Source organism: Oncorhynchus keta, unplaced genomic scaffold (assembly GCF_023373465.1).
Source record: "Oncorhynchus keta strain PuntledgeMale-10-30-2019 unplaced genomic scaffold, Oket_V2 Un_scaffold_8424_pilon_pilon, whole genome shotgun sequence".
NCBI classification, from domain to species: Eukaryota; Metazoa; Chordata; class Actinopteri; order Salmoniformes; family Salmonidae; genus Oncorhynchus; species Oncorhynchus keta.
Genome location: NW_026291005.1, coordinates 590,511 through 720,599, shown reverse-complemented (window position 1 = coordinate 720,599; position 130,089 = coordinate 590,511). Strand labels below are relative to the sequence as shown.

The 130,089-nt window shown below is 45.7% G+C and overlaps 2 protein-coding genes and 2 long non-coding RNA genes across 5 annotated transcripts; 1 reads left to right on the top strand and 3 right to left on the bottom strand.

Moving 5' to 3' along the window:
* Positions 1-10,777: 10,777 nt before the first annotated feature.
* On the bottom strand, positions 10,778-24,173 carry LOC127929580 (uncharacterized). Its single transcript, XR_008135256.1, has 2 exons — positions 23,835-24,173; positions 10,778-14,008 (listed from the first exon to the last, which is right to left on the bottom strand). It is a non-coding gene; the product is annotated as an uncharacterized LOC127929580 (long non-coding RNA).
* Positions 24,174-34,600: 10,427 nt separating this feature from the next.
* On the bottom strand, positions 34,601-81,612 carry snx30 (sorting nexin family member 30). The gene is made up of 6 exons (XM_052517535.1): positions 81,326-81,612; positions 60,093-60,281; positions 48,761-48,871; positions 47,544-47,702; positions 37,960-38,149; positions 34,601-34,836 (listed from the first exon to the last, which is right to left on the bottom strand). The coding sequence occupies exons 1-6, from the start codon at positions 81,464-81,466 to the stop codon at positions 34,601-34,603; spliced, it is 1,026 nt and encodes a 341-aa protein (XP_052373495.1). The 5' UTR covers positions 81,467-81,612.
* A 170-nt stretch (positions 81,613-81,782) lies between these two features.
* Positions 81,783-109,301, top strand: LOC118381671 (SOSS complex subunit C). Of its 2 annotated transcripts, none has more exons than XM_052517537.1 (5): positions 81,783-81,892; positions 105,125-105,170; positions 105,359-105,455; positions 105,698-105,788; positions 108,635-109,301. In XM_052517537.1, exons 2-5 carry the CDS (start codon positions 105,146-105,148, stop codon positions 108,740-108,742), a joined length of 321 nt encoding a protein of 106 aa, XP_052373497.1. In that variant the 5' UTR covers positions 81,783-81,892; positions 105,125-105,145; the 3' UTR covers positions 108,743-109,301. The 2 variants fall into 2 exon arrangements, with proteins under 2 accessions (XP_052373497.1, XP_052373496.1); XM_052517536.1 differs by lacking the exon at positions 81,783-81,892 and adding an exon at positions 101,765-101,884.
* A 13,158-nt stretch (positions 109,302-122,459) lies between these two features.
* On the bottom strand, positions 122,460-126,084 carry LOC127929567 (uncharacterized). Its single transcript, XR_008135209.1, has 7 exons — positions 126,014-126,084; positions 125,615-125,899; positions 125,368-125,443; positions 125,159-125,215; positions 124,170-125,024; positions 123,694-124,073; positions 122,460-123,617 (listed from the first exon to the last, which is right to left on the bottom strand). It is a non-coding gene; the product is annotated as an uncharacterized LOC127929567 (long non-coding RNA).
* Between the last annotated feature and the right edge of the window lie 4,005 nt (positions 126,085-130,089).

Sequence of the window (130,089 nt, the reverse complement as noted above, 5' to 3'; positions counted from 1 at the left end):
TTCCTACAGTAGGGGCAGTATAGACCTCTGCTACTACAGTAGGGGCAGTATAGACCTCTGCTGTTCCTACAGTGAGGGGGCCTCTGCTACGTTAGGGGGCATTAGACCTGCTGTTACTACAGTCAGTATAGACTGCTGTTACCACAGTAGGGGCAGTATAGACCTCTGCTGTTCCTACAGTAGGGGGCAGTATAGACCTCTGCTGTTACTGTAGGGGGCAGTATAGACCTCTGCTGTTACTACAGTAGGGGGCAGTATAGACCTCTGTTGCTACAGTAGGGGCAGTATGACCCTCTGCTACTACAGTAGGGGGGCAGTATAGACCTCTGCTGTTACTACAGAAGGGGCAGTATAGACTTCTGCTGTTCCTACAGTAGGGGCAGTATAGACCTCTGCTGTTACTACAGTAGGGGCAGTATAGACCCCCTCTGCTGTTACTACAGTAGGGGGCAGTATAGACCTCTGCTGTTACTACAGTAGGGGGCAGTATAGACCTCTGCTGTTACTACAGTAGGGAGCAGTATAGACCTCTGCTGTTCCTACAGTAGGGGCAGTATAGACCTCTGCTGTTCCTACAGTAGGGGCAGTATAGACCTCTGCTGTTACTACAGTAGGGGGCAGTATAGACCTCTGCTGTTACTACAGTAAAGGGGTATAGACCTCTGCTGTTACTAGGTAGGGGGCAGTATAGACCTCTGCTGTTCCTACAGTAGGGGGCAGTATAGACCTCTGCTGTTCCTACAGTAGGGGCAGTATAGACCTCTGCTGTTACTACAGTAGGGGGAAACAAGTATAGACCTCTGCTGTTCCTACAGTAGGGGGCAGTATAGACCTCTGCTGTTCCTACAGTAGGGGGCAGTATAGACCTCTGCTGTTACTACAGTAGGGGGCAGTATAGACCTCTGCTGTTCATACAGTAGGGGCAGTATAGACCTCTGCTGTTCCTACAGTAGGGGCAGTATAGACCTCTGCTGTTACTACAGAGGGGGCAGTATAGACCTCTGCTGTTCCTACAGTAGGGGGCAGTATAGACCTCTGCTGTTCCTACGGTAGGGCAGTATAGACCTCTGCTGTTCCTACAGTAGGGGGCAGTATAGACCTCTGCTGTTCCTACAGTAGGGGGCAGTATAGACCTCTGCTGTTACTACAGTAGGGGGCAGTATAGACCTCTGCTGTTCCTACAGTAGGGGCAGTATAGACCTCTGCTGTTCTACAGTAGGGGCAGTATAGACCTCTGCTGTTGTTATAGGGGGCAGTATAGACCCCTGCTGTTCCTACAGTAGGGGTAGTATAGACCTCTGCTGTTCCTACAGTAGGGGGCAGTATAGACCTCTGCTGTTCCTACAGTAGGGGGCAGTATAGACCTCTACTGTTCCTACAGTAGGGGGCAGTATAGACCTCTGCTGTTCCTACAGTAGGTGGCAGTATAGACCTCTGCTGTTCCTACAGTAGGGGGCAGTATAGACCTCTGCTGTTCCTACAGTAGGGGGCAGTATAGACCTCTACTGTTCCTACAGTAGGGGGCAGTATAGACCTCTGCTGTTACTACAGTAGGGGGCAGTATAGACCTCTGCTGTTCCTACAGTAGGTGGCAGTATAGACCTCTGCTGTTGCTACAGTAGGTGGCAGTATAGACCTCTGCTGTTACTACAGTAGGGGGCAGTATAGACCTCTGCTGTTACTACAGTAGGGGGCAGTATAGACCTCTGTTACTACAGTAGGGGGCAGTATAGACCTCTGCTGTTCCTACAGTAGGGGGCAGTATAGACCTCTGCTGTTACTACAGTAGGGGGCAGTATAGACCTCTGTTACTACAGTAGGGGGCAGTATAGACAACTGCTGTTCCTACAGTAGGGGGCAGTATAGACCTCTGTTGTTCCTACAGTAGGGGGCAGTATAGACCTCTGCTGTTCATACAGTAGGGGGCAGTATAGACCTCTGCTGTTACTACAGTAGGGGGCAGTATAGACCTCTGCTGTTCCTACAGTAGGGGGCAGTATAGACCTCTGCTGTTGCTACAGTAGGTGGCAGTATAGACCTCTGCTGTTACTACAGTAGGGGGCAGTATAGACCTCTGTTACTACAGTAGGGGGCAGTATAGACCTCTGCTGTTACTACAGTAGGGGGCAGTATAGACCTCTGTTACTACAGTAGGGGGCAGTATAGACCTCTGCTGTTGCTACAGTAGGGGGCAGTATAGACCTCTGCTGTTCCTACAGTAGGGGGCAGTATAGACCTCTGTTACTACAGTAGGGGCAGTATAGACCTCTGCTGTTACTACAGTAAAAGGAGCAGTATAGACCTCTGCTGTTCCTACAGTAGGGGCAGTATAGACCTCTGCTGTTACTACAGTAGGGGGCAGTATAGACCTCTGCTGTTCCTACAGTAAGGGGCAGTATAGACCTCTGCTGTTCCTACAGTAGGGGGCAGTATAGACCTCTGCTGTTACTACAGTAGGGGCAGTATAGACCTCTGCTGTTCCTACAGTAAAAGGAGCAGTATAGACCTCTGCTGTTACTACAGGGGGCAGTATAGACCTCTGCTGTTCCTACAGTAGGGGGCAGTATAGACCTCTGCTGTTACTACAGTAGAGGCAGTATAGACCTCTGCTGTTACTACAGTAGGGGCAGTATAGACCTCTGCTACTACAGTAGGGGCAGTATAGACCTCTGCTGTTGCTACAGTAGGGGGCAGTATAGACCTCTGCTGTTACTACAGTAGGGAGCAGTATAGACCTCTGCTGTTCCTACAGTAGGGGCAGTATAGACCTCTGCTGTTCCTACAGTAGGGGGCAGTATAGACCTCTGCTGTTACTACAGTAGGGGGCAGTATAGACCTCTGCTATTCCTACAGTAGGGGGCAGTATAGACCTCTGTTACTACAGTAGGGCGCAGTATAGACCTCTGCTGTTCCTACAGTAGGGGGCAGTATAGACTTCTGCTGTTCCTACAGTAGGGGGCAGTATAGACCTCTGCTGTTCCTACAGTAGGGGGCAGTATAGACTTCTGCTGTTACTACAGTAGGGGGCAGTATAGACCTCTGCTGTTCATACAGTAGGGGGCAGTATAGACCTCTGCTGTTACTACAGTAGGGGGCAGTATAGACCTCTGCTGTTACTACAGTAGGGGGCAGTATAGACCTCTGCTGTTGCTACAGTAGGGGGCAGTATAGACCTCTGCTGTTACTACAGTAGGGGGCAGTATAGACCTCTGCTGTTACTACAGTAGGGGCAGTATAGACCTCTGCTGTTACTACAGTAGGGGCAGTATAGACCTCTGCTGTTACTACAGTAGGGGGCAGTATAGACCTCTGCTGTTCCTACAGTAGGGGCAGTATAGACCTCTGCTGTTCCTACAGTAGGGGCAGTATAGACCTCTGCTGTTACTACAGTAGGGGGCAGTATAGACCTCTGCTGTTCATACAGTAGGGGCAGTATAGACCTCTGCTGTTCCTACAGTAGGGGCAGTATAGACCTCTGCTGTTACTACAGTAGGGGCAGTATAGACCTCTGCTGTTCCTACAGTAGGGGGCAGTATAGACCTCTGCTGTTCCTACAGTAGGGGGCAGTATAGACCTCTGCTGTTCCTACAGTAGGGGGCAGTATAGACCTCTGCTGTTCCTACAGTAGGGGCAGTATAGACCTCTGCTGTTACTACAGAAAGGGCAGTATAGACCTCTGCTGTTCCTACAGTAGGGGCAGTATAGACCTCTGCTGTTCCTACAGTAGGGGCAGTATAGACCTGCTGTTGCTACAGTTGCTGTTCCCCACAGTAGGGGGCAGTATAGACCTCTGCTGTTCCTACAGTAGGGGCAGTATAGACCTCTGCTGTTCCTACAGTAGGGGCAGTATAGACCTCTACTGTTCCTACAGTAGGGCAGTATAGACCTCTGCTGTTCCTACAGTAGGTGGCAGTATAGACCTCTGCTGTTCCTACAGTAGGGGGCAGTATAGACCTCTGCTGTTCCTACAGTAGGGGGCAGTATAGACCTCTGCTGTTCCTACAGTAGGGGGCAGTATAGACCTCTGCTGTTACTACAGTAGGGGGCAGTATAGACCTCTGCTGTTCCTACAGTAGGGGGCAGTATAGACCTCTGCTGTTACTACAGTAGGTGGCAGTATAGACCTCTGCTGTTGCTACAGTAGGTGGCAGTATAGACCTCTGCTGTTACTACAGTAGGGGGCAGTATAGACCTCTGCTGTTACTACAGTAGGGGGCAGTATAGACCTCTGTTACTACAGTAGGGGGCAGTATAGACCTCTGCTGTTCCTACAGTAGGGGGCAGTATAGACCTCTGCTGTTACTACAGTAGGGGGCAGTATAGACCTCTGTTACTACAGTAGGGGGCAGTATAGACAACTGCTGTTCCTACAGTAGGGGGCAGTATAGACCTCTGTTGTTCCTACAGTAGGGGGCAGTATAGACCTCTGCTGTTCATACAGTAGGGGGCAGTATAGACCTCTGCTGTTACTACAGTAGGGGGCAGTATAGACCTCTGCTGTTCCTACAGTAGGGGGCAGTATAGACCTCTGCTGGGCAGTATATAGACCTCTGCTGTTACTACAGTAGGGGGCAGTATAGACCTCTGTTACTACAGTAGGGGGCAGTATAGACCTCTGCTGTTACTACAGTAGGGGGCAGTATAGACCTCTGTTACTACAGTAGGGGGCAGTATAGACCTCTGCTGTTGCTACAGTAGGGGGCAGTATAGACCTCTGCTGTTCCTACAGTAGGGGGCAGTATAGACCTCTGTTACTACAGTAGGGGGCAGTATAGACCTCTGCTGTTACTACAGTAGGGGGCAGTATAGACCTCTGCTGTTCCTACAGTAGGGGGCAGTATAGACCTCTGCTGTTACTACAGTAGCGGGCAGTATAGACCTCTGCTACTACAGTAGGGGGCAGTATAGACCTCTGCTGTTGCTACAGTAGGGGGCAGTATAGACCTCTGCTGTTACTACAGTAGGGGGCAGTATAGACCTCTGCTGTTCCTACAGTAGGGGGCAGTATAGACCTCTGCTGTTCCTACAGTAGGGGGCAGTATAGACCTCTGCTGTTACTACAGTAGGGGGCAGTATAGACCTCTGCTATTCCTACAGTAGGGGGCAGTATAGACCTCTGTTACTACAGTAGGGGCAGTATAGACCTCTGCTGTTCCTACAGTAGGGGGCAGTATAGACTTCTGCTGTTCCTACAGTAGGGGGCAGTATAGACCTCTGCTGTTCATACAGTAGGGGGCAGTATAGACCTCTGCTGTTACTACAGTAGGGGCAGTATAGACCTCTGCTGTTACTACAGTAGGGGGCAGTATAGACCTCTGCTGTTACTACAGTAGGGGGCAGTATAGACCTCTGCTGTTACTACAGTAGGGGCAGTATAGACCTCTGCTGTTACTACAGTAGGGGCAGTATAGACCTCTGCTGTTACTACAGTAGGGGGCAGTATAGACCTCTGCTGTTACTACAGTAGGGGGCAGTATAGACCTCTGCTGTTGCTACAGTAGGGGCAGTATAGACCTCTGCTGTTACTACAGTAGGGGGCAGTATAGACCTCTGCTGTTACTACAGTAGGGGCAGTATAGACCTCTGCTGTTCTACAGTAGGGGGCAGTATAGACCTCTGCTGTTACTACAGTAGGGGGCAGTATAGACCTCTGCTGTTACTACAGTAGGTGGCAGTATAGACCTCTGCTGTTCCTACAGTAGGGGGCAGTATAGACTTCTGCTGTTCCTACAGTAGGTGGCAGTATAGACCTCTGCTGTTACTACAGTAGGGGGCAGTATAGACCTCTGCTGTTACTACAGTAGGTGGCAGCATTGGCTCTCTCCAACCAAGCTCCCCTTCAAATATTCAATTTCTCCTTTTTTGAAGTGTAGCTCTTGCAGGAAAACCCCATCAGCTGAAAATATCTTTAAATATTCAAGAAACTTGTGCCCCCCCCCATCATCATGAAGCCTGTGCACATGCCATTTAATACATTAGATTTACGTTGGCCTTCACATGTATAGAATCAAAGTTAACTGTTCCATCTGTCATTGAGAAACCAGAGGAATATGAGGAGGGTGGACATGCCATGGATATGGAAGAGTGTGAATACATAGTTATTGTATACCTTTACATACATTACATATATAAAACCTATGAACATGTAGGCTGAGCAAACATTTAAAGAGAACACAAAAAACATTAAGCAAGTACTTTGTACTTTGAGGCACTGTGCCTTTTTTTAGGGCTTCAAGATACTACTCCTCTCCTAATGTCTGTGGTTTATATGTCACTGTACCAATAGGAGAAAGACCGCGACTTAAATACTGTGGGTAAGTTTGTCGTAGCTTGTGAGTTAAATTCAAGTATAGTGGCTGGTGGAGCTCTACTTGTAGAGAGGAGGTCCACTGAAAGACCGAAGTGAGATAATATAATAATAATATAATATATGCCATTTAGCAGACGCTTTTATCCAAAGCGACTTACAGTCATGTGTGCATACATTCTACGTATGGGTGGTCCCGGGAATCGAACCCACTACCCTGGCGTTACAAGCGCCATGCTCTACCAACTGAGCTACAGAAGGACCAAGAAGGAGATGAATGGAGGCACCATACATGCCAGGTTCCCCGTCCTGATCCCTCGGATAGAGCCCATCTCTACTCTCACCAATAACCACCAGTGGATCTTAACTATGAACAAACAAACAAACAATAATAATAATAATAATATAATAATAATAATAACTTCACATCCTCTCCTAATTTGGCCAGAACTCTTTTCATTTTTACAAAAAAATTAATGAAATGACATTGTAGTATACACCGAGTGTACAAAACATTAGGAACACATTCCTAATATTGAATTGCATCCCCCCCCTATGCCCTCAGAAAAGCCTCAATTTGGTCGGAGCAAGGACTCTATAGGGTGTCCACAGGCATGCTGGCCCATGTTGACTCCAATGCTTCCCACAGTTGTGTCAAGTTGGCTGGTAGTGGATTTTTATTCCAAATAGCTTCTTCCACCTCATCTCACAGATGAGATTATCCTGCTAAAAAAATGTAATTTCCAGATGGATACACTGCTGTCATGAAGGGCAGTGATGTTCAGATATCTTGTGGCATTCAAACGTTGCTCCACTTTTATCAAGGGGCCCAATGTGTGCCATGAAAACACACCCCACACCATCACACCCTGGTTCAGGTTATCAGTCAACCTACCAGGGTAGCTTGAAACAGCCCCTGTCTAGGGGGTATCGTCGGACAGGGCCACAGTGTCTCCTGACCCCTCCTGTCTCAACCTCTAGTATTTATGCTGCAATAGTTTGTGTCGGGGGGAATTAAAAAATATATATAATGCAACATTTATTTAACTAGGCCAGTTATTTAAGAAAAAAATCTTATTTACAATGACGGCCTACCTAGGGTCAGTCTGTTATATCTGGAGTATTTCTCCCGTCTTATCCAGTGTCCTGCGTTAATTTAAGTATGCTCCCTCTAATTCCCTCTTTTCATCTCCTCCCGGGGGACCTGAGACCTAGGACCATGCCTCAGGACTACCTGGCCTGATGACTCTGTACAGCACTTTGAGATATCAGCTGATGTACGAAGGGCTATATAAATAAAATTGGATTTGATTTGATTTGACTCCTTGCTGTCCCCAGTCCACCGGGTCGTGCTGCTGCTCCAGTTTCAACTGTTCTGCCTGCAGCTATGGAACCCTGATCTGTTCACCGGACGTGCTACCTGTCCCAGACCTGCTGTTTTCAACTCGCTGGAGACAGCAGGAGAAGTAGAGATACTCTGAATGATCGGCTATGGAACCCTGACCTGTTCACCGGACGTGCTACCTGTCCCGACCTGCTGTTTCCGACTCTCTCTCTCCACTGCACCTGCTGTCTCTAACGCTGAATGCTCAGCTATGAAAAGCCAATTGACATTTACTCCTGACCTGTTGCACCCTCTACAACCACTGTGATTATTATTATTTGAGCCTGTTGGTCATCTATGAACATTTGAACATCTTGGCCATGTACTTTTATAAATTCCATCCGGCACAGCCAGAAGAGGACTGGCCAGCCCTCAGAGCCTAGTTCCTCTCTAGGTTTCTTCTTGGGTTTATGCCTTTCTAAAGTTTTTAGCCCCGTGCTTCTACATCTGCATTGCTTGCTGTTTGGGGTTTTAGGCTGGACACCGGCTGATGTAAAAGGGCTTTATAAATAAATTGGATTGATAGAAAGGAATGACATTGATCACATCTTTACTAACGCTGCTGATATTTAGCTTGAAAGCAGTATCCACATCCATCGGATGTAGTGATCACAATTTAATTTTTAATTTTACCTTTATTTAACCAGGCAAGTCAGTTAAGAACATATTCTTATTTTCAATGACGGCCTGGGAACAGTGGGTTAACTACCTGTTCAGGGGCAAAACGACAGATTTGTACTTTGTCAGCTCGGGGGTTTGAACTCGCAACCTTCCGGTTACTAGTCCAACGCTCTAACCTCTAGGCTACGCTGCCGCCCCGTAGCCATATGTCTAGGAAAACCACAGTTCCAAAGGCTGGGCCTAATATAGTGTATAAGAGGTCATACAATAAGTGTTGTAGTGATTCATATGTTGATGATGTGACTAATATTGGTTGGTCTGTGGTGAGTAATGAGGAGCAAACAAATGCTGCATTAGACACATTTATGAAATAGAGTATTCCAGTTACTAATAAGCATGCAACCATTATGAAAAACGTTGGAGTACCTTAAATGAAATTCTGGGGGGAAAAATCCATAGGCTGAATCAGATGGCTCATTCATCACAAAACCCACTGATATTGCCAACTACTTTAATGACCTTTTTTTCCATTTGCAAGATTAGCAAACTTAGGCATCACATGCCAGCAACAAACACTGACACTACACATCCAAGTATAAATGATCAAATTATGAAAGAGAAGCATTGTAATTTGGAGTTCTGTTAAGTGAGTGTAGAAGAGGAACAAAATATTGTTGTCTATCAACAATGACAAGCCACTGGGGTCTGACAACTTGGATGGAACATAACTGAGGGACAATAGTGGATGATATTTCCACTCCAACTTGCAATATCTTCAATTTAAGACTACCAGAGAGTGTGTGCCCTCAGGCCTGGAGGGAAGCTAAAGTGATTCCGTTACCCAAGAAGAGTAAAACCCCCTTTACTGGCTCAAAAAGCCGCCCAATCAGCCTGTTACCAACCTTTAGTAAAATTCTGGAAAAATGTGTTTTTGACAAGATGCAATCTTACTGATTATTGACCTGTTCAGTAAGTTGACCTGTTGACCTGTTCAGTAAGATGACCTGTTGACCTGTTCAGTAAGATGACCTGTTGACCTGTTCAGTAAGATGACCTGTTGACCTGTTGACCTGTTCAGTAAGATGACCTGTTGACCTGTTCAGTAAGATGACCTGTTGACCTGTTCAGTATGATGACCTGTTCAGTAAGATGACCTGTTGACCTGTTCAGTAAGATGACCTTTTGACCTGTTCAGTAAGATGACCTGTTGACCTGTTCAGTAAAATGACCTGTTGACCTGTCCAGTAAGATGACCTTTGTTGACCTGTCCAGTAAGATGACCTGTTCAGTAGATGACCTGTTCAGTAAGATGACCTGTTGACCTGTTCAGTAAGATGACCTGTTCAGTAAGATGACCTGTTGACCTGTCCAGTAAGATGACCTTTGTTGACCTGTCCAGTAAGATGACCTGTTCAGTAGATGACCTGTTCAGTAAGATGACCTGTTCAGTAAGATGACCTGTTGACCTGTTCAGTAAGATGACCTGTTGACCTGTTCAGTAAGATGACCTGTTGACCTGTTCAGTAAGATGACCTGTTGACCTGTTCAGTAGATGACCTGTTCAGTAAGATGACCTGTTGACCTGTTCAGTAAGATAACCTGATGACCTGATGACCTGTTCAGTAAGATGACCTGTTCAGTAAGATGACCTGTTGACCTGTTCAGTAAGATGACCTGTTCAGTAAGATGACCTGTGTTGACCTGTTCAGTAAGATGACCTGTGTTGACCTGTTCAGTTAGATGACCTGTTCAGTAAGATGACCTGTTCAGTAAGATGACCTGTTCAGTAAGATGACCTGTTGACCTGTTCAGTAAGATGACCTGTTCAGTAAGATGACCTGTTGACCTGTTCAGTATGATGACCTGTTGATCTGTTCAGTAAGATGACCTGTTCAGTAAGATGACCTGTTGACCTGTTCAGTAAGTTGACCTGTTCAGTAAGATGACCTGTTCAGTTAGATGACCTGTTCAGTAAGATGACCTGTTGACCTGTTCAGTAAGTTGACCTGTTCAGTAAGATGACCTGTTCAGTAAGATGACCTGTTGACCTGTTCAGTAAGATGACCTGTTCAGTAAGATGACCTGTTGACCTGTTCAGTATGATGACCTGTTGACCTGTTCAGTAAGATGACCTGTTCAGTAAGATGACCTGTTGACCTGTTCAGTAAGTTGACCTGTTCAGTAAGATGACCTGTTCAGTTAGATGACCTGTTCAGTAAGATGACCTGTTGACCTGTTCAGTAAGTTGACCTGTTCAGTAAGATGACCTGTTCAGTAAGTTGACCTGTTCAGTAAGATGACCTGTTCAGTTAGATGACCTGTTCAGTAAGATGACCTGTTGACCTGTTCAGTAAGTTGACCTGTTCAGTAAGATGACCTGTTCAGTTAGATGACCTGTTCAGTAAGTTGACCTGTCCTGTAAGATGACCTGTTCAGTTAGATGACCTGTTCAGTAAGATGACCTGTTGACATGTGAAATATTAATTTTATTACAAGTGTATGTTATAATTACATCCAGACAACTTCCACAGTGTCCATAAAAGGACCAATCGTGTCCATATCAGAAGAAAATGGCTGATAATGACAGGGCTTTTCTTGCCTGAGATGGAAAAATATGTTTTCTTAAGAGGTTCAATATGTCCTTAATGTCGTGAGGTGCTCAGAAATAAGTATTTATTTTTGGTTTTTAAAAAAATCGTACCGTTTTTGTGTAATGTCCCAGCTGCAGATAGCTAAGTAGTGAACAGAGATATCATCAAAATCCATGTCAACAACCACACTGTGTTACATAACAGTGGATAGGGGAGGGAGGAAGAGGGAGGAGGCAGTCCAACACGATTTGGCACTACATGATGCGTCCCAAATTGCATCCTATTTCCTATATATATTGCACTACCACAATCCTGGTCAACAGTAGCACACTAGATAGGAGGGGTATTTGAGACGCTAACATGGATTCATACCAGTTAACCTTCGACCTCATCCCCAGGCTATTGGGCACAGGAGGAAGAGTCTGGTATGGTGTGGTGTAATCTTGGCACCCCAGAATCAAAATCCTGTGTGAGCAGCCTGTTTTGCTTACGTTTGGTTCCTAGTGAACAGGTGTGGGAGTCAGACCACCAACCAGGAAACGTTAGACAGTATGTTAGCCAGTATGTGAGGTAGGTTTCCTCTTTGGCCAGAGGATTGCTGCTCTACTCTCCTGGACAGCTGGTTCTGTTAGTGCATCAACAACATGATAAAAAACATGATGAAGATGCTGCTGGACTCTTCAAGGGCTTTGGGCATCAAAGACCATCAAAACACCTGCATTGTTTACAAAAAAAGATAATTGGCAACCAACCAATTACAGACTACAACCTTCTAACAGAAAAGAAACACTGCATATTTCCAATCAAAAAACGCATCTTTTGACCAATCGGTAAAATAATGTTAATTGTGTAGAAAAACAATCTGTAAAATAGCATTGAATCAGCTAAACAGGCAGGATCCCTTTTCCCGTTCAACTCTTCATCTCTCTTCTCAAATCAACAGGAAATAAAACAAATCTAGATGTAACACAAATATACATTTTGAGATGTGACATAGTATTTTCATATTCACTCAAAAATTCCTGTTCTTTTTTCAAAGCTTTCTCACAACAAAAAAAAACCCCCAAAGTGTTTCTCTGTGAAGTACAGAGCACTGAGCGTATACCGAGCTATTTATTTTCATGCCTTTTACATTTTATTTCAGCTCGTGTCAAATTTGGCTGAAAACAAAATGTCAAATCCTCAAAAGTTGTTTGGAGAAACGTGACGTCAACGTCAACAGAGGTTATAGTATCAGACGTTAGGTTACAAAAAAAAAAATCCTACTTTCCGATATAATGTTATGGATATGTTAAAGAAAACCCCACTGAACGAGTCAGAAACATAAATAATCGTATTTGTCTCAGTAAAATATAAAACATAACAAAGTGAAACTTTGTCACCAAAGGGGTGTTTTGGACACCCTAATATTAGTTTGGTCTCTACATTCGCTAATCCTTTGGCTGGTCGGTGGGACGGAGCGCTTCTATAGGACAGCCCTGTCTACGGTATCAGGGTCGTGTTCATTAGTGCACAACGTAGCAAAACGTTAAACACACGGAAAGCGTTCAGCAACAAAAATGAGTTTCTTTTTTGGACAAGTTCAGGTAGTCTGTTTTCTTCTGTTTGGTTTCTTGTGAATAGAACCCAGGCTATTTTGGTGTGCAACGAGGTACAGAACAGGGCTTCCAGACAGACAGAGTAGAGAGAGAATAGAGAGAGAATAGAGAGAGAATAGAGAGAGTAGAGAGAGAGTAGAGAGAGAGTGAGAGACAGACAGAGAGTAGAGAGAGAGAGAGACAGAGTAGAGAGAGAGTAGAGAGAGAGTGAGAGAGACAGAGTAGAGAGAGAGTAGAGAGAGAGAGTGAGAGAGAGTAGAGAGAGTAGAGAGAGTAGAGGGAGAGTGAGAGAGAATGAGAGAGACAGAGGTAGAGAGAGCGAGACCCATCCACTCTGCTCCATGGCTCTTCCCAGCAGGCCATTGTCTCACGTCAGATAGCGTCACTCCTACGGGGGGCTCATCCCTCAACCGATCTGTCACGTAGGACGTGGAACACATCTCTAATAATCTACCATTTGCTCTTCTGCCTAATTCTAGTTCCTAATTCTGAAAATAACTCTCTCTGTAGCTATGACACACTGTATACTACGGAAACCACGCTCAATCACTTGAGTAAACTCCAGTTAGCAGCCGAGTGCAGGGCTTGTTTGAATGGCCATACGGTAGATAGTTTGCCAGCTTGTAAGGCACCAAAGTTCTGGGACTGTTCTCAGAAATCAGCAGGTTTCTGACTCAGTGTGCCTTGCTACATTCAGCTGTGCTGTAGAACTCGGCACACTATATCACCTCAGAACAAGATATCGTGAAAACTCATTTGTGCATTAGCTAGACTTTACTAGGATTATTCAGCATTGAGTGTGTGTGTGTGAACTCGCATTGTTAGCATCCCTGCCTTTGATTATGGATTGATTTGAGACGGGTACAGCCAGCAAGCAGACACTAGCTACTGTAGCTGACGCGTTAGCTAGCTAATTTTAGTGTACATTACGAATTTCATAAATACTGATTCTTCCAACCACACCTTCATTAGATGTAGAATTAGATAGTGAAGATGTATTAGCTTTTTTAAAAATCTGACTCCAGGTTGATATTTCCGGTCAGATTAACTCTGACTCTTTCAGATGATGTAGAGGCTTTTAGCAGACGATGGTAACATTCCCGAATGTTAGACAGCATATTGCGGCCAAACTTATTTCCCATGAGTGTTTGCAAGTTATCAGACAGATCAGTGCAGGCGGTCGTTGCGCTACCTGACGTGAGACAATGCCCAGCAGGCAGGATGGGACGTTCCGACTGACTGGGTTTCACAAATACAAACACCAAAACTAAAAAGGAAAACTTCAGTCTGTAGACCCAAAAGCCCATTTCCTCGGTAATCTCCAAGTCGAGAGTATCTGTGTCTGTGTGTGACACTGGTAACTCGGGTAGAGAAGTGTTTGAGATCTTATGTCCACTTTCCAATGTGCTCCTAAGGGGAGCTGGCCGTGTCAGTCTTCCTCTGTTTCTGTCTCCTGTGGTTGCTTGTCCTGTAATACTGGAATGACAGACTCCCACGCTGCAAGGCACTGAAACACACAGAGAGATGGTCGTGTTAACACACTGAAACACACAGAGAGATGGTGGTGTTAACACACAGAGAGATGGTGGTGTTAACACACAGAGAGATGGTCGTGTTAACACACAGAGAGATGGTCGTGTTAACACACTGAAACACACAGAGAGATGGTCGTGTTAACACACTGAAACACACAGAGAGATGGTCGTGTTAACACACTGAAACACACAGAGAGATGGTCGTGTTAACACACAGAGAAATGGTCGTGTTAACACACTGAAACACACAGAGAGATGGTGGTGTTAACACACAGAGAGATGGTCGTGTTAACACACTGAAACACACAGATAGATGGTCCTGTTAACACACTGAAACACACAGAGAGATGGTGGTGTTAACACACAGAGAGATGGTCGTGTTAACACACAGAGAGATGGTCGTGTTAACACACAGAGAGATGGTCGTGTTAACACACAGAGAGATGGTCGTGTTAACACACTGAAACACACAGAGAGACGGTGGTGTTAACACACAGAGAGATGGTCCTGTTAACACACAGAGAGATGGTCGTGTTAACACACTGAAACACACAGAGAGATGGTGGTGTTAACACACAGAGAGATGGTCGTGTTAACACACAGAGAGATGGTCGTGTTAACACACAGAGAGATGGTCGTGTTAACACACAGAGAGATGGTCCTGTTAACACACTGAAACACACAGAGAGATGGTCGTGTTAACACACAGAGAGATGGTCCTGTTAACACACTGAAACACACAGAGAGATGGTGGTGTTAACACACAGAGAGATGGTCCTGTTAACACACAGAGAGATGGTCGTGTTAACACACAGAGAGATGGTCGTGTTAACACACTGAAACACACAGAGAGATGGTCGTGTTAACACACAGAGAGATGGTCGTGTTAACACACAGAGAGACGGTCGTGTTAACACACAGAGAGACGGTGGTGTTAACACACAGAGAGACGGTGGTGTTAACACACAGAGAGATGGTCGTGTTAACACACAGAGAGATGGTCGTGTTAACACACAGAGAGATGGTCGTGTTAACACACAGAGAGATGGTCGTGTTAACACACTGAAACACATAGAGAGATGGTCCTGTTAACACACTGAAACACACAGAGAGATGGTGGTGTTAACACACAGAGAGATGGTCGTGTTAACACACAGAGAGATGGTCGTGTTAACACACTGAAACACACAGAGAGATGGTGGTGTTAACACACAGAGAGATGGTCGTGTTAACACACAGAGAGATGGTCGTGTTAACACACAGAGAGATGGTCGTGTTAACACACTGAAACACACAGAGAGATGGTCGTGTTTACACACAGAGAGACGGTAGTGTTAACACACTGAAACACACAGAGAGACGGTCGTGTTAACACACAGAGAGATGGTGGTGTTAACACAATGAAACACACAGAGAGATGGTCGTGTTAACACACAGAGAGATGGTCGTGTTAACACACTGAAACACACAGAGAGATGGTCGTGTTAACACACAGAGAGATGGTGGTGTTAACACAATGAAACACACAGAGAGATGGTCCTGTTAACACACTGAAACACACAGAGAGATGGTCGTGTTAACACACAGAGAGATGGTGGTGTTAACACAATGAAACACACAGAGAGATGGTCATGTTAACACACAGAGAGATGGTCGTGTTAACACACTGAAACACACAGAGAGATGGTCGTGTTAACACACTGAAACACACAGAGAGATGGTGGTGTTAACACACAGAGAGATGGTGGTGTTAACACACAGAGAGATGGTCGTGTTAACACACTGAAACACACAGAGAGATGGTCATGTTAACACACAGAGAGATGGTCGTGTTAACACACTGAAACACACAGAGAGATGGTCGTGTTAACACACTGAAACACACAGAGAGATGGTCGTGTTAACACACAGAGAGATGGTCGTGTTAACACACAGAGAGATGGTCGTGTTAACACAGAGAGATGGTCCTGTTAACACACTGAAACACACAGAGAGATGGTCGTGTTAACACACAGAGAGATGGTCATGTTAACACACTGAAACACACAGAGAGACGGTTGTGTTAACACACAGAGAGATGGTCGTGTTAACACACAGAGAGATGGTCCTGCTAACACACTGAAACACACAGAGATGGTCGTGTTAACACACAGAGAGATGGTCCTGTTAACACACTGAAACACACAGAGAGATGGTGGTGTTAACACACAGAGAGATGGTGGTGTTAACACACAGAGAGATGGTCATGTTAACACACTGAAACACACAGAGAGATGGTCATGTTAACACACAGAGAGATGGTCGTGTTAACACACTGAAACACACAGAGAGATGGTCGTGTTAACACACTGAAACACACAGAGAGATGGTCGTGTTAACACACAGAGAGATGGTCGTGTTAACACAGAGAGATGGTCGTGTTAACACACAGAGAGATGGTCGTGTTAACACACAGAGAGATGGTCCTGTTAACACACTGAAACACACAGAGAGATGGTCGTGTTAACACACAGAGAGATGGTCGTGTTAACACACTGAAACACACAGAGAGACGGTTGTGTTAACACACAGAGAGACGGTCGTGTTAACACACAGAGAGATGGTCCTGTTAACACACAGAGAGATGGTCCTGTTAACACACTGAAACACACAGAGATGGTCGTGTTAACACACAGAGAGATGTTCCTGTTAACACACTGAAACACACAGAGAGATGGTCGTGTTAACACACAGAGAGATGGTCTAGAACCAAAAAATTTGATCATATTACTCCAGTGCTAGCCTCTCTACACTGGCTTCCTGTCAAAGCAAGGGCTGATTTCAAGGTTTTACTGCTAACCTACAAAGCATTACATGGGCTTGCTCCTACCTACCTCTCTGATTTGGTCCTGCCGTACATACCTACACGTACGCTACGGTCACAAGACGCAGGCCTCCTAATTGTCCCTAGAATTTCTAAGCAAACAGCTGGAGGCAGGGCTTTCTCCTATAGAGCTCCATTTTTATGGAACGGTCTGCCTACCTATGTCAGAGACGCAAACTCGGTCTCAACCTTTAAGTCTTTACTGAAGACTCATCTCTTCAGTGGGTCATATGATTGAGTGTAGTCTGGCCCAGGAGTGGGAAGGTGAACGGAAAGGCTCTGGAGCAACGAACCGCCCTTGCTGTCTCTGCCTGGCCGGTTCCCCTCTTTCCACTGGGATTCTCTGCCTCTAACCCTGTTACAGGGGCTGAGTCACTGGCTTGCTGGGGCTCTCTCGTGCCGTCCCTGGGGGGGGGGGGTGCGTCACCTGGGTGGGTTGATTCACTGTTGTGGTCGGCCTGTCTGGGTTGGCCCCCCCCTTGGGTTGTACCGTGGCGGAGATCTTTGTGGGCTATACTCGGCCTTGTCTCAGGATGGTAAGTTGGTGGTTGAAGATATCCCTCTAGTGGTGTGGGGGCTGTGCTTTGGCATGGCAAAGTGGGTGGGGTTATATCCTTTTTGGCCCTGTCCGGGGTGTCCTCGGATGGGGCCACAGTGTCTCCTGACCTCTCCTGTCTCAGCCTCCAGTATTTATGCTGCAGTAGTTTATGTGTCGGGGGCTAGTGTCAGTTTGTTATATCTGGAGTACTTCTCCTGTCCTATTCGGTGTCCTGTGTGAATCTAAGTGTGCGTTCTCTAATTCTCTCCTCTCTTTCTTTCTCTCTCTGAGCCCTAGGCCCCAGGACCCTGAGCCCTAGGGCCACTGCTGCTCCAGTGTCCCAGGACCATGTCCCAGGACTACCTGACATGATGGCTCCTTGCTGTCCCCAGTCCACCTGACTGTGCTGCTGCTCCAGTTTCAACTGTTCTGCCTTATTATTATTCGACCATGCTGGTCATTTATGAACATTTGAACATCTTGGTCATGTTCTGTTATAATCTCTACCCGGCACAGCCAGAAGAGGACTGGCCACCCCACATAGCCCGGTTCCTCTCTAGGTTTCTTCCTAGGTTTTGGCCTTTCTAGGGAGTTTTTCCTAGCCACCGTGCTTTTACACCTGCATTGTTTGCTGTTTGGGGTTTTAGGCTGAGGGTTTCTGTACAGCACTTTGAGATATCAGCTGATGTACGAAGGGCTATATAAATACATTTGATTTGATTTGATTTGGTCCTGTTAACACACTGAAACACACAGAGAGACGGTCGTGTTAACACACAGAGAGATGGTCGTGTTAACACACAGAGAGATGGTCTTGTTAACACACTGAAACACACAGAGAGATGGTCCTGTTAACACACTGAAACACACAGAGAGATGGTCGTGTTAAAACACTGAAGCACACAGAGAGATGGTCGTGTTAACACACTGAAACACACAGAGAGATGGTTGTGTTAACACACTGAAACACACAGAGAAATGGTCGTGTTAACACACAGAGAGATGGTCGTGTTAACACACAGAGAGATGGTCCTGTTAACACACTGAAACACACAGAGAGACGGTCGTGTTAACACACTGAAACACACAGAGATGGTCGTGTTAACACACAGAGAAATGGTCGTGTTAACACACAGAGAGATGGTCGTGTTAACACACTGAAACACACAGAGAGATGGTCGTGTTAACACACTGAAACACACAGAGAGATGGTCGTGTTAACACACTGAAACACACAGAGAGATGGTCGTGTTAACACACTGAAACACACAGAGAGATGGTCGTGTTAACACACTGAAACACACAGAGAAATGGTCCTGTTAACACACTGAAACACACAGAGAGACGGTCGTGTTAACACACTGAAACACACAGAGAGACGGTCGTGTTAACACACTGAAACACACAGAGAGACGGTCGTGTTAACACACTGAAACACACAGAGATGGTCGTGTTAACACACAGAGAGATGGTCGTGTTAACACGCAGAGAGATGGTCGTGTTAACACACAGAGAGATGGTCCTGTTAACACACTGAAACACACAGAGAGATGGTCGTGTTAACACACTGAAACACACAGAGATGGTCCTGTTAACACACTGAAACACACAGAGAGATGGTCGTGTTAACACACTGAAACACACAGAGAGATGGTCCTGTTAACACACTGAAACACACAGAGAGATGGTCGTGTTAACACACTGAAACACACAGAGATGGTCGTGTTAACACACTGAAACACACAGAGAGATGGTCGTGTTAACACACTGAAACACACAGAGAGATGGTCGTGTTAACACACTGAAACACACAGAGAGATGGTCGTGTTAACACACAGAGAGATGGTCGTGTTAACACACAGAGAGATGGTCCTGTTAACACACTGAAACACACAGAGAGATGGTCGTGTTAACACACTGAAACACACAGAGAGATGGTCCTGTTAACACACTGAAACACACAGAGAGATGGTCGTGTTAACACACTGAAACACACAGAGATGGTCGTAGAACGTTCAGCCTGCTGCACTGAAACACTAGTAGGGATGGAGAACATTCAGCCTGCTGCACTGAAACACTAGTAGGGATGGAGAACATTCAGCCTGCTGCACTGAAACACTAGTAGGGATGGAGAACATTCAGCCTGGTAGGGATGGAGAACATTCAGCCTGCTGCACTGAAACACTAGTAGGGATGGAGAACATTCAGCCTGCTGCACTGAAACACTAGTAGGGATGGAGAACATTCAGCCTGCTGCACTGAAACACTAGTAGGGATGGAGAACATTCAGCCTGCTGCACTGAAACACTAGTAGGGATGGAGAACATTCAGCCTGCTGCACTGAAACACTAGTAGGGATGGAGAACATTCAGCCTGCTGCACTGAAACACTAGTAGGGATGGAGAACATTCAGCCTGCTGCACTGAAACACTAGTAGGGATGGAGAACATTCAGCCTGCTGCACTGAAACACTAGGGATGGAGAACATTCAGCCTGCTGCACTGAAACACTAGTAGGGATGGAGAACATTCAGGAGTAGGGACAGAACATTCAGCCTGCTGCACTGAAACACTAGTAGGGATGGAGAACATTCAGCCTGCTGCACTGAAACACTAGTAGGGATGGAGAACATTCAGCCTGCTGCACTGAAACACTAGTAGGGATGGAGAACATTCAGCCTGCTGCACTGAAACACTAGTAGGGATGGAGAACATTCAGCCTGCTGCACTGAAACACTAGTAGGGATGGAGAACATTCAGCCTGCTGCACTGAAACACTAGTAGGGATGGAGAACATTCAGCCTGCTGCACTGAAACACTAGTAGGGACGGAGAACATTCAGCCTGCTGCACTGAAACACTAGTAGGGATGGAGAACATTCAGCCTGCTGCACTGAAACACTAGTAGGGATGGAGAACATTCAGCCTGCTGCACTGAAACACTAGTAGGGATGGAGAACATTCAGCCTGCTGCACTGAAACACTAGTAGGGATGGAGAACATTCAGCCTGCTGCACTGAAACACTAGTAGGGATGGAGAACATTCAGCCTGCTGCACTGAAAACACAGCCTGCTGCACTGAAACACTAGTAGGGATGGAGAACATTCAGCCTGCTGCACTGAAACACTAGTAGGGATGGAGAACATTCAGCCTGCTGCACTGAAACACTAGTAGGGATGGAGAACATTCAGCCTGCTGCACTGAAACACTAGTAGGGATGGAGAACATTCAGCCTGCTGCACTGAAACACTAGTAGGGATGGAGAACATTCAGCCTGCTGCACTGAAACACTAGTAGGGATGGAGAACATTCAGCCTGCTGCACTGAAACACTAGTAGGGATGGAGAACATTCAGCCTGCTGCACTGAAACACTAGTAGGGATGGAGAACATTCAGCCTGCTGCACTGAAACACTAGTAGGGATGGAGAACATTCAGCCTGCTGCACTGAAACACTAGTAGGGATGGAGAACATTCAGCCTGCTGCACTGAAACACTAGTAGGGATGGAGAACATTCAGCCTGCTGCACTGAAACACTAGTAGGGATGGGGAGAACATTCAGCCTGCTGCACTGAAACACTAGTAGGGATGGAGAACATTCAGCCTGCTGCACTGAAACACTAGTAGGGATGGAGAACATTCAGCCTGCTGCACTGAAACACTAGTAGGGATGGAGAACATTCAGCCTGCTGCACTGAAACACTAGTAGGGACGGAGAACATTCAGCCTGCTGCACTGAAACACTAGTAGGGACGGAGAACATTCAGCCTGCTGCACTGAAACACTAGTAGGGATGGAGAACATTCAGCCTGCTGCACTGAAACACTAGTAGGGATGGAGAACGTTCAGCCTGCTGCACTGAAACACTAGTAGGGACGGAGAACATTCAGCCTGCTGCACTGAAACACTAGTAGGGACGGAGAACATTCAGCCTGCTGCACTGAAACACTAGTAGGGATGGAGAACATTCAGCCTGCTGCACTGAAACACTAGTAGGGACGGAGAACATTCAGCCTGCTGCACTGAAACACTAGTAGGGATGGAGAACATTCAGCCTGCTGCACTGAAACACTAGTAGGGATGGAGAACATTCAGCCTCGTAGGGATGGAGAACATTCAGCCTGCTGCACTGAAACACTAGTAGGGACGGAGAACATTCAGCCTGCTGCACTGAAACACTAGTAGGGATGGAGAACATTCAGCCTGCTGCACTGAAACACTAGTAGGGACGGAGAACGTTCAGCCTCGTAGGGACGGAGAACGTTCAGCCTCGTAGGGACGGAGAACGTTCAAATCAAATCAAATACAACAGCTGGAGACTGTCGTGTCTTTGGCATCATTAAAACTGAAGACCTATTTAACAAATAACTCTCTGTAATTATTATTACGTGATTAAACTACTTATTAATCAGAAGACTAATTGATCAAATATTAAAATATCTGAAAAGTTATATTAGGAAAATTATAACTTAAATTAGTCCTTGGTGCCCAGACTTCCTCGTTAATTACAGTTACGTGATTAACCTTTTTGGGATAGGGGGCAGAGTTCCAGAACTTTTCTGAAGGAATTCTCCGGTTGGAACATTATTGATGTTTTATGTTAAAAACATCCTAACGATTGATTCCATACATCTTTTGACATGTTTCTGAAGGACTGTAATGGAACTTTTCGAGTTTTGTCTGGATGAAGTGCCTGTGCCTCATGAAGATGGATTACTGGGATTGGGAATTTAGCCAGGACACCGGGGTTCACACCCCTACTCTTACGATAAGTGCCATGGGATCTTTAATGACCTCAGAGAGTCAGGACACCGGGGTTAACACCCCTACTCTTACGATAAGTGTCATGGGATCTCTTATTGACCTCAGAGAGTCAGGACACCGGGGTTAACACCCCTACTCTTACGATAAGTGTCATGGGATCTCTTATTGACCTCAGAGAGTCAGGACACCGGGGTTAACACCCCTACTCTTACGATAAGTGTCATGGGATCTTTAATGACCTCAGAGAGTCAGGACACCCGTTTAACGTCCCATTCGAAAGACGGCACCCTGCACCCTGGCCCTCAAACCATCATGGTCACCTAATAATCCCCAGTTTACAAATGGCTCATTCATCCCCCTCCTCTCCCCTTTAACTATTCCCCAGGTCGTTGCTGCAAATGAGAACGTGTTCTCAGTCAACTTACCTGGTAAAATAACGGATAAATAAATAAATAAATAAAACACAGGGCAGTGTCCCCAATCACTGCCCTGGGGCATTGGGTAATATTTTATAGACCAGAGGAAAGAGTGCATCCTACTGGCCCTCCAACAGCACATCCAGTAGCATCTGGTCTCCCATCCAGGGACTGACCAGGGAGTGCCTCCTACTGGCCCTCCAACACCACTTCCAGAAGCATCTGGTCTCCCATCCAGGGACTGACCAGGGAGTGCCTCCTACTGGCCCTCCAACACCACTTCCAGAAGCATCTGGTCTCCCATCCAGGGACTGACCAGGGAGTGCCTCCTACTGGCCCTCCAACACCACTTCCAGAAGCATCTGGTCTCCCACCCAGGGACTGACCAGGGAGTGCCTCCTACTGGCCCTCCAACACCACTTCCAGAAGCATCTGGTCTCCCACCCAGGGACTGACCAGGGAGTGCCTCCTACTGGCCCTCCAACACCACATCCAGCAGCATCTGGTCTCCCATCCAGGCACTGACCAGGACCAACCCTGCTTAGCTTCAGAAGCAAGCCAGCAGTGGTATCAACAGGTATATGTCGTATAGTTTAGTTAGTTAGTTCCTTGTGTTTAGTCTTTTAGAGCAAACGGTACATTGGTCCAATTTCTATATTTACTATAATATTCAATGATTTCTATACAATGTCAATATATTTTGTACTTAACGTGAGGGATTAATTTGCGCACACTATTGATTATAGTAGAACAAGCTATTCAATACCGGTTTAGGAGTGTCCACTTGGTAAATGTTGATGTTTCTCAGGTACTAATTTAGCTAAATACAGTAAGTCATCACAAGTGCGACACGTGTTTGTGATACTGTATGTTGAAGACCAGGACATAGAACTTATTTCAACATATCGATTATGAATTTGGACATGAAAAAAAAAACTGTGCTTTGACACCCAAACAGGAAGCAGAAACAGTACCGTTATCAACTTATGTTTTAGGAAAATTAGTTATACATAAAAATAATAATAATAATAATTAATAGACAGGTAAAAACGACGTAACGAGCATAAAAACCTAATATGATGAATTGATTTTGATGATATTACTGAAAATACATTGGATCAATAAGAAACGTTTTGCTTTGCACCCTGTACTACCACCTGTATTAAATGGACACATGATAACATGAGCCAGTGGTCTGTTGTAGTCTCCTGCTGTTACCTTCTCATAGTACTGGATGTTGTGGTCTGCCATGCCAGTGAGTAACTGTCTGAAGTCTTGTGTCTTGTTGTTCTGCCACTGGTCCCAGTCTGACTTCAGGTCAGCGTTAAAACACTCCACTCTGTCCTGGCACTTCTCCACGTCTGTAGGCACCTGTTGTAGAGAGGGGACAGAACTAAGCACCTGCTGTAGAGAGGGGACAGAACTAAGCACCTGCTGTAGAGAGGGGACAGGGGACAGAACTAAGAACCTGCTGTAGAGAGGACAGGGGACATAACTAATCACCTGCTGTAGAGAGGGGACAGGACTAAGCACCTGCAGTTGAGAGGGGACAGGACTAAGCACCTGTTGTAGAGAGGGGACAGAACTAAGCACCTGCTGTAGAGAGGACAGGGAACAGAACTAAGCACCTGCTGTAGAGAGGGGGACAGAACTAAGCACCTGCTGTAGAGAGGGACAGAACTACCTGCTGTAGCAGGGACCTGCCTGTAGAGAGGACAGGGGACAGAACTAAGCACCTGCTGTAGAGAGGACAGGGAACAGAACTAAGCACCTGCTGTAGAGAGGACAGGGGACAGAACTAAGCACCTGCTGTAGAGAGGACAGGGGACAGAACTAAGCACCTGCTGTAGAGAGGACAGGGGACCTGCTGTAGAACAGAACTAAGCACCTGCTGTAGAGAGGACAGGGGACAGAACTAAGCACCTGCTGTAGAGAGGGGACAGGGGACAGAACTAAGCACCTGCTGTAGAGAGGACAGGGGACAGAACTAAGCACCTGCTGTAGAGAGGACAGGGAACAGAACTAAGCACCTGCTGTAGAGAGGACAGGGAACAGAACTAAGCACCTGCTGTGCTGTAGAGAGGACAGGGGACAGAACTAAGCACCTGCTGTAGAGAGGACAGGGAACAGAACTAAGCACCTGCTGTAGAGAGGACAGGGACAGAACTAAGTACCTGCTGTAGAGAGGACAGGGGACATAACTAAGCACCTGCTGTAGAGAGGACAGGGGACAGAACTAAGTACCTGCTGTAGAGACAGGGGACAGAACTAAGCACCTGCTGTAGAGAGGACAGGGGACAGAACTAAGCACCTGCTGTAGAGAGGACAGGGGACAGAACTAAGCACCTGCTGTAGAGAGGACAGGGGACAGAACTAAGCACCTGCTGTAGAGAGGACAGGGAACAGAACTAAGTACCTGCTGTAGAGAGGACAGGGGACAGAACTAAGCACCTGCTGTAGAGAGGACAGGGAACAGAACTAAGCACCTGCTGTAGAGAGGACAGGGGACAGAACTAAGCACCTGCTGTAGAGAGGACAGGGGACAGAACTAAGCACCTGCTGTAGAGAGGACAGGGAACAGAACTAACACCTGCTGTAAATAAGCATGGGAGTAGGGTAAACTGCTGTAGGGACACATAACCTGCTGTAGAAGCAGGGGACAGCTGTAGAAGGACAGGCACTAAGCACCTGCTGGGTAAACTGCTGTAGGGGACAGGGACACAGAACTAGCGCCTGCTGAAGCAAGGCTTTATGGACATGTGGCTCTGCTAAGGACCTGCTGTCAGAGGGACAGGGGATAGAACTACCTGCTGTAAGAGGGCTAAAGAATGGTTGGGGAAAAAGCCAGACAGAACTCAGCACACAGAACTAGTATTAGCATTGACTTAGAACAAGCCTAGATCATTAGAATTAGCCTCTGAGAGGACAGGGGACAGAACTAAGCCTGATCATTAGAATTAGCATTGACTTAGAACTAAGCCCTCTGAGAGAGGACAGGGACAGAACTAAGCCTGCTGTATTTAGGACAGGGAACAGAGCCACCTGCTGTAGAGAGATCATTAGCATGCTGTAGATTGAACTAAGCACCTGCTGTAGAGCAAGACAGGGGAACTAAGCACCAGCTGTAGATCATTAGAATTCAGGGGCAGAACTAAGACCTGCTGTAGAGAGCCAGATCAGAACTAAGCACCTTAGCAGAGGACTTAGTACAGAACTAGCACCTGGATCATTACCACTGTACCACTGTCAGAACTACACCTTGTTGCTTGCCTGCTCAGGAATGTCACATTCTTCATTAGCTACTGCGCTATGAGGAAAAGATTCATCCAACCAGACACAGAAAAACGTAAGTACCTGCTTAGTTGTATGACCTGCTATTAAACTAAGCTGTCTAAGTTTAGAGCTTGTCTGTGTTCAGAACTAACTGGTGTAGGGACATTGCTGTAGGCTCCTATGGATCTCAAAATGGCACCCTATCCCCCTATATAGTACACTACTTTTGGGGAACAGAACTAAGCACCATTGTAGTGAGGACAGACAGAACTAACACCTGGCTGTTGGTCTCTCTTCTTTGCCGGAGCGCAGCAGCTTCCAGAACTGGCCCTCATATTCTGCCTGGGGACAGAACTGTCCCTCTTCTTCAGAACTAGCCTGGCAGAGCAGAAAGATACCAGATGGTATATCTACCTGCTCTCACAGAACATACTGTTCATCATTACAATCCACACTTCTTATTCAAATCATAGTATAATATCTGTTTTTAAAAGGTGGAAAGGTGGAGGAAAAATGAATTCTCCAACTCAACTCCTCTTCTGTAGAAACAAGACTGGGTTCGTTACTAGAGAGATGTGACTGAAACAAGACTGGGTTAGAAACCAGACTGGGTTAGTTAGTTACTAGAGAGATGTGACTGAAACAAGACTGGGTTAGAAACCAGACTGGGTTAGTTAGTTACTAGAGAGATGTGACTGAAACAAGACTGGGTTAGAAACCAGACTGGGTTAGTTAGTTACTAGAGAGATGTGACTGAAACAAGACTGGATTAGAAACCAGACTGGGTTAGTTAGTTACTAGAGAGATGTGACTGAAACAAGACTGGGATAGAAACCAGACTGGGTTAGTTAGTTACTAGAGATGTGACTGAAACAAGACTGGGTTAGAAACCAGACTGGGTTAGGATTAGTTACTAGAGATAGACTGAAACAAGACTGGTTAGAAACCAGACTGGGCTAGAAACCAGACTGGGTTAGCAGTTACTAGAGAGATGTGACTGAAACAAGAACTAGCATTAGAAACCAGACTGGGTTAGTTAGTTACTAGAGAGATGTGACTGAAACAAGACTGGGTTAGAAACCAGACTGGGTTAGTTAGTTACTAGAGAGATGTGACTGAAACAAGACTGGATTAGAAACCATTGACTGGGTTAGTTAGTTACTAGAGAGATGTGACTGAAACAAGACTGGGTTAGAAACCAGACTGGGTTAGTTAGTTACTAGAGAGATGTGACTGAAACAAGACTGGGTTAGAAACCAGACTGGGTTAGTTAGTTACTAGAGAGATGTGACTGAAACAAGACTGGGTTAGAAACCAGACTGGGTTAGTTAGTTACTAGAGAGATGTGACTGAAACAAGACTGGGTTAGAAACCAGACTGGGTTAGTTAGTTACTAGAGAGATGTGACTGAAACAAGACTGGGTTAGAAACCAGACTGGGTTAGTTAGTTACTAGAGAGATGTGACTGAAACAAGACTGGATTAGAAACCAGACTGGGTTAGTTAGTTACTAGAGAGATGTGACTGAAACAAGACTGGGTTAGAAAGATACCAGACTGGTTATTAGTTACTAGAGAGATGTGACTGAAACAAGACTGGGTTAGAAACCAGAGGGTTAGTTAGTTACTAGAGAGATGTGACTGAAACAAGACTGGGTTAGAAACCAGACTGGGTTAGGTAGAAAGATGTGACTGAGACAACACTTAGTTAGTAGAGAGATGTGTTAGTAGAAAGATGTGACTGAGACAACACTGGGTTAGTTAAACCAGACTGGGTTAACACTGGTTAGTTACTAGAGAGATGTGACTGAGACAACACTGGAGTTAGAAACTGAGACAGACTGGGTTAGTTAGTTACTAGAGAGATGTGACTGAGACAACACTGGGTTAGTAGAAGATGTGACAGACTGGGTTAGTTAGTTAGAGAGATGTGACTGAAACAAGACTGGGTTAGTTAAACCAGACTGGGACAACACTGTTAGTTACTAGAGAGATGTGACTGAGAAACACTGGATTAGTTAGTAACCAGACTGAGACAACACTTAGTTAGTTAGTAGAGAGATGTGACTGAGACAACACTGGGTTAGAGAATGTGACTGAGACAACACTGGGTTAGTTAGTTACTAGAGATGTGACTGAGACAACACTGGGTTAGTTAGTAGAGAGTGACTGAGACAACACTGGTTAGTTAGTAGAGAGATGTGACTGAGACAACACTGGGTTAGTTAAACCATGACTGAGACAACACTGGGTTAGTTAGTAGAGAGATGTGACTGAGACAACACTGGGTTAGTTAACCAGACTGACTGAGACAACACTGGGTTAGTTAGTAGAGAGATGTGACTGAGACAACACTGGGTTAGTTAGTTAGAGATGTGACAGACAACACTGGGTTAGTTAGTTAGTAGAGAGATGTGACTGAGACAACACTGGGTTAGTTAGAAAGATGTGACTGAGACAACACTGGGTTAGTTAGTAGAGAGATGTGACTGAGACAACACTGGGTTAGTTAGTAGAACCATGACTGAGACAACACTGGGTTAGTTACTAGAGAGATGTGACTGAAACAACACTGGAGTTAGAAACCAGACAACACTGGGTTAGTTAGTTACTAGAGAGATGTGACTGAGACAACACTGGGTTAGTTAGTAGAAGATGTGACTGGGTTAACACTTAGTTAGTTAGAGAGATGTGACTGAACAAGACTGGGTTAAGTACCAGACAACACTGGGTTAGTTAGTTAGAGAGATGTGACTGAGACAACACTGGATTAGAAAGAGAGGTTAGTTAGTTACTACACTGAGAGATGTGACTGAGACAAGACTGGGTTAGTTAAACCAGATGTGACTGAGACAACACTGGGTTAGTTAGTAGAGATGTGACTGAAACAAGACTGGGTTAGTTAGTAGAAACCAGACAACACTGGGTTAGTTAGTTAGTAGAGAGATGTGACTGAGACAACACTGGATTAGAAACCAGACTGAGACAACACTGTTAGTTAGTAGAGAGATGTGACTGAAACAAGACTGGGTTAGTTAGTAACCATGACTGAGACAACACTGTTAGTTAGTAGAGAGATGTGACTGAAACAAGACTGGGTTAGAAGTAGAGAAAGATGTGACTGAGACAACACTGGGTTAGTTAGTAGAGAGATGTGACTGAAACAAGACTGGGTTAGTTAGTAACCAGATGTGACTGAGACAACACTGGGTTAGTTACTAGAGAGATGTGACTGAGACAAGACTGGGTTAGAAAGAGAGTGACTGGGTTAACACTGTTAGTTAGTAGAGAGATGTGACTGAAACAACACTGGGTTAGTTAGTAGAAGAGTGACTGAGACAACACTGGGTTAGTTAGTAGAGAGATGTGACTGAGACAACACTGGGTTAGAGTAGAGAGACTGAGACAGGGTTAGTTAGTAGAGAGATGTGACTGAGACAACACTGGGTTAGTTAGTAGAGAGATGTGACTGAGACAACACTGGGTTAGTTAGTAGAGAGATGTGACTGAAACAACACTGGGTTAGTTAGAAGACCAGACTGGGTTAGTTAGTTAGAGAGAGATGTGACTGAATCAACACTGGGTTAGTTAGAGAACCAGACTGAGACAACACTGGGTTAGTTAGTAGAGAGATGTGACTGAAACAACACTGGGTTAGTAGAGAGATGACTGAGACAACACTGGTTTAGTTACTAGAGAGATGTGACTGAAACAACACTGGGTTAGTTAGTAGAATGTGACTGAGACAACACTGGGTTAGTTAGTAGAGAGATGTGACTGAAACAAGACTGGGTTAGAGTAACCAGACTGAGTTAACACTGTTAGTTAGTAGAGAGATGTGACTGAAACAAGACTGGGTTAGAAACCAGACTGGGACAAGTTAGTTAGTAGAGAGATGTGACTGAGACAAGACTGGATTAGAAACCAGACTGGGTTAGTTAGTTACTAGAGAGATGTGACTGAAACAACACTGGGTTATTAGAAAGATGTGACCAGACTGGGTTAGTTAGTTACTAGAGAGATGACTCAGACAACACAATGACATCACAATACCCCACAATGACATCACACTACCCCACAATGAGATGTGACTGAGACAACACTGGGTTAGTTAGTAGTTAGTTAGATGACATCACAATACTGGACAACACTGGGTTAGTTATGACATCACAATACAACACTGGGTTAATGACATCACAAGACAACACAGTTAGTGACATCACAATACAACACAATGACATCAGATGTGACTGAATCAACACTGGGTTCCCATTAGTAGAAAATGTCAAAAACACTGGGTTCAGATATTTTTGCAAATGTACTATAAATAAACTGAAATATTACATTTACATAAACACTGGTATTAGTACCCTTTGACTCAGTAACTTTGTTGAGAGACCTGTGGCACTGAGACAGCCTGGTCTTCTTAGTAGAGAGATGTGACTGAGACAACACTGTATTTGGGGAGTTTCTGAGACAACACATTCTTCTCTAGAGAGATCCTCTCAAGCACTGGGTTGGATGGGGAGGGTCGCTGTACAGCTATTTTCAGGTCCCTCCAGAGATGTGACTGGACAACCGGGCTCTGGCTGCGTTGTCTTGGCTGTGTGCTCGGGTTAGTTAGTCCTGAGATGTGACTGAGACAACACTGGGTTAGTCTGAGGTCCTGAGTGTCTGGAACAGGTTTTCATCAAGGATGTGACTGAGACAACACTGGTGGTTAGTAGAGAGATGTGACTGAGACAACACTGGTTTAGGTTAAGTTCAAGAGATGTGACAAGGACAACACTGGGTTCTGCCCCTGAACAGGAGTTAACCCACTGTTCCTAGACCAGTTAACCCACTGTTCCTTAGTAGCCGTCATTGAAAATAAGAATTTGTTAGTAACTGTCTTGCCTGGTTAAAGTAAAGGTAAAATAAAATAAATAAGTAAAAAGGATCTGTGTACTTTGCTCCTTCATCCTTCTCTGAGACAACCTGACTTAGTCTCCCAGTCCCTGTGACTGAAAAACATCCCCACAGCATAGAGATGTGACTGAGACAACCATGCTTCACCGTTAGTAGAGATGTGACTGCCAGGTTTAGTCTAGTAGAGATGCTGACATTCAGGCAACACTGAGTTCCATCATGTTTCCATCAGACCAGACAATCTTGTTTTTCAGTCTGAGAGTCCACTTAGTTAGTTTTTGGCCAGATGTGACTGAGACAACACTGGTCATGTGCCTTTAGAGAGATGTGACTGAGACAACACTGGGTTAGTTAGTAACCATAAAGACCTGATTGGTGGAGTGCTGCTGAGAAATTGTTGTTAGCTTCTGGAAGGTGACTCCCATCTCCACAGAGGAACTGACCAAGTGCCTTCTTCCACTGGGTCAGTTCCTTAGTTCCCTGACTTAGGAAGAGTCTTGACTGAGACAACACTGGGTTATTTTAGAGAATGATGAGACAACACTGGGTTCTTAGGGGACCTTCAAAGCTGCAGACAACACTGTTTTGGGACCCTTCCCCAGATGTGACTGAGACAACACTGGGTTAGTTAGTCTACGGAGAATGTGACTGAGACAACACTGGCTTGGTTTTGCTGTGACTGAGACAACACTGGGACTAGTATAGTAGACAGGTGTGTGCCTTTCCAAATCATGTCCAATCAATTTGTTTAGACAGATGGACTTCAACACTGTTGTAGAAACATCTCAAGGATGATCAATGGAAAGATGGATGCAACACTGGGCTAGTTAGTAGAGAGATGTGCACTGAGACAAACTGGGTCTGAATACTTAGTAAAGGTAGATTTTTACTGAGACAACACTGGGTTGTCTCCCCAATTTCTTGACTGGGTGAGTTAGTAGAAAGATGTGACTGAGACAACACTGGGTTAGTTAGTAGAGAGATGTGACTGAGACAACACTGGGTTAGTTAGTAGAGAGATGTGACTGAGACAACACTGGGTTAGTTAGTAGAGAGATGTGACTGAGACAACACTGGGTTAGTTAGTAGAGAGATGTGACTGAGACAACACTGGTTTAGTTAGTAGAGAGATGTGACTGAGACAACACTGGGTTAGTTAGTAGAGAGATGTGACTGAGACAACACTGGGTTAGTTAGTAGAGAGATGTGACTGAGACAACACTGGGTTAGTTAGTAGAGAGATGTGACTGAGACAACACTGGGTTAGTTAGTAGAGAGATGTGACTGAGACAACACTGGTTTAGTTAGTAGAGAGATGTGACTGAGACAACACTGGGTTAGTTAGTAGAGAGATGTGACTGAGACAACACTGGTTTAGTTAGTAGAGATGTGACTGAGACAACACTGGGTTAGTTAGTAGAGAGATGTGACTGAGACAACACTGGGTTAGTTAGTAGAGAGATGTGACTGAGACAACACTGGTTTAGTTAGTAGAGAGATGTGACTGAGACAACACTGGTTTAGTTAGTAGAGAGGTGTGACTGAGACAACACTGGGTTAGTTTGTAGAGAGATGTGACTGAGACAACACTGGTTTAGTTAGTAGAGAGATGTGACTGAGACAACACTGGGTTAGTTAGTAGAGAGATGTGACTGAGACAACACTGGGTTAGTTAGTAGAGAGATGTGACTGAGACAACACTGGTTTAGTTAGTAGAGAGGTGTGACTGAGACAACACTGGGTTAGTTTGTAGAGAGATGTGACTGAGACAACACTGGGTTAGTTAGTAGAGAGATGTGACTGAGACAACACTGGTTTAGTTAGTAGAGAGATGTGACTGAGACAACACTGGTTTAGTTAGTAGAGAGATGTGACTGAGACAACACTGGGTTAGTTAGTAGAGAGATGTGACTGAGACAACACTGGGTTAGTTAGTAGAGAGATGTGACTGAGACAACACTGGGTTAGTTAGTAGAGAGATGTGACTGAGACAACACTGGTTTAGTTAGTAGAGAGATGTGACTGAGACAACACTGGGTTAGGTAGTAGAGAGATGTGACTGAGACAACACTGGTTTAGTTAGTAGAGAGATGTGACTGAGACAACACTGGGTTAGGTAGTAGAGAGATGTGACTGAGACAACACTGGTTTAGTTAGTAGAGAGATGTGACTGAGACAACACTGGTTTAGTTAGTAGAGAGATGTGACTGAGACAACACTGGGTTAGTTAGTAGAGAGATGTGACTGAGACAACACTGGTTTAGTTAGTAGAGAGATGTGACTGAGACAACACTGGTTTAGTTAGTAGAGAGATGTGACTGAGACAACACTGGTTTAGTTAGTAGAGAGATGTGACTGAGACAACACTGGTTTAGTTAGTAGAGAGATGTGACTGAGACAACACTGGGTTAGTTAGTAGAGAGATGTGACTGAGACAACACTGGTTTAGTTAGTAGAGAGATGTGACTGAGACAACACTGGGTTAGTTAGTAGAGAGATGTGACTGAGACAACACTGGTTTAGTTAGTAGAGAGATGTGACTGAGACAACACTGGTTTAGTTAGTAGAGAGATGTGACTGAGACAACACTGGTTTAGTTAGTAGAGAGATGTGACTGAGACAACACTGGGTTAGTTAGTAGAGAGATGTGACTGAGACAACACTGGGTTAGTTAGTAGAGAGATGTGACTGAGACAACACTGGTTTAGTTAGTAGAGAGATGTGACTGAGACAACACTGGGTTAGTTAGTAGAGAGATGTGACTGAGACAACACTGGGTTAGTTAGTAGAGAGATGTGACTGAGACAACACTGGGTTAGTTAGTAGAGAGGTGAGACAACACTGGGTTAGTGAGACAGATGTGACTGAGACAACACTGGTTAGTTAGTAGAGAGATGTGACTGAGACAACACTGGGTTAGTTAGTTAGTTAGTTAGATGTGACTGAGACAACACTGGTTTAGTTAGTTAGAGTTAGTTAGTTAGTTAGTTAGTTAGTAGATGTGACTGAGACAACACTGGGTTAGTTAGTAGTAGAGAGATGTGACTGAGACAACACTGGGTTAGTTAGTAGAGAGATGTGACTGAGACAACACTGGTTTAGTTAGTAGAGAGATGTGACTGAGACAACACTGGTTTAGTTAGTAGACAGACAACACTGGGTTAGTTAGATGTGACTGAGACAACACTGGTTTAGTTAGTAGAGAGATGTGACTGAGACAACACTGGTTTAGTTAGTAGAGAGATGTGACTGAGACAACACTGGTTAGTTAGTAGAGAGATGTGACTGAGACAACACTGGGTTAGTTAGTTAGTTAGTTAGTTAGTTAGTTAGTTAGTACTGAGACAACACTGGTTTAGTTAGTAGAGAGATGTGACTGAGACAACACTGGGTTAGTTAGTAGAGAGATGTGACTGAGACAACACTGGTTTAGTTAGTAGAGAGATGTGACTGAGACAACACTGGTTTAGTTAGTAGAGAGATGTGACTGAGACAACACTGGGTTAGTTAGTTAGTTAGTTAGTTAGTTAGTTAGTTAGTTAGTGTGATGTTAAGGAAATATGACTGGGTTAGTTAGTTAGTTAGTTAGTTAGTTAGTTAGTTAGTTAGTTAGTAGAGTGGTGTGACTGAAACAACACTGGGTTGGGTGGAATGAGTCGTATGTAGAGAAAGTCCCTGGCTGTGGTTAGAACTAAGGAACGTGTTGGAGGTCAGAGGTCAGGGTCAAATGGGAGACATGGGGTTGGAACTAAGGAACGTGTTGGAGGTCAGAGGTCAGGGTCAAATGGGAGACATGGGGTTGGAACTAAGGAACGTGTTGGAGGTCAGAGGTCAGACTTACCTTCATGGACTCGATATAGAGGACGTATTCTCGGAGCACGGGCAGGAAGTCTCCGCTCATATCCTGGGTGAGTTCGTCCAGGGCGATGGAGCAGTTAGCCATGCAGCTGGCCACGCCCTCCAGAGGCCCCTGTAGCTCCGCCTCCGACGCCGCCCAGGTGGTGTAGACTGGACCGTACTCCTTCAGCTCTGCTAGGTACTCTACACACACACGGAGGGGAAAAGTAAGGGACGCAGAGTCAAAACCCAGCTGGTGTAGAATGGACCATAATCTTTCGGCTCCAAAATGTACTTTAGAGAGAGAGAGACAGAGAGGGGAAGAGCAGACCGAGATCACACAGTGAGACAGTCTGACAGTGTCCCAGCACAGAGACAGTCTGACAGAGTCCCAGCACAGAGAGACAGTCTGACAGAGAGTCCCAGCACAGTGAGACAGTCTGAAAGAGAGTCCCAGCACAGTGAGACAGTCCGACAGAGAGTCCCAGCACAGAGACAGTCTGACCCCAGCACACAGAGACAGACAGAGTCCCAGCACAGAGTCTGAGTCCCAGCACAGAGAGACAGTCTGACAGAGAGTCCCAGCACAGTGAGACAGTCTGACAGAGAGTCCCAGCACAGTGAGACAGTCTGACAGAGAGTCCCAGCACAGTGAGACAGTCTGACAGAGAGTCCCAGCACAGTGAGACAGTCTGACAGAGAGTCCCAGCACAGTGAGACAGTCTGACAGAGAGTCCCAGCACAGTGAGACAGTCTGACAGAGAGTCCCAGCACAGTGAGACAGTCTGACAGAGAGTCCCAGCACAGTGAGACAGTCTGACAGAGAGTCCCAGCACAGAGAGACAGTCTGACAGAGAGTCCCAGCACAGAGAGACAGTCTGACAGAGAGTCCCAGCACAGAGAGACAGTCTGACAGAGAGTCCCAGCACAGAGAGACAGTCTGACAGAGAGTCCCAGCACACAGAGACAGTCTGACAGAGAGTCCCAGCACACAGAGACAGTCTGACAGAGTCCCAGCACAGTGAGACAGTCTGACAGAGAGTCCCAGCACAGAGAGACAGTCTGACAGAGAGTCCCAGCACAGAGAGACAGTCTGACAGAGAGTCCCAGCACAGTGAGACAGTCTGACAGAGAGTCCCAGCACAGAGAGACAGTCTGACAGAGTCCCAGCACAGAGAGACAGTCTGACAGAGAGTCCCAGCACAGAGAGACAGTCTGACAGAGAGTCCCAGCACAGAGAGACAGTCTGACAGAGAGTCCCAGCACACAGAGACAGTCTGACAGAGAGTCCCAGCACAGTGAGACAGTCTGACAGAGAGTCCCAGCACAGTGAGACAGTCTGACAGAGAGTCCCAGCACAGTGAGACAGTCTGACAGAGAGTCCCAGCACAGTGAGACAGTCTGACAGAGAGTCCCAGCACAGTGAGACAGTCTGACAGAGAGTCCCAGCACAGAGAGACAGTCTGACAGAGAGTCCCAGCACAGTGAGACAGTCTGACAGAGAGTCCCAGCACAGAGTCCCAGCACAGTGAGACAGTCTGAGAGAGTCCCAGCACAGTGAGACAGTCTGACAGAGAGTCCCAGCACAGTGAGACAGTCTGACAGAGAGTCCCAGCACAGAGAGACAGTCTGACAGAGAGTCCCAGCACAGAGAGACAGTCTGACAGAGAGTCCCAGCACAGTGAGACAGTCTGACAGAGAGTCCCAGCACAGTGAGACAGTCTGACAGAGAGTCCCAGCACAGAGAGACAGTCTGACAGAGAGTCCCAGCACAGAGAGACAGTCTGACAGAGAGTCCCAGCACAGTGAGACAGTCTGACAGAGAGTCCCAGCACAGAGAGACAGTCTGACAGAGTCCCAGCACAGTGAGACAGTCTGACAGAGAGTCCCAGCACAGAGAGACAGTCTGACAGAGAGTCCCAGCACAGAGAGACAGTCTGACAGAGAGTCCCAGCACAGTGAGACAGTCTGACAGAGAGTCCCAGCACAGTGAGACAGTCTGACAGAGAGTCCCAGCACAGTGAGACAGTCTGACAGAGAGTCCCAGCACAGAGACAGTCTGACAGAGAGTCCCAGCACAGTGAGACAGTCTGACAGAGAGTCCCAGCACAGTGAGACAGTCTGACAGAGAGTCCCAGCACAGTGAGACAGTCTGACAGAGAGTCCCAGCACAGTGAGACAGTCTGACAGAGAGTCCCAGCACAGTGAGACAGTCCGACAGAGAGTCCCAGCACAGTGAGACAGTCTGACAGAGAGTCCCAGCACAGTGAGACAGTCTGACAGAGAGTCCCAGCACAGTGAGACAGTCTGACAGAGTCCCAGCACAGAGAGACAGTCCGACAGAGAGTCCCAGCACAGTGAGACAGTCTGACAGAGAGTCCCAGCACAGTGAGACAGTCTGACAGAGAGTCCCAGCACAGTGAGACAGTCTGACAGAGAGTCCCAGCACAGTGAGACCCAGTCAGAGTCCCAGACAGAGAGAGTCCCAGCACACAGAGACAGTCTGACAGAGAGTCCCAGCACAGTGAGACAGTCTGACAGAGAGTCCCAGCACAGAGAGACAGTCTGACAGAGTCCCAGCACAGTGAGACAGTCCGACAGAGAGTCCCAGCACCCAGCACAGAGAGACAGTCCCAGACAGAGAGTCCCAGCAGCACAGAGAGACAGTCTGACAGAGAGTCCCAGCACAGTGAGACAGTCTGACAGAGAGTCCCAGCACAGTGAGACAGTCTGACAGAGAGTCCCAGCACAGTGAGACAGTCCGACAGAGAGTCCCAGCACAGTGAGACAGTCTGACAGAGAGTCCCAGCACAGTGAGACAGTCTGACAGAGAGTCCCAGCACAGTGAGACAGTCTGACAGAGAGTCCCAGCACAGAGAGACAGTCTGACAGAGAGTCCCAGCACAGTGAGACAGTCTGACAGAGAGTCCCAGCACAGAGAGACAGTCTGACAGAGAGTCCCAGCACAGAGAGACAGTCTGACAGAGAGTCCCAGCACAGTGAGACAGTCTGACAGAGTCCCAGCACAGTGAGACAGTCTGACAGAGAGTCCCAGCACAGAGAGACAGTCTGATAGAGAGTCCCAGCACAGTGAGACAGTCTGACAGAGAGTCCCAGCACAGTGAGACAGTCCGACAGAGAGTCCCAGCACAGAGAGACAGTCCGACAGAGAGTCCCAGCACAGAGAGACAGTCCGACAGAGAGTCCCAGCACAGAGAGACAGTCTGACAGAGGGTTCCAGCACAGAGAGACAGTCTGACAGAGAGTCCCAGCACACAGAGACAGTCCGACAGAGTGAAGTATGAACAAGACAGTTATGTTACCCACCAGTCTGTTCTTTGATGATTCTCTGTGCTATCCTGTCGATAGTACCCAGCTTCTGTGTGAACATATCCAGGTAGTCTCCCATAGCAGAAAACTCCACGGGTCGACCCCTCAGCTTGTACCCTCCTGTCACGTACTTCACCGACTCCCCCATCTTAGAGAGCAGGGCTAGGCCTTGTCTCTTATTCAGGTCCTGAGGAGAAACCACAACACGCAGGTTAACACCACAACACGCAGGTTAACAGCACACCACAACATGCAGGTTAACACCACAACACGCAGGTTAACACCACAACACGCAGGTTAACACCACAACACGCAGGTTAACACCACAACACGCAGGTTAACACCACAACTCGCAGGTTAACACCACAGCACGCAGGTTAACACCACAACACGCAGGTTAACACCACAACACGCAGGTTAACACCACAACACGCAGGTTAACACCACAACACGCAGGTTAACACCACAACACGCAGGTTAACACCACAACACGCAGGTTAACACCACAACACGCAGGTTAACACCACAACACGCAGGTTAACACCACAACACGCAGGTTAACACCACAACACGCAGGTTAACACCACAACACGCAGGTTAACACCACAACACGCAGGTTAACACCACAACACGCAGGTTAACACCACAAACACGCACGGTTAACACCACAACACGCAGGTTAACACCACAGCACGCAGGTTAACACCACAACACGCAGGTTAACACCACAACACGCAGGTTAACACCACAACACGCAGGTTAACACCACACGCAGGTTAACACCACAACACGCAGGTTAACACCACAACACGCAGGTTAACACCACAACACGCAGGTTAACACCACAACACGCAGGTTAACACCACAACACGCAGGTTAACACCACAACACGCAGGTTAACACCACAACACGCAGGTTAACACCACAACACGCAGGTTAACACCACAACACGCAGGTTAACACCACAACACGCAGGTTAACACCACAACACGCAGGTTAACACCACAACACGCAGGTTAACACCACAACACGCAGGTTAACACCACAACACGCAGGTTAACACCACAACACGCAGGTTAACACCACAACACGCAGGTTAACACCACAACACGCAGGTTAACACCACAACACGCAGGTTAACACCACAACACGCAGGTTAACACCACAACACGCAGGTTAACACAACACGCAGGTTAACACCACAACATGCAGGTTAACACCACAACACGCAGGTTAACACCACAACACGCAGGTTAACACCACAACACGCAGGTTAACACCACAACACGCAGGTTAATACCACACCACAACACGCAGGTTAACACCACAACACGCAGGTTAAAAACACACCACAACACGCAGGTTAACACCACAACACGCAGGTTAACACCACAACACGCAGGTTAACACACCACAACACGCAGGTTAACACCACACCACAACACGCAGGTTAACACCACAACACGCAGGTTAACACCACAACACGCAGGTTAATACACAACATGCACACCACACAACACGCAGGTTAACACCACAACACGCAGGTTAACACCACAACACGCAGGTTAACACCACAACACGCAGGTTAACACCACAACACGCAGGTTAACACCACAACACGCAGGTTAACACCACAACACGCAGGTTAACACCACACAACACGCAGGTTAACACCACAACACGCAGGTTAACACCACAACACGCAGGTTAACACCACAACACGCAGGTTAACACCACAACACGCAGGTTAATACCACAACACGCAGGTTAACACCACAACATGCAGGTTAACACCACAACACGCAGGTTAACACCACAACACGCAGGTTAACACCACAACACGCAGGTTAACACCACAACACGCAGGTTAACACCACAACACGCAGGTTAACACCACAACACGCAGGTTAACACCACAACACGCAGGTTAACACCACAACACGCAGGTTAACACCACAACACGCAGGTTAACACCACACCACGCAGGTTAACACCACAACACGCAGGTTAACACCACAACACGCAGGTTAACACCACAACACGCAGGTTAACACCACAACACGCAGGTTAACACCACAACACCACAACACGGTTAACACCACACACGCAGGTTAACACCACAGCACGGGTTAACACCACAACACGCAGGTTAACACCACACCACACGCAGGTTAACACCACAACACGCAGGTTAACACCACAACACGCAGGTTAACACCACAACACGCAGGTTAACACCACAACACGCAGGTTAACACCACACAACACGCAGGTTAACACCACAACACGCAGGTTAACACCACAACACGCAGGTTAACACCACACCACACGCAGGTTAACACCACAACACGCAGGTTAACACCACAACACGCAGGTTAACACCACAACACGCACACCACAACACGCAGGTTAACACCACAACACGCAGGTTAACACCACAACACGCAGGTTAACACCACAACACGCAGGTTAACACCACAACACGCAGGTTAACACCACAACACGCAGGTTAACACCACAACACGCAGGTTAACACCACAACATGCAGGTTAACACCACAACACGCAGGTTAACACCACAACACAACACGCAGGCTAACACCACAACACGCAGGTTAACACCACAACACGCAGGTTAACACCACACCACAACTCGCAGGTTAACACCACAACATGCAGGTTAACACCACAACACGCAGGTTAACACCACAACACGCAGGTTAACACCACAACACGCAGGTTAACACCACAACACAACACGCAGGTTAACACCACAACACGCAGGTTAACACCACAACACGCAGGTTAACACCACAACACGCAGGTTAACACCACAACACGCAGGTTAACACCACAACACGCAGGTTAACACCACAACATGCAGGTTAACACCACAACTCGCAGGTTAACACCACAACACGCAGGTTAACACCACAACACGCAGGTTAACACCACAACACACAGGTTAACACCACAACAACACGCAGGTTAACACCACAACACGCAGGTTAACACCACAACACGCAGGTTAACACCCACAACACGCAGGTTAACACCACAACACGCAGGTTAACACCACAACACGGGTTAACACCACAACACGCAGGTTAACACCACAACACGCAGGTTAACACCACAACACGCAGGTTAACACCACAACACGCAGGTTAACACCACAACACGCAGGTTAACACCACACACAACACGCAGGTTAACACCACAACACGCAGGTTAACACCACACACGCAGGTTAACACCACAACACGCAGGTTAACACCACAACACGCAGGTTAACACCACAGGTTAACACGCAGGTTAACACCACAACACGCAGGTTAACACCACAACACGCAGGTTAACACCACAACACGCAGGTTAACACCACAACACGCAGGTTAACACCACAACACGGGTTAACACCACAACACGCAGGTTAACACCACAACACGCAGGTTAACACCACAACACGCAGGTTAACACCACAACACGCAGGTTAACACCACAACACGCAGGTTAACACCACAACACGCAGGTTAACACCACAACACGCAGGTTAACACCACAACACGCAGGTTAACACCACAACACGCAGGTTAACACCACAACACGCAGGTTAACACCACAACACGCAGGTTAACACCACAACACGCAGGTTAACACCACAACACGCAGGTTAACACCACAACACGCAGGTTAACACCACAACACGCAGGTTAACACGCAGGTTAACACCACAACACGCAGGTTAACACCACACCACACGCAGGTTAACACCACAACACGCAGGTTAACACCACAACATAAACACCACACCACAACGCAGGTTAACACCACAACACGCAGGTTAACACCACAACACGCAGGTTAACACCACAACACGCAGGTTAACACCACAACACGCAGGTTAACACAACACGCAGGTTAACACCACAACACGCAGGTTAACACCACAACACGCAGGTTAACACCACAACACGCAGGTTAACACACACAACACGCAGGTTAACACCACAACACGCAGGTTAACACCACAACACGCAGGTTAACACCACAACACGCAGGTTAACACCACAACACAGGTTAACACCACAACACGCAGGTTAACACCACAACACGCAGGTTAACACCAACACCACAACACGCAGGTTAACACCACAACACGCAGGTTAACACCACAACACGCAGGTTAACACCACAACACGCAGGTTAACACCACAACACGCAGGTTAACACCACAACACGCAGGTTAACACCACAACACGCAGGTTAACACCACAACACGCAGGTTAACACCACACCACAACACGCAGGTTAACACCACAACACGCAGGTTAACACCACAACATGCAGGTTAACACCACACCACAACTCGCAGGTTAACACCACAACACGCAGGTTAACACCACAACACGCAGGTTAACACCACAACACGCAGGTTAACACCACAACACGCAGGTTAACACCACAACACGCAGGTTAACACCACAGGTTAACACCACAACACGCAGGTTAACACCACAACACGCAGGTTAACACCACAACACGCAGGTTAACACCACAACACGCAGGTTAACACCACAACACGCAGGTTAACACCACACACGCAGGTTAACACCACAACACGCAGGTTAACACCACAACACGCAGGTTAACACCACAACACGCAGGTTAACACCACAACACGCAGGTTAACACCACAACACGCAGGTTAACACCACCACAACACGCAGGTTAACACCACAACACGCAGGTTAACACCACAACACGCAGGTTAACACCACAACACGCAGGTTAACACCACAACACGCAGGTTAACACCACAACACGCAGGTTAACACCACAACACGCAGGTTAACACCACAACACGCAGGTTAACACCACAACACGCAGGTTAACACCACAACACGCAGGTTAACACCACAACACGCAGGTTAACACCACAACACGCAGGTTAACACCACAACACGCAGGTTAACACCACAACACGCAGGTTAACACCACAACACGCAGGTTAACACCACAACACGCAGGTTAACACCACAACACGCAGGTTAACACCACAACACGCAGGTTAACACCACAACACGCAGGTTAACACCACAACACGCAGGTTAACACCACAACACGCAGGTTAACACCACAACACGCAGGTTAACACCACAACACGCAGGTTAACACCACAACACGCAGGTTAACACCACAACACGCAGGTTAACACCACAACACCACAACACGCAGGTTAACACCACAACACGCAGGTTAACACCACACACCACAACACGCAGGTTAACACCACAACACGCAGGTTAACACCACAACACGCAGGTTAACACCACAACACGCAGGTTAACACACAACACGCAGGTTAACACCACAACACGCAGGTTAACACCACAACACGCAGGTTAACACCACAACACGCAGGTTAACACCACAACAACACGCAGGTTAACACCACAACATGCAGGTTAACACCACAACATGCAGGTTAACACCACAACACGCAGGTTAACACCACAACACGCAGGTTAACACCACAACATGCAGGTTAACACCACAACATGCAGGTTAACACCACAACACGCAGGTTAACACCACAACACAGGTTAACACCACAACACGCAGGTTAACACCACAACACGCAGGTTAACACCACAACACGCAGGTTAACACCACAACACCACAGGTTAACACCACAACACGCAGGTTAACACCACAAGGTTAACACCACAACACGCAGGTTAACACCACAACACGCAGGTTAACACCACCACAACATGCAGGTTAACACCACAACACGCAGGTTAACACCACAACACGCAGGTTAACACCACAACACGCAGGTTAACACCACACCACACGCAGGTTAACACCACAACATGCAGGTTAACACCACAACACGCAGGTTAACACCACAACACAACACGCAGGCTAACACCACAACACGCAGGTTAACACCACAACTCGCAGGTTAACACCACAACATGCAGGTTAACACCACAACACGCAGGTTAACACCACAACATGCAGGTTAACACCACAACACGCAGGTTAACACCACAACATGCAGGTTAACACCACAACTCGCAGGTTAACACCACAACTCGCAGGCTAACACCACAACATGCAGGTTAACACCACAACATGCAGGTTAACACCACACCACGCAGGTTAACACCACACCACGCAGGTTAACACCACAACACAACACGCAGGTTAACACCACAACACGCAGGTTAACACCACAACACGCAGGTTAACACCACAACACGCAGGTTAACACCACAACACGCAGGTTAACACCACAACACGCAGGTTAACACCACAACACACAGGTTAACACCACAACACGCAGGTTAACACCACAACACGCAGGTTAACACCACAACACGCAGGTTAACACCACAACACGCAGGTTAACACCACAACACGCAGGTTAACACCACAACACGCAGGTTAACACCACAACACGCAGGTTAACACCACAACATGCAGGTTAACACCACAACACGCAGGTTAACACCACAACACGCAGGTTAACACCACAACACGCAGGTTAACACCACACCACAACTCGCAGGTTAACACCACAACATGCAGGTTAACACCACAACACGCAGGTTAACACCACAACACAACACGCAGGCTAACACCACAACACGCAGGTTAACACCACAACTCGCAGGTTAACACCACAACATGCAGGTTAACACCACAACTCGCAGGTTAACACCACAACATGCAGGTTAACACCACAACTCGCAGGTTAACACCACACCACGCAGGTTAACACCACAACACGCAGGTTAACACCACAACACGCAGGTTAACACCACAACATGCAGGTTAACACCACAACATGCAGGTAACACCACAACACGCAGGTTAACACCACACCACGCAGGTTAACACCACAACACAACACGCAGGTTAACACCACAACACGCAGGTTAACACCACAACACGCAGGTTAACACCACAACACGCAGGTTAACACCACAACACGCAGGTTAACACCACAACACGCAGGTTAACACCACACCACACAGGTTAACACCACAACACGCAGGTTAACACCACAACATGCAGGTTAACACCACAACACGCAGGTTAACACCACAACATGCAGGTTAACACCACAACGCGCAGGTTAACACCACAACATGCAGGTTAACACCACAACATGCAGGTTAACACCACAACACGTTAACACCACAACATGCAGGTTAACACCACAACATGCAGGTTAACACCACAACACGCAGGTTAACACCACAACACAACACGCAGGCTAACACCACAACACGCAGGCTAACACCACAACACGCAGGTTAACACCACAACACGCAGGTTAACACCACAACACGCAGGTTAACACCACAACACGCAGGTTAACACCACAACACGCAGGCTAACACCACAACACGCAGGTTAACACCACAACTCGCAGGTTAACACCACAACATGCAGGTTAACACCACAACACGCAGGTTAACACCACAACACGCAGGTTAACACCACAACACGCAGGTTAACACCACAACACGCAGGTTAACACCACAACACGCAGGTTAACACCACAACACGCAGGTTAACACCACAACACGCAGGTTAACACCACAACACGCAGGTTAACACCACAACACGCAGGTTAACACCACAACACGCAGGTTAACACCACAACACGCAGGTTAACACCACAACACGCAGGTTAACACCACAACACGCAGGTTAACACCACACCACAACAACATGCAGGTCACCACAACATGCAGGTTAACACCACAACATGCAGGTTAACACCACAACACGCAGGTTAACACCACAACACGCAGGTTAACACCACAACACGCAGGTTAACACCACAACACGCAGGTTAACACCACAACACAACACGCAGGTTAACACCACAACACGCAGGTTAACACCACAACACGCAGGTTAACACCACAACATGCAGGTTAACACCACAACACGCAGGTTAACACCACAACATGCAGGTTAACACCACAACTCGCAGGTTAACACCACAACACGCAGGTTAACACCACAACACGCAGGTTAACACCACAACACGCAGGTTAACACCACAACACGCAGGTTAACACCACAACACGCAGGTTAACACCACAACACGCAGGTTAACACCACAGCACGCAGGTTAACACCACAGCACGCAGGTTAACACCACAACACGCAGGTTAACACCACAACACGCAGGGTAGAGCCTTGTCCACCACTGTTACAATATTAGACTAACTGACGTTTGAAAGACTTTGATTGGATACTCCTTAAAACTTTATTTAATTTACAGAGTTACGAGAGAGTGATATTTGCAGTATCGTCATACCTCCCATGCTAACATACTATATAGTATATATACTATATATCCTGTCTCGTTTTACTACACTCCCATGCTAACATACTATGTAGTACATATACTATATATCCTGTCTCGTTTTACTACACTCCCATGCTAACATACTATATAGTATATATACTATATATCCTGTCTCGTTTTACTACACTCCCATGCTAACATACTATATAGTATATGTACTATATATCCTGTCTCGTTTTACTACACTCCCATGCTAACATACTATATAGTATATATACTATATATCCTGTCTCGTTTTACTACACTCCCATGCTAACATACTATATAGTATATATACTATATATCCTGTCTCGTTTTACTACACTCCCATGCTAACATACTATGTAGTACATATACTATATATCCTGTCTCGTTTTACTACACTCCCATGCTAACATACTATATAGTATATATACTATATATCCTGTCTCGTTTTACTACACTCCCATGCTAACATACTATATAGTATATGTACTATATATCCTGTCTCGTTTTACTACACTCCCATGCTAACATACTATATAGTATATATACTATATATCCTGTCTCGTTTTACTACACTCCCATGCTAACATACTATATAGAGCCCTGCATCAATGTTAAGCCTGAGCTGTTCCCATGCCAGTGACCTTCAGGCCAGGCCCGAATGATTCTGCCTAATTTAAGGCCCGGCCCGAAACCACAAACTTCCTCTGCTAGTCAGTCACTCCCTGAATCCCCCAGTCACTCCCTGAACCCCCAGTCACTCCCTGAACCCCCCAGTCACTCCCTGAACCCCCCAGTCACTCCCTGAACCCCCCAGTCACTCCCTGAACCCCCCCGTGTAAATACGATTTCCCATCTTCTCAAATGTATCTCTGGCTCTGCTCAACGACGAATAGACTTGACAGAGTACTTAGCTGTTGGCTACTTTTTGGTCTAAACTCCGACAACTCAAGGAACATTTTAATTTTTTTTTCTAAACAAATAATCTTTCCTGTCTTATATTTGACAAGGTTGAAGCACTTCTGGACACCACGTTCTGATCAGTCAGACTTTACTGCAGCAGCAGAGCACGAACAAATGGCTTCAAATTTAATCAATTTAATTCTACCCGAGTCCTAACCATACCTCAGGCATTGATGAAAAACAGCCCCTACCCGGTCCTAACCCGATAACGTCTGGGCCCATCGGGCTCTGGTAGAAGAGCTCTACTAACATACCTTGGCAGAGAGGAAGGAGTTTAAGTGTTCGTTGAACGACAGGACAGGATGGTCAGCCACTCTCTTCAAGAACTTATCCAGAGCCTTCCTCCTCGTCTCAACAAACTCCTCAGAGAACCGGTCCACCACCCCCTTCATCACAAACTTCTCAGGGAGGGGCTGGAGGGGGCAGAGAGAGCACAAGATAGATGGAGGAAGACAGGAGAGAGAGTGAGGAGCGCGAGAGAGAGCGAGACAGAGCGAGAGAGAGCGAGACAGGAGAGAGAGCGAGAGAGCGAGAGAGCGAGACAGGAGAGAGAGCGAGAGAAGAGAGAGCGAGAGAAATTGAGATTGGGGGGGACAGAGAGAGAGAGAGTAAACATATAAATGATCAAATACAAATCTTAGAATCAACTATTAAAGACTTCCAGAACCTGCTGGATTCTCCAATTACATTGAATGAGTTACAGGACAAAATAAAAACCCTCCAACCCAAAAAGGCCTGTGGTGTCGATGGTATCCTTAATGAAATGATAATATATAAAGACTACAAATTCCAATTGGCTATACTAAAACTCTTTAACATCATCCTTAGCTCTGGCATCTTCCCCAATATTTGGAACCAAGGACTGATCACCCCAATCAACAAAAGTGGAGACAAATTTGACCCCAATAATTATCGTGGGATATGCATCAACAGCAACCTTGGGTAAATCATCTGCATTATCATTAACAGCAGACTTGTACATTTCCTCAGTGTAAACAATGTACTGAGAAAATGTCAAATTAGATTTTTAACAAATTACCGTACAACAGACCATGTATTCACCCTGCACACCCTAATTGACAACTAAACAAACCAAAACAAAGGCAAAGTCTTCTCATGCTTTGTTGATTTATAAAACGCTTTTCACTCAAAACTCAATGTTGGGGAAAGAACCTACAACATTTTAAAATCCATGTATACAAACAACAAGTGTGTGGTTTCAATTGGCATAAAAAACACACATTTCTACCCACAGGGCCGTGGGGTAAGACAGAGATGCAGCTTAAGCCCCACCCTCTTCAACATATATATCAACAAATTGGTGAGGGCACTAGAGATGTATAGTCTAGGGTCATGGGTTACGGGTTACCTACTGGTTATGAGATGTGTAGTCTAGGGTCAGGGTTAAGGGTTACCTACTGGTATGAGATGTGTAGTCTTGGGTCAGGGTCAGAGGTTAAGGGTTACCTACTGGTATGAGATGTGTAGGCTGACTATCCTCCAACTTGGTCCTGAGCCAATCAAAGTCCTGGTAGCGTCTCCTCACAGTGTACTCTGGTAGGTCAAACTCCACCCGCGTTGTCTGGAGAGAGAGAGAGAGAGACATGGAGGGTTACACTGTGTTACCTAGCCTCAGAGTACTGTGGTAGGTCAAACTCCACCAGTCTGGAGCAGGTATTCCCAAACTGGGGTACACACAATGCCGTCGGGGGTATGCCAAATAAAAATGTGATTCACATTTTCAAAAAAATACTATAAATATATTAAACTTAAAAAAATATAAAAAAATTCTCCCCTTCACATTTTCAAACAGTCCATTTATATTTTCCATTTTAGGGTTAGGCTTTTTCCTCTCAGCCTCGTTTCACTGCCAAAAATACAATTAAACCATCTACTGCTCTACAGTGAAAATGGTTAACTTTGTTAAAGCAAGGCCCCTGAACTCTCGTGTATTTTCTGCACTATGCAATGATATGGGCAGTGACCATGTAACGCTTTTACAACGTACAGAAGTGCGCTGGTTATCAAGGAGTATTGACACGTATTGTTTTAAATTGAGAGACGAGATTAAAGTTTTCACTTGCCTGACCGCTTGCCATGTTTCTCACACGACTGGTCTATCTGGGGGATGTTTTTTCTCACCTGAAAGACCTGAATCTAGGACAGGGACTCACCGCAACTATAAACTGGATTCAGTCTATCACAGTGCCATCCGTTTTGTTACCAAATCACCTCATACCACCCACCACGGCGACCTGTATGCTCTCGTCGGCTGGCCCTCGCTACATATTCGTCGCCAGACCCACTGGCTCCAAGTCATCTATACGTCTCTGCTAGGTAAAGCCCCGCCTTCTCAGCTCACTGGTCACGATAACAACACCCACCCGTAGCACGCGAGCCTGCTTGTAATAAACAATAAACAAGCCTGCTTGTAATAAAAGCATGGATCAGTCTCTCTGTATCAGCCTGAGAGAGAAACAGCTGCACCGTGGAAATGTTCCTCAGGTGGTAAAAAGCTATTTTGGTCACATTCCTGATGTGTGATTCAAAATGTAGTTCAGAATCGAAAATAACAACTAGGTTTTTTTACCATGTGTTTTATCTTTATTGCCCGTGAATAAAAATGTGCGTCGAGATTCTCTCTCTGTGCTTTGGCTCTAACAATAAGTACATCGGTATTGTCTTGATTTAGCTGTTGGAAGTTGAGCCACCCAACTATTTAAAATCACTAATACAGTCTAATAATTTATCCGTGGAGCTAAAATCCTCTGGTGACAGAGAGATGTAAAGTTGTGTATCATCTGCCTAGCAGTGAAAATCGGTGCTTTCCGATAATGATGCCAACGGGTAACATATATAACAAACTGAACTGTAACGGACCCAAAATCAAACCTTGTGGAATGCCACATTTGATATGTATTGAGTTATGTTCACCAAGGGTGACAAAAAACAACTATTGATCGGTTAAATATGTCCTAAACCAAATCAGACCTGGACCAGAGAGGCCGCACTGAAATCCAAGAATACCGTAGGACTGTCCCCGACTAAAATAAAATGTCTCTCTCCTCCCTGTGACTAGAACCCAGTGTCTCTCTCTCCTCTCTGTGACTGTGTGACTAGAACCCATTGTCTGTCTCCTCCTTGTGACTGTGTGACTAGAACCCATTTTCTCTCTCTCCTCCCTGTGACTAGAACCCATTGTCTCTCTCTCCTCCCTGTGACTAGAACCCATTGTCTCTGTCTCCTCCCTGTCTCTCTCTCCCTGTGACTAGAACCCATTGTCTCTCTCTCCTCCCTGTGACTAGAACCCATTGTCTCTCTCTCCTCCCTGTGACTAGAACCCATTGTCTCTCTCTCCTCCCTGTGACTAGAACCCATTGTCTCTCTCTCCTCCCTGTGACTAGAACCCATTGTCTCTCTCCTCCCTGTGACTAGAACCCATTGTCTCTCTCTCCTCCCTGTGACTAGAACCCATTGTCTCTCTCTCCTCCCTGTGACTAGAACCCATTGTCTCTCTCTCCTCCCTGTGACTAGAACCCATTGTCTCTCTCTCCTCCCTGTGACTAGAACCCATTGTCTCTCTCTCCTCCCTGTGACTAGAACCCATTGTCTCTCTCTCCTCCCTGTGACTAGAACCCATTGTCTCTCTCTCTCCTCCATGTGACTAGAACCCATTGTCTCTCTCTCCTCCCTGTGACTAGAACCCATTGTCTCTCTCTCCTCCCTGTGACTAGAACCCATTGTCTCTCTCTCCTCCATGTGACTAGAACCCATTGTCTCTCTCTCCTCCATGTGACTGTGTGACTAGAACCCATTGTCTCTCTCCTCCCTGTGACTAGAACCCATTGTCTCTCTCTCCTCCCTGTGACTAGAACCCATTGTCTCTCTGTCCTCCCTGTGACAATGTGACTAAAACCCATTGTCTCTCTCTCCTCCCTGTGACTGTGACTAGAACCCATTGTCTCTCTCCTCCCTGTGACTAAAACCCATTGTCTCCCTCTCCTCCCTGTGACTAGAACCCATTGTCTCTCTCTCCTCCCTGCTGCAGCGACAACCACAGAACATCAACAGTGTTTATAGAGCTGTCCTTGTTGCTGAAGCTGATACATAATTACAGCCACTTCTGTATGAAAAGATCTGTTTCCGATATCCCTCATTTGTTTAGGAAAAACATTCCCCATTCCCTCAAACCTTGCTCTCTTTGCGTGACACGTGTATGCATCAATAGGGCCTGACCTATACAGTATATCATAATCACATCAATAAATTGGTTCTAACAAACTCTGAACACCATAACACGCGTGACAGCAAGATGGATGCAGAGGACCTGATAAATAAACTCGAAACGGGGGAATGTTTACTGGTTGCTCAGGAGGTAAAGGGGAAGTCTGGCGTGTGGAATAAATGTGACTCGTTGTGGAAAATACTGGAGATCAAGAAAAAGAAGGTAAGAAGCGAGCGCCGCGTCCATATTGTGTTTGCTGTTAGATTACAATATCGTTTTTCTGACCTTTTGGAACAATGTAAACAACACTAAATAGATGACAAGCGTACCAGAGAGTTTTTTAAAAAGCATTTATTACAGCCAAGACCGTCACTAAATGGAACGGTTTAGGCCTGTTTATTGTTTACACTAATTATCCAGTGGTCCCTTTGGTATTTTAAAACTAAAATGCCTGATTGCATTTCACACTAAAACTAAAATGCCTGATTGCATTTCACACTAAAACTAAAATGCCTGATTGCATTTCACACCATGAATGGGGATAATATGGTATGGTGAGGTCCCTCAGTACGGTGATAATATGGTATGGTGAGGTCCCTCAGTACGGTGATATTATGGTATGGTGAGGTCTCTGAGTATGGTGATAATATGGTATGGTGATAATATGGTATGGTGGTAATATGGTATGGTGAGGTCTCTCAGTACGGTGATAATATGGTATGGTGAGGTCCCTCAGTACGGTGATATTATGGTATGGTGAGGTCTCTGAGTATGGTGATAATATGGTATGGTGATAATATGGTATGGTGGTAATATGGTATGGTGAGGTCTCTCAGTATGGTGATAATATGGTATGGTGATAATATGGTATGGTAATAATATGGTATGGTGGTAATATGGTTTCTCAGTATGGTGATAATAAGGTATGGTGATAATATGGTATGGTGAGGTCTCAGTATGGTGATAATATGGTATGGTGATAATATGGTATGGTGATAATATGGTATGGTGATAATATGGTATGGTGGTAATATGGTATGGTGATAATATGGTTTCTCAGTATGGTGATAATAAGGTATGGTGATAATATGGTATGGTGAGGTCTCAGTATGGTGATAATATGGTATGGTGATAATATGGTATGGTGATAATATGGTATGGTGATAATATGGTATGGTGGTAATATGGTATGGTGGTAATATGGTATGGTGATAATATGGTATGGTGATAATATGGTATGGTGGTAATATGGTATGGTGATAATATGGTATGGTGATAATATGGTATGGTGATAATATGGTATGGTGATAATATGGTATGGTGGTAATATGGTATGGTGGTAATATGGTATGGTGATAATATGGTATGGTAATAATATGGTATGGTGGTAATATGGTATGGTGGTAATATGGTTTCTCAGTATGGTGATAATATGGTATGGTGATAATATGGTATGGTGGTAATATGGTATGGTGATAATATGGTATTGTGATAATATGGTATGGTGATAATATGGTATGGTGGTAATATGGTATGGTGATAATATGGTATTGTGATAATATGGTATGGTGATAATATGGTATGGTGGTAATATGGTATGGTGAGGTCTCTCAGTATGGTGATAATATGGTATGGTGGTAATATGGTATGGTGATAATATGGTTTCTCAGTATGGTGGTAATATGGTATGGTGAGGTCTCTCAGTATGGTGATAATATGGTACGGTGATAATATGGTATGGTGATAATATGGTCTCTCAGTATGGTGATAACATGGTATGGTGATAGTATGGTATGGTGGTAATATGGTATGGTGATAACATGGTATGTTGAGGTCTCAGTATGGTGATAATATGGTATGGTGAGGTCTCTCAGTATGGTGATAATATGGTATGGTGATAATATGGTATGGTGATAATATGGTATGGTGATAATATGGTATGGTGGTAATATGGTATGGTGGTAATATGGTATGGTGCGGTCTCTCAGTATGGTGATAATATGGTACGGTGATAATATGGTATGGTGGTAATATGGTATGGTGGTAATATGGTATGGTGCGGTCTCTCAGTATGGTGATAATATGGTACGGTGATAATATGGTATGGTGATAATATGGTATGGTGGTAATATGGTATGGTGATAATATGGTATGGTGATAATATGGTATGGTGATAATATGGTCTCTCAGTATGGATATAATATGGTCTCTCTGTATGGTGGTAATATGGTATGGTGCGGTCTCTCAGTATGGTGATAATATGGTACGGTGATAATATGGTATGGTGATAATATGGTATGGTGATAATATGGTCTCTCAGTATGGATATAATATGGTCTCTCTGTATGGTGGTAATATGGTATGGTGAGGCCTCTCAGTATGGTGATAATATGGTATGGTGGTAATATGGTATGGTGGTAATATGGTATGGTGGTAATATGGTATGGTGCGGTCTCTCAGTATGGTGATAATATGGTACGGTGATAATATGGTATGGTGATAATATGGTCTCTCAGTATGGATATAATATGGTCTCTCTGTATGGTGGTAATATGGTATGGTGAGGTCCCTCAGTATGGTGATAATATGGTAGGTATGGTGATAATATGGTATGGTGATAATATGGTATGGTGAGGTCTCTCAGTATGGTGATAATATGGTATGGTGAGGTCCCTCAGTATGGTGATAATATGGTATGGTGAGGTCTCTCAGTATGGTGATAATATGGTAGGTATGGTGATAATATGGTATGGTGAGGTCTCAGTATGGTGATAATATGGTATGTTGAGGTCTCAGTATGGTGATAATATGGTAGGTATGGTGATAATATGGTATGGTGAGGTCTCAGTATGGTGATAATATGGTATGGTGAGGTCTCTCAGTATGGTGATAATATGGTAGGTATGGTGATAATATGGTATGGTGAGGTCCCTCAGTATGGTTATAGTATGGTATGGTGAGGTCCCTCAGTACGGTGATAATATGGTATGGTGGGGTCTCTCAGTATGGTGATAATATGGTCTCTCAGTATGGTGATAATATGGTATGGTGAGGTCCCTCAGTATAGTGATAATATGGTATGGTGAGGTCCCTCAGTATGGTTATAGTATGGTATGGTGAGGTCTCTCAGTATGGTTATAGTATGGTATGGTGAGGTCTCTCAGTATGGTTATAGTATGGTATGGTGAGGTCTCTCAGTATGGTTATAGTATGGTATGGTGAGGTCTCTCAGTATGGTTATAGTATGGTATGGTGAGGTCCCTCAGTATGGTTATAGTATGGTATGGTATGGTCTCTCAGTATGGTTATAGTATGGTATGGTCTCTCAGTATGGTTATAGTATGGTATGGTGAAGTCTCTCAGTATGGTTATAGTATGGTATGGTGAGGTCTCTCAGTATGGTTATAGTATGGTATGGTCTCTCAGTATGGTTATAGTATGGTATGGTGAAGTCTCTCAGTATGGTTATAGTATGGTATGGTGAGGTCTCTCAGTATGGTTATAGTATGGTATGGTGAGGTCTCTCAGTATGGTTATAGTATGGTATGGTGAGGTCTCTCAGTATGGTTATAGTATGGTATGGTGAGGTCTCTCAGTATGGTTATAGTATGGTATGGTGAGGTCTCTCAGTATGGTTATAGTATGGTATGGTGAGGTCTCTCAGTATGGTTATAGTATGGTATGGTGAGGTCTCTCAGTATGGTTATAGTATGGTATGGTGAGGTCTCTCAGTATGGTTATAGTATGGTATGGTGAGGTCCCTCAGTATGGTTATAGTATGGTATGGTGAGGTCTCTCAGTATGGTTATAGTATGGTATGGTGAGGTCTCTCGGTATGGTTATAGTATGGTATGGTGAGGTCTCTCAGTATGGTTATAGTATGGTATGGTGAGGTCTCTCGGTATGGTTATAGTATGGTATGGTGAGGTCTCTCAGTATGGTTATAGTATGGTATGGTGAGGTCTCTCAGTATGGTTATAGTATGGTATGGTGAGGTCTCTCAGTATGGTTATAGTATGGTATGGTGAGGTCTCTCAGTATGGTTATAGTATGGTATGGTGAGGTCTCTCAGTATGGTTATAGTATGGTATGGTGAGGTCTCTCAGTATGGTTATAGTATGGTATGGTGAGGTCCCTCAGTATGGTTATAGTATGGTATGGTGAGGTCTCTCAGTATGGTTATAGTATGGTATGGTGAGGTCTCTCAGTATGGTTATAGTATGGTATGGTGAGGTCTCTCAGTATGGTTATAGTATGGTATGGTGAGGTCCCTCAGTATGGTTATAGTATGGTATGGTGAGGTCTCTCAGTATGGTTATAGTATGGTATGGTGAGGTCTCTCAGTATGGTTATAGTATGGTATGGTGAGGTCTCTCAGTATGGTTATAGTATGGTATGGTGAGGTCTCTCAGTATGGTTATAGTATGGTATGGTGAGGTCTCTCAGTATGGTTATAGTATGGTATGGTGAGGTCTCTCAGTATGGTTATAGTATGGTATGGTGAGGTCTCTCAGTATGGTTATAGTATGGTATGGTGAGGTCTCTCAGTATGGTTATAGTATGGTATGGTGAAGTCTCTCAGTATGGTTATAGTATGGTATGGTGAGGTCTCTCAGTATGGTTATAGTATGGTGAGGTCTCTCAGTATGGTTATAGTATGGTATGGTGAGGTCTCTCAGTATGGTTATAGTATGGTTATAGTATGGTATGGTGAGGTCTCTCAGTATGGTTATAGTATGGTATGGTGAGGTCTCTCAGTATGGTTATAGTATGGTAAGGTGAGGTCTCTCAGTATGGTTATAGTATGGTATGGTGAGGTCCCTCAGTATGGTTATAGTATGGTATGGTGAGGTCTCTCAGTATGGTTATAGTATGGTATGGTGAGGTCTCTCAGTATGGTTATAGTATGGTATGGTGAGGTCTCTCAGTATGGTTATAGTATGGTATGGTGAGGTCTCTCAGTATGGTTATAGTATGGTATGGTGAGGTCTCTCAGTATGGTTATAGTATGGTATGGTGAGGTCTCTCAGTATGGTTATAGTATGGTATGGTGAGGTCTCTCAGTATGGTTATAGTATGGTATGGTGAGGTCTCTCAGTATGGTTATAGTATGGTATGGTGAGGTCTCTCAGTATGGTTATAGTATGGTATGGTGAGGTCTCTCAGTATGGTTATAGTATGGTATGGTGAGGTCTCTCAGTATGGTTATAGTATGGTATGGTGAAGTCTCTCAGTATGGTTATAGTATGGTATCTCTCAGTATGGTGAGGTCTCTCAGTATGGTTATAGTATGGTATGGTGAGGTCTCTCAGTATGGTTATAGTATGGTATGGTGAGGTCTCTCAGTATGGTTATAGTATGGTATGGTGAGGTCCCTCAGTATGGTTATAGTATGGTATGGTGAGGTCTCTCAGTATGGTTATAGTATGGTATGGTGAGGTCCCTCAGTATGGTTATAGTATGGTATGGTGAGGTCTCTCAGTATGGTTATAGTATGGTATGGTGAGGTCCCTCAGTATGGTTATAGTATGGTATGGTGAGGTCCCTCAGTATGGTTATAGTATGGTATGGTGAGGTCCCTCAGTATGGTTATAGTATGGTATGGTGAGGTCTCTCAGTATGGTTATAGTATGGTATGGTGAGGTCTCTCAGTATGGTTATAGTATGGTATGGTGAGGTCTCTCAGTATGGTTATAGTATGGTATGGTGAGGTCTCTCAGTATGGTTATAGTATGGTATGGTGAGGTCTCTCAGTATGGTTATAGTATGGTATGGTGAGGTCTCTCAGTATGGTTATAGTATGGTATGGTGAGGTCTCTCAGTATGGTTATAGTATGGTATGGTGAGGTCTCTCAGTATGGTTATAGTATGGTATGGTGAGGTCTCTCAGTATGGTTATAGTATGGTATGGTGAGGTCTCTCAGTATGGTTATAGTATGGTATGGTGAGGTCCCTCAGTATGGTTATAGTATGGTATGGTGAGGTCTCTCAGTATGGTTATAGTATGGTATGGTGAGGTCTCTCAGTATGGTTATAGTATGGTATGGTGAGGTCTCTCAGTACTGATTTGTATTTCTATTGTAGAACTGGCCATGTGTTGTGTTGTAAAACCAACTACTTCTATGTCTGGGACCACCAGGATATGAAAGTCCTATAGTTGGGTGTTAAATCTGACCAGAGGCCTCAAAAAAAAAAAAAACTATTCATTTAATGCAACTGGTTCCACGATCTGTGTTTCCTCCAGCTCAGCGTACAGAGTGGACCCTTGGTTAATGCATGACTTAGTAATCACCTCATTATCACACTCCCCCGCCCCACCCCTACGGCAGTGTACAGTATTACATAGTAAAGTGTGTATATTACAGCAGTATACAGTATTACTATAGTATTGTGTAGTAAAGTGTGTATATTACAGCAGTATACAGTATTACTATAGTATTGTGTAGTAAAGTGTGTATATTACAGCAGTATACAGTATTACTATAGTATTGCATAGTAAAGTGTGTGTATTACAGCAGTATACAGCATCGAGTATCGTTTCAGTATCGAGTATCGTTTCGGTATCGAGTATCGTTTCGGTATCGAGTATTTTGTTGCTAAACCCAGTATCAGCATTGTTTTGGTATACAGTATTTTGTTGCTAAACCCAGTATCAGCATTGTTTTGGTATACAGTATTTTGTTACTAAACCCAGTATCAGCATTGTTTTGTTATACAGTATTTTGTTGCTAAACCCAGTATCAGCATTGTTTTGGTATACAGTATTTTGTTACTAAACCCAGTATCAGCATTGTTTTGGTATACAGTATTTTGTTACTAAACCCAGTATCAGCATTGTTTTGGTATACAGTATTTTGTTACTAAACCCAGTATCAGCATCCAAGTCAAAATTATGGTATCGTGACAACTGACACAATATCTGGGCTGGAATCCCAATTAGGCCCGACTATTGTCGGTAGGTAGGTGAGGAGAGGTGAAGAGGGGAGAGGTGAGGAGAGGTGAAGAGGGGTGAGGAGAGGTGAAGAGGGGTGAGGATAGGAGAGGAGAAGAGGGGTGAGGAGAGGTGAAGAGGGGTGAGGAGAGGTGAGGAGGGGTGAGGAGAGGAGAGGTGAAGAGGGGTGAGGAGAGGTGAAGAGGGGTGAGGAGAGGTGAAGAGGGGTGAAGAGGGGTGAGGAGAGGTGTGAGGAGAGGAGAAGAGGGGTGAGGAGAGGAGAAGAGGGGTGAGGAGAGGTGAAGAGGGGTGAGGAGAGGAGAAGAGGGGTGAGGAGAGGTGAAGAGGGGTGAGGAGAGGTGAAGAGGGGTGAGGAGAGGTGAAGAGGGGTGAGGATAGGAGAGGAGAAGAGGGGTGAGGAGAGGTGAAGAGGGGTGAGGAGAGGTGAAGAGGGGTGAGGAGAGGTGAAGAGGGGTGAGGAGAGGTGAAGAGGGGTGAGGAGAGGTGAAGAGGGGTGAGGAGAGGAGAAGAGGGGTGAGGAGAGGTGAAGAGGGGTGAGGAGAGGTGAAGAGGGGTGAGGAGAGGAGAAGAGGGGTGAGGAGAGGTGAAGAGGGGTGAGGAGAGGTGAAGAGGGGTGAGGAGAGGTGAAGAGGGGTGAGGTGAGGAGAGGAGAGGAGAGGAGAGGTGAGGTGAGGAGAGGAGAGGTGAGGAGAGGTGAAGAGAGGAGAAGAGAGGTGAGGTGAGGAGAGGTGAAGAGAGGTGAAGAGAGGTGAAGAGAGGAGAAGAGAGGAGAAGAGAGGAGAGGAGAGGAGAGGAGAGGAGAGGTGAAGAGAGGTGAAGAGAGGTGAAGAGAGGTGAAGAGAGGAGAAGAGAGGAGAAGAGAGGAGAAGAGAGGAGAGGAGAGGAGAGGAGAGGTGAAGAGGGGTGAAGAGGGGTGAAGAGGGGTGAAGAGGGGTGAAGAGGGGTGAGGAGAGGAGAAGAGGGGTGAGGAGGGGGATGAGGGGGATGAGCGAGAGGGGGATGAGCGAGAAGGGAGAGATGACAACATTGTGTTGCTCCAGCCTCTAAGTTGGTCTATTTGATGACAGAATAAAAACAGAATTCTAACAGCAACAAAGCTTTATGGTTGAAAGGGTTGGGGCAGATGCTGTGTTTTCCCATCCACATTACAGGTTGTATTTTCCAGATCTGAGGTCCTTCAGCATCACGTGCCCTCCATCCACATTCCAGATCTGAGGTCCTTCAGCATCACGTGTCCTCCAGAGGGTAACAGATCTGAGGTCCTTCAGCATCATGTGTCCTCCAGAGGGTAACAGATCTGAAGTCCTTCAGCATCACGTGTCCTCCAGAGGGTAACAGATCTGAAGTCCTTCAGCATCACGTGTCCTCCAGAGGGTAACAGATCTGAAGTCCTTCAGCATCACGTGTCCTCCAGAGGGTAACAGATCTGAAGTCCTTCAGCATCACGTGTCCTCCAGAGGGTAACAGATCTGAGGTCCTTCAGCATCACGTGTCCTCCAGAGGGTAACAGATCTGAGGTCCTTCAGCATCACGTGTCCTCCAGAGGGTAACAGACAGCTTCTCCACAGACACATTGACTCTCCATGAAGCTGAGAGACAGCGAGCATGCGAGAGGACCCTACCCACCTTAGTGACCACTCTGTAGGTGATGTAGGTCTCCATGGTGGAGACGTGTTTCTTCGGGTCGTCGACGGTGACGAAGAGGTCACGTGTTTCTCCATCCAGGTCGTCATCCAGCTGCAGCCGGTTCAGGAGGGAGGACGAGGAGGAGGGACTAGATGTCTCCACCGGCGTCCCATTGGGCTGAATTTGGTCCTAGAAGCAGGAAACATGAAGACCATAGAAACAACTTAAGTAGTTGGATGTGTCCTAAATACCACCCAACATAGTGCACGACTTCTAACCAGAGAATACCACCCAACATAGTGCACAACTTCTAACCAGAGAATACCACCCAACATAGTGCACGACTTCTAACCAGAGAATACCACCCAACATAGTGCACGACTTCTAACCAGAGAATACCACCCAACATAGTGCACGACTTCTAACCAGAGAATACCACCCAACATAGTGCACGACTTCTAACCAGAGAATACCACCCAACATAGTGCACGACTTCTAACCAGAGAATACCACCCAACATAGTGCACGACTTCTAACCAGAGAATACCACCCAACATAGTGCACGACTTCTAACCAGAGAATACCACCCAACATAGTGCACGACTTCTAACCAGAGAATACCACCCAACATAGTGCACGACTTCTAACCAGAGAATACCACCCAACATAGTGCACGACTTCTAACCAGAGAATACCACCCAACATAGTGCACGACTTCTAACCAGAGAATACCACCCAACATAGTGCACGACTTCTAACCAGAGAATACCACCCAACATAGTGCACGACTTCTAACCAGAGAATACCACCCAACATAGTGCACGACTTCTAACCAGAGAATACCACCCAACATAGTGCACGACTTCTAACCAGAGAATACCACCCAACATAGTGCACGACTTCTAAACAGAGAATACCACCCAACATAGTGCACGACTTCTAACCAGAGAATACCACCCAACATAGTGCACGACTTCTAACCAGAGAATACCACCCAACATACACTAAACTACAGACATGATTGGTACTCTACATCTAATAACAGATCACATGACTGGTCCTCTACATCTAATAACAGATCACATGACTGGTACTCTACATGTAATAACAGATCACATGACTGGTACTCTACATCTAATAACAGATCACATGACTGGTACTCTTCATGTAATCTAATAACAGATCACATGACTGGTACTCTATATCTAATAATAGATCACATGACTGGTCCTCTACATCTAATAACAGATCACATGACTGGTACTCTACATCTAATAACAGATCACATGACTGGTACTCTACATCTAATAACAGATCACATGACTGGTACTCTTCATGTAATCTAATAACAGATCACATGACTGGTACTCTATATCTAATAATAGATCACATGACTGGTCCTCTACATCTAATAACAGATCACATGACTGGTACTCTACATCTAATAACAGATCACATGACTGGTACTCTACATCTAATAACAGATCACATGACTGGTACTCTACAACTAATAACAGATCACATGACTGGTACTCTACAACTAATAACAGATCACATGACTGGTACTCTACAACTAATAACAGATCACATGACTGGTACTCTACAACTAATAACAGATCACATGACTGGTACTCTACATCTAATAATAGATCACATGACTGGTACTCTACATCTAATAACAGATCACATGACTGGTACTCTACATCTAATAACAGATCACATGACTGGTACTCTACATCTAATAACAGATCACATGACTGGTACTCTACATCTAATAACAGATCACATGACTGGTACTCTACATCTAATAACAGATCACATGACTGGTCCTCTACATCTAATAACAGATCACATGACTGGTACTCTACATCTAATAACAGATCACATGACTGGTACTCTACATCTAATAACAGATCACATGACTGGTACTCTACATCTAATAACAGATCACATGACTGGTCCTCTACATCTAATAACAGATCACATGACTGGTACTCTACATCTAATAACAGATCACATGACTGGTACTCTACATCTAATAACAGATCACATGACTGGTACTCTACATCTAATAACAGATCACATGACTGGTACTCTACATCTAATAACAGATCACATGACTGGTACTCTACATCTAATAACAGATCACATGACTGATACTCTACATCTAATAACAGATCACATGACTGGTACTCTACATCTAATAACAGATCACATGACTGGTACTCTACATCTAATAATAGATCACATGACTGGTACTCTACATCTAATAACAGATCACATGACTGGTACTCTACATCTAATAACAGATCACATGACTGGTACTCTACATCTAATAACAGATCACATGACTGGTACTCTACATCTAATAACAGATCACATGACTGGTACTCTACATCTAATAACAGATCACATGACTGGTACTCTACATCTAATAACAGATCACATGACTGGTACTCTACATCTAATAACAGATCACATGACTGGTACTCTACATCTAATAACAGATCACATGACTGGTACTCTACATCTAATAACAGATCACATGACTGGTACTCTACATCTAATAACAGATCACATGACTGGTACTCTACATCTAATAACAGATCACATGACTGGTACTCTACATCTAATAACAGATCACATGACTGGTACTCTACATCTAATAACAGATCACATGACTGGTACTCTACATCTAATAACAGATCACATGACTGGTACTCTACATCTAATAACAGATCACATGACTGGTACTCTACATCTAATAACAGATCACATGACTGGTACTCTACATCTAATAACAGATCACATGACTGGTACTCTACATCTAATAACAGATCACATGACTGGTACTCTACATCTAATAACAGATCACATGACTGGTACTCTACATCTAATAACAGATCACATGACTGGTACTCTACATCTAATAACAGATCACATGACTGGTACTCTACATCTAATAACAGATCACATGACTGGTACTCTACATCTAATAACAGATCACATGACTGGTACTCTACATCTAATAACAGATCACATGACTGGTACTCTACATCTAATAACAGATCACATGACTGGTACTCTACATCTAATAACAGATCACATGACTGGTACTCTACATCTAATAACAGATCACATGACTGGTACTCTACATCTAATAACAGATCACATGACTGGTACTCTACATCTAATAACAGATCACATGACTGGTACTCTACATCTAATAACAGATCACATGACTGGTACTCTACATCTAATAACAGATCACATGACTGGTACTCTACATCTAATAACAGATCACATGACTGGTACTCTACATCTAATAATAGATCACATGACTGGTACTCTACATCTAATAATAGATCACATGACTGGTACTCTACATCTAATAATAGATCACATGACTGGTCCTCTACATCTAATAACAGATCACATGACTGGTACTCTACATCTAATAACAGATCACATGACTGGTACTCTACATCTAATAACAGATCACATGACTGGTACTCTACAACTAATAACAGATCACATGACTGGTACTCTACAACTAATAACAGATCACATGACTGGTACTCTACATCTAATAACAGATCACATGACTGGTACTCTACATCTAATAACAGATCACATGACTGGTACTCTACATCTAATAACAGATCACATGACTGGTACTCTACATCTAATAACAGATCACATGACTGGTACTCTACATGTAATAACAGATCACATGACTGGTACTCTTCATGTAATCTAATAACAGATCACATGACTGGTCCTCTACATCTAATAATAGATCACATGACTGGTCCTCTACATCTAATAATAGATCACATGACTGGTCCTCTACATCTAATAACAGATCACATGACTGGTACTCTTCATGTAATCTAATAACAGATCACATGACTGGTCCTCTACATCTAATAACAGATCACATGACTGGTACTCTACATCTAATAACAGATCACATGACTGGTACTCTACATCTAATAACAGATCACATGACTGGTACTCTACATCTAATAACAGATCACATGACTGGTACTCTACATCTAATAACAGATCACATGACTGGTACTCTACATCTAATAACAGATCACATGACTGGTACTCTACATCTAATAACAGATCACATGACTGGTACTCTACATCTAATAACAGATCACATGACTGGTACTCTACATCTAATAACAGATCACATGACTGGTACTCTACATCTAATAACAGATCACATGACTGGTACTCTACATCTAATAACAGATCACATGACTGGTACTCTACATCTAATAACAGATCACATGACTGGTACTCTACATCTAATAACAGATCACATGACTGGTACTCTACATCTAATAACAGATCACATGACTGGTACTCTACATCTAATAACAGATCACATGACTGGTACTCTACATCTAATAATAGATCACATGACTGGTACTCTACATCTAATAACAGATCACATGACTGGTACTCTACATCTAATAACAGATCACATGACTGGTACTCTACATCTAATAACAGATCACATGACTGGTACTCTACATCTAATAACAGATCACATGACTGGTACTCTACATCTAATAACAGATCACATGACTGGTCCTCTACATCTAATAACAGATCACATGACTGGTACTCTACATCTAATAACAGATCACATGACTGGTCCTCTACATCTAATAACAGATCACATGACTGGTACTCTACATCTAATAACAGATCACATGACTGGTACTCTACATCTAATAACAGATCACATGACTGGTACTCTACATCTAATAACAGATCACATGACTGGTACTCTACATCTAATAACAGATCACATGACTGGTACTCTACATCTAATAACAGATCACATGACTGGTACTCTACAACTAATAACAGATCACATGACTGGTACTCTACATCTAATAACAGATCACATGACTGGTACTCTACAACTAATAACAGATCACATGACTGGTACTCTACATCTAATAACAGATCACATGACTGGTACTCTACAACTAATAACAGATCACATGACTGGTACTCTTCATGTAATCTAATAACAGATCACATGACTGTACTGTGTTGTTAGGTATTACAACTGTATCAGGACATCAAACCAGCATTGTAATAGTGGTGGGGAGAAGAGAGAGTTTTGTAATATAAGGCCCTAAAAACACTGACAAAACTTTCCTGGTAGCCTGCCCAGCCAGCTGTGAGAGTTGGGCTTGTGTCATGAAGTGCTCTTTCCTAAACAGACAATAACAGTGTTAGCCGAAGTTAAACACTGATGTTAAAAGACTGACAAATGACACCCAGGACAAATAGAAGCACCCCCCCTGTGGGCCTTGGTCAAAACAGAGCCCTATGGGCCTTGGTCAAAACAGAGCCCTATGGGCATTGGTCAAAACAGAGCCCTATGGGCCTGGGTCAAAACAGAGCCCTATGGGCCTGGGTCAAAACAGAACCCTATGGGCCTTGTTCAAAACAGAACCCTATGGGCCTTGTTCAAAACAGAACCCTATGGGCCTTGTTCAAAACAGAACCCTATGGGCCTTGTTCAAAACAGAACCCTATGGGCCTTGTTCAAAACAGAACCCTATGGGCCTTGTTCAAAACAGAACCCTATGGGCCTTGTTCAAAACAGAACCCTATGGGCCTTGTTCAAAACAGAACCCTATGGGCCTTGGTCAAAACAGAACCCGATGGGCCTTGGTCAAAACAGAACCCGATGGGCCTTGGTCAAAACAGAACCCGATGGGCCTTGGTCAAAACAGAACCCTATGGGTCTTGGTCAAAACAGAGCCCTATGGACCTTGGTCAAAACAGAACCCTATGGGCCTTGGTCAAAACAGAACCCTATGGGCCTTGTTCAAAACAGAGCCCTATGGGCCTTGTTCAAAACAGAGCCCTATGGGCCTTGTTCAAAACAGAGCCCTATGGGCCTTGTTCAAAACAGAGCCCTATGGGCCTTGTCAAAACAGAACCCTATGGGCCTTGTTCAAAACAGAGCCCTATGGGCATTGGTCAAAACAGAGCCCTGTGGGCCTTGTCAAAACAGAGCCCTGTGGGCCTTGGTCAAAACAGAGCCCTGTGGGCCTTGGTCAAAACAGAGCCCTGTGGGCCTTGGTCAAAACAGAGCCCTATGGGCCTTGTTCAAAACAGAGCCCTATGGGCCTTGTTCAAAACAGAGCCCTATGGGCCTTGTTCAAAACAGAGCCCTATGGGCCTTGTTCAAAACAGAGCCCTATGGGCCTGGGTCAAAACAGAACCCTATGGGCCTTGGTCAAAACAGAGCCCTATGGGCCTTGGTCAAAACAGAGCCCTATGGGCCTGGGTCAAAACAGAGCCCTATGGGCCTGGGTCAAAACAGAGCCCTATGGGCCTGGGTCAAAACAGAGCCCTATGGGCCTGGGTCAAAACAGAACCCTATGGGCCTTGTTCAAAACAGAACCCTATGGGCCTTGTTCAAAACAGAGCCCTATGGGCCTTGTTCAAAACAGAACCCTATGGGCCTTGGTGGGGCCTCAAAACAGAACCCTATGGGCCTTGTTCAAAACAGAACCCGATGGGCCTTGTTCAAAACAGAACCCGATGGGCCTTGGTCAAAACAGAACCCGATGGGCCTTGGTCAAAACAGAGCCCTATGGGCCTTGGTCAAAACAGAGCCCTATGGGCCTTGTTCAAAACAGAACCCTATGGGCCTTGTTCAAAACAGAGCCCTATGGGCCTTGGTCAAAACAGAGCCCTATGGGCCTTGGTCAAAACAGAGCCCTATGGGCCTTGGTCAAAACAGAGCCCTATGGGCCTTGTTCAAAACAGAGCCCTATGGGCCTTGGTCAAAACAGAGCCCTATGGGCCTTGGTCAAAACAGAACCCTATGGGCCTTGTTCAAAACAGAGCCCTATGGGCCTTGGTCAAAACAGAACCCTATGGGCCTTGGTCAAAACAGAACCCTATGGGCCTTGGTCAAAACAGAACCCTATGGGCCTGGGTCAAAACAGAGCCCTATGGGCCTTGGTCAAAACAGAGCCCTATGGGCCTGGGTCAAAACAGAACCCTATGGGCCTGGGTCAAAACAGAACCCTATGGGCCTTGGTCAAAACAGAGCCCTATGGGCCTGGGTCAAAACAGAACCCTATGGGCCTTGGTCAAAACAGAGCCCTATGGGCCTTGGTCAAAACAGAGCCCTATGGGCCTGGGTCAAAACAGAGCCCTATGGGCCTGGGTCAAAACAGAGCCCTATGGGCCTTGGTCAAAACAGAGCCCTATGGGCCTGGGTCAAAACAGAGCCCTATGGGCCTTGGAGCCCCTGGGCCTCAAAACAGAGCCCTATGGGCCTTGGTCAAAACAGAGCCCTATGGGCCTTGGTCAAAACAGAGCCCTATGGGCCTTGTTCAAAACAGAGCCCTATGGGCCTTGGTCAAAACAGAGCCCTATGGGCCTTGGGTCAAAACAGAGCCCTATGGACCTTGGTCAAAACAGAACCCTATGGGCCTTGGTCAAAACAGAACCCTATGGGCCTTGTTCAAAACAGAACCCTATGGGCCTTGTTCAAAACAGAGCCCTATGGGCCTTGTTCAAAACAGAGCCCTATGGGCCTTGTTCAAAACAGAGCCCTATGGGCCTTGGTCAAAACAGAGCCCTATGGGCCTTGGTCAAAACAGAGCCCTATGGGCCTTGTTCAAAACAGAGCCCTATGGGCCAAAACAGAGCCCTATGGGCCTTGGTCAAAACAGAGCCCTATGGGCCTTATGGGCCTTGGTCAAAACAGAGCCCTATGGGCCTTGGAGCCCTATGGGCCTTGGTCAAAACAGAGCCCTATGGGCCTTGTTCAAAACAGAGCCCTATGGGCCTTGGTCAAAACAGAGCCCTATGGGCCTTGGTCAAAACAGAGCCCTATGGGCCTGGGTCAAAACAGAGCCCTATGGGCCTGGGTCAAGCCCTATGGGCCTTGAGCCCTTGGGCAAAAACAGAACCCTATGGGCCTTGTTCAAAACAGAACCCTATGGGCCTTGTTCAAAACAGAGCCCTATGGGCCTTGTTCAAAACAGAGCCCTATGGGCCTTGGTCAAAACAGAGCCCTATGGGCCTTGGTCAAAACAGAGCCCTATGGGCCTTGGTCAAAACAGAGCCCTATGGGCCTTGGTCAAAACAGAACCCTATGGGCCTTGTTCAAAACAGAACCCTATGGGCCTTGTTCAAAACAGAGCCCTATGGGCCTTGGTCAAAACAGAGCCCTATGGGCCTTGGTCAAAACAGAACCCTATGGGCCTTGTTCAAAACAGAACCCTACCTTGTTCAAAACAGAACCCTATGGGCCTTGGTCAAAACAGAGCCCTATGGGCCTTGGTCAAAACAGAGCCCTATGGGCCTTGTTCAAAACAGAACCCTATGGGCCTTGTTCAAAACAGAGCCCTTGGTCAAAACAGAACCCTATGGGCCTTGGTCAAAACAGAGCCCTCCTTGTTCAAAACAGAACCCTATGGGCCTTGTTCAAAACAGAGCCCTATGGGCCTTGGTCAAAACAGAGCCCTATGGGCCATGGTCAAAACAGAACCCTATGGGCCTTGTTCAAAACAGAGCCCTATGGGCCTTGGTCAAAACAGAACCCTATGGGCCTTGGTCAAAACAGAACCCTATGGGCCTTGTTCAAAACAGAACCCTATGGGCCCTTGGTCAAAACAGAACCCTATGGGCCTTGTCCAGAACCCTATGGGCCTCAAAACAGAGCCCTAGGGCCTTGGTCAAAACCCCCGATGGGCCTGGGTCAAAACAGAACCCTATGGGCCTTGGTCAAAACAGAGCCCTATGGGCCTGGGTCAAAACAGAGCCCTATGGGCCTTGGTCAAAACAGAGCCCTATGGGCCTTGGTCAAAACAGAGCCCTATGGGCCTGGGTCAAAACAGAGCCCTATGGGCCTGGGTCAAAACAGAGCCCTATGGGCCTGGGTCAAAACAGAGCCCTATGGGCCTTGGTCAAAACAGAACCCTATGGGCCTTGGTCAAAACAGAGCCCTAGCCCTATGGGCCTGGGTCAAAGAGCCCTATGGGCAGAACCCTATGGGCCTTGGTCAAAACAGAACCCTATGGGCCTTGGTCAAAACAGAACCCTATGGGCCTTGGTCAAAACAGGCCCTATGGGCCTTGTTCAAAAGAACCCTAGAAAACCCTATGGGCCTTGGTCAAAACAGAACCCTATGGGCCTTGTTCAAAACAGAACCCTATGGGCCTTGGTCAAAACAGAGCCCTATGGGCCTTGGTCAAAACAGAACCCTATGGGCCTTGTTCAAAACAGAGCCCTGGGCATGGGCCCTTGGTCAAAACAGAGCCCTATGGGCCTTGTCAAAACAGAGCCCTGTGGGCAAAAACAGAGCCCTATGGGCCTTGGTCAAAACAGAGCCCTATGGGCCTTGGTCAAAACAGAGCCCTATGGGCCTTGTTCAAAACAGAGCCCTATGGGCCTTGTTCAAAACAGAGCCCTATGGGCCTTGTTCAAAACAGAGCCCTATGGGCCTTGTTCAAAACAGAGCCCTATGGGCATTGGTCAAAACAGAGCCCTATGGGCCTTGGTCAAAACAGACCCTATGGGCCTGGGTCAAAACAGAACCCTATGGGCCTTGGTCAAAACAGAGCCCTATGGGCCTTGGTCAAAACAGAGCCCTATGGGCCTGGGTCAAAACAGAGCCCTATGGGCCTGGGTCAAAACAGAGCCCTATGGGCCTGGGTCAAAACAGAGCCCTATGGGCCTGGGTCAAAACAGAGCCCTATGGGCCTGGGTCAAAACAGAGCCCCGATGGGCTTGGGTCAAAACAGAACCCTATGGGCCTTGTTCAAACAGAACCCTATGGGCCTTGTTCAAAACAGAGCCCTATGGGCCTTGTTCAAAACAGAACCCTATGGGCCTTGGCCAGAGCCCTATGGGCCTTGGTCAAAACAGAACCCTATGGGCCTTGGTCAAAACAGAGCCCTATGGGCCTTGGTCAAAACAGAGCCCTATGGGCCTTGTTCAAAACAGAACCCTATGGGCCTGGGTCAAAACAGAGCCCTATGGGCCTTGGTCAAAACAGAGCCCTATGGGCCTGGTCAAAACAGAACCCTATGGGCCTGGGTCAAAACAGAACCCTATGGGCCTTGGTCAAAACAGAGCCCTATGGGCCTGGGTCAAAACAGAACCCTATGGGCCTTGGTCAAAACAGAGCCCTATGGGCCTTGGTCAAAACAGAGCCCTATGGGCCTGGTCAAAACAGAGCCCTATGGGCCTGGGTCAAAACAGAGCCCTATGGGCCTGGGTCAAAACAGAGCCCTATGGGCCTGGTCAAAACAGAGCCCTATGGGCCTGGGTCAAAACCCTAGGGCCTTGGTCACCCCTATGGGCCTTGGTCAAAACAGAGCCCTATGGGCCTTGTTCAAAACAGAGCCCTATGGGCCTGGGTCAAAACAGAGCCCTATGGGCCTGGGTCAAAACAGAGCCCTATGGGCCTTGGTCAAAACAGAACCCTATGGGCCTTGGTCAAAACAGAACCCTATGGGCCTTGTTCAAAACAGAACCCTATGGGCCTTGTTCAAAACAGAGCCCTATGGGCCTTGTTCAAAACAGAGCCCTATGGGCCTTGTTCAAAACAGAGCCCTATGGGCCTGGGTCAAAACAGAACCCTATGGGCCTTGGTCAAAACAGAGCCCTATGGGCCTTGGTCAAAACAGAGCCCTATGGGCCTGGGTCAAAACAGAGCCCTATGGGCCTGGGTCAAAACAGAGCCCTATGGGCCTGGGTCAAAACAGAGCCCTATGGGCCTGGGTCAAAACAGAGCCCTATGGGCCTGGGTCAAAACAGAACCCTATGGGCCTTGTTCAAAACAGAACCCTATGGGCCTTGTTCAAAAACAGAGCCCTATGGGCCTTGTTCAAAACAGAACCCTATGGGCCTTGTCAAAACAGAGCCCTATGGGCCTTGGTCAAAACAGAACCCTATGGGCCTTGGTCAAAACAGAGCCCTATGGGCCTTGGTCAAAACAGAGCCCTATGGGCCTTGTTCAAAACAGAACCCTATGGGCCTTGTTCAAAACAGAACCCTATGGGCCTTGGTCAAAACAGAGCCCTATGGGCCTTGGTCAAAACAGAACCCTCCTTGTTCAAAACAGAGCCCTATGGGCATTGGTCAAAACAGAGCCCTATGGGCCTTGTCAAAACAGAGCCCTGTGGGCCTTGGTCAAAACAGAGCCCTGTGGGCCTTGGTCAAAACAGAGCCCTATGGGCCTTGGTCAAAACAGAGCCCTATGGGCCTTGGTCAAAACAGAGCCCTATGGGCCTTGTTCAAAACAGAGCCCTATGGGCCTTGTTCAAAACAGAGCCCTATGGGCCTTGTTCAAAACAGAGCCCTATGGGCATTGGTCAAAACAGAGCCCTATGGGCCTGGGTCAAAACAGAACCCTATGGGCCTTGGTCAAAACAGAGCCCTATGGGCCTTGGTCAAAAACAGAGCCCTATGGGCCTGGGCCAGAGCCCTATGGGCCTGGGTCAAAACAGAGCCTAGGGCCTGGGGTCAAAACAGAGCCCTATGGGCCTGGGTCAAAACAGAACCCTATGGGCCTTGTTCAAACAGAACCCTATGGGCCTTGTTCAAAACAGAGCCCTATGGGCCTTGTTCAAAACAGAACCCTATGGGCCTTGGTCAAAACAGAGCCCTATGGGCCTTGGTCAAAACAGAACCCTATGGGCCTTGGTCAAAACAGAGCCCTATGGGCCTTGGTCAAAACAGAGCCCTATGGGCCTTGTTCAAAACAGAACCCTATGGGCCTTGTTCAAAACAGAACCCTATGGGCCTTGTTCAAAACAGAGCCCTATGGGCCTTGGTCAAAACAGAGCCCTATGGGCCTGGGTCAAAACAGAGCCCTATGGGCCTGGGTCAAAACAGAGCCCTATGGGCCTGGGTCAAAACAGAGCCCTATGGGCCTGGGTCAAAACAGAACCCTATGGGCCTTGTTCAAAACAGAACCCTATGGGCCTTGTTCAAAACAGAGCCCTATGGGCCTTGTTCAAAACAGAACCCTATGGGCCTTGGTCAAAACAGAGCCCTATGGGCCTTGGTCAAAACAGAACCCTATGGGCCTTGTTCAAAACAGAACCCGATGGGCCTTGTTCAAAATGGGCCTTGGTCAAAACAGAGCCCTATGGGCCTTGTTCAAAACAGAACCCTATGGGCCTTGTTCAAAACAGAGCCCTATGGGCCTTGGTCAAAACAGAGCCCTATGGGCCTTGGTCAAAACAGAGCCCTATGGGCCTTGGTCAAAACAGAGCCCTATGGGCCTTGGTCAAAACAGAGCCCTATGGTCAAACCTGGGCCATGGTCAAAACAGAACCCTATGGGCCTTGGTCAAAACAGAGCCCTATGGGCCTTGGTCAAAACAGAACCCTGGGCCTTGGTCAAAACAGAACCCTGGGCCTTGGTCAAAACAGAACCCTATGGGCCTGGGTCAAAACAGAGCCCTATGGGCCTTGGTCAAAACAGAGCCCTATGGGCCTGGGTCAAAACAGAACCCTATGGGCCTGGGTCAAAACAGAACCCTATGGGCCTTGGTCAAAACAGAGCCCTATGGGCCTGGGTCAAAACAGAACCCTATGGGCCTTGGTCAAAACAGAGCCCTATGGGCCTTGGTCAAAACAGAGCCCTATGGGCCTGGGTCAAAACAGAGCCCTATGGGCCTGGGTCAAAACAGAGCCCTATGGGCCTGGGTCAAAACAGAGCCCTATGGGCCTGGGGTCAAAACAGAGCCCTATGGGCCTGGGTCAAAACAGAACCCTATGGGCCTTGGTCAAAACAGAGCCCTATGGGCCTTGTTCAAAAACAGAGCCCTATGGGCCTGGGTCAAAACAGAGCCCTATGGGCCTGGGTCAAAACAGAGCCCTATGGGCCTGGGTCAAAACAGAGCCCTATGGACCTTGGTCAAAACAGAACCCTATGGGCCTTGGTCAAAACAGAACCCTATGGGCCTTGTTCAAAACAGAACCCTATGGGCCTTGTTCAAAACAGAGCCCTATGGGCCTTGTTCAAAACAGAACCCTATGGGCCTTGTTCAAAACAGAGCCCTATGGGCCTTGGTCAAAACAGAACCCTATGGGCCTTGGTCAAAACAGAACCCTATGGGCCTTGTTCAAAACAGAGCCCTATGGGCATTGGTCAAAACAGAGCCCTATGGGCCTTGTCAAAACAGAGCCCTGTGGGCCTTGGTCAAAACAGAGCCCTGTGGGCCTTGGTCAAAACAGAGCCCTATGGGCCTTGGTCAAAACAGAGCCCTATGGGCCTTGGTCAAAACAGAGCCCTATGGGCCTTGTTCAAAACAGAGCCCTAGGGCCTTGTTCAAAACAGAGCCCTATGGGCCTTGTTCAAAACAGAGCCCTATGGGCCTTGTTCAAAACAGAGCCCTATGGGCCTTATTCAAAACAGAGCCCTATGGGCATGTCAAAACAGAGCCCTATGGGCCTTGGTCAAAACAGAGCCCTATGGGCCTGGGTCAAAACAGAACCCTATGGGCCTTGGTCAAAACAGAGCCCTATGGGCCTTGGTCAAAACAGAGCCCTATGGGCCTGGGTCAAAACAGAGCCCTATGGGCCTGGGTCAAAACAGAGCCCTATGGGCCTGGAGTCAAAACAGAGCCCTATGGGCCTGGGTCAAAAACAGAGCCCTATGGGCTTGGGTCAAAAACAGAACCCTATGGGCCTTGTTCAAAACAGAACCCTATGGGCCTTGTTCAAAACAGAGCCCTATGGGCCTTGTTCAAAACAGAACCCTATTGGGAGCCCTATGGGCCTTGGTCAAAACAGAACCCTAGAGCCCTATGGGCCTTGTTCAAAACAGAGCCCTATGGGCCTTGGGCCTGGGTCAAAACAGAGCCCTATGGGCCTTGGTCAAAACAGAGCCCTATGGGCCTGGGTCAAAACAGAACCCTATGGGCCTGGGTCAAAACAGAACCCTATGGGCCTTGGTCAAAACAGAGCCCTATGGGCCTGGGTCAAAACAGAACCCTATGGGCCTTGGTCAAAACAGAGCCCTATGGGCCTTGGTCAAAACAGAGCCCTATGGGCCTGGGTCAAAACAGAGCCCTATGGGCCTGGGTCAAAACAGAGCCCTATGGGCCTGGGTCAAAACAGAGCCCTATGGGCCTGGGTCAAAACAGAGCCCTATGGGCCTGGGTCAAAACAGAACCCTATGGGCCTTGGTCAAAACAGAGCCCTATGGGCCTTGTTCAAAACAGAGCCCTATGGGCCTGGGTCAAAACAGAGCCCTATGGGCCTGGGTCAAAACAGAGCCCTATGGACCTTGGTCAAAACAGAACCCTATGGGCCTTGGTCAAAACAGAACCCTATGGGCCTTGTTCAAAACAGAACCCTATGGGCCTTGTTCAAAACAGAGCCCTATGGGCCTTGTTCAAAACAGAACCCTATGGGCCTTGTTCAAAACAGAGCCCTATGGGCCTTGGTCAAAACAGAACCCTATGGGCCTTGGTCAAAACAGAACCCTATGGGCCTTGTTCAAAACAGAGCCCTATGGGCATTGGTCAAAACAGAGCCCTATGGGCCTTGTCAAAACAGAGCCCTGTGGGCCTTGGTCAAAACAGAGCCCTGTGGGCCTTGGTCAAAACAGAGCCCTATGGGCCTTGGTCAAAACAGAGCCCTATGGGCCTTGGTCAAAACAGAGCCCTATGGGCCTTGTTCAAAACAGAGCCCTATGGGCCTTGTTCAAAACAGAGCCCTATGGGCCTTGTTCAAAACAGAGCCCTATGGGCATTGGTCAAAACAGAGCCCTATGGGCCTGGGTCAAAACAGAACCCTATGGGCCTTGGTCAAAACAGAGCCCTATGGGCCTTGGTCAAAACAGAGCCCTATGGGCCTGGGTCAAAACAGAGCCCTATGGGCCTGGGTCAAAACAGAGCCCTATGGGCCTGGGTCAAAACAGAGCCCTATGGGCCTGGGTCAAAACAGAGCCCTATGGGCCTGGGTCAAAACAGAACCCTATGGGCCTTGTTCAAAACAGAACCCTATGGGCCTTGTTCAAAACAGAGCCCTATGGGCCTTGTTCAAAACAGAACCCTATGGGCCTTGGTCAAAACAGAGCCCTATGGGCCTTGGTCAAAACAGAACCCTATGGGCCTTGGTCAAAACAGAGCCCTATGGGCCTTGGTCAAAACAGAGCCCTATGGGCCTTGTTCAAAACAGAACCCTATGGGCCTTGTTCAAAACAGAACCCTATGGGCCTTGGTCAAAACAGAGCCCTATGGGCCTTGGTCAAAACAGAGCCCTATGGGCCTTGGTCAAAACAGAGCCCTATGGGCCTTGTTCAAAACAGAGCCCTATGGGCCTTGGTCAAAACAGAGCCCTATGGGCCATGGTCAAAACAGAACCCTATGGGCCTTGTTCAAAAACAGAGCCCTATGGGCCTTGGTCAAAACAGAACCCGATGGGCCTTGGTCAAAACAGAACCCTATGGGCCTTGGTCAAAACAGAACCCTATGGGCCTGGGTCAAAACAGAGCCCTATGGGCCTTGGTCAAAACAGAGCCCTATGGGCCTGGGTCAAAACAGAACCCTATGGGCCTGGGTCAAAACAGAACCCTATGGGCCTTGGTCAAAACAGAGCCCTATGGGCCTGGGTCAAAACAGAACCCTATGGGCCTTGGTCAAAACAGAACCCTATGGGCCTTGATCAAAACAGAGCCCTATGGGCCTTGGTCAAAACAGAACCCTATGGGCCTTGGTCAAAACAGAACCCTATGGGCCTGGGTCAAAACAGTGCATTAAATAGGTAAGAGGATGCCAGTTGGGATTCAGCCCGTCACTGTGCATTCATTTATATGGGGTTCTGTTGCATATTCAGATCATAAGGCAAAGAAAGAATGGCCTATTGAGTTGATGAGCACAGGAAGCAAGCTCCTTATTGTCCCCAAACTATGACGCTAAACTATGATAACAAATGAACACATTCTTGTAAGGATTTCTTTAAGGTCAGTCCAGTGATATATGGAAAGATGGTTTAAAACAGCCTAATTCCTCGAGACCTAGGAGGCAGCATTAGTAATGCATTACACTGTGGAACGCCAGGAATGCTTCAACCAAGATTATGGGGAGGTTTGCAGGACACGGATTAAGGTCTATCCCTGGACTAAAAAGCTTAATCAATGGACAATCTCTATTGAAAATGCTTTTTAGTCTAGGATAAATCTCAGCTTCTACCAGCAAGCCATGACTCCTGAACAGCTAATCAAAGGGCAACCCAGACCCCTCATTTACGCTGCTGCTACTCTCTGTTTATTATCAATGCATAGTCCCTTTAATGCATAGTCCCTCTACCTCCATGTACATATTACCTCAATTACCCTGACTAACCGGTACCCCCACACATTGACTCTGTACCGGTACCCCCTGTATATAGCCTCCACATTGACTCTGTACCGGTACCCCCTGTATATAGCCTCCACATTGACTCTGTACCGGTACCCCCCCTGTATATAGCCTCCACATTGACTCTGTACCGGTACCCCCTGTATATAGCCTCCACATTGACTCTGTACCGGTACCCCCTGTATATAGCCTCCACATTGACTCTGTACCGGTACCCCCTGTATATAGCCTCCACATTGACTCTGTACCGGTACCCCCTGTATATAGCCTCCACATTGACTCTGTACCGGTACCCCCTGTATATAGCCTCCACATTGACTCTGTACCGGTACCCCCTGTATATAGCCTCCACATTGACTCTGTACCGGTACCCCCTGTATATAGCCTCCACATTGACTCTGTACCGGTACCACCTGTATATAGCCTCCACATTGACTCTGTACCGGTACCACCTCTATATAGCCTCCACATTGACTCTGTACCGGTACCACCTGTATATAGCCTCCACATTGACTCTGTACCGGTACCACCTGTATATAGCCTCCACATTGACTCTGTACCGGTACCCCCTGTATATAGCCTCCACATTGACTCTGTACCGGTACCACCTGTATATAGCCTCCACATTGACTCTGTACTGGTACCCCCTGTATATAGCCTCCATTGACTCTGTACCGGTACCCCCTCCATATTGGCTCTGTACCGGCACCCCTGTATATAGCCTCCACATTGACTCTGTACCGTAACACCCTGTATATAGCCTCCACATTGACTCTGTACCGTAACACCCTGTATATAGCCTCCACATTGACTCTGTACCGTAACACCCTGTATATAGCCTCCACATTGACTCTGTACCGTAACACCCTGTATATAGCCTCCACATTGACTCTGTACCGTAACACCCTGTATATAGCCTCCACATTGACTCTGTACCGTAACACCCTGTATATAGCCTCCACATTGACTCTGTACCGTAACACCCTGTATATAGTCTCCACATTGACTCTGTACCGTAATACCCTGTATATAGCCTCCACATTGACTCAGTACCGTAATACCCTGTATATAGCCTCCACATTGACTCAGTACCGTAATACCCTGTATATAGTCTCCACATTGACTCTGTACCGTAATACCCTGTATATAGCCTCCACATTGACTCAGTACCGTAATACCCTGTATATAGCCTCCACATTGACTCAGTACCGTAATACCCTGTATATAGTCTCCACATTGACTCTGTACCGTAATACCCTGTATATAGCCTCCACATTGACTCAGTACCGTAATACCCTGTATATAGCCTCCACATTGACTCAGTACCGTAATACCCTGTATATAACCTCGTTATTGTTATTTATTGCTGCTCTTTAAACATGTTACTTTTATTTTTTATTTAACACTTAAAGATATATATATTGACTTCTTAAAGCATTGTTGGTTAAGGTCTTGTAAGTAAGCATTTCACTAAGTTCCACACCTGTTGTATTCAGCATTTCACTAAGTTCCACACCTGTTGTATTCAGCATTTCACTGTGAGGTCTACTACACCTGCTGTATTCAGCATTTCACTGTAAGGTCTACTACACCTGTTGTATTCAGCATTTCACTGTGAGGTCTACTACACCTGTTGTATTCAGCATTTCACTGTGAGGTCTACTACACCTGTTGTATTCATCATTTCACTGTGAGGTCTACTACACCTGTTGTATTCAGCATTTCACTGTAAGGTCTACTACACCTGTTGTATTCAGCATTTCACTGTAAGGTCTACTACACCTGTTGTATTCAGCATTTCACTGTGAGGTCTACTACACCTGTTGTATTCAGCATTTCACTGTGAGGTCTACTACACCTGTTGTATTCAGCATTTCACTGTAAGGTCTACTACACCTGTTGTATTCAGCATTTCACTGTAGGTCTACTACACCACCTGCTGTATTCAGCATTTCACTGTGAGGTCTACTACACCTGTTGTATTCAGCATTTCACTGTAAGGGCTACCTACACCTGTTGTATTCAGCATTTCACTGTAAGGGCTACCTACACCTGTTGTATTCAGCATTTCAATGTAAGGTCTACTACACCTGTTGTATTCAGCATTTCACTGTAAGGTCTACTACACCTGTTGTATTCAGCATTTCACTGTAAGGTCTACTACACCTGTTGTATTCAGCATTTCACTGTGAGGTCTACTACACCTGTTGTATTCAGCATTTCACTGTAAGGTCTACTACACCTGTTGTATTCAGCATTTCACTGTAAGGTCTACTACACCTGTTGTATTCAGCATTTCACTGTGAGGTCTACTACACCTGCTGTATTCAGCATTTCACTGTGAGGTCTACTACACCTGCTGTATTCAGCATTTCACTGTGAGGTCTACTAAACCTGTTGTATTCATCATTTCAAGGTGAGGTCTACTACACCTGCTGTATTCAGCATTTCACTGTAAGGTCTACTACACCTGTTGTATTCAGCATTTCACTGTGAGGTCTACTACACCTGCTGTATTCAGCATTTCACTGTGAGGTCTACTACACCTGTTGTATTCAGCATTTCACTGTGAGGTCTACTACACCTGTTGTATTCAGCATTTCACTGTAAGGTCTACTACACCTGTTGTATTCAGCATTTCACTGTGAGGTCTACTACACCTGTTGTATTCAGCATTTCACTGTGAGGTCTACTACACCTGTTGTATTCAGCATTTCACTGTGAGGTCTACTACACCTGCTGTATTCAGCATTTCACTGTAAGGTCTACTACACCTGTTGTATTCAGCATTTCACTGTGAGGTCTACTACACCTGTTGTATTCAGCATTTCACTGTGAGGTCTACTACACCTGTTGTATTCAGCATTTCACTGTGAGGTCTACTACACCTGTTGTATTCAGCATTTCACTGTAAGGTCTACTACACCTGTTGTATTCAGCATTTCACTGTGAGGTCTACTACACCTGTTGTATTCAGCATTTCACTGTGAGGTCTACTACACCTGTTGTATTCAGCATTTCACTGTGAGGTCTACTACACCTGCTGTATTCAGCATTTCACTGTGAGGTCTACTACACCTGTTGTATTCAGCATTTCACTGTGAGGTCTACTACACCTGTTGTATTCAGCATTTCACTGTGAGGTCTACTACACCTGTTGTATTCAGCATTTCACTGTGAGGTCTACTACACCTGTTGTATTCAGCATTTCACTGTGAGGTCTACTACACCTGTTGTATTCAGCATTTCACTGTGAGGTCTACTACACCTGTTGTATTCAGCATTTCACTGTGAGGTCTACTACACCTGTTGTATTCAGCATTTCACTGTGAGGTCTACTACACCTGTTGTATTCAGCATTTCACTGTGTGGTCTACTACACCTGTTGTATTCAGCATTTCACTGTGAGGTCTACTACACCTGCTGTATTCAGCATTTCACTGTGAGTCTACTACACCTGTTGTATTCAGCATTTCACTGTAGGTCTACTACACCTGTTGTATTCAGCATTTCACTGTGTGGTCTACTACACCTGTTGTATTGATCATTTCACTGTGTGGTCTACTACACCTGTTGTATTCAGCATTTCACTGTAAGGTCTACCTACACCTGTTGTATTCAGCATTTCACTGTAAGGTCTACTACACCTGTTGTATTGATCATTTCACTGTAAGGTCTACTACACCTGCTGTATTCAGCATTTCACTGTAAGGTCTACCTACACCTGCTGTATTCAGCATTTCACTGTAAGGTCTACTACACCTGTTGTATTCGGCGCATGTGACAAATAATATGAATATTATTATGTATTTTTAGCCCGTGCGCGGCAAACTGACGCTATGAGAGAAAGGACATCGTTTAGTGTTCTACTTCTCCTGCTATTTGTAAACATAATGCATCTCTGAACAGACCACAGCTTGTGTTTGACGTGGCCCCATTTTCACTACACACATTATGATACAACAAGTTATACACAGTAAACAACCCCCATAGAGAGCATAGGCTGAGGCCAAACGGTACCCTGTTCCCTATGTAGTGCACTACTTTTTGAAGGGCTCTGGTCAAAAGTAGTGCACTATATTGGGAATCAGGTGCCATTTGGCCACAGGCCATGAGAAGGAGATGTCCCTGAGGAGAACACAGTGCCGTTGTCAGGCTGCGCTCCCCACGACTGGCACGGACATCCCACTCTGAAGAAACCAACAGTATCACAAAACGAGCTCAACTATCTATGACTGTTTGTTTATGTTTTAAATACCACTGATATCCAGACCATGGTTTTAAAATGACAACATCTGCTCTGTATCAACAACAGATTGAACGTTTTTCAAACCTGGACCTGGTATTCATGTGTATTAGAGGCTACGTGTGATACTGTTATCTTGTGTTCTTTACAAACTACTGGAGAAGGAATCTCCAGCTTGATGACTCCATCTTTATCCCGTGATCAGAAAACCTTTGGCATGGATTCATTTACAAAATGTTATACAGAGTTAAACAATGTTTGGTTAGGTCTTTTTTTAATTTTTATTTTTTTTACTAGTGAGTCACAACAACAAGCATCTATAGTCGATACCATATGGTGAATTCACTGAATCCATGTAGCTTCAAGTAATCAATGGAGCTCAGTGTCCAAACAGCTCTGTCACCAGATCTATTACACGTATACAGGACACTCTGATAAAATGTCATATTGGAGAAGATACGTGGTTTGGCGAAGCAGATGAGCGTTCAGGAAAAAAAAAATACATCTGAAAGCATTTGGTAACCACGTTCGCCGGTTATTATCCTCAATCCGTGAAAGACTAAAGTATCGAAACAACTATCTATCTATCTATCATACCTTCTCTCCAGTGCTGCAAGTGAGGTTTCTGACATCTGGACTGGGTGTGAGAACTGCCTCCTCGGCTCCGAGCGGATGGCATATCTCCTGAATGGGTTTTTGTCCAGACGAAGCCAGCGATTTAGGGGTGCAGGCACTCATTGTGCAAGCGACGGGAAACCGAGAACGGATTTACCGGAAAATGTCTTAGTCTCTTGGCCTGAAATTATGGTTTGTTTTGTGATTATTTCCAATCCCGTGTATCAAATGCTGAACCCGCTGGCTGCAACCACACAACCGTCAGGTGACTCGCACCGCGCAGTCTCGGAAGTACAATAACAGTACCGGAAGTAATACAACGCTTGAGCCGGAGGGCGCGTTCGAGTGGATCACTTTTGTCAATTCGGGTGACAATCGTTGGTCAGATCCTTTCAAATTGTGTTGCATTATTGGGATAAAATTGTCCCACTTGCACCTACATGTCCACTGCATGAACAATACAACCACCAGGGGCGGCAGGTAACCCAGTGGTAAGAGCATTGGGCCTGTAACCTAAAGGTTGATAGGACAAATCCCCGAGCTGAAAAGGTAAATCTGTCGTTAACAAGGCAGTTAAGTTAACTCACTGTTCCTAAGCCGTCATTGTAAATAATAATTTATTCTTCACTGACTTGCCTGGTTAAATGAATGTGATCAGAGGTTTTGACTGCACATTTCTGCAGTTGTTCCTCACCAGCTGCAACTTGAAGCCATTGCCTGCATTGTGGAAGGCACTAATTGTCAATCAATCAAAAGTATAGCCAGGTGTAGCAGTGGTAAGGAAACGAGGCTCCACTGATAGACAGGTGTAGCGGTGGTAAGGAAACGAGGCTCCACTGATAGCCAGGTGTAGCAGTGGTGCGGAGTCACTCCATGGTGCTGAAAACAAGGCTCTGCTGATAGCCAGGTGTAGTGGTGGTAAGGAAACGAGGCTCCACTGATAGACAGGTGTAGCGGTGGTAAGGAAACGAGGCTCCACTGATAGACAGGTGTAGTGGTGGTAAGGAAACGAGGCTCCACTGATAGACAGGTGTAGTGGTGGTAACTGATAGAAGGTGTAGTGGTGGTAAGGAAACGAGGCTCTGCTGATAGCCAGGTGTAGTGGTGGTAAGGAAACGAGGCTCTGATGATAGCCAGGTGTAGTGGTGGTAAGGAAACGAGGCTCTGCTGATAGCCAGGTGTAGTGGTGGTAAGGATTCACTGCATGGTGCTGACAACAAGGCTCTGCTGATAGCCAGGTGTAGTGGTGGTAAGATTCACTGCATGGTGCTGACAAGGCTCTGCTGATAGCCAGGTGTAGTGGTGGTAAGGAAACGAGGCTCACTGATAGACAGGTGTAGCTGACAAACGAGGCTCTGCTGATAGCCAGGTGTAGTGGTGGTAAGGATTCACTGCATGGTGCTGACAACAAGGCTCTGCTGATAGCCAGGTGTAGTGGTGGTACTGCATGGTGCTGAAACGAGGCTCCACTGATAGCCAGGTGTAGTGGTGGTAAGGAAACGAGGCTCTGCTGATAGCCAGGTGTAGTGGTGGTAAGGAAACGAGGCTCCACTGATAGACAGGTGTAGTGGTGGTAAGGAACCTCCACTGATAGACAGGTGTAGTGGTGGTAAGGATTCACTGACAACAAGGCTCTGCTGATAGCCAGGTGTAGCGGTGGTAAGGATTCACTGCATGGTGCTGACAACAAGGCTCTGCTGATAGCCAGGTGTAGTGGTGGTAAGGATTCACTGCATGGTGCTGAAAACAAGGCTCTGCTGATAGCCAGGTGTAGTGGTGGTAAGGAAACGAGGCTCCACTGATAGACAGGTGTAGTGGTGGTAAGGAAACGAGGCTCCACTGATAGACAGGTGTAGTGGTGGTAAGGATTCACTCCATGGTGCTGAAAACAAGGCTCCACTGATAGACAGGTGTAGTGGTGGTAAGGATTCACTGCATGGTGCTGAAAACAAGGCTCTGTTGATAGCCAGGTGTAGTGGTGGTAAGGATTCACTGCATGGTGCTGACAACAAGGCTCTGCTGATAGCCAGGTGTAGTGGTGGTAAGGAAACGAGGCTCCACTGATAGACAGGTGTAGCGGTGGTAAGGAAACGAGGCTCCACTGATAGACAGGTGTAGTGGTGGTAAGGATTCACTCCATGGTGCTGACAACAAGGCTCTGCTGATAGCCAGGTGTAGCGGTGGTAAGGATTCACTGCATGGTGCTGACAACAAGGCTCTGCTGATAGCCAGGTGTAGTGGTGGTAAGGATTCACTGCATGGTGCTGACAACAAGGCTCTGCTGATAGCCAGGTGTAGTGGTGGTAAGGAAACGAGGCTCCACTGATAGACAGGTGTAGCGGTGGTAAGGAAACGAGGCTCCACTGATAGACAGGTGTAGTGGTGGTAAGGATTCACTCCATGGTGCTGACAACAAGGCTCTGCTGATAGCCAGGTGTAGCGGTGGTAAGGATTCACTGCATGGTGCTGACAACAAGGCTCTGCTGATAGCCAGGTGTAGTGGTGGTAAGGATTCACTGCATGGTGCTGACAACAAGGCTCTGCTGATAGCCAGGTGTAGTGGTGGTAGAAACGAGGCTCCACTGATAGACAGGTGTAGCGGTGGTAAGGAAACGAGGCTCCACTGATAGACAGGTGTAGTGGTGGTAAGGATTCACTCCATGGTGCTGACAACAAGGCTCTGCTGATAGCCAGGTGTAGTGGTGGTAAGGATTCACTGCATGGTGCTGACAACAAGGCTCTGCTGATAGCCAGGTGTAGTGGTGGTAAGGATTCACTGCATGGTGCTGACAACAAGGCTCCACTGATAGCCAGGTGTAGTGGTGGTAAGCATGGTGCTGAAACGAGGCTCTGCTGATAGCCAGGTGTAGTGGTGGTAAGGAAACTGAGGCTCTGCTGATAGCCAGGTGTAGTGGTGGTTCACTGCATGGTGCTGAAACGAGGCTCTGCTGATAGCCAGGTGTAGTGGTGGTAAGAGTCACTGCATGGTGCTGACAACAAGGCTCTGCTGATAGCCAGGTGTAGTGGTGGTAAGGATTCACTGCATGGTGCTGAAAACAAGGCTCTGCTGATAGCCAGGTGTAGTGGTGGTAAGGATTCACTGCATGAAAACAAGGCTCTGCTGATAGACAGGTGTAGTGGTGGTAAGGAAAACGAGGCTCCACTGATAGACAGGTGTAGTGGTGGTAAGGAAACGAGGCTCCACTGATAGCCAGGTGTAGTGGTGGTAAGGAAACGAGGCTCCACTGATAGACAGGTGTAGTGGTGGTAACAAGGCTCCACTGATAGACAGGTGTAGTGGTGGTAAGGAAACAAGGCTCACTGATAGACAGGTGTAGCGGTGGTAAGGAAACAAGGCTCCACTGATAGCCAGGTGTAGTGGTGGGATACTGCATGGTGCTGAAAACGAGGCTCCACTGATAGACAGGTGTAGTGGTGGTAAGGAAACGAGGCTCCACTGATAGACAGGTGTAGCAGTGGTAAAAACGAGGCTCCACTGATAGCCAGGTGTAGTGGTGGTAAGGAAACGAGGCTCCACTGATAGCCAGGTGTAGTGGTGGTAAGGAAACGAGGCTCACTGATAGACAGGTGTAGTGGTGGTAAGGAACGAGGCTCCACTGATAGACAGGTGTAGTGGTGGTAAGGAAACGAGGCTCCACTGATAGACAGGTGTAGTGGTGGTAAGGAAACGAGGCTCCACTGATAGCCAGGTGTAGTGGTGGTAAGGAAACGAGGCTCCACTGATAGCCAGGTGTAGTGGTGGTAAGGAAACGAGGCTCTCTGATAGCCAGGTGTAGTGGTGGTAAGGAAACGAGGCTCTGCTGATAGCCAGGTGTAGTGGTGGTAAGGAAACGAGGCTCCACTGATAGACAGGTGTAGTGGTGGTAAGGAAACGAGGCTCCGCTGATAGACAGGTGTAGTGGTGGTAAGGAAACGAGGCTCTGCTGATAGACAGGTGTAGTGGTGGTAAGGAAACGAGGCTCTGCTGATAGCCAGGTGTAGTGGTGGTAAGGAAACGAGGCTCCACTGATAGCCAGGTGTAGTGGTGGTAAGGAAACGAGGCTCCACTGATAGACAGGTGTAGCGGTGGTAAGGAAACGAGGCTCCACTGATAGACAGGTGTAGTGGTGGTAAGGAAACGAGGCTCCACTGATAGCCAGGTGTAGCGGTGGTAAGGAAACGAGGCTCCACTGATAGCCAGGTGTAGTGGTGGTAAGGAAACGAGGCTCCACTGATAGCCAGGTGTAGTGGTGGTAAGGAAACGAGGCTCACTGATAGCAGGTGTAGTGGTGGTAAGGAAACGAGGCTCCACTGATAGACAGGTGTAGTGGTGGTAAGGAAACGAGGCTCCACTGATAGCCAGGTGTAGTGGTGGTAAGGAAACGAGGCTCCACTGATAGACAGGTGTAGTGGTGGTAAGGAAACACTGATAGACATGGTGGTGAAAACAAGGCTCCACTGATAGCCAGGTGTAGTGGTGGTAAGGAGTCCACTGATAGGTGTGAGTGGTGGTAAGGAAACGAGGCTCCACTGATAGCCAGGTGTAGTGGTGGTAAGAAACGAGGCTCCACTGATAGACAGGTGTAGCAGTGGTGAAACGAGGCTCCACTGATAGACAGGTGTAGTGGTGGTAAGGAAACGAGGCTCACTGATAGACAGGTGTAGTGGTGGTAAGGAACGAGGCTCCACTGATAGACAGGTGTAGTGGTGGTAAGGAAACGAGGCTCCACTGATAGCCAGGTGTAGCGGTGGTAAGGAAACGAGGCTCCACTGATAGACAGGTGTAGCGGTGGTAAGGAAACGAGGCTCCACTGATAGACAGGTGTAGCGGTGGTAAGGAAACGAGGCTCCACTGATAGACAGGTGTAGTGGTGGTAAGGAAACGAGGCTCCACTGATAGCCAGGTGTAGTGGTGGTAAGGAAACGAGGCTCCACTGATAGACAGGTGTAGCGGTGGTAAGGAAACGAGGCTCCACTGATAGACAGGTGTAGTGGTGGTAAGGAAACGAGGCTCCACTGATAGACAGGTGTAGTGGTGGTAAGGAAACAGGCTCCACTGATAGCCAGGTGTAGTGGTGGTAAGGAAAACGAGGCTCCACTGATAGCCAGGTGTAGTGGTGGTAAGGAAACGAGGCTCCACTGATAGACAGGTGTAGTGGTGGTAAGGAAACGAGGCTCCACTGATAGACAGGTGTAGTGGTGGTAAGGAAACGAGGCTCCACTGATAGCCAGGTGTAGTGGTGGTATGGAAACGAGGCTCCACTGATAGACAGGTGTAGTGGTGGTAAGAAACGAGGCTCCACTGATAGCCAGGTGTAGTGGTGGTAAGGAAACGAGGCTCCACTGATAGCCAGGTGTAGTGGTGGTAAGGAAACGAGGCTCCACTGATAGCCAGGTGTAGTGGTGGTAAGGAAACGAGGCTCCACTGATAGCCAGGTGTAGCAGTGGTAAGGAAACGAGGCTCCACTGATAGACAGGTGTAGTGGTGGTAAGGAAACGAGGCTCCACTGATAGACAGGTGTAGCGGTGGTAAGGAAACGAGGCTCCACTGATAGCCAGGTGTAGTGGTGGTAAGGAAACGAGGCTCCACTGATAGCCAGGTGTAGCGGTGGTAAGGAAACGAGGCTCCACTGATAGACAGGTGTAGTGGTGGTAAGGAAACGAGGCTCCACTGATAGCCAGGTGTAGTGGTGGTAAGGAAACGAGGCTCCACTGATAGCCAGGTGTAGTGGTGGTAAGGAAACGAGGCTCCACTGATAGACAGGTGTAGCGGTGGTAAGGAAACGAGGCTCCACTGATAGACAGGTGTAGCGGTGGTAAGGAAACGAGGCTCCACTGATAGCCAGGTGTAGTGGTGGTAAGGAAACGAGGCTCCACTGATAGCCAGGTGTAGTGGTGGTAAGGAAACGAGGCTCCACTGATAGCCAGGTGTAGCGGTGGTAAGGAAACGAGGCTCCACTGATAGACAGGTGTAGTGGTGGTAAGGAAACGAGGCTCCACTGATAGACAGGTGTAGTGGTGGTAAGGAAACGAGGCTCCACTGATAGCCAGGTGTAGTGGTGGTAAGGAAACGAGGCTCCACTGATAGCCAGGTGTAGTGGTGGTAAGGAAACGAGGCTCCACTGATAGCCAGGTGTAGTGGTGGTAAGGAAACGAGGCTCCACTGATAGCCAGGTGTAGCGGTGGTAAGGAAACGAGGCTCCACTGATAGCCAGGTGTAGTGGTGGTAAGGAAAACGAGGCTCCACTGATAGACAGGTGTAGTGGTGGTAAGGAAACGAGGCTCCACTGATAGCCAGGTGTAGTGGTGGTAGGTGCTGAAACGAGGCTCCACTGATAGACAGGTGTAGTGGTGGTAAGGAAACGAGGCTCCACTGATAGACAGGTGTAGTGGTGGTAGAAACGAGGCTCCACTGATAGACAGGTGTAGTGGTGGTAAGGAACGAGGCTCCACTGATAGACAGGTGTAGTGGTGGTAAGGAAACGAGGCTCCACTGATAGCCAGGTGTAGTGGTGGTAAGGAAACGAGGCTCCACTGATAGCCAGGTGTAGTGGTGGTAAAAACGAGGCTCCACTGATAGCCAGGTGTAGTGGTGGTAAGGAAACGAGGCTCCACTGATAGACAGGTGTAGTGGTGGTAAAAACAAGGCTCCACTGATAGACAGGTGTAGTGGTGGTAAGGAAACGAGGCTCCACTGATAGACAGGTGTAGTGGTGGTAAGGAAACGAGGCTCCACTGATAGCCAGGTGTAGTGGTGGTAAGGAAAACGAGGCTCCACTGATAGACAGGTGTAGTGGTGGTAAGGAAACGAGGCTCCACTGATAGCCAGGTGTAGTGGTGGTAAGGAAACGAGGCTCCACTGATAGACAGGTGTAGTGGTGGTAAAACGAGGCTCCACTGATAGACAGGTGTAGTGGTGGTAAGGAAACGAGGCTCCACTGATAGCCAGGTGTAGTGGTGGTAAGGAAACGAGGCTCCACTGATAGCCAGGTGTAGTGGTGGTAAGGAAACGAGGCTCCACTGATAGCCAGGTGTAGTGGTGGTAAGGAAACAGGCTCCACTGATAGCCAGGTGTAGTGGTGGTAAGGAAACGAGGCTCCCACTGATAGCCAGGTGTAGTGGTGGTAAGGAACGAGGCTCCACTGATAGACAGGTGGTGGTGGTAAAACAAGGCTCCACTGATAGACAGGTGTAGTGGTGGTAAGGAAACGAGGCTCCACTGATAGCCAGGTGTAGTGGTGGTAAGGAAACGAGGCTCCACTGATAGCCAGGTGTAGTGGTGGTAAGGAAACGAGGCTCCACTGATAGCCAGGTGTAGTGGTGGTAAGGAAACGAGGCTCCACTGATAGACAGGTGTAGTGGTGGTAAGGAAACGAGGCTCCACTGATAGACAGGTGTAGTGGTGGTAAAAACGAGGCTCCACTGATAGACAGGTGTAGTGGTGGTAAGGAAACGAGGCTCCACTGATAGACAGGTGTAGTGGTGGTAAGGAAACAAGGCTCCACTGATAGCCAGGTGTAGTGGTGGTAAAAAAGGCTCCACTGATAGCCAGGTGTAGTGGTGGTAAGGAAACGAGGCTCCACTGATAGACAGGTGTAGTGGTGGTAAGGAAACGAGGCTCCACTGATAGCCAGGTGTAGTGGTGGTAAGGAAACGAGGCTCCACTGATAGCCAGGTGTAGTGGTGGTAAAAACAAGGCTCCACTGATAGCCAGGTGTAGTGGTGGTTCACTGCATGGAAACAAGGCTCCACTGATAGCCAGGTGTAGTGGTGGTAAGGGGTGCTGAAACGAGGCTCCACTGATAGACAGGTGTAGTGGTGGTAAAAACAAGGCTCCACTGATAGCCAGGTGTAGTGGTGGTAAGGAAACGAGGCTCCACTGATAGCCAGGTGTAGTGGTGGTAAAAACAAGGCTCCACTGATAGCCAGGTGTAGTGGTGGTAAGGAAAAAACGAGGCTCCACTGATAGACAGGTGTAGTGGTGGTAAGGAACAAGGCTCTGCTGATAGCCAGGTGTAGTGGTGGTAAGGAAACGAGGCTCCACTGATAGCCAGGTGTAGTGGTGGTAATGGAAACAAGGCTCCACTGATAGCCAGGTGTAGTGGTGGTAAGGAAACGAGGCTCCACTGATAGCCAGGTGTAGTGGTGGTAAAACAAGGCTCCACTGATAGCCAGGTGTAGTGGTGGTAAGGAAAACGAGGCTCACTGATAGACATGGCAGTGAAAAACAAGGCTCCACTGATAGCCAGGTGTAGTGGTGGTAAGGAAACGAGGCTCCACTGATAGCCAGGTGTAGTGGTGGTAAGGAAACGAGGCTCCACTGATAGCCAGGTGTAGTGGTGGTAAGAAACGAGGCTCCACTGATAGACAGGTGTAGTGGTGGTAAAACGAGGCTCCACTGATAGCCAGGTGTAGTGGTGGTAAGGAAACGAGGCTCCACTGATAGCTGTAGTGGTGGTAAGGAAACGAGGCTCCACTGATAGCCAGGTGTAGTGGTGGTAAGGAAACGAGGCTCACTGATAGACAGGTGTAGTGGTGGTAAAAACGAGGCTCTGCTGATAGACAGGTGTAGTGGTGGTAAGGAAACGAGGCTCCACTGATAGCTGTAGTGGTGGTAAAAACGAGGCTCTGCTGATAGCCAGGTGTAGTGGTGGTAAGGAAACGAGGCTCCACTGATAGCAGGTGTAGTGGTGGTAAGGAAACGAGGCTCTGTTGATAGCCAGGTGTAGTGGTGGTAAGGAAACGAGGCTCCACTGATGAGACAGGTGTAGTGGTGGTAAAAACGAGGCTCCACTGATAGACAGGTGTAGTGGTGGTAAGGAACTGCAGGCTCCACTGATAGACAGGTGTAGTGGTGGTAAAAAAGGCTCCACTGATAGCCAGGTGTAGTGGTGGTAAGGAAACGAGGCTCCACTGATAGACAGGTGTAGTGGTGGTAAAAACGAGGCTCTGCTGATAGACAGGTGTAGTGGTGGTAAGGAAACGAGGCTCCACTGATAGACAGGTGTAAAACAAGGCTCCACTGATAGACAGGTGAGTAGCTCCAGGCTCCACTGATAGACAGGTGTAGCGGTGGTAAGGAAACGAGGCTCCACTGATAGACAGGTGTAGCGGTGGTAAGGAAACGAGGCTCCACTGATAGACAGGTGTAGCGGTGGTAAGGATTCACTGCATGGTGCTGAAAACAAGGCTCCACTGATAGCCAGGTGTAGTGGTGGTAAGGAAACGAGGCTCTGCTGATAGCCAGGTGTAGTGGTGGTAAGGAAACGAGGCTCTGCTGATAGACAGGTGTAGTGGTGGTAAGGAAACGAGGCTCCACTGATAGACAGGTGTAGTGGTGGTAAGGAAACGAGGCTCCACTGATAGACAGGTGTAGTGGTGGTAAGGATTCACTCCATGGTGCTGAAAACAAGGCTCCACTGATAGCCAGGTGTAGTGGTGGTAAGGAAACAGGCTCCATGGTAGCAGGTGTAGTGGTGGTAAGGAAACAGGCTCCACTGATAGCAGGTGTAGTGGTGGTAAGGAAACGAGGCTCCACTGATAGACAGGTGTAGTGGTGGTACTGCATGGTGCTGAAAACAAGGCTCTGCTGATAGCCAGGTGTAGTGGTGGTAATGGTGCTGAAAACGAGGCTCCACTGATAGACAGGTGTAGTGGTGGTACGAGGCTCCAAAACTCCACTGATAGCCAGGTGTAGTGGTGGTAAGGAAACTGGCTGAGGCTCCACTGATAGACAGGTGTAGTGGTGGTAAGGAAACAGGCTCCACTGATAGACAGGTGTAGCGGTGGTAAGGAAACAAGGCTCCACTGATAGACAGGTGTAGTGGTGGTAAGGAAACGAGGCTCCACTGATAGACAGGTGTAGTGGTGGTAAAAACGAGGCTCTGTGATAGCCAGGTGTAGTGGTGGTAAGAAACGAGGCTCCACTGTTAGACAGGTGTAGTGGTGGTAAAAACAAGGCTCTGCTGATAGCCAGGTGTAGTGGTGGTAAGGAAAAAACAAGGCTCTGCTGATAGCCAGGTGTAGTGGTGGTAAGGAAAACAAGGCTCCACTGATAGACAGGTGTAGTGGTGGTAAAAAACAAGGCTCTGTTGATAGCCAGGTGTAGTGGTGGTAAGGAAACGAGGCTCCACTGATAGACAGGTGGTGGTGGTAAGGAACAAGGCTCTGCTGATAGCCAGGTGTAGTGGTGGTAAGGAAAACGAGGCTCCACTGATAGCCAGGTGTAGTGGTGGTAAGGAAACAAGGCTCCACTGATAGCCAGGTGTAGTGGTGGTAAGGAAACGAGGCTCTGCTGATAGCCAGGTGTAGTGGTGGTAAGGAAACGAGGCTCTGTTGATAGCCAGGTGTAGTGGTGGTAAGGAAACGAGGCTCTGCTGATAGCCAGGTGTAGTGGTGGTAAGGAAACGAGGCTCTGCTGATAGCCAGGTGTAGTGGTGGTAAGGATTCACTGCATGGTGCTGAAAACAAGGCTCCACTGATAGCCAGGTGTAGTGGTGGTAAGGATTCTGTTGATAGCCAGGTGTAGTGGTGGTAAAAACAAGGCTCCACTGATAGCCAGGTGTAGTGGTGGTAAGGAAACGAGGCTCACTGATAGCAGGTGTGCTGAAAACAAGGCTCCACTGATAGCCAGGTGTAGTGGTGGTAAGGAAACGAGGCTCACTGATAGACAGGTGGTGGTGGTAAAAACAAGGCTCCACTGATAGCCAGGTGTAGTGGTGGTAAGGAAACGAGGCTCACTGATAGACATGGTGCTGAAAACAAGGCTCCACTGATAGCCAGGTGTAGTGGTGGTAAGGAAACAGGCTCCACTGATAGCCAGGTGTAGTGGTGGTAAAAACAAGGCTCCACTGATAGACAGGTGTAGTGGTGGTAAGGAAACTCCAGGCTCCACTGATAGCCAGGTGTAGTGGTGGTAAAAAACAGGCTCCACTGATAGCCAGGTGTAGTGGTGGTAAGGAAAACGAGGCTCCACTGATAGACAGGTGTAGTGGTGGTAAAAAACAAGGCTCTGCTGATAGACAGGTGTAGTGGTGGTAAGGAAACGAGGCTCCACTGATAGACAGGTGTAGTGGTGGTAATGGTGCTGAAAACAAGGCTCTGCACTGATAGCCAGGTGTAGTGGTGGTAAGGATTCACTCCATGAGGCTCCACTGATAGACAGGTGTAGTGGTGGTAAGGAAACGAGGCTCTGCTGATAGCCAGGTGTAGTGGTGGTAAGGATTCACTGCATGGTGCTGAAAACAAGGCTCTGCTGATAGCCAGGTGTAGTGGTGGTAAGGATTCACTGCATGGTGCTGAAAACAAGGCTCTGCTGATAGCCAGGTGTAGTGGTGGTAAGGATTCACTCCATGGTGCTGAAAACAAGGCTCTGCTGATAGCCAGGTGTAGTGGTGGTAAGGATTCACTGCATGGTGCTGAAAACAAGGCTCCACTGATAGCCAGGTGTAGTGGTGGTAAGGATTCACTGCATGGTGCTGAAAACAAGGCTCTGCTGATAGCCAGGTGTAGTGGTGGTAAGGATTCACTGCATGGTGCTGAAAACAAGGCTCTGTTGATAGCCAGGTGTAGTGGTGGTAAGGATTCACTCCATGGTGCTGAAAACAAGGCTCCGCTGATAGCCAGGTGTAGCAGTGGTAAGGAGTCACTCCATGGTGCTGAAAACAAGGCTCTGCTGATAGCCAGGTGTAGCAGTGGTAAGGATTCACTCCATGGTGCTGAAAACAAGGCTCCACTGATAGCCAGGTGTAGTGGTGGTAAGGATTCACTCCATGGTGCTGAAAACAAGGCTCTGCTGATAGCCAGGTGTAGCGGTGGTAAGGAGTCACTCCATGGTGCTGAAAACAAGGCTCTGCTGATAGCCAGGTGTAGTGGTGGTAAGGAGTCACTCCATGGTGCTGAAAACAAGGCTCTGCTGATAGCCAGGTGTAGCGGTGGTAAGGAGTCACTCCATGGTGCTGAAAACAAGGCTCTGCTGATAGCCAGGTGTAGTGGTGGTAAGGAGTCACTGCTGAAAACAAGGCTCTGCTGATAGCCAGGTGTAGTGGTGGTAAGGAGTCACTGCTGAAAACAAGGCTCTGCTGATAGCCAGGTGTAGTGGTGGTAAGGAGTCACTGCTGAAAACAAGGCTCTGCTGATAGCCAGGTGTAGTGGTGGTAAGGAGTCACTGCATGGTGCTGAAAACAAGGCTCCACTGATAGCCAGGTGTAGCGGTGGTAAGGATTCACTCCATGGTGCTGAAAACAAGGCTCCACTGATAGCCAGGTGTAGTGGTGGTAAGGATTCACTCCATGGTGCTGAAAACAAGGCTCCACTGATAGCCAGGTGTAGTGGTGGTAAGGATTCACTCCATGGTGCTGAAAACAAGGCTCTGCTGATAGCCAGGTGTAGTGGTGGTAAGGATTCACTCCATGGTGCTGAAAACAAGGCTCCACTGATAGCCAGGTGTAGTGGTGGTAAGGATTCACTCCATGGTGCTGAAAACAAGGCTCCACTGATAGCCAGGTGTAGCGGTGGTAAGGATCACTCATGGTGCTGAAAACAAGGCTCTGCTGATAGCCAGGTGTAGTGGTGGTAAGGATTCACTCCATGGTGCTGAAAACAAGGCTCTGCTGATAGCCAGGTGTAGCGGTGGTAAGGATTCACTCCATGGTGCTGAAAACAAGGCTCTGCTGATAGCCAGGTGTAGCAGTGGTAAGGATTCACTCCATGGTGCTGAAAACAAGGCTCTGCTGATAGCCAGGTGTAGCGGTGGTAAGGATTCACTCCATGGTGCTGAAAACAAGGCTCTGTTGATAGCCAGGTGTAGCGGTGGTAAGGATTCACTCCATGGTGCTGAAAACAAGGCTCTGCTGATAGCCAGGTGTAGTGGTGGTAAGGATTCACTCCATGGTGCTGAAAACAAGGCTCTGCTGATAGCCAGGTGTAGCAGTGGTAAGGATTCACTCCATGGTGCTGAAAACAAGGCTCTGCTGATAGCCAGGTGTAGTGGTGGTAAGGATTCACTCCATGGTGCTGAAAACAAGGCTCTGCTGATAGCCAGGTGTAGTGGTGGTAAGGATTCACTCCATGGTGCTGAAAACAAGGCTCTGCTGATAGCCAGGTGTAGTGGTGGTAAGGATTCACTCCATGGTGCTGAAAACAAGGCTCTGCTGATAGCCAGGTGTAGCGGTGGTAAGGATTCACTCCATGGTGCTGAAAACAAGGCTCTGCTGATAGCCAGGTGTAGTGGTGTTAAGGATTCACTCCATGGTGCTGAAAACAAGGCTCCATAGCCAGTGTAGTGGTGGTAAACTCCATGGTGCTGAAAACAAGGCTCTGTTGATAGCCAGGTGTAGTGGTGGTAAGGATTCACTCCATGGTGCTGAAAACAAGGCTCTGCTGATAGCCAGGTGTAGTGGTGGTAAGGATTCACTCCATGGTGCTGAAAACAAGGCTCTGCTGATAGCCAGGTGTAGTGGTGGTAAGGATTCACTCCATGGTGCTGAAAACAAGGCTCTGTTGATAGCCAGGTGTAGTGGTGGTAAGGATTCACTCCATGGTGCTGAAAACAAGGCTCTGCTGATAGCCAGGTGTAGTGGTGGTAAGGATTCACTCCATGGTGCTGAAAACAAGGCTCTGCTGATAGCCAGGTGTAGTGGTGGTAAGGATTCACTCCATGGTGCTGAAAACAAGGCTCTGTTGATAGCCAGGTGTAGTGGTGGTAAGGATTCACTCCATGGTGCTGAAAACAAGGCTCTGTTGATAGCCAGGTGTAGTGGTGGTAAGGATTCACTCCATGGTGCTGAAAACAAGGCTCTGCTGATAGCCAGGTGTAGTGGTGGTAAGGATTCACTCCATGGTGCTGAAAACAAGGCTCTGCTGATAGCCAGGTGTAGTGGTGGTAAGGATTCACTCCATGGTGCTGAAAACAAGGCTCTGCTGATAGCCAGGTGTAGCAGTGGTAAGGATTCACTCCATGGTGCTGAAAACAAGGCTCTGCTGATAGCCAGGTGTAGTGGTGGTAAGGAGTCACTCCATGGTGCTGAAAACAAGGCTCTGTTGATAGCCAGGTGTAGCGGTGGTAAGGATTCACTCCATGGTGCTGAAAACAAGGCTCCACTGATAGACAGGTGTAGTGGTGGTAAGGATTCACTCCATGGTGCTGAAAACAAGGCTCCACTGATAGCCAGGTGTAGAGGTGGTAAGGAGTCACTCCATGGTGCTGAAAACAAGGCTCTGTTGATAGCCAGGTGTAGCGGTGGTAAGGAGTCACTCCATGGTGCTGAAAACAAGGCTCCACTGATAGCCAGGTGTAGCGGTGGTAAGGAGTCACTCCATGGTGCTGAAAACAAGGCTCTGCTGATAGCCAGGTGTAGCAGTGGTAAGGATTCACTGCATGGTGCTGAAAACAAGGCTCTGCTGATAGCCAGGTGTAGAGGTGGTAAGGATTCACTCCATGGTGCTGAAAACAAGGCTCTGTTGATAGCCAGGTGTAGCGGTGGTAAGGAGTCACTCCATGGTGCTGAAAACAAGGCTCCACTGATAGACAGGTGTAGCGGTGGTAAGGAGTCACTCCATGGTGCTGAAAACAAGGCTCTGTTGATAGCCAGGTGTAGCAGTGGTAAGGATTCACTCCATGGTGCTGAAAACAAGGCTCCGCTGATAGCCAGGTGTAGCAGTGGTAAGGATTCACTGCATGGTGCTGAAAACAAGGCTCTGCTGATAGCCAGGTGTAGAGGTGGTAAGGATTCACTCCATGGTGCTGAAAACAAGGCTCTGTTGATAGCCAGGTGTAGCAGTGGTAAGGATTCACTCCATGGTGCTGAAAACAAGGCTCTGTTGATAGCCAGGTGTAGCAGTGGTAAGGATTCACTCCATGGTGCTGAAAACAAGGCTCCGCTGATAGCCAGGTGTAGCAGTGGTAAGGATTCACTCCATGGTGCTGAAAACAAGGCTCTGCTGATAGCCAGGTGTAGTGGTGGTAAGGATTCACTCCATGGTGCTGAAAACAAGGCTCTGCTGATAGCCAGGTGTAGCGGTGGTAAGGATTCACTCCATGGTGCTGAAAACAAGGCTCTGCTGATAGCCAGGTGTAGTGGTGGTAAGGAGTCACTCCATGGTGCTGAAAACAAGGCTCTGCTGATAGCCAGGTGTAGTGGTGGTAAGGAGTCACTCCATGGTGCTGAAAACAAGGCTCTGCTGATAGCCAGGTGTAGCGGTGGTAAGGATTCACTCCATGGTGCTGAAAACAAGGCTCTGCTGATAGCCAGGTGTAGTGGTGGTAAGGATTCACTCCATGGTGCTGAAAACAAGGCTCTGCTGATAGCCAGGTGTAGCGGTGGTAAGGATTCACTCCATGGTGCTGAAAACAAGGCTCCGCTGATAGCCAGGTGTAGCAGTGGTAAGGATTCACTCCATGGTGCTGAAAACAAGGCTCTGCTGATAGCCAGGTGTAGCGGTGGTAAGGAGTCACTCCATGGTGCTGAAAACAAGGCTCTGTTGATAGCCAGGTGTAGCGGTGGTAAGGATTCACTCCATGGTGCTGAAAACAAGGCTCCGCTGATAGCCAGGTGTAGCGGTGGTAAGGAGTCACTCCATGGTGCTGAAAACAAGGCTCTGCTGATAGCCAGGTGTAGCGGTGGTAAGGAGTCACTCCATGGTGCTGAAAACGAGGCTCTGCTGATAGCCAGGTGTAGCAGTGGTAAGGATTCACTCCATGGTGCTGAAAACAAGGCTCTGCTGATAGCCAGGTGTAGTGGTGGTAAGGAGTCACTCCATGGTGCTGAAAACGAGGCTCCGCTGATAGCCAGGTGTAGTGGTGGTAAGGATTCACTCCATGGTGCTGAAAACAAGGCTCTGCTGATAGAAAGGTGTAGCGGTGGTAAGGATTCACTCCATGGTGCTGAAAACAAGGCTCTGTTGATAGCCAGGTGTAGTGGTGGTAAGGAGTCACTCCATGGTGCTGAAAACAAGGCTCCGCTGATAGCCAGGTGTAGTGGTGTTAAGGATTCACTCCATGGTGCTGAAAACAAGGCTCTGTTGATAGCCAGGTGTAGTGGTGGTAAGGATTCACTCCATGGTGCTGAAAACAAGGCTCTGTTGATAGCCAGGTGTAGCAGTGGTAAGGATTCACTCCATGGTGCTGAAAACAAGGCTCTGATGCCAGGTGTAGTGGTGTTAAGGATTCACTCCATGGTGCTGAAAACAAGGCTCTGTTGATAGCCAGGTGTAGTGGTGGTAAGGATTCACTCCATGGTGCTGAAAACAAGGCTCTGTTGATAGCCAGGTGTAGCAGTGGTAAGGATTCACTCCATGGTGCTGAAAACAAGGCTCTGCTGATAGCCAGGTGTAGCAGTGGTAAGGATTCACTCCATGGTGCTGAAAACAAGGCTCTGTTGATAGCCAGGTGTAGCGGTGGTAAGGATTCACTCCATGGTGCTGAAAACAAGGCTCTGCTGATAGCCAGGTGTAGCAGTGGTAAGGATTCACTCCATGGTGCTGAAAACAAGGCTCTGCTGATAGCCAGGTGTAGTGGTGGTAAGGATTCACTCCATGGTGCTGAAAACAAGGCTCTGTTGATAGCCAGGTGTAGTGGTGGTAAGGATTCACTCCATGGTGCTGAAAACAAGGCTCTGTTGATAGCCAGGTGTAGTGGTGGTAAGGATTCACTCCATGGTGCTGAAAACAAGGCTCTGTTGATAGCCAGGTGTAGTGGTGGTAAGGATTCACTCCATGGTGCTGAAAACAAGGCTCTGCTGATAGCCAGGTGTAGTGGTGTTAAGGATTCACTCCATGGTGCTGAAAACAAGGCTCTGCTGATAGCCAGGTGTAGTGGTGGTAAGGATTCACTCCATGGTGCTGAAAACAAGGCTCTGTTGATAGCCAGGTGTAGTGGTGGTAAGGATTCACTCCATGGTGCTGAAAACAAGGCTCTGTTGATAGCCAGGTGTAGTGGTGGTAAGGATTCACTCCATGGTGCTGAAAACAAGGCTCTGCTGATAGCCAGGTGTAGTGGTGGTAAGGATTCACTCCATGGTGCTGAAAACAAGGCTCTGTTGATAGCCAGGTGTAGTGGTGGTAAGGATTCACTCCATGGTGCTGAAAACAAGGCTCTGTTGATAGCCAGGTGTAGTGGTGGTAAGGATTCACTCCATGGTGCTGAAAACAAGGCTCTGCTGATAGCCAGGTGTAGTGGTGTTAAGGATTCACTCCATGGTGCTGAAAACAAGGCTCTGTTGATAGCCAGGTGTAGCAGTGGTAAGGATTCACTCCATGGTGCTGAAAACAAGGCTCCGCTGATAGCCAGGTGTAGTGCTGAAAACAAGGCTCTGCTGATAGCCAGGTGTAGAGGTGGTAAGGATTCACTCCATGGTGCTGAAAACAAGGCTCTGTTGATAGCCAGGTGTAGCAGTGGTAAGGATTCACTCCATGGTGCTGAAAACAAGGCTCTGTTGATAGCCAGGTGTAGCAGTGGTAAGGATTCACTCCATGGTGCTGAAAACGAGGCTCCGCTGATAGCCAGGTGTAGCAGTGGTAAGGATTCACTCCATGGTGCTGAAAACAAGGCTCCGCTGATAGCCAGGTGTAGTGGTGGTAAGGATTCACTCCATGGTGCTGAAAACAAGGCTCTGCTGATAGAAAGGTGTAGCGGTGGTAAGGATTCACTCCATGGTGCTGAAAACAAGGCTCTGTTGATAGCCAGGTGTAGTGGTGGTAAGGAGTCACTCCATGGTGCTGAAAACGAGGCTCTGCTGATAGCCAGGTGTAGTGGTGGTAAGGAGTCACTCCATGGTGCTGAAAACGAGGCTCCGCTGATAGCCAGGTGTAGCGGTGGTAAGGATTCACTCCATGGTGCTGAAAACAAGGCTCCGCTGATAGCCAGGTGTAGTGGTGGTAAGGATTCACTCCATGGTGCTGAAAACAAGGCTCTGCTGATAGCCAGGTGTAGCGGTGGTAAGGATTCACTCCATGGTGCTGAAAACGAGGCTCCGCTGATAGCCAGGTGTAGCAGTGGTAAGGATTCACTCCATGGTGCTGAAAACAAGGCTCTGCTGATAGCCAGGTGTAGCGGTGGTAAGGAGTCACTCCATGGTGCTGAAAACAAGGCTCTGTTGATAGCCAGGTGTAGCGGTGGTAAGGATTCACTCCATGGTGCTGAAAACAAGGCTCCGCTGATAGCCAGGTGTAGTGGTGGTAAGGAGTCACTCCATGGTGCTGAAAACAAGGCTCTGCTGATAGCCAGGTGTAGCGGTGGTAAGGAGTCACTCCATGGTGCTGAAAACGAGGCTCTGCTGATAGCCAGGTGTAGCAGTGGTAAGGATTCACTCCATGGTGCTGAAAACAAGGCTCTGCTGATAGCCAGGTGTAGTGGTGGTAAGGAGTCACTCCATGGTGCTGAAAACGAGGCTCCGCTGATAGCCAGGTGTAGTGGTGGTAAGGATTCACTCCATGGTGCTGAAAACAAGGCTCTGCTGATAGAAAGGTGTAGCGGTGGTAAGGATTCACTCCATGGTGCTGAAAACAAGGCTCTGTTGATAGCCAGGTGTAGTGGTGGTAAGGAGTCACTCCATGGTGCTGAAAACAAGGCTCCGCTGATAGCCAGGTGTAGTGGTGTTAAGGATTCACTCCATGGTGCTGAAAACAAGGCTCTGTTGATAGCCAGGTGTAGTGGTGGTAAGGATTCACTCCATGGTGCTGAAAACAAGGCTCTGTTGATAGCCAGGTGTAGCAGTGGTAAGGATTCACTCCATGGTGCTGAAAACAAGGCTCTGCTGATAGCCAGGTGTAGTGGTGTTAAGGATTCACTCCATGGTGCTGAAAACAAGGCTCTGTTGATAGCCAGGTGTAGTGGTGGTAAGGATTCACTCCATGGTGCTGAAAACAAGGCTCTGTTGATAGCCAGGTGTAGCAGTGGTAAGGATTCACTCCATGGTGCTGAAAACAAGGCTCTGCTGATAGCCAGGTGTAGCAGTGGTAAGGATTCACTCCATGGTGCTGAAAACAAGGCTCTGTTGATAGCCAGGTGTAGCGGTGGTAAGGATTCACTCCATGGTGCTGAAAACAAGGCTCTGTTGATAGCCAGGTGTAGCAGTGGTAAGGATTCACTCCATGGTGCTGAAAACAAGGCTCTGCTGATAGCCAGGTGTAGTGGTGTTAAGGATTCACTCCATGGTGCTGAAAACAAGGCTCTGTTGATAGCCAGGTGTAGTGGTGGTAAGGATTCACTCCATGGTGCTGAAAACAAGGCTCTGTTGATAGCCAGGTGTAGTGGTGGTAAGGATTCACTGCATGGTGCTGAAAACAAGGCTCTGTTGATAGCCAGGTGTAGTGGTGGTAAGGATTCACTCCATGGTGCTGAAAACAAGGCTCTGCTGATAGCCAGGTGTAGTGGTGTTAAGGATTCACTCCATGGTGCTGAAAACAAGGCTCTGTTGATAGCCAGGTGTAGTGGTGGTAAGGATTCACTCCATGGTGCTGAAAAGAAAGCTCTGCTGTTGAGACAGCTTTATGTAGAGCAGTAGAGTAGAGGCACTTACAGAAGTTGTACACAGGGAGAACATTTTTAGTAGCCAAGGGGCTGGGAAAAAGCATTTGATGCAATTCTATTTCCTTTCACATGACCAGAGATGTTTTTTTTAAACCGCATAAACGATCGAAATGGCAAACTACTTTGACACTGACAAACTGAGATCATTAAAAACGACCTTGTCTTCAATCCATCAATAGCCTAGGCCTAGGTGTGTGGAGACATATTGTAGGCTACAATATGAGGAGGAAATTATAGTCCTAAAGTCAGTTTCCCTGACTCGCCCAATGATGCGCAGTTCACTTGCTGGTGATGGCCGATGCCAAAGTCTATCTTTTTCTCGTGTAAAACGATATTTTGGAAGTTGATCTGATATATTAGTGGTTCAGAGCGTTGGACTAGCAACTGGAAGGTTGCGAGTTCAAACCCCCGAGCTGACAAGGTACAAATCTGTCGTTCTGCCCCTGAACAGGCAGTTAACCCACTGTTCCCAGGCCGTCATTGAAAATAAGAATATGTTCTTAACTGACTTGCCTGGTTAAATAAAGGTCAAATTAAAATAAAAAAAAATGTAATATTGGTAGCCTACAGCATTATGTCTTTTCAGCAGGAGCAACCCGTGTTTTCCCTCGATTGTATTCGAAATATTGCGAAAGGCCTTTTTTTCCTCTGACAGATTATCCGCACGTTCCCGACTGTAGGCTTTGTTATTTGGCTACGATCCACATGCTATTTTAAAAAGAAGCTATTGATCCGCAGTGGCTAAATTATAAGCCTTCTCATGGTGTAGTGGGCTATTCTGAATTATTTAATTGATTTATGAACACACAGCTGTTATTCTATAACTTTGTCAAATCTGTTTCAATTCATCAGGGGTGCAGCAGTTCCCCCAGAACCCTTTGTGCGGCTATGATTCTATAAGGAAATAAATGTTGAAGTGCAACGCTGGAGAGATGAGAGTTGCAGAGGCTCGTGTCTATCAGAGTAGAGAGGGAGAGAGAGAGATCGTAGAACGCCAATGTCATTCTAGTAAGGTGAGAGATACTGGTATGTTTTTCACGCAGCCCGGGTCACCTGTTGGTCTCAAACGTAGGTAACAATGTTAGGCAAACCATAAACGCGGGCCGGCTCAAACCAAATCAACTCTTAGAATATTAGGCCAGGGTTGAAAAATCTACGTTTTCACATTACATTTGTGGGGGCAACTCAAATGAACTTTGATCTCTTTTATTCAATTTTTTTTTAGGGTTGCTGGATTGAATGTCTGAGCTGACAAGGTCAAAATCTGTCATTCTACCCCTGAACAAGGCAGTTAACCCCCCTGGCTGGCCGTCATTGTAAATAAGAGTTTGTTCTTAACCGAATCGTTAAATTTAAAAACAAATAGAAATATTCCGGACTCCGACATTGCTCATTCTGATATTTCTTTCTTTTTAATTTTTGGATTATATATGCATTGTTTTTTTTTTATTGCTAGCTATTACTGCACTTTTGGAGCGAGAAACACAAGAATGATATAGGTCGTGTGGTTCAATGGGAGGTTTACGTGGAAGACACACAAACACCGTTTTATCTGTACCAGGCATTGATCAGGTCATCTTTGGATTATGGGAGTTTTGTAAATCATGGACCGGCAAATCAAATCAAATACCACAGCGCCTCGATAGGATACAGTCAACGGCCCTGAGATTGTGTGTGGGTGTCCTCAGGACGACACCTGTTGAGGCATTGCAGGTCGATAGTGGGGAACTGCCACTGAGGATAAGGAAGGACAAACTGGCATTATTGTACTGGCCCGAGATTGAAAAGGAGTTCAGAAGGACATCCTGCGGTCACGGCAACTGGGGAATGCTGGGAGCGAGGAGTGGATAAGCAGAGGGTGTGCGGGTGGTAAGGGGAGGCAATAATCAGTTTTTATTTAACTAGGCAAGTCAGTTAAGAACAAATTCTTATTTTCAATGACAGCTTTAAGAACAGTGGGTTAACTGCCTTGTTCACGGGTAGAACAACAGACGTTTAACTTGTCAGCTCGGGGGTTTGTTCTAGCAACCTTTCAGTTGCTCGTCCAACACTCTAACCACTAGACTATGGCCAGGTGGACTCTAACCACTAGACTACCTGCCGATCCTCATGTCAGGTAGTCCTACACTCTAACCACTAGACTACCTGCCGAAAGAGACTCTATCCACTAGACTACCTGCCACTTAGATTCCTACACTCTAATCAGGACTACCTGCCTCCCCTACATATAACCACTGACCTGCCTCCCCTCCACATAAACACTACTGCCCTGCCGCCCCTCCATCTAACCACTAGGCTACCTGCCTCCCCTCCCTCTAACCACTAGACTACCTGCCTCCCCATCCGAGGAACCACTAGGGTACCTGCCTCCCCTCCAGGAACCACTAGACTACCTGCCCCCCCACTCTAACCACTAGGCTACCTGCCTCCCCTCTACTCTAACCACTAGGCTCCCTGCCGCCCCTCCACAGCTAACCACTAGGCTACCTGCCTCCCCTCCCTCTAACCACTAGGCTATCTGCCTCCCCTCCACTCTAACCACTAGGCTATTGCAGGTCCTACACTCTAACCACTACTACCTGCCGGACCCTAAGGACTAGGACAACCTGGCCCCTCCCTCTAACCACTGGCCTCCTGCCTCCCCTCCAGTCTAACCACTAGGACACCCTGCCTCCCAACTCCAATCTAACCACTAGGCTACCCTGGGCCCCTCCGGGTCTAACCACTAGGCTAATGCCTCCCCTCCCTTAACCACTAGGCTACCTGCCTCCCCTCCCTCTAACCACTAGGCTACCTGCCTCCCCTCCAGCTTTAACCACTGGGCTACCTGCCTCCCCTCCACTCTAACCACTAGGCTACCTGCCTCCCCTCCACTTGTAACCACTAGGCCTCCTGCCTCCCCTCCAGCTAACCACTAGGCCTCCTGCCTCCCCTCCACTCTAACCACTAGGCTACCTGCCTCCCCTCCACTCTAACCACTAGGCTACCTGCCTCCCCTCCACTCTAACCACTAGGCTACCTGCCTCCCCTCCACTCTAACCACTAGGCTACCTGCCTCCCCTCCACTCTAACCACTAGGCTACCTGCCTCCCCTCCACTCTAACCACTAGGCTACCTGCCTCCCCTCCACTCTAACCACTAGGCTACCTGCCTCCCCTCCACTCTAACCACTAGGCTACCTGCCTCCCCTCCACTCTAACCACTAGGCCTCCTGCCTCCCCTCCACTCTAACCACTAGGCTACCTGCCGACCCTCCACTCTAACCACTAGGCCTCCTGCCTCCCCTCCACTCTAACCACTAGGCTACCCTGCCTCCCCTCCACTCTAACCACTAGGCTACGCTGCCGCCCCTCCACTCTAACCACTAGGCTACCTGCCTCCCCTCCACTCTAACCACTAGGCCTCCTGCCTCCCCAGTAACAGAGGAGGAGTATGGGCTGTAGGAGAGAGGAAGTTATATGCAGTAGACTACGGTATGGGCACACAGGTTTGAATGCCACATTGTGGATGATAGGGAGAAATGAAACAGGTCTGTGTGATGAGTGTTTAGCGGCAGAAACGGTGGAGCGTGTGTTTTATATTTTGTGAACTGTATAACGTAGATAGAGAGAGATTGTGTGAAAGGGTTAGAGAGGCTGGACGGGGGTTGGGGTTTGGGTGGATTAGTGGGGAAAGGGGAAGGGAAGTGGGGTCTAAGGCTCTATTTCACTTTCTTAGAGGAACAGTACTAATGAAGACAATGTAATATAGGTAGGCAGTCACCGGCCTCACACTCCAGTACAATAGGTGGCGTTGTATGGATGTTAAAAGTTGGATGCGATCCGCCAACCCAATCACAAAGAAGAAGAAGAAGACGAAGAAGAAGGAGCAAACATTTCGCTGCGCCTGCAGATCTGTGTACTCTGACCAAATAAACCTTGATTTGATCGATAGTCCCCAACTTGACAAAAACGATCCGCTGGAACGCGCCCTTTAGTTGAAGTGGTCACGTTACTTTATTCTTTGTTGATACACGAGTTCACCAGAGAAGTTAAACGTAGTTACGTTTTAGCGGCTTTGTTTCTGTATATAGCAACACAAAAGTATATATATATATATATTTTACGTAGAACTCAATCATTCTATTCTTTGTAATAGTTATGTAGCTATTTGAACGAGTGGTGAACGTCTGCTTATCCTTTTGGTCGATTTGTCCCAGTGCTAATGCTAACTAGCTAGCACAGCGCTCTCCTCTTATCTTTTGTGTCGTTTAGGCTGCAGTCACTTTCTCTGACATGGCCTCGCCTGCACCTGGAGCGGGTAAGTCAAGCAGCAGAAGGCCGGGGACTATAGCTAGTAGGCAGCTCTGAGCCAGGGTGTTTTCTGCTGCTTGCTGACGGCGAGTCTTCTTCAAGTAGCACTTGGACTACAGTGGGCTTTGTTTGTGCTGATACTGCATTTCTGTAATATTATTTTGTTGCTAATCGGTATTTATTTTCTCTACTCAGGATTCCAGAACAAGAACCGTGTTGCCATTTTGGCTGAATTGGACAAGGAGAAGAGACGCTTGATACAGAACTCCTCCATGAATAACCCTGGAGCCAGGTGTGTGTGTGTGTGTGTGTGTCAGTGAGTGTGTGTGTGTGTGTGTGTGTGTGTGTGTGTGTGTGTGTGCCTGTGTGTGTGTGTGTGTGTGTGTGTGTGTGTGTGTGTGTGACAAACTTTGTCTGCGTCCCTTATAAGTGAACTACATTTGAACAGAGCCCTATGAGTCCTGGTCAAAAGTATTTCTATAGGGTGTTGTTTGGGACCCCTGACCCATATCCCTCCATCCCTCTCGCCAACAGCATCCCTCTCTCCAGACCAGCCCTGAATAAAGACTTCAGAGACCACGCGGAGCAGCAGCACATCGCTGCCCAGCAGAAAGCAGCTCTGCAGGTAAAGCCTTGACCTCATTCTAACATTTCAGAAATGCACCCTTCTCTCCTTGTTTCATCTGGGGGTAAGCGTAGATCTATAAGTGGTTGGACGGGTGTGAGCGAGGTGTTACCTAAACCGACCAATTCAGATTTGGGATTTCTTCAAGGATGGAAGGATGCATTTCAGAAGTTTGTTGTAGGAGGGTCATAGGTGGCCCCACAGCCATTCTGCATGATCTCTATAAATACAGTAAGGCAGGGGTCTGCAATATGTGGCCCACAAGTTATTTTTAGGTTAAAAAAATACTAAAATTACTAGGAATAAAGCTAAGAATGAGTTTTAATGTAGAAAATCTGTTTCCAATATATTCCCAAGACAAAAAAATGAAGATGTGACTATCTTAATGTAATCAAAGAGGAAAGTGGGATATCTAGTCAGTTGGAAAGGGGGATACCTAGTCAGTTGGAAAGGGGGATACCTAGTCAGTTGGAAAGGGGGATACCTAGTCAGTTGGAAAGGGGGATACCTAGTCAGTTGGAAAGGGGGATACCTAGTCAGTTGGAAAGGGGGATACCTAGTCAGTTGGAAAGGGGGATACCTAGTCAGTTGGAAAGGGGGATACCTAGTCAGTTGGAAAGGGGATACCTAGTCAGTTGGAAAGGGGGATACCTAGTCAGTTTTAGGTTAAAAAATACCTAGTCAGTTGGAAAGGGGATACCTAGTCAGTTGGAAAGGGGGATACCTGTCAGTTGGAATATATACCCAGTCAAAAAAGGGGATACCTAGTCAGTTGGAAAGGGGATACCTAGTCAGTTGGAAAGGGGGATACCTAGTCAGTTGGAAAGGGGATATCTAGTCAGTTGGAAAGGGGATATCTAGTCAGTTGGAAAGGGGATACCTAGTCAGCTGGAAAGGGGATACCTAGTCAGCTGGAAAGGGGATACCTAGTCAGTTGGAAAGGGGATACCTAGTCAGTTAGAAAGGGGGATACCTAGTCAGTTGGAAAGGGGATACCTAGTCAGTTGGAAAGGGGATACCTAGTCAGTTGGAAAGGGGATACCTAGTCAGTTGGAAAGGGGGATACCTAGTCAGTTGGAAAGGGGGATACCTAGTCAGTTGGAAAGGGGATACCTAGTCAGTTGGAAAGGGGGATACCTAGTCAGCTGGAAAGGGGATACCTAGTCAGCTGGAAAGGGGATACCTAGTCAGTTGGAAAGGGGGATACCTAGTCAGTTGGAAAGGGGGATACCTAGTCAGTTGGAAAGGGGGATATCTAGTCAGTTGGAAAGGGGGATATCTAGTCAGTTGGAAAGGGGGATACCTAGTCAGCTGGAAAGGGGATACCTAGTCAGTTGGAAAGGGGGATACCTAGTCAGTTGGAAATGGGGATACCTAGTCAGTTGTACAGGGAAAGGGGGATACCTAGTCAGTTGTACAGGGAAAGGGGGATACCTAGTCAGTTGTAAAGGGGGATACCTAGTCAGTTGGAAAGGGGGATATCTAGTCAGTTGTAAAGTGGGATATCTAGTCAGTTGTAAAGTGGGATATCTAGTCAGTTGTAAAGTGGGATATCTAGTCAGTTGTAAAGGGGGATACCTAGTCAGTTGGAAATGGGGATACCTAGTCAGTTGTACAGGGAAAGGGGGATACCTAGTCAGTTGGAAATGGGGATATCTAGTCAGCTGTAAAGGGGGATACCTACTCCAAGTCTCAGAGCGAGTGACGTTTGAAACGCTATTAGCGCGCACCCCGCTAACTAGCTAGGCATTTCACATCACATCGGTTACACCAGCCCAATATCGGGAGTTGATAGGCTTGTCATAAACCGCAGAGCTGCTGGCTAAACACACGAAAGTGCTGTTTGAATGAATGCTTATGAGCCTGCTGGTGCCTACGATCGCTCAGTCAGACTGCTCTATCAAATCATAGACTTAATTATAACATAATAACACACAGAAATACGAGCCTTTGGTCATTAATATGGTCGAATCCAGAAACTATCATTTAGAAAACAAGACGTTTATTCTTTCAGTGAAATACGGAACCGTTCTGTATTTTATCTAACAGATGGCATCCATCAGTCTAAACATTCCTGTTACATGTCATAATTATGTAAAATTCTGGCAAATTAGTTTGCAAAGATCCAGGCGGCCCAAACTGTTGCATATACCCTGACTCTGCGTGCAATGAACGCAAGAGAAGTGACACAATTTCACCTGGTTAATATTGCCTGCTAACATGCATTTATTTTAGCTAAATATGCAGGTTTAAAAATAGACACTTCTGTGTATTGATTTTAAGAAAGGCATTGGTGTTTACGGTTAGGTACACGTTGGAGCAACGATGCGCACCGCATCGATTATATGCAACGCAGGACACGCTAGATAAACTAGTAATATCATCAACCATGTGTAGTTAACTAGTGATTATGATTGATTTAACTTACCTTGGCTTCTTACTGCATTCGCGTAACAGGCAGGCTCCTCGTGAGGCAGGTGGTTAGAGGTGGTTGGACTAGTTAACCGTAAGGTTGCAAGATTGAATCCCTGAGCTGACAAGGTGAAAAATCTGTAGTTCTGCCCCTGAACAAGGCAGTTAACCCACCGTTCCCTGGTAGGTTTCTAGGCCGTCGTTGTAAATATGAACGTGTTCTTTTTTTACACAACAAATGTTCTAATCTGGGAGGTAAACTTGATAAAGTATTCTATCATTTGTCTGTGTATTCAGATGGAATCAAGGCCAGAATGTACCAGAGGCCACCAAATTAGAGCTTCTTTGTCAAACACAATCTAACCATAGAGCTCACTTTCTACTCTGTGAACTTGTGGAAAACAATCTAATCTTCCTTTATCTTCTATTTGCAGCATGCCCATGCTCACTCTTCTGGATTCTTCATCACTCAAGACTCGTCCTTCGGGAACCTGATCCTCCCGGTGCTGCCCCGTCTAGACCCACCTCCACCAGCAGAATAACAGAACCTGAAGAAGAAAACACCCAACGGCTAAAAGCAGAAGGTGGTTTACAGATCACCTGTTGGGTGTTGACGAATGGCAGCGGACCACAGATCACCTGTTGGGTGTTGACGAATGGCAGCGGACCACAGATCACCTGTTGGGTGTTGACGAATGGCAGCGGACCACAGATCACCTGTTGGGTGTTGACGAATGGCAGCGGACCACAGATCACCTGTTGGGTGTTGACGAATGGCAGCGGACCACAGATCGTCCCTCATTTTCCCCAACGATTCTGTTGAATTGCCCCTGTTCGTCGACACACGGCACATCGCTCAGTGGCCCCGACGTTCGTTTCTGGTGTTTTCTCCACGAACAGACATAGTGACAACACTTTGTTACAAGGACTTTCTGAACAAGGTCTTGGATTGTTTGTTGAAGCTTAAGGGTCACGTTATTTCTGTCTATTTTTGGTGCACCGTACATCATGTGGTTTTGAAAGACAAAATGTCATTTTCCAAAAAAAAATATATAAATGGGGAAAAAAGGCCTCATCAAATAAAGATCAAGTCAACAACAACATGTGGACCTTTTACTTGGGAATTTGCAAACTCATTATATTAAACCCAGACGTTATATTGTTACATAGAAGGAACCAGGGTTGGGTTTACTGTTTGACAAAACAAATCAATTACGTTACCAGCAAAAATATTGTAATTGGATTATAGACACTTTTGAAAAAACGTATTACTTCTTGGATTACTTTTAAATTCCGAAAGGATGTTTGTGGGGAAAAACAAAAAATCGACACCTGTTTCCTCAATAACATTCAATTCAGCATTGGGAAAAAAAGCACACGTTTTTCTAGTGTGTTCCACCCGGGTGAGTCTGACCACAAGTCAGAGACCAATATGACGACACAAATGGATCCTTTTTATACAATACGAAAGTTAACGAGGTAGTCAAATTACTGCGTTTGGGTAATCCCAAAATCACATTAGTTATTACAATTTTGGTAGCTAACCTACGGATTATATTTAGAAAGTAATCTACCCTGAAAGGAACCATGAACACATGGAATCATGTAGTAACCAAAAAAAGTGTTATTCAACATATATTTTAGATTCTTCAAAGTAGCCACTCTTTGCCTTGATGACAGCGTTGCAGTCTCTCAACCAGCTTCACCCTGGAATGCTTTTCCAACAGTCTTGAAGGAGTTCCCACATATGCTGAGCACTTGTTTGCTTCTTTTCCTTCACTCTGCGGTCCAACTCACCCCAAACCATCTCAACTGGGTTGAGGTCAGGTGATTGTGGAGGCCAGGTCATCTGATGCAGCACTCCATGACTCTCCTTCTTGGTCAAATAGCCCTTACACAGCCTGGGTATGTTGGGTCATTGTCCTGTTGAAAAACAAATAATGGTCCCAGATGGGATGGCGTATCGCTGCAGAATGATGTGGTAGTAATGCTGGTTAAGTGTGCCTTGAATTCTAAATCAGTGTCACCAGCAAAGCACCCCCACACCATCACACCTCTATGCTATAAGGTGGGGAAAATACATGCTGAGGTCATCTGTTCACTCTGCGTCTCACAAAGACACAGTGGTTGGAACCAAAAGTCTTAAAATCAGACAAGGACAGGTTTTCACAGGTCTAATGTCCATTGCTCGTGTTTCTTGGTCCAAGCAAGTCTCTTCTTATTATTGGTGTCCTTTAGTAGTGGTTTCTTTGCATCAATTTGACCATGAAGGCCTGATTCACACAGTCTCCTCTGAACAGCTGATGTTGAGATGCGTCTGTTACCTTATCTCTGAAGCATTTATTTGGGCTGCAATTTCTAATGCTGGTAACTCTAATGAACTTATCCTCTGCAGCAGAGGAAACTCTGGGTCTTCCTTTCCTGTGGGGGTCCTCATGAGAGCCAGTTTCATCATAGCGCTTGATGGTTTTTGCGACTGCACTTGAGTTAACTTTCAACGTTCTTGAAATCTTCTGAATTTCATGTCTTAAATTAACCAGAATTTTGTATGTTTTGAATATTTGAATATGGTGTCATTTTGTTCATAAACCATTTTGTTCATAAACCACGTGCCATAGAATCAGTACATCAAAAATCTCTTACCAACTATATATGGCACAGCTGCAAAAAATGTTGGTACTTAAATGAAACTGGTATACTTTTTAATTTATCACAATTTTCATTTAACCAATGTTGGTCTTTAATGCAGGGCCAACAGACACGTTCCTTACTTTTCCCCCACTTCTACTTGCCTCTTCCATTTATGTGGTAATGCTGCAATTAGTTGGTTGTGATGTTGGGTAGAGCAGACATTTTCATATGTCTGTGTTAGCTGCATGTGTGACATAACTCCACCAGTCCCATTTGTGATAACATTTACAAAGATTAGGCCTTTTTATTTTTATCCCAAAAATGTTTTTTTTGATTAATTAGTTTCAGTTTGATAATATATGTATTTTCTGGTGGATTAAACTGAAATAGCAAAAGAGTGAGAGGTTGTAATCTGAATACAGTGAGAGGGTGTAATCTGAATACAGTGAGAGGTTGTAATCTGAATACAGTGAGAGGTTGTAATCTGAATACAGGGAGAGGTTGTAATCTGAATACAGTGAGAGGTTGTAATCTGAATACAGTGAGAGGTTGTAATCTGAATACAGTGAGAGGTCATAATCTGAATACAGGGAGAGGTTGTAATCTGAATACAGTGAGAGGTTGTAATCTGAATACAGTGAGAGGTTGTAATCTGAATACAGGGAGAGGTTGTAATCTGAATACAGTGAGAGGTTGTAATCTGAATAAAAGGAGAGATGGTAATCTGAATACAGTGAGAGGTTGTAATCTGAATAAAGGGAGAGGTTGTAATCTGAATACAGTGAGAGGTTGTAATCTGAATACAGTGAGAGGTTGTAATCTGAATAAAGGGAGAGGTTGTAATCTGAATACAGTGAGAGGTTGTAATCTGAAAACAGGGAGAGGTTGTACTCTGAATACAGTGAGAGGTTGTAATCTGAATACAGTGAGGTTGTAATCTGAATAAAGGAGAGGTAATCTGATAAAGGAGAGTTGTAATCTGAATACAGTGAGAGGTTGTAATCTGAATACAGTGAGAGATTGTAATCTGAATACAGTGAGAGGTTGTAATCTGCATGAAGGAGAGGTTGTAATCAAAATGGGAATAATCTGCATAAAGAGAGGTTGTAATCTGAATACAGTGAGAGGTTGTAATCTGAATAAAGGGAGAGGTTGTAATCTGAATACAGTGAGAGATTGTAATCTGAATACAGTGAGAGGTTGTAATCTGAATAAAGGGGAGGTTGTAATCTGAATAAAGGGAGAGGTTGTAATCTGAATAAAGGGAGAGGTTGTAATCTGAATACAGTGAGAGGTTGTAATCTGAATAAAGGGAGAGGTTGTAATCTGAATACAGTGAGAGGTTGTAATCTGAATAAAGGGAGAATATAATCTGAATAAAGGGGAGGTTGTAATCTGAATACAGTGAGAGGTTGTAATCTGAATAAAAGGAGAGATGGTAATCTGAATACAGTGAGAGGTTGTAATCTGAATAAAGGGAGAGGTTGTAATCTGAATACAGTGAGAGGTTGTAATCTGAATACAGTGAGAGGTTGTAATCTGAATAAAGGGAGAGGTTGTAATCTGCATAAAGGAGAGGTTGTAATCTGAATACAGTGAGAGGTTGTAATCTGAATAAAGGGAGAGGTTGTAATCTGAATACAGTGAGAGATTGTAATCTGAATACAGTGAGAGGTTGTAATCTGAATACAGGGGGAGGTTGTAATCTGAATAAAGGGAGAGGTTGTAATCTGAATACAGTGAGAGGTTGTAATCTGAATAAAGGGGGAGAATATAATCTGAATAAAGGGGAGGTTGTAATCTGAATACAGGGAGAGGTTGTAATCTGAATACAGTGAGAGGTTGTAATCTGAATACAGTGAGAGGTTGTAATCTGAATACAGGAGAGGTTGTAATCTGAATACAGTGAGAGGTTGTAATCTGAATACAGTGAGAGGTTGTAATCTGAATACAGGGAGAGGTTGTAATCTGAATACAGTGAGAGGTTGTAATCTGAATAAAAGGAGAGATGGTAATCTGAATACAGTGAGAGGTTGTAATCTGAATAAAGGGAGAGGTTGTAATCTGAATACAGTGAGAGGTTGTAATCTGAATACAGTGAGAGGTTGTAATCTGAATAAAGGGAGAGGTTGTAATCTGAATACAGTGAGAGGTTGTAATCTGAAAACAGGGAGAGGTTGTACTCTGAATACAGTGAGAGGTTGTAATCTGAATACAGTGAGAGGTTGTAATCTGAATAAAGGGAATAATCTGCATAAAGGAGAGGTTGTAATCTGAATACAGTGAGAGGTTGTAATCTGAATACAGTGAGAGATTGTAATCTGAATACAGTGAGAGGTTGTAATCTGCATGAAGGAGAGGTTGTAATCAAAATATAGGGAGATAATCTGCATAAAGGAGAGGTTGTAATCTGAATACAGTGAGAGGTTGTAATCTGAATAAAGGGAGAGGTTGTAATCTGAATACAGTGAGAGATTGTAATCTGAATACAGTGAGAGGTTGTAATCTGAATAAAGGGGAGGTTGTAATCTGAATAAAGGGAGAGGTTGTAATCTGAATAAAGGGAGAGGTTGTAATCTGAATACAGTGAGAGGTTGTAATCTGAATAAAGGGAGAGGTTGTAATCTGAATACAGTGAGAGGTTGTAATCTGAATAAAGGGAGAATATAATCTGAATAAAGGGGGAGGTTGTAATCTGAATACAGTGAGAGGTTGTAATCTGAATAAAAGGAGAGATGGTAATCTGAATACAGTGAGAGGTTGTAATCTGAATAAAGGGAGAGGTTGTAATCTGAATACAGTGAGAGGTTGTAATCTGAATACAGTGAGAGGTTGTAATCTGAATAAAGGGAGAGGTTGTAATCTGCATAAAGGAGAGGTTGTAATCTGAATACAGTGAGAGGTTGTAATCTGAATAAAGGGAGAGGTTGTAATCTGAATACAGTGAGAGATTGTAATCTGAATACAGTGAGAGGTTGTAATCTGAATAAAGGGGAGGTTGTAATCTGAATAAAGGGAGAGGTTGTAATCTGAATACAGTGAGAGGTTGTAATCTGAATAAAGGGGGAGAATATAATCTGAATAAAGGGGGAGGTTGTAATCTGAATACAGTGAGAGGTTGTAATCTGAATAAAAGGAGAGATGGTAATCTGAATACAGTGAGAGGTTGTAATCTGAATACAGTGAGAGGTTGTAATCTGAATACAGTGAGAGGTTGTAATCTGAATTAAGGGAGAGGTTGTAATCTGAATAAAGGGAGAGGTTGTAATCTGAATACAGTGAGAGGTTGTAATCTGAATACAGTGAGAGGTTGTAATCTGAATAAAGGGAGAGGTTGTAATCTGAATAAAGGTAGAGGTTGTAATCTGCATAAAGGAGAGGTTGTAATCTGAATAAAGGGAGAGGTTGTAATCTGAATAAAGGGAGAGGTTGTAATCTGAATACAGTGAGAGGTTGTAATCTGAATACAGTGAGAGGTTGTAATCTGAATAAAGGGAGAGGTTGTAATCTGAATAAAGGTAGAGGTTGTAATCTGCATAAAGGAGAGGTTGTAATCTGAATAAAGGGAGAGGTTGTAATCTGAATAAAGGGAGAGGTTGTAATCTGCATAAAGGAGAGGTTGTAATCTGAATACAGTGAGAGGTTGTAATCTGAATAAAGGGAGAGGTTGTAATCTGAATACAGTGAGAGATTGTAATCTGAATAAAGGGAGAGGTTGTAATCTGAATACAGTGAGAGGTTGTAATCTGAATAAAGGGAGAGGTTGTAATCTGAATACAGGGAGAGGTTGTAATCTGAATACAGGGAGAGGTTGTAATCTGAATACAGGGAGAGGGTGTAATCTGAATACAGTGAGAGGTTGTAATCTGAATACAGTGAGGTTGTAATCTGAATACAGTGAGAGGTTGTAATCTGAATACAGTGAGAGGTTGTAATCTGAATACAGTGAGAGGTTGTAATCTGAATACAGGGAGAGGTTGTAATCTGAATACAGTGAGAGGTTGTAATCTGAATAAAACGAGAGATGGTAATCTGAATACAGTGAGAGGTTGTAATCTGAATAAAGGGAGAGGTTGTAATCTGAATACAGTGAGAGGTTGTAATCTGAATACAGTGAGAGGTTGTAATCTGAATAAAGGGAGAGGTTGTAATCTGAATACAGTGAGAGATTGTAATCTGAATACAGTGAGAGGTTGTAATCTGAATAAAGGGGGAGGTTGTAATCTGAATAAAGGGAGAGGTTGTAATCTGAATACAGTGAGAGGTTGTAATCTGAATAAAGGGGAGAATATAATCTGAATAAAGGGGAGGTTGTAATCTGAATACAGTGAGAGGTTGTAATCTGAATAAAAGGAGAGATGGTAATCTGAATACAGTGAGAGGTTGTAATCTGAATAAAGGGAGAGGTTGTAATCTGAATAAAGGGAGAGGTTGTAATCTGAATACAGTGAGAGGTTGTAATCTGAATAAAGGGAGAGGTTGTAATCTGAATAAAGGGAGAGGTTGTAATCTGAATACAGTGAGAGGTTGTAATCTGAATAAAGGGAGATGTTGTAATCTGAATAAAGGGAGAGGTTGTAATCTGCATAAAGGAGAGGTTGTAATCTGAATAAAGGGAGAGGTAATCTGCATAAAGGAGAGGTTGTAATCTGAATACAGTGAGAGGTTGTAATCTGAATACAGTGAGAGCTTGTAATCTGAATAAAGGGAGAGGTTGTAATCTGAATACAGTGAGAGGTTGTAATCTGAATACAGTGAGAGGTTGTAATCTGAATAAAGGGAGAGGTTGTAATCTGAATAAAGGGAGAGGTTGTAATCTGAATACAGTGAGGTTGTAATCTGAATACAGTGAGAGGTTGTAATCTGAATACAGTGAGAGGTTGTAATCTGAATACAGTGAAAGGTTGTAATCTGAATACAGGGAGAGGTTGTAATCTGAATACAGTGAGAGGTTGTAATCTGAATAAAACGAGAGATGGTAATCTGAATACAGTGAGAGGTTGTAATCTGAATAAAGGAGAGGTTGTAATCTGAATACAGTGAGAGGTTGTAATCTGAATACAGTGAGAGGTTGTAATCTGAATACAGTGAGAGGTTGTAATCTGAATAAAGGGAGAGGTTGTAATCTGAATAAAGGAGAGGTTGTAATCTGAATACAGTGAGAGGTTGTAATCTGAATAAAGGGAGAGGTTGTAATCTGAATAAAGGTAGAGGTTGTAATCTGCATAAAGGAGAGGTTGTAATCTGAATAAAGGAGAGGTAATCTGCATAAAGGAGAGGTTGTAATCTGAATACAGTGAGAGGTTGTAATCTGAATACAGTGAGAGATTGTAATCTGAATACAGTGAGAGGTTGTAATCTGCATAAAGGAGAGGTTGTAATCTGAATACAGTGAGAGGTTGTAATCTGAATAAAGGGAGAGGTTGTAATCTGAATACAGTGAGAGATTGTAATCTGAATACAGTGAGAGGTTGTAATCTGAATAAAGGGGAGGTTGTAATCTGAATAAAGGGAGAGGTTGTAATCTGAGTAAAGGGAGAGGTTGTAATCTGAATAAAGGGAGAGGTTGTAATCTGAATACAGTGAGAGGTTGTAATCTGAATAAAGGGAGATGTTGTAATCTGAATACAGTGAGAGGTTGTAATCTGAATAAAGGGGAGAATATAATCTGAATAAAGGGGGAGGTTGTAATCTGAATAAAGGGGAGGTTGTAATCTGAATAAAGGGGGGTTGTAATCTGAATAAAGGGAGAGGTTGTAATCTGAATAAAGGGGAGGTTGTAATCTGAATACAGTGAGATGTTGTAATCTGAATACAGTGAGAGGTTGTAATCTGAATACAGTGAGAGGTTGTAATCTGAATAAAGGGAGAGGTTGTAATCTGAATACAGTGAGAGATTGTAATCTGAATACAGTGAGAGGTTGTAATCTGAATAAAGGGAGAGGTTGTAATCTGAATACAGTGAGAGATTGTAATCTGAATACAGTGAGAGGTTGTAATCTGAATAAAGGAGAGGTTGTAATCTGAATAAAGGGAGAGGTTGTAATCTGAATAAAGGGAGAGGTTGTAATCTGAATACAGTGAGAGGTTGTAATCTGAATAAAGGGGAGGTTGTAATCTGAATAAAGGAGAGGTTGTAATCTGAATAAAGGGGAGGTTGTAATCTGAATAAAGGGGGAGGTTGTAATCTGAATAAAGGGGAGGTTGTAATCTGAATAAAGGGGAGGTTGTAATCTGAATACAGTGAGAGGTTGTAATCTGAATAAAGGGGAGAATATAATCTGAATAAAGGGGAGGTTGTAATCTGAATAAAGGGGAGGTTGTAATCTGAATAAAGGGGGGTTGTAATCTGAATAAAGGGAGAGGTTGTAATCTGAATAAAGGGGAGGTTGTAATCTGAATACAGTGAGAGGTTGTAATCTGAATACAGTGAGAGGTTGTAATCTGAATACAGTGAGAGGTTGTAATCTGAATAAAGGGAGAGGTTGTAATCTGAATACAGTGAGAGATTGTAATCTGAATACAGTGAGAGGTTGTAATCTGAATAAAGGGGGTTGTAATCTGAATAAAGGGGGGTTGTAATCTGAATAAAGGGAGAGGTTGTAATCTGAATAAAGGGGAGGTTGTAATCTGAATACAGTGAGAGGTTGTAATCTGAATACAGTGAGAGGTTGTAATCTGAATACAGTAAGAGGTTGTAATCTGAATAAAGGGAGAGGTTGTAATCTGAATACAATGAGAGATTGTAATCTGAATACAGTGAGAGGTTGTAATCTGAATAAAGGGAGAGGTTGTAATCTGAATACAGTGAGAGATTGTAATCTGAATACAGTGAGAGGTTGTAATCTGAATAAAGGAGAGGTTGTAATCTGAATAAAGGGAGAGGTTGTAATCTGAATAAAGGGAGAGGTTGTAATCTGAATACAGTGAGAGGTTGTAATCTGAATAAAGGGGGAGGTTGTAATCTGAATAAAGGAGAGGTTGTAATCTGAATAAAGGGGGAGGTTGTAATCTGAATAAAGGGGAGGTTGTAATCTGAATACAGTGAGAGGTTGTAATCTGAATACAGTGAGAGGTTGTAATCTGAATACAGTGAGAGGTTGTAATCTGAATAAAGGGAGAGGTTGTAATCTGAATACAGTGAGAGATTGTAATCTGAATACAGTGAGAGGTTGTAATCTGAATAAAGGGAGAGGTTGTAATCTGAATACAGTGAGAGATTGTAATCTGAATACAGTGAGAGGTTGTAATCTGAATAAAGGAGAGGTTGTAATCTGAATAAAGGGAGAGGTTGTAATCTGAATAAAGGAGAGGTTGTAATCTGAATACAGTGAGAGGTTGTAATCTGAATAAAGGGGGAGGTTGTAATCTGAATAAAGGAGAGGTTGTAATCTGAATAAAGGGGAGGTTGTAATCTGAATAAAGGGGAGGTTGTAATCTGAATAAAGGGGAGGTTGTAATCTGAATAAAGGGGGAGTTTGTAATCTGAATACAGTGAGAGGTTGTAATCTGAATAAAGGGGAGAATATAATCTGAATAAAGGGGAGGTTGTAATCTGAATAAAGGGGAGGTTGTAATCTGAATAAAGGGGGTTGTAATCTGAATAAAGGGAGAGGTTGTAATCTGAATAAAGGGGAGGTTGTAATCTGAATACAGTGAGAGGTTGTAATCTGAATACAGTGAGAGGTTGTAATCTGAATACAGTGAGAGGTTGTAATCTGAATAAAGGAGAGGTTGTAATCTGAATAAAGGGAGAGGTTGTAATCTGAATAAAGGGAGAGGTTGTAATCTGAATACAGTGAGAGGTTGTAATCTGAATAAAGGGGGAGGTTGTAATCTGAATAAAGGAGAGGTTGTAATCTGAATAAAGGGGGAGGTTGTAATCTGAATAAAGGGGAGGTTGTAATCTGAATACAGTGAGAGGTTGTAATCTGAATACAGTGAGAGGTTGTAATCTGAATACAGTGAGAGGTTGTAATCTGAATAAAGGGAGAGGTTGTAATCTGAATACAGTGAGAGATTGTAATCTGAATACAGTGAGAGGTTGTAATCTGAATAAAGGGAGAGGTTGTAATCTGAATACAGTGAGAGATTGTAATCTGAATACAGTGAGAGGTTGTAATCTGAATAAAGGAGAGGTTGTAATCTGAATAAAGGGAGAGGTTGTAATCTGAATAAAGGGAGAGGTTGTAATCTGAATACAGTGAGAGGTTGTAATCTGAATAAAGGGGAGGTTGTAATCTGAATAAAGGAGAGGTTGTAATCTGAATAAAGGGGAGGTTGTAATCTGAATAAAGGGGAGGTTGTAATCTGAATAAAGGGGGAGGTTGTAATCTGAATAAAGGGGGAGGTTGTAATCTGAATACAGTGAGAGGTTGTAATCTGAATAAAGGGGGAGAATATAATCTGAATAAAGGGGAGGTTGTAATCTGAATAAAGGGGAGGTTGTAATCTGAATAAAGGGGGTTGTAATCTGAATAAAGGGGGAGGTTGTAATCTGAATACAGTGAGAGGTTGTAATCTGAATACAGTGAGAGGTTGTAATCTGAATACAGTGAGAGGTTGTAATCTGAATAAAGGGAGAGGTTGTAATCTGAATACAGTGAGAGATTGTAATCTGAATACAGTGAGAGGTTGTAATCTGAATAAAGGGGAGGTTGTAATCTGAATAAAGGGGGGTTGTAATCTGAATAAAGGGAGAGGTTGTAATCTGAATAAAGGGGAGGTTGTAATCTGAATACAGTGAGAGGTTGTAATCTGAATACAGTGAGAGGTTGTAATCTGAATACAGTGAGAGGTTGTAATCTGAATAAAGGGAGAGGTTGTAATCTGAATACAGTGAGAGATTGTAATCTGAATACAGTGAGAGGTTGTAATCTGAATAAAGGGAGAGGTTGTAATCTGAATACAGTGAGAGATTGTAATCTGAATACAGTGAGAGGTTGTAATCTGAATAAAGGAGAGGTTGTAATCTGAATAAAGGGAGAGGTTGTAATCTGAATAAAGGGAGAGGTTGTAATCTGAATACAGTGAGAGGTTGTAATCTGAATAAAGGGGAGGTTGTAATCTGAATAAAGGAGAGGTTGTAATCTGAATAAAGGGGAGGTTGTATTCTGAATAAAGGGGAGGTTGTAATCTGAATAAAGGGGAGGTTGTAATCTGAATAAAGGGGGAGGTTGTAATCTGAATACAGTGAGAGGTTGTAATCTGAATAAAGGGGGAGAATATAATCTGAATAAAGGGGAGGTTGTAATCTGAATAAAGGGGGAGGTTGTAATCTGAATAAAGGGGAGGTTGTAATCTGAATAAAGGGGGGTTGTAATCTGAATAAAGGGAGAGGTTGTAATCTGAATAAAGGGGAGGTTGTAATCTGAATACAGTGAGAGGTTGTAATCTGAATACAGTGAGAGGTTGTAATCTGAATACAGTGAGAGGTTGTAATCTGAATAAAGGGAGAGGTTGTAATCTGAATACAGTGAGAGATTGTAATCTGAATACAGTGAGAGGTTGTAATCTGAATAAAGGAGAGGTTGTAATCTGAATAAAGGGAGAGGTTGTAATCTGAATAAAGGGAGAGGTTGTAATCTGAATACAGTGAGAGGTTGTAATCTGAATAAAGGGGAGGTTGTAATCTGAATAAAGGAGAGGTTGTAATCTGAATAAAGGGGAGGTTGTAATCTGAATAAAGGGAGAGGTTGTAATCTGAACAAAGGGAGAGGTTGTAATCTGAATACAGTGAGAGGTTGTAATCTGAATAAAGGAGAGGTTGTAATCTGAATAAAGGGGAGGTTGTAATCTGAATAAAGGGGAGGTTGTAATCTGAATAAAGGGGGAGGTTGTAATCTGAATAAAGGGGAGGTTGTAATCTGAATAAAGGGGGAGGTTGTAATCTGAATAAAGGGAGAGGTAATCTGCATAAAGGGGGAGGTTGTAATCTGCATAAAGGGGGAGGTTGTAATCTGAATAAAGGGAGAGGTTGTAATCTGAATAAAAAGGCCATTCTTGAACATGGGGTGAGACAGTCTTACTGATCTGCTAGAGAACCAGTTTGGATTGAAGTATAACTTTTGTATGACTGAAGCCTTCAGTGAGAGGTCCAATGCTTTAATATGTGCCATGTTATCTGATGGGACAAGCTACAATTTAGTGTTCTGTCACACACTAGTAAATCAATGCATTTCATTGCCTGGAGAACCCATTTAACTTTAAATGGTTGCAAGTATGGCCTCCTTGTCTCTGTTGATGCTGTAGCTGAACATTTGTTTATTGTCCAATGGAAATGTCTTGTGCTTTAGTCCGACCCCTCAGAAACACAGAGTTCAGAGGTCGGAGCAGAGGGCAGCCATACTACACCACCCGTTGAGCAGTTTGGAGTTTACGGACACAACGGCGAGAGATGGCAGCAAGGACACCCCCGACCAGATTATTGTTTTATTGGGGAGGGGGGTTTCTGTTGGTCAACAGGAAGGTGTTGAGGGACCCGTTTCCTTGTGATGATTTTTAAAGTCTGGACTAATCTTTCGACGAGGCAGTTCGTTACAGGGTGATACAGCGTTGATTTTGATGTGATGGATTCTTCAATGAATGACCGGAACTCTTCAAACACCAGCTGGGGGACATTATCACTAGCGAGTTGCGTTGGCAAGCCGAAGCGACTGAATATTGACTAACTTTTCGATGGCTCTCTCTGCTGAAGTGTTCTTCATCGCTGCAACCTCAGGCCATTTGCTGTGTGACTAGGAACATACGATCCTCCAGTCTAGGGTTTTCCAAACTCGGTCCCAGGGCCCACCCTGGGTGCACGTTTATGGTGCGTTTTGCCCCTAGCAAAACTCATCATCAAGCTTTGATTATTTTAAACAGCTGTGTAGTGTTAGGGGCAAAAAAACGAAACGTGTACCCAGGGAGGTACCCTGGGCAGAGTTTAGGAAACCTTGCTCCAGTAGCCCTGCATGTGGACTCACTGCCATGGCCTCTCTGGGAAGTCCCATGAGTGTAGCAGCGCTAGCTAAGGCACGTTCCTCGTCATACAGAACAACACTTGGCCTAGTCTTTGATAACTGCATCCTGGCCACCAGAAGTAGCTGCGTCGTCTCCTTCATTCGCACCACAGTGCCCTGAATAGAGCTCTTCAAGGAGCTGCATGATGACTCGGAAAGCCCCAGAGCATTCCAGACTGAACTGTGAGCTCGTTTCTTCTCACCGGGTAAGGATTTAGGCTGTCCCGACAGCTCTCCTCCTTTCCCACGAGTGACAATGTACACAACCTCAGACATCACTGGATCAGTACGGGTGCCCTAAAGGAGCAAACTAAAGTATCAACACGTCTCATCTCAATTAGCCCTAAAATCCCTCGTTTGAAAGCACCTGTTTTTCTTGAAACTGTGCCATGTCTTTCCACGTGAGCCAGCCCTCTAGCAGCTCCAGTTCCAACCAATGAGCTTCAACCCCTCGCCATTTGAGTGACAGCTAGCGAGATGCGCACACACAGCGAGCGCAGTGACATAGTACGCAATTTTCAGGGACCCCTTTTGGCTCGTGAGCGATACTTTCAAAACTACTGGCTAAAAAGTTTACAAAAGTACCGGAGAATCTCTTTAAAAACAACACTACATAGACCATCAAAAGTACTGGAGAATCTCTTTAAAAACAATTACATAGACCACCAAAAGTACCGGAAAATCTCTTGACAAAAATAAGATCCTTATTTGAATAATATTTTCTAATGTTGTTCTCCACTACTAAAAACACTTCAAAGCATTAGCGCATCGTTCAAAAGACTAAATAAATGTTACACATTACAGTAAATCAAACATTGGTGCACTACAATGTGTTTTTTAATGATAGTCATGGTGTCTGTCATCATTGCTGGGTTAAGGTCATAGTGGGGGTGGGCAGACAAATGCAATGGAGCAATAACAACATTTCACTTTTTTTGAAATGGCAGTCGAGCATCACTGGGGATCAGAGGGCAAGCCTGGTCCCAGACCTGTTTGTGTCGTCTTTCCAACTTGGCACGACGACACAAACAGATCTGTGGACCAGGCTTTTATCACAAGGACAAGACAGACCAACACGAAGAACGTAGGCCGTACACAGCCGTCCCATCGCCTTTGACCACAGAACATCGGCCCCCATTTTCTGTTCATTTCCTGACCATTCTACATGTTAAAACACCGAGCAGGTAATCTACCGCAGATGGTGTTGGTCTGGTTTGTCCTACAGGCATCCCGAGGACACACCTTCCGTCTCTGGGGTCATTTGCTGACTATGGGCAGCAGGTCTCCCTTGGTTTTCATGGTTTTGATCTTGGCTCTGATGGTGTCGTCCATGGCCTGCCTGCAGCGGTGGGCGTAGTGAGCCAGCGTCTCCTCTTTCTCGTCCCAAGGTGGCAGAGCGTGGAACACCTAGGATTAAATAATACTTTATTAACCCCCAAAGGACCAGCTAATAAATACAACACCTGCTAATACATACAAACCCTGCTAATACATACAACACCAGCTAATACATACAACACCTGCTAATACATACAACACCTGCTAATACATACAACACCTGCTAATACATACAACACCTGCTAATACATACAACACCTGCTAATACATACAACACCTGCTAATACATACAACACCTGCTAATACATACAACACCAGCTAATACATACAACACCTGCTAATACATACAACACCTGCTAATACATACAACACCTGCTAATACATACAGCACCTGCTAATACATACAACACCTGCTAATACATACAACACCTGCTAATACATACAACACCTGCTAATACATACAACACCTGCTAATACATACAACACCTGCTAATACATACAACACCTGCTAATACATACAACACCAGCTAATACATACAACACCTGCTAATACATACAACACCTGCTAATACATACAACACCTGCTAATACATACAACACCTGCTAATACATACAACACCTGCTAATACATACAACACCTGCTAATACATACAACACCTGCTAATACATACAACACCTGCTAATACATACAACACCTGCTAATACATACAACACCTGCTAATACATACAACACCTGCTAATACATACAACACCTGCTAATACATACAACACCTGCTAATACATACAACACCTGCTAATACATACAACACCTGCTAATACATACAACACCTGCTAATACATACAACACCTGCTAATACATACAACACCTGCTAATACATACAACACCAGATAATACATACAGCACCTGCTAATACATACACCACCTGCTAATAATATACAACACCTGCTAATACATACAACACCTGCTAATACATACAACACCTGCTAATACATACAACACCTGCTAATACATACAACACCAGCTAATACATACAACACCTGCTAATACATACAACACCTGCTAATACATACAACACCTGCTAATACATACAACACCTGCTAATACATACAACACCTGCTAATACATACAACACCTGCTAATACATACAACACCTGCTAATACATACAACACCTGCTAATACATACAACACCTGCTAATACATACAACACCTGCTAATACATACAACACCTGCTAATACATACAACACCTGCTAATACATACAACACCTGCTAATACATACAACACCTGCTAATACATACAACACCTGCTAATACATACAACACCTGCTAATACATACAGCACCTGCTAATACATACAACACCTGCTAATACATACAACACCTGCTAATACATACAACACCTGCTAATACATACAACACCAGCTAATACATACAACACCTGCTAATACATACAACACCTGCTAATACATACAACACCTGCTAATACATACAACACCTGCTAATACATACAACACCTGCTAATACATACAACACCTGCTAATACATACAACACCTGCTAATACATACAACACCTGCTAATACATACAACACCTGCTAATACATACAGCACCTGCTAATACATACAACACCTGCTAATACATACAACACCTGCTAATACATACAACACCTGCTAATACATACAACACCTGCTAATACATACAACACCTGCTAATACATACAACACCTGCTAATACATACAACACCTGCTAATACATACAACACCTGCTAATACATACAACACCTGCTAATACATACAGCACCTGCTAATACATACAACACCTGCTAATACATACAACACCTGCTAATACATACAACACCTGCTAATACATACAACACCTGCTAATACATACAACACCTGCTAATACATACAACACCTGCTAATACATACAAACACCAGCTAATACATACAGCACCTGCTAATACATACAACACCTGCTAATACATACAACACCAGCTAATACATACAACACCTGCTAATACATACAACACCTGCTAATACATACAACACCTGCTAATACATACAACACCAGCTAATACATACAGCACCTGCTAATACATACAACACCTGCTAATACATACAGCACCTGCTAATACATACAACACCAGCTAATACATACAGCACCTGCTAATACATACAACACCTGCTAATACATACAACACCAGCTAATACATACAACACCTGCTAATACATACAACACCTGCTAATACATACAACACCTGCTAATACATACAACACCTGCTAATAAATACAGCACCTGCTAATACATACAACACCTGCTAATACATACAACACCTGCTAATACATACAACACCTGCTAATACATACAACACCTGCTAATACATACAGCACCTGCTAATACATACAACACCTGCTAATACATACAACACCTGCTAATACATACAACACCTGCTAATACATACAACACCTGCTAATACATACAACACCTGCTAATACATACAACACCTGCTAATACATACAACACCTGCTAATACATACAACACCTGCTAATACATACAACACCAGCTAATACATACAACACCTGCTAATACATACAACACCTGCTAATACATACAACACCTGCTAATACATACAACACCTGCTAATACATACAACACCTGCTAATACATACAACACCTGCTAATACATACAGCACCTGCTAATACATACAACACCTGCTAATACATACAACACCTGCTAATACATACAGCACCTGCTAATACATACAACACCTGCTAATACATACAACACCTGCTAATACATACAGCACCTGCTAATACATACAACACCTGCTAATACATACAACACCTGCTAATACATACAACACCTGCTAATACATACAACACCTGCTAATACATACAACACCTGCTAATACATACAACACCTGCTATATACATACAAACCTGCTAATACATACAACACCTATAAACATACAGCACCTGCTAATACATACAACACCTGTGTAATACATACATACAACACCTGCTAATACATACAACACCTGCTAATACATACAACACCCTAATACATACAACACCTGCTAATACATACAGCACCTGCTAATACATACAACACCTTCTAATACATCACCTGTAATACATACAACACCTGCTAATACATACAGCACCTGTACATACAACCCTGCTTCCATACAACACCTGCTAATACATACAACACCTGCTAATACATACAACACCTGCCTACATCACCTGTACATAACACCTTCCTACATACACACTGTACTAACCCTTCCTCTAATACATACAACACCTAATACATACAACACCTGCTAATACATACAACACCTGCTAATACATACAACACCTGCTAATACATACAACACCTTCCTACATACAACACCTGCTAATACATACAACACCTGCTAATACATACAACACCTGCTAATACATACAACACCTGCTAATACATACAACACCTGCTAATACATACAACACCTGCTAATACATACAACACCTGCTAATACATACAACACCTGCTAATACATACAACACCTGCTAATACATACAACACCTTCCTAATACCTGTATACAGCACCTGCTAATACATACACACCTGTACATACAACCCTTCCTCTACATACAACACCTGCTAATACATACACTCACACCTGCTAATACATTCCTCAACACCTGCTAACCCTTACATACAACACCTGCTAATACATACAACACCTGCTAATACATACAACACCTGCTAATACATACAACACCTGCTAATACATACAACACCTTCCTAATACATACAACACCTTCCATACAACACCTGCTAATACATACAACACCTGCTAATACATACAACACCCTTCACTCACACATACAACACCTGCTAATACATACAACACCTTAATACATACAACACCTGCTAATACATACAACACCTGCTAACATACAGCACCTGCTAATACATACAGCACCTGTACTAATACATACAACACCTGTACATAACACCTTCCTACATACAACACCTGCTTACATACAACACCTGTAATACATACAACACCTGCTAATACATACAGCAACCCTAATACATACAACACCTGCTAATACATACAACACCTGCTAATACATACAACACCTTCCTCACACCTGCAATACATACAACACCTGCTAATACATACCTGTACAACCCCTTACATACAACACCTGCTAATACATACAACACCTGCTAATACATACAACCTGCAAATACATACAGCACCTGCTTACAGCACCTCAGCACCTGTAATACATAAGCACCTTCCTAATACATACAACCCTGCTTCATACAACACCTGTAATACATACACACCTTCCTCATCACACCTGCTAATACATACAACCCTTCCTACATACAACACCTGCTAATACATACAACACCTGTACATAAACCCTTCCTAATACATACAACACCTGTAGTAACCCTTCATACAACACCTGTAATATAACCCTACAACACCTGTATTAACCCTTCCTACAACACCTGCTAATACATACCTCACACCTGTACTATACCCTTCCTCTAATACATACAACACCTTACATACAACACCTGTACATACAACACCTCCTACATACAGCACCTGCTAATACATACAACACCAGCTAATACATACAACACCTGCTAATACATACACCACTTCCTCATACAACACCAGCTAATACATACAACACCTGCTAATACATACAACACCTGCTAATACATACAACACCTGCTAATACATACAACACCTTCCTACATACAGCACCTGTACTAATACATACAGCACCTGCTAACCCTTACAAACACCTGCTAATACATACAACACCTTCCTACATACAACACCTGTACTAACCCTTCCTACATACACCTGCTAATACATACAGCACCTGCTAATACATACACACCTGTACTAACCCTTCCTACATACACCTGCTAATACATACAACTTCCTGCTAATACATACAACACCTTCCTCTACATACAACACCTGCTAATACATACAACACCTTAATACATACAACACCTGCTAATACATACAACACCTGCTAATACATACAACACCTGTACTAATACATACAGCACCTGTACATAAGCCCTGCTTCCTACAGCACCTGTACTAATACATACAGCACCTGCTAATACATACAACACCTGCTTACATACAGCACCTGTACTAACAACACCTGCTCATACATACAACACCTGCTAATACATACAACACCTGCTAATTCATACAACACCTGTAATATATACAACACCCTTACTACAACACCTGCTAATACATACAACACCTCTAATATGTACAACACCTTCCTAATATATACAAACCCTTCCATACTCACCTGTACATAAGCCCTTCCATACAACACCTGCTAATACATACAACACCTGATTTCCTATGAAAAGCCACTGGCACAGGAGAGACACGTCTATAACAATCAGCTTTCCAAACAGACTATTTCTCAGGGGGGGTCCCATTTATTGTGTATATAAAATATAAATAGCTTCCAAACACACATATAGAAAAGGTGCAGAGAGCTATATATGTGTGTGCTGTGTGTGCTCTGCTCTCACCTGTACACCTGTACTAACCCTTCCTCTCACCTGTACTAACCCTTCCTCTCACCTGTACTAACCCTTCCTCTCACCTGTACTAACCCTTCCTCTCACCTGTACACCTGTACTAACCCTTCCTCTCACCTGTACTAACCCTTCCTCTCACCTGTACTAACCCTTCCTCACACCTGTACACCTGTACTAACCCTTCCTCTCACCTGTACTAACCCTTCCTCACACCTGTACTAACCCTTCCTCTCACCTGTACTAACCCTTCCTCTCACCTGTACTAACCCTTCCTCTCACCTGTACTAACCCTTCCTCTCACCTGTACTAACCCTTCCTCTCACCTGTACTAACCCTTCCTCTCACCTGTACTAACCCTTCCTCTCACCTGTACACCTGTACAAACCCTTCCTCTCACCTGTACTAACCCTTCCTCTCACCTGTACTAACCCTTCCTCTCACCTGTACTAACCCTTCCTCTCACCTGTACTAACCCTTCCTCTCACCTGTACTAACCCTTCCTCTCACCTGTACTAACCCTTCCTCTCACCTGTACTAACCCTTCCTCTCACCTGTACTAACCCTTCCTCTCACACACCTGTACTAACCCTTCCTCTCACCTGTACTAACCCTTCCTCTCACCTGTACTAACCCTTCCTCTCACCTGTACTAAACCCTTCCTCTCACCTGTACTAACCCTTCCTCTCACCTGTACTAACCCTTCCTCTCACCTGTACTAACCCTTCCTCTCACCTGTACTAACCCTTCCTCTCACCTGTACTAACCCTTCCTCTCACCTGTACTAACCCTTCCTCTCACCTGTACACCTGTACTAACCCTTCCTCTCACCTGTACTAACCCTTCCTCTCACCTGTACTAACCCTTCCTCTCACCTGTACTAACCCTTCCTCACCTGTACACCTGTACGAACCCTTCCTCTCACCTGTACTAACCCTTCCTCTCACCTGTACTAACCCTTCCTCTCACCTGTACTAACCCTTCCTCTCACCTGTACTAACCCTTCCTCTCACCTGTACTAACCCTTCCTCTCACCTGTACTAACCCTTCCTCTCACCTGTACTAACCCTTCCTCTCACCTGTACTAACCCTTCCTCTCACCTGTACTAACCCTTCCTCTCACCTGTACTAACCCTTCCTCTCACCTGTACTAACCCTTCCTCTCACCTGTACTAACCCTTCCTCTCACCTGTACACCTGTACTAACCCTTCCTCTCACCTGTACTAACCCTTCCTCTCACCTGTACTAACCCTTCCTCTCACCTGTACTAACCCTTCCTCTCACCTGTACACCTGTACTAACCCTTCCTCTCACCTGTACTAAC

What these genes read in the sequence shown, in the direction of transcription:
- snx30 (XM_052517535.1), bottom strand. Translation starts at nt 81,466, where the DNA reads ATGAGTGCCTGCACCCCTAAATCGCTGGCTTCGTCTGGACAAAAACCC. An exon ending in CCTACAGAGTGGTCACTAAG is followed by an intron (nt 48,872 to 60,092) that starts GTGGGTAGGGTC and finishes CTCTCTCTCCAG; the next exon opens with ACAACGCGGGTGGAGTTTGA. An exon ending in AATCATCAAAGAACAGACTG is followed by an intron (nt 34,837 to 37,959) that starts GTGGGTAACATA and finishes GTGTGTGTGTAG; the next exon opens with AGTACCTAGCAGAGCTGAAG.
- LOC118381671 (XM_052517536.1), top strand. Translation starts at nt 101,780, where the DNA reads ATGTTGAAGTGCAACGCTGGAGAGATGAGAGTTGCAGAGGCTCGTGTC. An exon ending in CTCGCCTGCACCTGGAGCGG is followed by an intron (nt 105,171 to 105,358) that starts GTAAGTCAAGCA and finishes TTCTCTACTCAG; the next exon opens with GATTCCAGAACAAGAACCGT. An exon ending in AGCAGAAAGCAGCTCTGCAG is followed by an intron (nt 105,789 to 108,634) that starts GTAAAGCCTTGA and finishes TTCTATTTGCAG; the next exon opens with CATGCCCATGCTCACTCTTC.